Source organism: Cervus elaphus, chromosome 15 (genome assembly GCF_910594005.1).
Source record: "Cervus elaphus chromosome 15, mCerEla1.1, whole genome shotgun sequence".
Taxonomy (NCBI): domain Eukaryota; kingdom Metazoa; phylum Chordata; class Mammalia; order Artiodactyla; family Cervidae; genus Cervus; species Cervus elaphus.
Window position 1 is genome coordinate 7,828,709 of NC_057829.1, and position 144,179 is coordinate 7,972,887.

A 144,179-nucleotide genomic window follows, 5' to 3' on the forward strand; every position below is an offset into this window, starting at 1 on the left:
CTACTGGACTCCTCCACCCCTGGGATTTTCCAGGCAAGAGTACTTGAGTGGGGTGCCATTGCCTTCTCCAGCTAGCATGTTAGAAGAGTACAATTCTGTGGTAGTTTGAACATTCTTTGGCATTGCTTTTCTTTGGGACTGGAATGAAAACTGACCTTTTCCGGTCCTGTGGCCACTGCTGAGTTTTCTAAATTTGCTGGCATATTGAGTGCAACACTTTAATGGCATCATCTTTTAGGATTTGAAATAGCTCAACTGGAATTCCATCACCTCCACTAGCTTTGTTCATAGTGATGTTTCCTAAAGCCCACTTAACTTCGAATTCAAGGATGTCTAGCTCTAGGTGAGTGATCACACCATCGTGATTATCTGGGTCATGAAGATCTTCTTTGTATAGTTCTTCTGTGTATTCTTGTCAGTCTTCTTAATATCTTCTGCTTCTGTTAGGTCCATGCTATTTCTGTCCTTTGTTGTGCCCATCTTTGCATGAAATGTTTCCTTGGTATCTCTGATTTTCTTAAAGAGATCTCTAGTCTTTCCCATTCTATTGTTTTCCTCTATTTCTTTGCATTGATCACTGAGGAAGGCTTTCTTATCTCTCCTTGCTATTCTTTGGAACTCTACATTCCGATGGGTGTATCTTTCCTTTTCTCCTTTGCCTTTACCTTCTTTTCTTTTTTCAGCTATTTTAAGGCCTCCTCAGACAACCATTTTGCCTTTTTGCATTTCTTTGTCTTGAGGATGGTTTTGATCACACCTCCTGTACACACAAACCTCTGTCCATAGTCCTTCAGGCACTCTGTCTATCAGATCTAATCCCTTGAATCTATATGTGACTTCCATGTATAATTGCAAGGGATTTGATTTAGGTCATACATGAATGGTCTAGTGGTTTTCCCTACTTTCTTCAATTTAAGTCTGAATTTTGCAGTAATGAATTCATGATCTGAGCCACAGTCAGCTCCCAGTCTTATTTTTGCTGACTGTATAGAGCTTCTCCATCTTTGGCTCCAAAGAATATAATCAATCTGATTTTGGTATTGACCATCTGGTGATGTCCATGTGTAGAGTCTTCTCCTATGTTGTTGGAAGAGGGTGTTTGCTGTGACCAGTGCGTTCTCCTGGCAAAACTCTGTTAGCCTTTGACCTGCTTTGTTTTGTACTCCAAGGCCAAACTTGCCTGCTACTCCAGGTATTCTTGACTTCCTACTATTGAATTCCTGTCCCCTATTATGAATAAGACATCTTTTTTGGTGTTAGTTTTAGAAGGACTTGTATGTCATCATAGGACCATTCAACTTCAGCTTCTTTGGCATTAGTGGTTGGTGTATAAACTTGGATTACTCTGATATTGAATGGTTTGTCTTGGAAACGAACAGAGATTATTCTGTCACTTTTGAGATTGCACCCAAATACTGTATTTTGGACTCTTTTGTTGACTATGATGGCTACTCCATTTCTTCTAAGGGACTCTTGCCCACAGTAGTAGATATAATGGTCATCTGAATTAAATTCACCCATTGCAGTCCATTTTAGTTCATTGGTTCCTAAAATGTCAATGTTCACTCTTGCCATCTCCTGTTTTACCACTTCCAATTTACCTTGATTCACGGACCTAACACTTCAGTTTCCTAGTAGATGGTTTAGTTCAGTTCAGTTCAGTTCAGTCGCTCAATCGTGTCTGACTTTTTGCGATCCCATGAATCACAGCACACCAGGCCTCCCTGTCCATCACCAACTCCCTGAATTTACTCAAACTCATGCCCATTGAGTCGGTGATGCCATGCAGCCATCTCATCCTCTGTTGTCCCTTTCTCCTTCTGCCCCCAATCCCTCCCAGCATCAGGGTCTTTTCCAATGAGTCAGCTCTTTGCATGAGGTGGCCAAAGTATTGGAGTTTCAGCTTCAGCCTCAGTCCTTCCAATGAACACTCAGGACTTATCTCCCTCAGGATGGACTGGTTGGATCTCCTTGCAGTCCAAGGGATTCTCAAGAGTCTTCTCCAACACCACAGTTCAAAAGCATCAATTCTTCGGCACTCACCTTTCTTCACAGTCCAACTCTCACATCCATACATGACCATTGGAAAAACCATAGCCTTGACTAGATGGACCTTTGTTGGCAAAGTAATGTCTCTGCTTTTTAATAGGCTATCTAGGTGGGTCATAACTTTCCTTCCAAGGAGTAAGTGTCTTTTAGTTAGACAGCCTAAAATCGAGGAAAGAAAGTCATATCAAAGGTTTTGAGGATCCAAGCTGCTAAACGGATTTCATCCATGTTTAAGAAATTGAGCTCATGATTAATGCTCTATTTAATCAGAAGCCAGCACAGGACAGGACTTGAATCATGCGAGCCATCATAGCAAAGCTCTCAAACTGCCTTTAGTGTCTCCCCTACCTTTAACCTTTCAACTTACTTATGTCTATGGCACAAACAGTCTTTTTCTGCACATTTTTCCTAAAAGGCCTCTTTTTTTTGAGTGTGTGCATTCTCAGTCATGTCTGACTCTTTGCGACCCTATGGAGTGTAGCCCACCCGGCTCCTCTGTCCATGGAATTTTCTAGCCAAGAATACTGGAGTGGGTTGCCATCCTACTCCAGGGTATCTTCCTGACCCAGGAATCGAACCCATGTCTCTTGTATCTCCTGCATTGCCAGGTGGATTCTTTACCACTGTGCCACCTGGGAAGCCCTATGGCCTCTCTGGGTTTTAATAATTCTAATAAGCTTTTCCCCCACTTTAAGCCCTTTGGCTTGAGTCAGGAGCAGTTAAGGGAAGGTGGTCTGACAGCCCTGTCTGCATCTCTGAACTGTACAGAGAGTCTGCAGTGATCAGACAGTGTTTGGAGTCCCCTCTATTGGCCAATAAAGTGGGATCACAACACCCAGGTCCCCAGGTTTCCAGGAGCACGAGGAGCGGAGGTTACAAACTGATTGCATCAAACATCCTTTGGCCGATGCCCCAGCCATTCCAAGTTCTTGTTCTAGAAAGGAAATGATGTGGTTTTCGGAGCGGACAGATAGGAATCTAAGCCTTACTTTCTACTACATCTGGAGTTCTTTTTTGAAATATAAGACAGCAACAATAAATTTTCCTTGAATGCCTTATGGAATAGTGTCTCAGCATTCTGGGGAGGGAAGCAGAGCATGGTGGCGGTGAGGGGTAGGGGCTGGGTACAGCACTCTCATAGACGCTCTGTGGGTGGGAAGCAATCTTAACTCTCTGTTTATTATAGCCACTTATTTTTGACCTAATAATATATTTTGACCTTCTTGTTACACCAAAAAAAAAAAAAAAAAAGCTTGAGTTTTTTGCTTTTCCCAAAGGAAGGCTTACATTAAAATAGGCTAATATACCTACTGTAAGGATAGCCCATGATATTTTGTTTATTTTCTTCTGGAAAGAATTTTACTGTAAGGAGAGGAACGAATGGTACAGAGGTGAGAGAGCTGCTTGGAAAAATTGAATAATGCCTCACTTGGAGAAAAAAAAAGGTTACAGTGTTTTTTCATTCAATTTCCAGGAGGTAATTGAGCTGGAAGATCTAAGAAGTTCACTTTCTACTTCTTCAGCTTTGAGAGCGCCACTTCATAGCGAAACAGGTGGAAAGAGCTCTTAGGCAAAATGCTGCTTCTTCTAAACCACCAGCCCAAGCCAAGGCCACACATATTCTATCTCTACTGATTACATTATCTTGAGGGTTTTTTTTTTTTTTTTTTTTTTTTTTTTTTTGAGAGGGACAGGGGACATCTTTACCTATACAGTTAAGGACACTGACATGTCATGGAGATATTGTGGGCATTAATTATAATACAAGGTATGTGAAGTGCTCACTCAGACAAGATTCTAATTTCAATTGTGATTTGGGCAACAAACACACAGTTCTTCACTTACTATGTTTTTCATCAGCTGAGGGCAAGTCAAGTTCCATAGGGAGGGAGATCTTGATGTCAATCAGAAAACTTGGCTCTCTTTGCTGATGTCATTAATTGTACTTATACCACACATTTCTTTGCTTTTTTGCTTTTGTTTCTGCTTCCTAAATTATAATTATTTTATACCTAAAAATCAAATATTTATGAATTGTTTCAAGATCTCGTGGTAGTGCCTGGAAAAGAACTATTTTTTAAAAAAAATGTAGTATCAGAATGAGGACAATTCAATACTGACTGTGCCCAGAAAACAAACAAAGCCTCACTTTTTAAAAACCCTATCCTCCCTTTCTTCCTGTGGCTGCACCTTCCTGACACCTATGTGTCCCAACCAGACATACTTCCCTTACTTTATGAAAGCTAAGATCTTTCCAGACCCGGAAGGGTAAGTGTTCCTAGCTCTTTCCCTTCACAAAGAGAAAGTCAAATCCACTCATCTCTATGAAAACTACTCAGTTTTTTTTTTTCATTTATTGTTATTAGTTGGAGGCTAATTACTTCACAACATTGCAGTGGGTTTTGTCATACATTGACATGAATCAGCCATGGAGTTACATGTATTCCCCATCCCGATCCCCCCACCCACCTCCCTCACTACTCAGTTTTATTACAGACTTAAACTGTGTCGACTAAAGAAAAACACCCAAGCTGAAAATTGCAGGTTCTGTTATATTTGGGGACTTTACTGAGGACTATAGCCTGGAGTCAGTCTCTTAGATTGCTCTGAGGAACCAGCAAAAACTACATATGCAAAGAGAGACGAGAGGAGTCAGGATATATGGTTTTTACTGAAAACAAGCAAACAAGCATGACCAAAAGATCACTGCTTATACACATGGCTGATCCACTTTGCCATACGGGAGAAACTAACGCAGCACCGTAAAGCGACTCTGTGCTTGCAGTGTCTCACTATTCTCCAATAAAAGCTAATTTTAAAAGATTACTGTTAGTCTCAAAAGACAGACATCTCAAGGTGATGATTTTAGTACTTCTCTATGTATGGGGATATGTAAGCCTGGGCTCGTTGAAATTATCCCTTTGATTTTTTAAAACTTTCACTTTATATTGGAATGTATCAAGAGTTGATTTACAATGTTGCATTAGTTTCAGGTGTATAGCAAAGTGATTCAGTTATACATACACACTTGTCTATTCTTTCCTATATTCTTTTCCTATTCAGGTTGTTACAGAACATTGAGCAGAGTTCCCTGTGCTATTGTTGGTTATCTATTTTAAATATAATGGTGTGGCATCTCAACTATCTAGGGCCAGTATCCTGTTTCTCTATATCCTGAATCCCCTCAGGGCCCACCACTGAGGATGGCTGCAGTGGCTGATGGCTTGATGGAGGGCAACATTTGTTATTTACTGGAATGGCAGCAACATTTTTTCTTCAGTCATGCCTCTCTTTTCACTTAATTCCTACACCTTTCCGGCAGGGCTTTTTGCTTTCCTGGAGAAGCGACCTTAGTGTGTTTTTGGAAACTGACTGTTTGAGGAACATCCCCAGTAACTGAGCCTGCAGAGGGGATGGATCTGAGGTGGTGGCTCTCACACTGCTAGTTTCAGGCTGAAAGTGAGTTAACAGACTTCAATCTGCTCTGCATATCTTCAGCTCCCATTAACTCCTGGGGATGTACACTTGGGCTGGACATGCCTGAGCACTGTCCTGGCGAGGAAGACCGTTTGAGAACCTCTGAGCTGGGAGGCAGCCGGGAAACCGCCCAAGGCCAGAGTGAACTTGGCAGTGACCCAGTGTGGGATGTCAGAGGGCAGGCAGCCCCTCACCAGGGGGTGTGTCTTCTTGCTGGGATAGTGAGCCTGTCTGGCTCAGCGTGCCTTTGTGTCCCAGCAGTTGTTGGTACAGAGTTCACAAAGGGAAATGAGAGGAACAGACGATGCTGTTTTATGTATGAGTCGCTCAGTCATGTCTGACTCTTTGCCCCGCCCCCCCGCCCACCAAGCACTATAGCTCGCCAGGCTCCTCTGTCCATGGGATTCTGCAGGCAAGAAAACTGGAGTGGGTTGCCATGCCCTCCTCCAGGGGATCTTCCCAACCCAGGGTTCGAACCCAGATATGCAATTTACTTACAGAAGATGTTAGCAGTGATCTCATCTTCACATGTCAATGACAGCGAAGCTATGCATTTGTTACCATGCTGACTTTCATATTTCATGTTGGATCCTTAGTCTAAGTGAATTTCCTAGATAGTGGAAATAATCACTTGAAGAACAAGCCTCTTAAAGACTCACTCTAATCATTTTGTATGGGAGTACATTTTCCTTTATCTCTTTAAACAGAGCATATTAAACATAGTTAACATTGCTATGAGAATTGTGTGATTGAAATAACATCAATAAAAAAAGTACCATCCCGGGAGCTATTTGCCTCAGCCTGTGAAGGCTGTAGAAGGCAGGCCTTTTCTTCTTAATCCAGGTCTGTCCCTGGTGTCAAGCTCCCAGCAGCCTGCTCTCTTTGGTTCTCTTACCAGCAATTAACATGAGGTTCTCAGCTGGAGTGGTAATGCACTCAGAGCCACAAACCACACACAAGTGGCAAGCAGATTTTTATTAATACAACTTGCTACGAACAGCAGAGACACTGCCGAATTCCTGGAACGTCTGACCATTTTTCCTCCAAAGTGGCCCTCCTAAGAGCTGTTGTTGTTCACTCAGTCGTGTCCGTCTCTTTGTGACCCCATGGACTGTGCCCGCCAGCCTCCTCTGTCCATGGGATTTCCCAGGCCAGAATCCTGGCGTGGCAGCCACTCCCTTCTCCAGGGGATTTTCTCAGACCAAGTTGAACGTGAGTCTCCTACAGTGGTAGGCAGATTCTTTACCACTGAGCCACCAGGAAGTAAATGCTTCTTCCCAGTGGAGTGCAGAGGAGGCCACAGACCAAGGATGCTTTGACAGGACCAGAGAAACTGCTAATTTAAGGCTGCCCAAGTGATTACATGGTCATTATTGCCAACTTGCATCTTGAGAGTTTTAATTTTTTTTTGTAGTGAACCAGCAAAAATTATAACATGGAAAATATGCTAACACAAAATCTGTGAACTATTGGGAAGCAAGATGCTCCTTTATTTTCAGTGGGTTGGGAAAACAGTGAAGTAATTTTATCAGCTTTGTGTGTAAAGTAAGTATACACTTGGAGGGAAGCGAAGAGGGAACTTAGTAAGTGTACTTGACTGCCAGGCTGGGAAAATACTTAAAATCATTTTTGCTTCTGGGTTCATTATTGCATTTTAGAAAGCTGAGGTTGCCTGACAGTACATATTAGAGTTGGAATACATCTGACAGTACAAGTGAGATACTGGAATACAGTCTTTTGCAAGCAATCTCATGTTTCACCTCACAGAGAAACCTTGGATGTACCAAATATTCATAAATAAAATTCTTGGAAAATAATACATCACTTAGAGGGAAAACTTTAAATGTATTAAAGAGACAGGTCTGTAATCTTACTGGGCACAGTTGAATAAAGTAAATGGTGACTATTGTATTATTTCAATTTCAGCTTCCTAAGGAAGAGCTGTTTTTAAATTTGCTTGACTGTACACCCCCCAAAGATTGCCTTCCTGAATTGAGGATATCAGAACATCACAGCTCTCCTCAGCATGGAAGGTTTAGCAGCAAATCACCAAGTGGATGTAGCATGCCGCACAAGTGGGAAAGTCTCCTCACCGAATTCAGAGTAAGAGATCACCCTCCAATGCACACTTGTGCCAATTTAAAATGAATTCTTATTTGGAGCCAATAATAGCTGCTTTTAGTAAGAAACCAGTGTGCTATTGATAGTTTTAAAGGGTTAAAAATGTTTTGCATGGACTGTTTCAGTTACCATTTCTCGACCAGATTTGTAAATATCTCCTCATTCATTTCCCAAAAGGCACATAAGGCTGGTCTGTAGGAAGTGTGAGCATGACTGACTGTTTTCCAGGCATTTGCAAGCATTTTTTTCCCCTGAAGCCACTCATCAATGCAGTCATCTGGGCCAAACTTTAACTGTCCCATGGGTTTCTTTTTAAGATTCTTTTGGAGACTCTAATGCCTTGGTCTATATGAGTGCAAAGTTGCTTCAGTTGTGTCTGATTCCTTGCGACCCATGGACTGTAGTCCACCAGGCTTCTCTGCCCATGGATTCTCCAGACAAGAATACTGGAGCGGGTTGCCATTCCCTTCTCCAGGAGATCTTCCCAACCCAGGGATGGAACCCAAGTCTCCTGTGTTTCCTGTGCTGCAAGCAGATTCTTTACCGCTGAGCCACAGGAGCAGCTTTTGTCTCTAGTCTCTTTGATTTCTGGGCAGCTATTTTTCTTAGACACAGTTCTCTCCTCATGTTCAGTGTATCTGCTGCTCCAAAATCAACCTACCTCCTGGACACATGTGACTTTAAATTCACACATAACGAAGGACAATGATTTCTGCCACATCTCTATCCTCAGGGTGTTCTGTGGGATTCTTAAGAACTCGTCTCAGATACTGCCCAGGACTTCAATCCTTCAGTTTATACTCTGTTCATGCTTCTTTTCTTTTTCAGAATCCACCTTCTTTGACCTTCAACTTCACAGTCGCTTATCTCCAACCAGAAGGTTCCAATGACAGTTCTGACTGAGCCTCTCTGCCCAGCCTCCCACTTCCTCACCCCACGCCCAGGGGATCCTGCTTCTGTTCTCCAGGACACAGCTTTCCCCTCCCTCAGAACCCCAGTGTATCACCTGCCCCCCAGCCAGTGACAGAAAGAAAGTCTGGGGAATACACTTCCCCTTACATTTCATATCTGACCGGGAGGCAAAACCCGCTCCAATTTTTAAAACTTATGCTTCACACTAAAAACAACAAAAACAGGAAACTTCGCTGGTGGTCCAGGGGTTAAGAATCCACCTTGCAATGCAGGGACGTGGGTTCAATCCCTAGTTAGGCAACTAAGATCCCTCAGGCAAGGAAGCAACTGAGGCCATGCACCACGATTCCTGGGCCCATGAGCCGCAGCTAGAGTCTGTGTGCTGCAAGTAAGATCCCACGTGATGCGGCCAAGATCCCATGTGCTGCAACTAAGACGTGACACAGCCAAACACATAAATAAACATGCCTGTTAGTCACTCAGTCATGTTCGACTCTGAGACCCAACGAACTGTAGAGCGCTGGGCTCCTCTGTCCGTGGAATTCTCCACGGAATACTGGAGTGCATTGCCCTCCCCTTCTCTAGGGATCTTCCTGACCCAGGGATCGAACCCAGGTCTCCTGCATTGTAGGCAGATTCTTTACCATCTGAGCCACCAGGGAAGCAAACACATACTAAAAAACAAAAACAATGTGAAGGTATTAAGGTCTAGTAAGTATATTCTCTGCAGATTCACAGAAGCTTTGAAAGTGAAGTATTACATTCAACTGCTTATTAATGACACCCTGACTCAGAATTTTCCCTTTAGGCTCTTCCTTGTTTTTTGTATTTTGCACTCCCCTCTCAGATTAGAGTCAAGCAGTGGTGGGTGGTCCATTAGTTTCCTGCTTGGACTAAAATGTAATGGCATTCCGTGGGTATAATCTACCTTTTTTCCAACTTATATTCTTTAGCATTTTGCACGGTACCAAGAATTCTGATCCCATGTACTTCTCAAATCCAGGCCTGCCCATGAAGCATGTATCCTCCAAGGAGCCTCCAGTTCCTTCCTTTACCAATTACCCACCCAGTGTGAGCAGTCTCCCACGTGGAGACAGCCAGCCAGGAACACAGGCAGAAATATGCTAACAGGGCACAGTCCAGGTCAGAGTGACAGGAGGACGTTTTGAATTAAACACTAGAGAGGACCCACTGAGGACAGCTCCCCATCACAGGAGCTGGGGTCCTGGGTACTACCGAGGGGATGTCCTTCCTTCTTGGGGTTTTGTTGCTCTCAGATGGGATTTTACACTATAACGAAGGCCCTTGCTCTAAGTCAGGGGCTACAACGTTTGATGGCTGATAGCAGACAGCAGGACAGGGCTGGTACCCATGTGCCCAGGGCACACACAGTGGAGGCAGCAGAGAGGTTGCCAAGGTAGCGCCAAGGCAAGGATGCTCTGCTCAGCTGCTCACCAGCAGGATGCTGACTTTTCCCAACACTTCAGGTACCACCTCCTGGGCGGCTCCGACGAGAAAGGGGACTTGGTTAGCGGGTCACTGAGCATTATCACACAAGGCCTAATTCTCTCTCCTAAAATTCCTAGCAGGGTCTTCCCTAGTGGTTCAGCGGTTAAGACACCAAGCTTTCACTGCAGGGGGCATGAGTTCCATCCCAGGTCAGGGAACTAAGATGCCTGCATGCCTCAGCCAACAGATGAGGAAAAAAAAAATCCTAACAGCGTCCTGCATTTGGATTTCGTACAGCATTTGAATGCTGCCTTTATGGTTTCTACAAAGGAGTCTATGTAGACATTATCTATACATTATACATGTGCATACATATGTATCCATGTGATACATACTATCTATGTGCATACATATTATCAATCTTTTCTTGATATATTAAAGTGTAAGATTGCAACCAGCTACAATTTTTACTTATTTCAGCTTATAAACTAAAAAAACCTCGCAGACTAATTTGACAGAATCTGTTCATTTGGGACTTCTGCATTTGGGCCCTGTGCTTTAGTATTAGTTGAATGCAAATCATCATGTACTTTCAAAATAAAGTATCCAAACTTTTTTTTTTCCCCCAATTTTTTTTTTTAACAAAATCATACACTTCATTACTTGTTTACCTCCAGGGAAATGCTTACAAACACCGTAGACATTTGACATCACTCTATTCCAGGTGAGCAGAAATATTTATTGTAACAGAATACTAAAGTAATTCACGCATAAGTGTGTTATTCCATTTATTTTATTGCAGCAACTTCTGATTCTTCAGTATAAAGAGAAATCAAAAGGGAAGATCTCTACAATCTTGTGTTAAGAAGTATACCAGGAACTGGTGACCTAAACCGTATGTACAGAATATAAACATATTTATACTTGTATGTACAGTTAATGGTTATCTAGTCATTATAAATAGTAGGTTTAACTTAAGAGTCTACAAAAATAATGATTTTCGGATGGGTACATGCAAACCAGTACACATAAACTTATCTATAAAACACATGTCTATGCCTTTTTTTTTGCTTTAAATATAAATGTCACTATTTAACTATCAGCTAAACGATTTAAATGCAAATCCCAAAGTTCCCAATGAAAAGTATAAAATCTGTTTCTATCCACAATGGCACCCTGCTTCAAGTATTCTCCTCCTGTTAGTAAAGTTGGGATAATTTTGTCACATATGAATTACAGGTACAGATGTCATTTTCTCATAGTTTAGACAGTCTTCTGAAATAAAAGCTTCTTTTGTTCCATTTTACAAAAAGTACTGCTTTTACATCCTCATCGAAATGAACAAGCGCAGCTCCCTCCCACCGGCCTGAGCCTGTGCCCTGGCACGGTCCAGCAAAGCCCTAGTCTAGTGGTCTGCGGCGCCATCGGCCAAGGCGGGTGACTGGGGGGACACAAAGGGCTCGTTCTGCTTCTGGTCCTCCTTCACCCCCGCCGCCTGGTCCGTGATGGAGGAGAAGGACAGCTGGTCGTGTTCTATGATGTGCACTTGATCCTCTTCCTTGTCCTTCTTCACGTAGAACATTTTTCTGAACTTCTTCAGTTCGTGGAGCTCACAGAAGGTTTCCAGAACCACCAACATGGCGATAAGACCAAGGAGCAGGTAACCTGTGTGAGGGAAAGGACAGCGACTCAGTGGGATCCCGTCACGACACAACCTTTCTGCTGATGATCAAACCCATTGCCTCCTCTGATTTCTGGGCATGTTTTGAATTCCATGGCTCAAAAAGGGATGATCCAGAGGAAAATGAAGAGGGACTTAACCTTCTAGACCTAAAGAGACATATCTCCAAAGAAGACATACAGAGAGCCAACAGGCACATGAAAAGGTGTGTCACACCGCTGATTATTAGAGAAATGCAAATTTAAACTACGGTGAGGTACCACCTCACACCAGTCAGAATCACCATCATTAAAACGTTTACAGGTAACAAATGCTAGAGAGCGTGAGGGGAAAAGGCAACCCTCCTACATTGTTTGAGAGAATGTAAATTGGTACAGCTGGAAAACAGTTCCTCAAGTAACTGAAAACAGAGCTCCCATATAACCCTGCAATCCCACTCTTGGGCTTATATCTAGAGAAAACTATAATTTGAAAAGTTGTATGCACTCCAGTGTTCACAGTAGCACGTTCACAATAGCCAAGACATGGAGACAACCTAAACGGTCATTAGCAGATGAATGGATAAAGATGTGGCACATACGTACAAAGGGATACCACTCAGCTGTCAGAAAGAATGAGACTGTCATTTGCGGCAACACAGATGGACCTAGAGATCATCACACAAACTACAGTAAATCAGAACAAGAAAGACAAATACCACATGTCACTTATACACGGAATCTAAAATAGGACACACATGAATTTATCTACAAAACAAACAGACCCACAGAGAGAACAGACATCTTGCCAAGGGGGAGGGGCTGGGGGAGGGATGGACTGGGAGTTTGGGATCAGCAGATGCAGACTAGTATATACAAGGTGTACACAAGATGGACAAACAACACGGTCCTATCGTACAGCACAGGGAGCTATATTCAATATCCTGTGATAAACCACAATAGAAATGAAGGTGTGTGTGTGTGTACACACGTATATGTATGTAGGTGGCTCTAGTGGTAAAGAACCCACCTGCCAATGCAGGAGACATAAGTTCAATCCCTGGGGGAGGGAAAGGCAACCCACTCCAGTATTCTTGCCTGGGAAATCCCATGCACAGAGGAGTCTAGCGGGCTACAATCGATAGGGTCACAAAGAATCTGACACGACTGAAGTGACTCAGCACACACACACATGAGTGCACGTATGTAAAAGATCACTTTGCTGTGGCTTTTTTTTAGGCTTTCTACATAGGGGATGTACTGGGTGGAGCAAATAAATGTTCCAAAGCTATGTTAGTTTGTGGATAGGCTAGAATTCCACAGCTTTTGTCTGAAATCCCATGGATATTTTTGTCAGCCCTGAAGAGTTTGACTAAATAATGAATAAAGGAAAAGGAGTTTTGTGAATTAGTTCAGCTAACAATGTCATTGCTATTTCTAAAATATGCTATATTATTATTAAAGCCTAAGAAAACTGTCACTTTGCATCCATAAATGACTTCCTTGTTCCTATTTTGCTACCAATTCTGACTTCCCCAGTTCATTTATTTTCTGAAAATCTTCCTCAAACATTTCACCACTGGGACATGAAACTGGGACTTCTGTTACCCTTAGAGTTTTCATTTTTACTTTTTTTGTTCCTTTCTCTGATAAATTTTTTTTCCTGAAAACTGATTTTAAACATGTTGGAACCAACTTAAAATTACTGTTTTCCCAGACTTCCCTGGTGGTTCAGTGGTTAAGAATCCACCTTCCAATGCAGATGGACCTAACCTGGGTCTAGAGATACAGAGGCCCTTTCACTCTGATAATGCCTCTTCTACAGAATGATGAGTCTGCAGGGCCAGTGGGGCTTGCCCTCTGGGAACCTATGCCAACCCCCACCCCAGATTATGTTCCATGTATTTAAAACTTGGAAATTCTCTGCCCAATGTCCCCACCCCATAGAGGTGATGGTACCTGCAAGGGTCTCTATCCTGGGTCCACCATCCCGAAAGGCATTGCATCACTGGTGTGCACCCCTACATGCACCCAGGCCCAGGGGCAAGTCTTTGTAAGAGGATGTTGATGGAACATGGCTGTAATACTGAGACAGTGTGTCCACACACCCATGTAAGGACCTTGTAGGGCAGAATGGAACAAAAGGTGGGAAGAGAAAGGTGCAGGGTGGGGCCAGTTTTTCCTGCCCATCATCCTCTAGCCCAGGACACTGAGCATCCTCGGGACCGGCCTGGTCTTCAGATCACTGTGAAGGTATATGTGGTGACGCAGAATGAGAAAATGTGTTTTAGGTAAGTCTGCTGTGCTGTACGTGCATGCTCAGTCATGTCTGACTCTTTGTGACCCCATGGACTGCAGTCCACTAGGCTCCTCTGTCCATGGAAATCTCCAGGTAAAAATACTGGACTGGGTTGCCATTCACTTTTCCAGGGGATCTTCTCGACCCAGGAAACAAACCCAGGTCTCATGCACTACAGGCAGACTGTTTATCATCTGAGCCATCAAGAAAGCCTCAAGTCATAAAAAAACTAAATTCAAATAAGGAGGTAACATTTTAGTCTAATGCAAGACGAGAAAGAACTTGCATTAGGTAGTTCTGATGACACCGTAAACTTGTAATGCCATTTGGAAAGTACTAGATCAACACGATCCGTGAGTCATCAAAGGGCATGTTCACTTTGGGTCAGCCAGTCCACTTCTTGGAAAGATAATAAAGTAGAAAAACGTGTTAAACACACAAAAGGATTTACTGCAGTATAACTTATAATGCCTCCTAATATTGAGATTGGCATTTTTACAATAGAAGCAGGACTAGATGATAGTATGCACGTGTGCATGCTAAGTTGCTTCAGTTGTATCCGACTGTGTGTGACCCCATGGACTGCAGCCTGCCAGGGTCCTCTGTCCATGGAATTCTCCAGGCAGAATACTGGACTGATGCCCTCCTCTAGGGTATCTTCCTGACCCAGGGATCGAATCCACGTCTCTAACATTTCCTACACTGGCAGGCAGATTCTTTACCACTAGCACCACCTAGGAAGCCCTAGATGATGGTATAGTCACCTGGTAAAATAATATGTAGATATTAAAGATAAATGTAGTAACTGGAAATTCGAAATCACCCTGGCAACCATTCAGTAAATGTTTATTGAACTTGCATGGTAGCCAGGCACTTTTGAAAGCACTGGGCACTTGAGTGAAGGCTGTGTCCTGGGTGAGCACAGTTTAATGGAAATGCTAGAAATACACGTAGTTCAGCTACACATTTTGTCGTCATTAAGACCACAGGACCGGGCCAGGACAGAACATCTGACTGCCTGAGTATGTACTCTGATTTCCTAGAAGACATGGCATGAGCTGAGTCTTGAAAAATACTTAGGAAGGCAGAAATGGAAACTGTATGTACAGTATGATGCAATTTTATGCATTGTGAAAAGACAGGAAAGGGACACACAAAAATAAATATTTTCCTATGAATGGATTTCTAAGTTTTCCGTGGTATTATATTGAATTTTAAAAAACTGCTTAAAAGTTTTATGTCACTGGACATCTGAATTTTCATGCCTATTTTCCACGTATAAAATTCTTTTTTTTTTTTCATTTTCACCAAGAACTTCATTGAACAATGTATTCACCGTTTTGTTCCTACACATATAAAAATTCTGAAAGCAGCAAACGTATTCTAACTTCAAAAAAGAACCAGATGGACAAATGAGATAAGCAACTGCTTTACGATTTTCCTGGTTAATGAAAAAATGTGATGGATTGTTAACAGGCTATCTGAGCTCTGGTGTCCTTGAGCTTAAAATATTTAATAAAAGTAGAGCAACTTTATTAAAATTTAAAAAGTTCAGTAGCAACTTATTCTGTGTGGTGCATTCTTACCTGTTGGTGTGCTTAGGTGCAGTCCTATACTGTCATTTAAAATGACTATTACATTACTAGTAAACTGATCAGTACTTTTCTGTGCCTGGGAAAAATAACTCTCAATAATAACAAGACTTTTTCATACAGAATTTTGAAGGGAATCATGATGAAACGAAAGTTACGGGAAGGTGGCGAAATGGAAAATTCATCCATGGAAAGCAGTCAGGGCTCTGACGAGTGACTCTCATTGAGTGGGCGAGGCGGAGCGTGGAACCACAGAGCCTTGGGACAGAGTCTGAGAACTCTGATACTCACACGTGATCCCGATCTTGTAGAGCTCTCTGAATTTTTGATTGTAGCCCTCCCCAGGAACATAATCTCCGAGGCCAATGGTGCTCAGGGAGATGAAACAAAAGTAAAAGGATTCCAGGAAGTTCCAGTCATGCTCCAGAACAGAGAACACCGCGGCCGGGATGAAGAAGAAGCAGGACACAGTGACCACACCGAGGAGGACCGCGTGGACGATGGCCACCGCCTGCTTGGAGAAGCCCCAGCGGACGTGGAAGTAGAGGACTGGCCTGCGGGTGACGTGGATGGTGACACGCTGGACCACTGCTGTCAGGAACAGGAGGGTGAAAGGTATGCCGATGACCGAGTAGATGATGCAGAAGGCCTTGCCCCCATCGGACAGGGGCACGGTGTGGCCGTAACCTGCAAGAAGAGGTAGAAAACACCTTCATAAATAACACACACCTGGGACTTCTCTGGCAGTCCAGTGGTTAAGACATCAAGCTTCCACTGCAGGGGGCAAGGGTTTGATCCCTGGTTGGGGAACTAAGACCTCTCATGCTCCATGGCATGGCCAAAAACAGAAAAACAAAACAAAACGCACACTGGCTGTTCACTCCTCTGCCCCTCACACCCAAGAGAAAAGCCAGGTAAAATTCAGGTTGGTGCTTCAAAGGCTCTATCCTGTTGGGACTTCCCTGGTAGTCCGGGGGTAAAGAATGCACGTTCCAATGTAGGGGACCAATCCCTGGACCAGTAACTTAAGGTCCCACACGCCACAACTAGAGAAGTCTGTGTATGCAATGAACATCCAGCACAGCCAAAAACAACAAGCAAGCATAAAGGTTCTATCCTGTCACTGCAGTACAGTTCAACAAGGGGCGCCACACATTTGATCTGGATCAAATCTTCCCGGCTCCTCCTGACGCATCAAGCCTTGTTTTGAGTTCACTGCCAGGCTGAAGTAGAAGCTCTGTGTGTGAAGGAGCTAACTCCTCACTGTCTTAGGCCATCAGGAAAAATTCATGACAGGGGTACCTGCTTTGCCAGGAGGATGTTCCCCTCCCCAGCCTGCTCCCCTCCCACTCCGCCAGCCCCACCCCCCCACCCCAGAAGCCTCATTAGGATCCAAAGCCAGTACACGCTTGCTTCCAAAACAGCAGGCAGAGGAGGGGACAGTGGGAAGACAGGGGAGACTCAGTGAGAATGTAGACATGGAAAAAGAGAAAGATAGGACTTCCCTGCTGGTCCAGTGGTTAAGAATGCACCTGCCAATGCAGAGGACACAACTTTGATCCCTGGTCAAAGATGCCATATGCTGTGGAACAGCTAAACCCGTGGGCCACAAGTTCTGAGCCCATGCTCTAGAGCCCAAGAGCCCAACTCCTGAGCCCCGTGCTGCAAGCACTACAGGCTATGCACCCTGTGGCCCATGCTCACAGCGAGAGAGGGCACCACAGTGGGAAGCCCTGTGCTGCAACTAGAGGGTAGCCCCACTCACCAAGGCTAGGGAAAGCCCGTGTGCAACAAGACCCAGCGCAGCCATAAACAAACAGTACTTTTAAAAAAGAAAGAGGAAGGGGAAGATAAGTGAACATCAAAGGATGCTGTATCACAGGGCTGAGCACTTCTTCCCTAATATTCTGCTCAATTATCTGGTTAAATGGCACATTTAGAAACTGTACTATGTCTCCCCCTTGTCATTTCCAAAGATGCCCCCAAAACCCACAAATTAGGGCCAGTGGTCACAACATATGTCTCTTTTATTTTCTACTAGAACTGAGTCATTCCCAAATCAAGCCAGTCAAGAGACGTGTCATCTGATAAAGAAGAGCAAGAGAGAAGCCAGTGAACTGTTTTTAAAATCTCACAAGCCCTTCATCCTGAAAGGACTAACATGTCTGAACAAGTCAGTTCAGGAAAAAGCCAACTAAATGCATTTTCTTTTTTGTGAAATCGGCTTCTGGGAAAACAAAACAAAACCAAACCCCACTCATGGGGTTATAACTGAAAAGTGGTTTTCAAATCTGATTTCTAAAATATATCCTGCTTAGAAAGAACTCAGAAAAACCTTCAGCTTCAGACCTCCTGGTTGTCTGCTTTCTACCAATTTCCAGGTGAGGCCCTGGTCTACGTGGCCTCTAAGAGATCGCTCTGGTTATTCCCATGCACAACCTCAGCACAATAGTCAGGGTGGTTAATTCCAGAAGGTTATGGATGAATAGGGAGTCTGAGGAATCTACTGAAATTGTATCAGTTTGAACATACCCACCTCAGATATGCAGATGATACCACCCTTCTGGCAGAAAGCGAAGAGGAATTAAACAGTCTCTTGAAGAGAGTGAAAGAAAGAGTGAAAAAGCTGGCTTAAAACTCAACATTCAAAAAATGAAGATCATGGAATCCAGTCCCATCACTTCATGGCAAATAGATGGGGAAACAGTGGAAACAGTGACAGACTTTATTTTCTTGGGCTCCAAAATCACTGCAGATGGTGACTGCAGCCATGACATTAAAAGATGCTTGCTCCTTGCAAGAAAAGCTATGACAAACTTAGACAGCATTTTAAAAAGCAAAAACATTACTTTGCTGACAAAGGTCTGTATAGTCAAAGCTATGGTTTTTCCAGTAGTCATGTATGGATGTGAGAGTTGGACCATAAAGAGCTGAATGTTGAAGAATTGATGCTGTGGAACTGTGGTGCTGGAGAAGACTCTTCAAAGTCCCTTGGGCTGCAAGGAGATCCACCCAGTCCATCCTAAAGGAGATCAGTCCTGAATATTCATTGGAAGGACTGATGATGAAGCTGCAGCTCCAATACTTTGGTCACCTGAGGCAAAGAACTGATTCATTGGAAAAGACTCTGATGCTGGGAAAGATTGAAGGTAGGAGGAGAAGGGGACAATAGAGGAGGAGATGGTTAGATGGCATCACCGACTCGATGGATATGAGTTTGAGCAAGCTCTGGGAGTTGGTGATGGACAGGGAAGCCTAGCGTGCTTCAGTCCCTGGGATCGCAGAGTCAGACACGACTGAGTAACTGAACTGAACATCTCCACACATGTGCATTTTTCTGTAAAGAGATGCCCAAGTTCAGGCGCTCAGAAGGATTGAGAACCTCTGCATTAGTTCCTGAATCCATCTGGTCCTCGAACACGCAGCTGCTCCTGGAATGCTTCAGTTGATTCTAGGCACGGTTAAAGAGGGAGATGAGACAGTAAGGGTTTCCAGAGAGTAGTACGGAGGATGGAGAAAGCTTGCTGAATAATATTCATGCAAAAGAAAGAAGCATGAGAAATGTGAAAGCTTTACTTTTGAGGAAAAAAGTGAGACAGAGGAATTAAGAGTTTGTGAGTAAAGCAGTTCACATCACAGAAGATTAGGGCTGATTACAGCCAGGCCAGGCGTTAATGAGGAAAGATATTTTAATGGTCAGAGATCTGGAAACAGAATATGATAATGAAATTGTGGTTAACATAACAAAGGCAACTGGACAGTGATTCACAAATTTGGTAGTGAACCTCTGACTAAAAGTACCAGGAGACAACAGGAATCAAGTACAGACTGTGAAGGATGGATTACTTTGGTAGGATTTTTGCAGAGAAAACATAAGATTGGCTAAATCTGTTAGACTAGCAAAAAGTCTTGAAGGCCATGATTTTATTACTGTTTGGTAGCATTGCTATGAATTATCTTCACCAAAAGTGTAACATTCCCATATCACAGAGCCCACCTCTTCTGTATATCATTTGTTTCAATAAACTACATGATTTCAGTAATAGTAGGGGAAAAAAAAAAATTCCCAGCTTTAAAATACTTTAGGCTATCATTTTTGTTCCTAAATGACAACAGAATTAGAATCTTATTTATCAGAATCTTACTAAATTTACTAAAATGTCATCTCCAAGCAATTGAGATCATCATTCCAAGACTTTAGGATGGCACTCTTTGGTAATGCCTTTTCTTGGTCAGTAGTATCCCACTAAGAGATTAAAAATCACCAAAGTGTAGATGCTTCTTGAAAGCCAGTTTCTCCTTCTGTTTGCATAAATAATTTTTGTTGGGACCTCCCTGGTGGTCCAGTAGCTAAGACTCCACACTTGAGAGTGTGGACGGCCCGGGTTCAATCCCTGGTCAGGGAACCAGATCCCACATGCCGCAACTAAAGATCCCTCATGCTGCAACTAAGACCCAGCATGTCCCAATGAATAAATATTTTAAAATAAATAATATATAAATAATTTTTGTTAATGGACAGTACAATGTAAAATTTAGATCTCATCTGCAGTCTCTACACTTCAATGCTCTACTTAGCACAACAATTTTTTTGCGACAGACCGTTGAATGCACCAGATGGAAAACTTCAGTCCCAGTGAATTGTAATGAAGTGGTGAATAATTTACTCAAGTTAGGTCAGTTGACTCCCCAGATAAATCATAAAGCAATGCTCATATTTTAAAATCTTGGAACCATATTAAATTTTTTTACAAACTAGGAAGTAATTAGCAAAATGTCAATACCTTACATATTTGGTTTTCCTTAAATTTTTCATATAATTTTGGGGCCCAAAAGATTGAGCATGGCTAGGTCTACTTAAAAAAGAACTTAAAAAACAGGGTCACCCCTATATGGGAAAAGAATCTAAACAGAGTGGATATATGTATATGCATAATTGATTCACTTCGCTATATAGCAGAAACTAACATAGTACAATAAATCAACTATACTCCAATAAATTTTTTTTAATTAAAAAAAATACAGGGTTCTGGGATGAAATTCCAATGTCTGGGTTTCCTGTTAATTAAATTAATTAATTAATTTTTATTTATTTATTTTAATTGGAGGCTAATTACTTTACAATATTATGGTGGTTTTTGCCAGACATTGACATGAATCAGCCATGGGTGTACATGTGTCCCCCATCCTGATCCCCCCTCCCAGTTCCCTCCCCATCCCATCCCTCAGGGTCATCCCAGTGCACCAGCCCTGAGCACTTGTCTCATGCATTGAACTTGGACTGCCAATCTGTTTCACATATGATAATACACATGTTTCAATGCTATTCTCTCAAATCATGCCACCCTCGCCTTCTCCCACAGAGTCCAAAAGTCTGTTCTTTACATCTGTGTCTCTTTTGCTATCTCCCATATAGGGTCATCGTTACCATCTTTCTAAACTCCATATATATGCGTTAATATATTGTATTGTGTTTTTCTTTCTGACTTACTTCACTCTGTATAATAGGCTCCAGTTTCATCCACCTCATTAGAACTGATTCAAATGTATTCTTTTTAATGGCTGAGTAATATTCCACTGTGCATATGTACCACAGCTTCCTTATCCATTCGTCTGCTGATGGGCATCTAGGTTGCTTCCATGCCCTGGCTATTATAAACAGTGCTGCGATGAACATTGGGGTACACGTGTCTTTCAATTCTGGTTTCCTTGGTGTGTATGCCCAGCAACGGGATTGCTGGGTCATATGGCAGTTCTATTTCCAGTTTTTTAAGGAATCTCCACACTGTTCTCCATAGTGGCTATACTAGTTTGCATTCCCACCAACAGTGTAACAGGGTTCCCTTTTCTCCACACCCTCTCCAGCATTTATTGTTTGTAGACTTTTTGATAGCAGCCATTCTTACCGGCGTGAGATGGTACCTCATTGTGGTTTTGATTTGCATTTTTCTGATAATGAGTGATGTTGAGCATCTTTTCATGTATTTGTTAGTCATCTGTATGTGTTCTTTGGAGACATGTCTGTTTAGTTCTTTGGCCCATTTTTTTATTGGGTCGCTTATTTTTCTGGAATTGAGCTGCAGGAGTTGCTTGTATATTTTTGAGATTAATTCTTTTGTCAGTTGCTTCATTTGCTATTATTTTCTCCCATTCTGAAGGCTGTCTTTTCACCTTGCTTACAGTTTCCTTCATTGTGTGAAAGTTTTTAGGTTTAATTAGGTCCCATTTGTTTATTTTTGCATTTATTTCCATTACTCTGGGAGGTAGGTCATAGAGGATCCTGTTATGATTTACATCAGAGAGTGTTTTGCCTATGTTTTCCTCTAGGAGTTTTATAGTTTCTGGTCTTATGTTTAGATCTTTAATTCATTTTGAGTTTATTTTTGTTTACGGTATTAGAAAGTGTTCTAGTTTCATTCTTTTACAAGTGGTTGACCAGTTTTCCCAGCACCACTTGTTAAAGAGATTTTCTTTTCTCCACTGTATATTCTTGCCTCCTTTGTCAAAGATAAGGTGTCCATAGGTGTGTGGATTTATCTCTGGGCTTTCTATTGGCTTCTGTCCCTGTAACTAGAATAGCCCTCACAGGAGGCTAGCTAACATGCCATCTGGGGCCCCACGGTGCTGGAGAGAGGGCCTTCTGGTCGTTTCAGTATTTACATCCTCCTGAATCAGGGCCCTCTGTGGGCTCCTGTTTTGTTCACTAGAGCAAGTCACAGATGTGCAATTTCTTCACGTGTATCTGATGCTTTTGAGAGAAGTGATGCTTACCATTACCCTGCCCATATAAAAAATAGTCTTAGGACTTTCCTCTCGATCCAGTAGTTAGGACTCCAAGTTCTCACTGCCCATGGCCAGAGTTCAACTCCCACAAGCCATGTGGCCTGACCAAAACAAAAAATACTGTCATTTAGTCACATTATTTACTATAATATGATACAACATATTCATTTCCCACTAAGTTAGCCTGACAAAATGCTTTAAAAAAAATAAAACTACACAAGAAGAATCTCCACCTCTGAAGTCAACCCCAGCAGAGAGACTGAAATAGGTCTCAATGTTTCCTAAAAAGACTTTCATTTTCAATCCTGGACGTCAGCTTATTCACATCTCTTTCCCACGAGACTGTGAGCTGCCTGAACTCACTGGGTTTTTTCCCAGTGATTCTGTGGGCCTCAACATGAGATGAGACTCTGGAAGGAGGGGGGACAGACAAAGGACTGTGTGACCCACACACAAAGATGGCAGGGGAGCGTAAAGCCAGGGGTGACTCTAGAGTCAAGAGGCAGGTCAGCACATAAACCATCAAGGCCTGGAGAATATAAGTACAAGCCACATGAGCCCCAGATTCTTGAATTCAACTTAGAAGCCACATGGGTGAACCATTATGATAAATGGTCATCAATGAAGAATAGGACATGAAAACATGAAATCATAACAAACAAGTGGTGACCTTGGAAAGTACTGTTTTTGTGGCACTAATATCAGTGATACAAACACAGAATAAGGTCCAATAGAACTCCTATATTCCTGCTTAATTGCTAAAACTTTTTTTTTTTTTTTTTTTTTTTGCTTCCTGGCCTGTGGGATCTTAGTCCCCAACCAGGATCAGACCCACATCCACTGTATCAGAGGGTGGATTCTTAACCCCTGGACCACCAGTTAGTCCCTTAACTGTTAGATGTGGGTAACTCCATCTGGCATTCTGTCTGCAAATAAACACACAATGGCGGAGGCACTGGTCAAATGAGACAGGCTGTCCACTGGCCCAGAGGATTAGTTCAGTTCCTAAGAGGCTAATATAGATGTCAGCCAAACATTTCAATCAAAATTGTATAATGCAAAAAGTACACTGGGAAACTTTAAAGAATACCAATGAAGCCAAGGTCTTTTCAACCACCCACTGTCTCTTCAGCTCTAGGTCTCCAGAGGATTATTGTTATGAGTTTGTAGCCAACAGTTTCTGAAATTTTTCTAAGCATTTAGCTTCATAGACATAGACTTCCAGGAAAACAGTCTGAGCTGGTTTCTGTCATAAACAGTATATTGCATGTATGGTTGTTCTATTGTCTTCTTTCTGATGACTCTGCTTCAACAAGCAGTTTTTCCACTGTTTACTACCCGCTTATTGACCATTTGTTCTGAACTGTCCAATCAAAAATGTTCAATTTTCCAATTTAAATTTTTTATTGAGCTACGTGGCCAATTTAGGGATTCCTATTATGAATGCTTTCTTTTCTAAGCATTAACAACTTTCAGTCAATCCTAAAGGAAATCAACTCTGAACATTCACTGGAAGGACTGATGCTTGAAGCTTGTACTTTGGCCACCTGATGTGAGGAGCTGACTCATTGGAAAAGTCCCTGATGCTGGGAAAAATTGAGGGTAGGAGGAGAAAGGGGTGACAAAGGATGAGATGGTTGGATGGCATCACCAATTCAATGGACATGAGTTTGAGCAAACTCTGGGAGATAGTGAAGGACAGGGAAGCCTGGTGTGCTGCAGTCCATGAGGTTGCAAAGAGTCGGACACAAATGAGACAAACTAACACAAAAACACAGTAAATCAACTACGTGTTGATGAAACTTTAAAACATATAAAAAGTAAAAGCATGTGCTTATTCATTTTACCCTCACACTAGTAATATGAATTCTGTCTAAGTGATCCCAACTGTTTCTTTTCCCTCACACTGCTTATTTTAATTTTTAAATTTCTTGAATGGTCTTTTTAGCTCTAAAGTTCATATTACAATGATCTTTTCCATTTCCCCTTTTTTGTATTTTCAGATTTGTTCCTCAATCTATTTTTAAGACACAGATCCTTATAATGTCTTCTGCCACATGCCTCTGCACATCCTCACCAGCCAAGATCACCTTAGGAAGCCCTGCTTCATGAAAATGAATTTTGCAGAGGAATAAATATGCTGCAGACACTTTTGCAAACTGTTCCTCCTCCTTTCCACTATTCTCGATGAGTTGGTGGATACCTGGCTGTAGCCTAGCTTCTGCTCCACCTGGTACTCAGCTTGAGCCTTACTTGGTCAAGATGCTAGCAGGTCTGCATGCACTGGTCAGCCATCATTCAGGAAACTTGAGGAAGATGCTAAATACATGCTATAGTAGTGCTGCCCAGGAAACAGTGGCCAAGGGCAATTTTTTTTCGCTAACCATCATAGTTCTACCTGTTTCCTGTGAAAAAGAATCAGGTCATGATCTCTCTATACCTTTCCTAACACCAGCTTGCTCAAGTGGCCATCCACTGAACACTGTCATTTCATGCCCTTGTTAGGTTGCCAGGGGCAGAAGAAGGTGGCACATGGCCCATTATCCGATATGAGATCATCACCAGACTAGTCTGGGTTTTTAGTACAGCTTTCCCAGAATTCCAAGCAGCCCCCTGTACTGTGGGTTCTGATTGGAGGGAGCAGAGAAGGCAGGGGGAGCAGGCTCAGGACTGGCTAGTCAACATACTTTCAGGGGCCCAGCTGTCCGGCGTCCAGCTCTTATGCAATCCCCTGGCACCAGGGCAGAGGGACAGGGTCCCAGGGCAACAGCTTGATAAAGCAGGTGTTGGAGTGTGGGCTCTGGATTGGCTGGTCGGAATCTGAAAGTACCCTGGCAGGTGGGCCTTCTACCACCCAGGAATTGGCTAAGCCTGAGAGGGACAGTTTCTGCAGGGTCAGCAAGGCCCCAAGATAGCAGAGCAGCACAATCAAAGGACACTTCCTACAGAAGGAGAGAAAAACCAGAGCTTTGCTCTAGGAAAGCATGCCCATCGGGCTGACTTACAAGCAGTACTAAGTTTGAGTTTATTCTAGCAACCAACCCTGGAAGAATCTAGCACAGGAGACACAGGAATGAGGAGATGAGCTTGGGAATCTGGAGAAAGAGTCAAGAATACAGACAGTTACAGAATCTTTAAAATACCCTCATTTTTGTTTCTTGTTAACGCTCATCTCCCCTGCAGTCCTGGGAAGAGGGTTCCAAAGAGGAAATGAATGCAAAGCATTTGGGATGTTCTGACCCAGGCATTTGCTTTACAAGCATCATCTTTCACCTTTATATCAGATCTTTGAGATAAGCACATAAGTTTCTATTTTACCTAGGGCTTCCCGGGTGGCTCAGATGGTATAGAATCCGCCTGCAATGCAGGAGACCCAGGTCAGGAAGATCCCTCGGTCAGGAAGATCTCCTGGAGAATTCCATGGACAGAGGGGCCTAGAGGGTTATAGTCCATGGGGTCCCAAAGAGTCAGATATGACTGAGTGACTAACACTTTTTTAATAGAAAAAGAGACTCTGAGATTAAATTGTTTACCAAAGTCCTAACAGCAAGTGCAAAAGGGAGGCAGGATTTGAATTATGTGTTTACTAATCTTCATTTATTTCAATGATTCACTTATTTATTTTTGGCTGCACTGCGTCTTTGTTGCTGCATGAGGGCCTTCTCTAGTTACGGCAAGCAGGGGCTCCTCTCTAGCTGCGCGCTCAGGCTTCTCATTGTGGAGGCTTCTTTTTTGAGGCACACCGGCTCTGGGGGGGTGGGTTTCAGTAGTTGCGGCACATGAGCTTAGTTGCCCCTTGGGGTGTGGAATCTTCCTACGCCAGGGAATGAACGTGTGTCCCCTGAGTGGAAGGTGGAGTCTTAGCCACTAGACCACAAGGGAAGTCCCTAGTTAGTCTTTTTTATTGCCATTAGTTTCCTCTCTTGCTCATTTTGACCATGTCTTAGAAATTTGTGACAATGAGATAATAAGATGAAAAACCAAAGAAAGCATCAGAACAACAGTCTAGTTCTTCCAAAAGTTCCGATATTTTAAAGGAGGCTTTCTGATCTACTCACCAGAGCATTGATTTTTCCACCTGCCACTTCCTTCGAGTGTGCCTTCGGGTTTGACATAATTATCCTGCGGCCATCACTTCCCTGAGGTTTAAAATTCTTAGACTATAAAGGCTTCCCAGTCATGCACCTTTAGAACAGGGTTTGAAAATCTGTGCTGTAGGCATTTCCCCCGGGCATGGATGCTGTACAGACATCCACATTTCAATTTCTTTTCCCCTGGAAACAGTGGGTACCTTGCCCTGTGGAAGGCAGGCTCAAAAGGTAATGGAAAAAGTGCTGGATGACAAGGAGAGAACACACCATTTACCTGGCTCTGAATTTGCAACCCCTAGCCCTGCAGGTAATTAGCACTGTCTTACCTGATCCCAAGCTTAACTCCAGACTCTGGCTCAGACAGTAAAGAATATGCCTGCAATCGGGAGACCTGGGTTTGATGCCTGGGTCGGGAAGATCCCCTGGAGAAGGAAACGGTTACCTACTCCAGTATTCTTGCCTGGAGAATTCCATGGACAGAGGAGCCTGGCAGGCCCCAGTCTATGGGGTTGAGTCACTTTCACTTTGACTCCAGATTACCAGTGGTTCTAAGCTGTTGTATGGTGTAAAGGCGTGGGAGCTGTGGGCAACAGTTGGGCTAAACCACTCCGCCCTTTGAAAAAAAGTGTGAAAGTGTTCATCGCTAAGTCATGTCCAATTGCTTGTGACCCCGTGGACTGTAGCTCACTAGACTCCTCTGTCCATGGAATTCTCCAGGCAAGAATACTGGAGTGGGTAACCATTCTCTTCTTCGGGGATCCCCAGGGATCAAACCAGGGTCTCCTGCATTGCAGGCAGATTCTTTATCATCTGAGCCACCACTGAAGAACTAGAAAGTGTCAGTCACTCAGTTGTATCTGACTAAGCAGTGATGTCCTAAGGTTTCCTGGAAGGAAAACACAGGTGTCCACTTCCCCTTAATAGGAAAATCTCTGTACCTTTTAAAGGCAGAGATTCCTGGAACAAACTTGGTTTTCTCTTCCATCAGCCTTTAAAGACTTAGAGTCTCTTGCACATTGAGAACACAGTGGGGAAGGTGCAAACAGAAATGTCCTTTACAGTATCACACATGTAAACTAAAGGCTGCGGTTTTTCCAGTGGTCATGTATGGATGAGAGAGTTGGATCATAAAAAGAGCTGAGCGCCAAAGAATTGATGCTTTGGAACTGTGGTGTTGGTGAAGACTCTTGAAAGTCCCTTGGACAGCAAGGAGATCAAACCAGTCCATCCTAAAGGAAATCAGTCCTGAATATTCATTGGAAGGACTGATGCTGAAACTTAAACTCCAATACTTTGACCACCTGATGCAAAGAACTGACTCACTGGAAAAGACCCTGATGCTGGGAAAGATTGAAGGCAGGAGGAGAAGGGGATGACAGAGAATGAGATGGTTGGATGGCATGATGGACTCAATGGGCAGGAGTTGGAGTAAACTCCGGGAGTTGGTAATGGTCAGGGAAGTCTGGTGTGCTGCAGTCCATGCAGTCGCAGAGAGTCGTACTGACTGAGAGACTGAACTGAACTGAAACTAAAGGCGGAGCTTAGAGGAATGGGCCACGGAATATGGTGTCCTAAAGTCGAATCCTGGCTTTACTTCAAAAAAAAAAAAAAAAAAATTGGAGTTTCGTATTAATTTTATTTGTACCCAATGTTTTGCACCTTATGCAGAATCCAATCATAAAAGAAACTGGACAAATACACCATTTAATAGTTGGACTTCCCAGGTGGCTCAGATCATCAAGAATCCACACACAATGCAGGAGATGCAGGTTAATCCCTGGGTCAGGAAGATCCCCTGGAGAAGGAAATGGCAACCCACTTCAGTATTCTTGCCTGGGGAAATCCTGTGGACAGAGGAGCCTGGCAGGCTAGTCCACAGGGTCGCAAGGAGTCAAACCGTGTCATATTTGAACCGGGTAAATTATATTATTTTAATATAGTTAAATTTCCTGAGACTTTCTTTGAGTTACAATAAAAATATCTTTTTTACACTGTGAAATTCTTGCTGGCTTTGCTTCTTACTAGTTGTGTGGCCCTGCAAAACTGTATGCCTTCATTTCCTCATTTGTCAAATATGAATAACACTTCCTACCTCCAGGAGGTGTTGTGAGGGTTACATCAAAGCACAGTTGCCAGTATTTAAGAAGCAGAGAGAGTAAACTCTCCTATGAATGTTGAAGGAATTAGCTGAATTCTCTTATCAATGTGTACACTCTCCCAGACTGGCCACCAGGCATCCTAGTTAGAAGATGTGTATTCTCTCTTCTGTCTTCAGCACACATTTTAATTTTCCCTCTGTCCTTCAAGACATCTTCCACACTGGTGGTTAAAGCAGTTCCAGGTAACAACCAAAGACCTAAAGAGAGCACTCAGGGAACAAACTCATACACAGGAACTTTGTGGCCTCTCCGTAGTTGGGGAGAACACTGATTACCCCAACACCAACAGAAAAATCCAAAGGGCCCCTCTCAATTTCTCACTCCCTTCATTGTAAAGAGACCCAATAAGGCGGCCATTCACCACAGTCGCATTCTTATGGGTAGATCCTATCAGATTTCCATGATTAAAATTATGTGATTCACAACAGCCAGGCCATGGAAGCAACCTAAATGTCTATCAGCAGAGGGATGGATAAAGAGGGATGGTACATATACATAATGGAATCCTACTCGGCCATTAAAAGGAATGCAACTGGGTCATTTGCAGAGTCGTGGGTGGACCTGGAAACTGTCCTACAGAGTAAAGTAAGTCAGAAAAGCAGATATCGTGTATTAATGTATATGTATGGAATCTAGAAAACAGTATTGTTGCTTAGTCACCAAGTCGTGTCCAACTCTTTTGCGACCCCATGGACTATAGCCCACCAGGCTCCTCTGTCCATGGAATTTTCCAGGCAAGAATACTGAAGTGGATTGCCATTTCCTTCTCCAGGGGATCTTCCTGACCCACTTCTCCAGCATTATGGGCAGATTCTTTACCGTCTAAACCACCAGGGAAACCCAAAATATGGTATAGATGATCTTATTTGCAAAGCAAAAATACAGACACAGACATAGAAGACAAACATATGGATACTAAGGGAGCAAGAGGGGGGTGCGATGAATTGGGAAATTGGGATTGATATATATATACACACACACTAAAGATACCACGTATAAAACAGGTCACTAATGAGAACCTACTGTATAGCACGATGAACTCTCACCTCTCTGTAGTGACCTAAACGGGAAGGAAATCCAAAGAAGAGGGGATGTGTGTACAGCTGATTCATTTTGCTGTACAGTAGAACCTAACGCAACAGTGTAAAGCATCTAATATATCCCAATAAAAATTAATTTAAAAAAAGGTTGGTGAGGACTGTGGGTCCCATAAAATTTCTCTACTGGGTGGTATATTACAATGAAAAGAGGCGCAAAATAGTCACACAACCTGTTACAAGCTTAGGGAAGTTTAAGTTCTCTTTCCTTCTCTTTTCTCTTGTTGCCTTACTCAACAAGCAGTAAGATTGAAAGGTTGCATGGAGGTAGATGCCACACTCTTTTAGAAGCCAGATATCAACCACCTTCTGTTCCAATCAGGTGGACAGAATCCTCAGGATCCCTTGTGAAGTGGCAGAGCATTGAACAGGGCAGAATCCTTGAGCTGGAATGCCTTAGTGAAGGATATCCATTTGCTGGATTCACAAAGATGTTTATACCTCTTCACGCAAGAGCAGAAACATATCTCGTCAACCTTCATAACTAGAATGAAAAACCACCCATTTTATCCCTGAAAATATATCTAGTCTCCCTTATGCTGATTCATGGACTCTAGTCTAGTAGCCCTTGCTGCTACCTCTTCAGGAGAATGAATTCCAAGCTAGGGTCTTTCAAATGCTAACTTCCCCTGGAGTTGCTTGTTCAGTTGCTAAGTGGTGTCTGACTCTGTGACCCCATGGACTGAAGCATGACAGTTTCCTCTGTCCTTCACTATCTCCTAGAGTTTCCCCAAATTCATTCACGTCCATTGAGTCCGTGATGCCATCCAACCACCTCATCCTCTGTTGTCCCCTTCTCCTTCAATCTTTCCCAGCATCATGGTCTTTTCCAATGAGTCAGCTCTTAGCATCAGGTGGCCAAAATACTGGCGCTTCAGCTTCAAAATCAGTCCTTCCAGTGAATACTCAGGGTTGATTTTCTCCAGGATAGACTGATTTGATCTCCTTGCAGTCCAAGAGACTCTTCGCAAGAGTCTTCTCCAACACCACAATTCGAAAGCATCAATTCTTTGGTGCTCAGCCAAAGAATTCTTTATGGTCTGACTCAAATCTGCACATGACTACTGGAAAAACCATAGTTTTGACTACACGGACCTTTGTCGGCAAAGTGATGTCTTCACTTTTTAATATGCTGTCTAGGTTTGTCAAAGTTTTCTTTCATCCCTAATCAGGGAACTTTATATGGTAACTCCCTGCCATTTGACTACAGATTAATTTATAGGAACACTACCACACCATGATGTGGGAATACAAAACACCTATTTACTCCTCTTAGGGTCTGACAACATGACTGACTTTTCCTTCTAGGGAATCTCGCTTCTCTCAGCTCTGCGTCAAGGCCCAGTGGGTGTGGGATCTGCTTCAGGAACTCTTCCACAGGGCGAAGCTCATCTTGCTGCTTTGGTTGCAGAATAAAGCCACGTGTGATCGCTAAGAACACGTGCCTCGGTTACTGGAAGCCACAGAGATTGGAGCCACATCACCACAGCATTGCTTGGCCAAAATTTACTAACACAATATGCCTGGGAAAACTCAAAAGCAGGCGAAGGAGGCATGTGGGATGGAGGAGACAAGAATGGGAAGAGTCAGTGTGCTGACAGCTGGCTGGTGGGCACATGGAGGATGCATTATGCAACTCTAATTCTGTCAATAGTTGAAAATAACCCGGAACGACACACATAAAAGTTAGGGCTTTGACATGTGGGTGTGAGAACTATTTTCCAGCTACACAACATCAAGAAGGACATTCTAGATCTTTCTTTACTCCTTGAAATCCTGCTTTGGTGCAGGGCAGTGCAGGAAGTTAGTACATGAACCAGAAGATCAATTATGACACCAAGGTGTGGCACTCACAAACATTAAGGTACAGTCAAATGTATTTTTTCAACTGTTAACAGATCTGTAACAATTTCTTGGGGTTCCCAGGTGGCACAGTGGTAAAGAATCTGCCTGCAATGCAGGAGATGAAGGTTTGATCACCGGGTCGGGAAGGTCCCCTGGAGAAGGAAATGGCAACCCAGTCTTCTTTCCCAGAGAATCCCATAGACAAAGGAACCTGGTGGGTTACACTCCATAGCTTTGCAAAGAGACGCCACTCAGCAACTAAACAATTCCTTAATATCCTTAATATCATCAGATAAAGGGGTTAACACCTCCAATTTTTCTTTAAGAGCACAGAATCCCAGGCTGTAGGCAACTCAAATGTGCAGGGGCTGAAAGGATGAGGAGGAGGGTTCAATTCTAGGGCTTCCCTAGGTGAGCTTCCAGGGGTCCATGTACATCCGCTGTCTGCTCCTGGATGTAGGGACACAGTTCTCAGGTCCATCTGCCAGGTGGGGGTGGGGGTGGCTCACAGCCCAGGGAGCACCTCCTGGTCCTGCCAACCTGTCACTAATGGGCAGTGTTCCGGAAAATGCTATTTCCTTGAGGCTGGAGGAAGCGCAATCCACTCCAACACACACGCTGGGCCTGACTTCATCATCCTGTGAGACTACCAGGGTGCGGGGAGGAGGCGGAACAGATTCTTGGGGTGCTGAGTGCCAGAAGGAAACAAGAGGAGTTGAAGCAGGAAACCAAAGGCGTGGCAGTCCTCCCAACTCAGCATCACGGGGAGTGGGACCCCTGAGGGCAGAGCAGGGGAGAGGAGGGGTGAGGGCATTGGGAGTGGGGGGCATATGAAGGGTCAACCTCTCCCACCACCACAGCGGCTTGGAGGCCCTCCCCCCAGGGTACCCTCAGGTGTGTACCTGGCTGTCTCTGGGGCAGCTGTGATGGCCTTTAAGGTGATCTTATCTCTAAGTTTCAACTAATGTTTGCTGAGCTCCGACTGTGCTCCAGGCAGTGAGGTTTGACAATTCCATTTACATTCAGGTATGCATTCATTCAGCTCGAACCATCTCACTCAAAAGAAATCACTCAAAGCTCACCAATCCCCCAGCCCCAAAAGAGGCTCCCTCTGTACCTCAGGCAGATGGAAAAGAAAAAGATATAAATAAATGGAAACAGATGACACAACCATTTATAAAGATGACATCTTCATAAGGGGATTCAGGTACCACATTCCCAAAGATGAAATAATTGGCTCAATAGACTCACTTTGAATAGAATTTTCTAGCTCACAGATAATATGCTGGGTTTTAGGAGGGGAAAGCAAAAGGAACAAGCCTATCAGAGGCTCCCTCACTCCCTCCAGGTTTAGTGGGAAGATCTATGGGCCCAATCTAAGATCTCCTGGGACTTCCCTGGTGGTCCAGTGGCTAAGACTCCACACTCCCAATGCAGGGGGCCTGGGTTCAATCCCTGGTCAGGAAACTAGATCTCACATGCTGCAACTGAGGCCCAGTGCAGCCAAATAAACATTAAAGCAAACAAAGAAACAAAAAAAATGCACTTCTTTCCACTGGTTCAATATGTTGTAGTTCAGTTGCCAAGTCATATCTGACTCTTCGTGATGTCATGGACTGTAGGACTCCAGGCCTCCCTGTCTCTCATCATCTCCTGGAGTCTGCACAAGTTCATGTCCATTGAATCGGTGATACCATCCAACAACCTCATCCTCTGTCAGCCTCTTCTCCTTCTGTCTTCAATCTGTCCCAGCATCATGGTCTTTTCCAATGAGTTAGCTCTTCACATCAGGGAACCAAAGTATTGGAACTTCAGCGTCAGCATTAGTCCTTCCAATGAACACTCAGGACTGATCTCCTTTAGGATGGACTGGTTGGACCTCCTTGCAGTCCAAGGGACTCTCAAGTCTTCTCCAGCACCACAGCATCAATTCTTTCTAGTAGTCATGTATGGATGTGAGATTTGGACCATAAAGAAGGCAGAGCGCCAAAGAATTGATACTTTTGAAGTGTGGTTCAACATGAGCTCCATCCAAACCACTGTGTTCAAATGAGTCTGTCTCCTTTAGGTCACCAGTGGCTTTCATTTTGTGAAAATCCCCAAACAGCTTCATTCTCACATTTCTCAACCTCTAACCGCCATTGGATCAAGCTGACAGCCCCTTCCCGCACCCCTTGACTAACCCCTCTTGAAACAGTCTTCCCTTGGCTTCTCCCTTCCATTCAGTGTCTCCCAGCTCACAGACCCTCCTCAGGGTCCTTCTCCGGTCCTTCTCTGTGGTGAACCTGCCTGACTTGAGACCTCCAGGACTCACCCTCAACTATGCTCACTACCAACCCCAAACTATGGCCACCCAAGAGCCAAAAGCCAAGTCTCCTTATGACTCATCAGCAGCATCTCATCTTTGAGGCAGTTCTGTCTTGGATGAGCTCATCCAGACACAAGGCCGTAAGTTCCATCTTTATACCTATGGCTCTTCGACCCAGCTGCATATTAGCCTCACCTGGGGAACTTTTATATACCTTAGAGATTTCATTTCAACTGGTCTCAGATGGAGTGCAGATGCTGGTATACGTTTTTCACTATTGTAATGACTCCCAAATTTACTTGTCCTCCCCTCTATTCTGGCCACTTCACAGGTGGTGCTAGTGGTAAAGAACCCACCTGCTAATGCAGGAGACATAAGAGACACAGGTTCAAGCCCTGGGTTGGGAAGATCCCTGGAGGAGGGCATGGCAACCCACTCCAGTTATTCCTGCTTGGAGAATCCCTACGGACAGAGGAGCCTTGCGGGCTACAGTCCATGGGGTTGCAAAGAGTCAGACACAACTGAAGCGACTTAGCCCATCTATTCTGAGCTTTCAAATTCATGCCTAACATCCTATTTGAAGTCCCATCTTTAGAGATGTGACACAGGTATCTCAATATATCCAAAACGATGTCTCCATTATGTCATACTCAGAACCATCTCTGCCCCCACCATCACCTCTCACGTTGAAACACTCAGCCCAGATTGGCCCCTCCCCTAGTCTGCATGCATGCCAAGTTGCTCTAGTTGTGTCCAACTCTTTGTGACCCTGTGAACTGTATAGCCTGCCAGGCTCCTCTGTCCACGGGATTGGATTCTCCAGGGACAAATACTGGAGTGGGCTGCCATGTCCCCTCCAGAGGCTCTTCCCAACCCAGGGACCAAACCTGTGTCTCTTACATCTCTTGCATTTGCAGGTGGGTTCTTTACCACTAGTGCCACCTGGGAGGCCCTCCCCTAGTCTAGCCTTCCTTGTTTCAGGTAACAGTACTGACATCTGGTTCTTCAGGCCAAACACCATGGAGATCTTTTTAAAAACTTCTTTTTTTTCTGTGTTCCCAACCTCTAATCTATCAGCAAATCTGATTGGTTCTACTTCCAAAACAGGTTCTACATCAGAGTACTCTCATCAGCCTCCCTGCTGCTGATCCACGCCAGTGGTTGTTCTCCTGGCGCCCTTTACCCACCTCCCACTCCTCCCCACACTTCCACTCCTCCAGCCCCTGATGTATGCCAAGGCTGTGAGACACTTGTGTTATTTTCCCATAGCTGCCTTCACAAGTTCCCACCAACCTGGTGGCTTAAAACAGCAGAAAAGTATTTTTTAAGAGTTCTGGGAGCCAGGAGTCTGAAACCAAGATGCTGCCAGGGTGGTGCAGCCTCCAAAGGCTCCAGGGAAGGCTCCCTCTTGCTCTCCCAGATTCTGGTGGCTCTGGGCCTCCAGGAAGGTAGCCTCCCGGAGGTTTATGGCCGCATCGCTCCAATGTCTGCCAACAGCTCCATCGGGCCTTCCCTTGGCATCATCTCCTCATCCTCTCTTCTATCGCATTATCAGGACACCTGTCATGGCAGTTAGGGCGCATCCAGGTGATCTCACCGTGAGATGTGTAACTCAGTGACATCTGCAAGGACTCTTCCCAAATAAGGTGATATGATCCAGGCTTTTGACATAGACTTGGGGACCACCATTCATCCCACTTCAGGACTATAAGGCTGTCTTTTTTAAAGTATTGATTATGTATTTGGCTGTGCTGGGTCTTAGTTGTGGCACACAGGACCTTTTTGTTTCTACACGTGCAATCTAGTTCCCTCTCCAGGGACCAAACCCAGGCTCCCTGCATTGGGAGGGCAGTGCCTTGGCCACTGGACCACGAGGGAAGTCCCAAGGTCATCTTTCTATAATGAAAATCAAATCCATTTTCCTCAGATTAAAATCCTCCAGCGACTTCTCAGTGCAAATATTGGAAATATAGCACAATCTTAAATTCACAGCCACGATATATAGGGCTGCATGGGCTTCCCTGGTGGTTCAGATGGTAGAGTCCACCTGCAATGCAGGAGACCTGGGTTAGATCTTTGGGTTGTGAAGATCCCCTGGAGAAAGAAATGGCAACCCACCCCAGTATTCTTGCCTGGAGAATTTCATGGACAGAGGAGCCTGGCTGGCTATATAGTCCATGGGGTCACAAAGAGACATGACTGAGCGGCTAACGCTTTCACTTTCATAGGACTGTATGGGATGTGAACCCCATCTAAGTACTTCCCTGATCAAACTTCCTACTATACCTCCCTAACATACCACCCTCTAGACACACCGGCCTTTGTTTCCTCTTCAAAAAGTCCAAGGTCTATCACAGGAGCGGCTCCTTTTCTTCACTCAGGTCTCAGACCAATACCACTGCCTCAAGAAAGGGCTCCAGGGCACCCTCTTTAACATGGTCCCATGGCCTCTCATCGCTCTGATGCCACTATCCCATCTCAGTTTCCTGTCGCACCAAGTATCACCTTACTTAATTATATACTAACTAAGATGTCTCACAGACGGTTTCAAGCCTAAGTGCCTAGAAGAGCCACTTGATCAGTAGGGAGCACTGAATAACTGTTTGTGGACTATGTGTAGGGGTTCAGAGGGTATCTGTTTAAAAAGCACCTCATATGAATGCCCCTGAGATGGGCGGCAGTTATATTGTCAAGACATGTGAACTGCGAAAGCTCCTTTGGGATTGGGACGGCACATACGATTCTGTTGTCTTATTCTTTCCCTCCGCAGTCTAAACAGTCTACACTGAGAGTGGCCAGGGAGAGCAGGGGAACTCAGATGATGTGAGCTATGTGTGTGTGTTAGTTGCTCAGCTGTGTCCAACTTCTTGTGATCCTATGGACTGTAGCCCACCAGGCTCCTCTGTCCATGGAATTCTCCAGGCAAGAATACTGGAGTGGGTTGACATTGAGCTGTGATGTGTATGAATTAGACCACATCACATCATACGATGGGGAAGGGGGGTGGGGGAGTCATGAGAGTTCCTGCCAAGCTGGTCCAAGACCCCATGAGCAGCCCGAACCCAGCTATGAAGCCCAGGTCTCCATGCCTCCTCCTCTGTAAAGGAGGAATTCTGTAAACAAGGAATGACAGGTATCATAGCCTGAGTACTCAATAAGCAAAGAGAAGCACAGCTAGGGCGGAGGGGCAGTGCTTAAAGGGAACCCACTCTGGGGAAAGTGTTTACTAAAAGGAGTTCATCAGAAAACCTTATACTCTAGAATGCAATGTCAAACTACGAATTCAGGTTGACATGAATTCCGTCAACATACAAGTCTTGATGAAGGTGAAAGAGGAGAGTGAAAAAACTGGCTTAAAACTCAACATTCAAAAACTGAAGATCACGGCAGACAGTCCCATCACTTCATGGCAAATAAATGGGGAAACAATGGAAACAGTGACAGACTTTATTTTCTTGGGCTCCAAAATCACTGCAGATGGTGACTGCAGTCATGAAATTAAAAGACACTTACTCCTTGGAAGAAAAGCTATGAGCAACCTAGACAGTATGTTAAAAAGCAGAGACGTTACTTTGCCAACAAAGGTCCGTCTAGTCAAAGCTATGCTGTTTCCAGTGGTCATGTATGGATGACAGAGTTGGACCATAAAGAACGCTGAGCACTGAAGAACTAATGTTTTTTTTTTGCTTGTTTTTTTTTGAATTGATGGGCTTTTGAACTGTGGTGCTGGAGAAGACTCTTGAGTGCCCCTTGGACTGCAAAGAGATCAAACCAGTCAATCCTAAAGGAAATCAATTTTGAATATTCATTGGAAGGACTGATGATGAAACTGAAGCTCCAATACTTTGGCCACCTGATGGGAAGATCCAACTCATTAAAAAAAACCCTGATGCTGGGAAAGATTGAAGGCAGGAGGAGAAGCGGATGACAGAGGACAAGATGGTTGGATGGCATCACCAACTGGATGGACATGAGTTTGAGCAAGCCCCGGGAGATGGTGAAGGACAGAGAAGCCTAGCGTGCTGCAGTCCCTGGAATCACAAAGAGTCGGACACTACTGAGCAACTGAACAACAAGAATGATGAGGTAAAGTGAGTGCAGCACCCTGTCACCCTGGACTCCAACAAGATATTTTATTTCAACGGGTACCTACTCCCCACTCACCCATCCCCCACAAAGTCCCTCATTTCTATCCCACCCCAACATATCCCCCATCAAACCCAGTCCCCGGTTCCCAACCACCCAGGGGTGAATAGGTTTGGACTACCTCTGACCCAGCAAATGTATGAATGAACCAGAAAGCTCACCCCTCAAACCAGCATGGGGATGGCTCCACTGTCCACCCACCAGCTGCCTGAGAATGATCCCCAACTCATGGCCTGCCACCTCCATGCAGGGGGCCCCCAGAGCCGCTGGCTTTGGGAGAACTGCCCGGCTCCTTGCTTTCTCTGGCATCATTAGGTTGAGGATTCGTCAGCCCTGCTCTGTGCCCAGAGCCCTCAGCGGCTCTCCTCCCCCTGCCACCCCTCCTGCTGCCAATTCTCACTGCAAAAGGTGACGGCTCAGGCCCCAGGGTGAACGCTTGGGGCCCATCAGTCCAGCCTCACTGCCTGCTCAGAGCTGATCAAAGAGAACCTGGAGAAGCTCCCAGAACGTCTCCTGCCCTTCATGCTTGCCCGATTTCACACGGCTGCTCCCTTTTGTCTTTCTGAACTGTCCCCATACGCCTTGTCTCTGCTACGTGCCCGTAGCATTGCTGTGACAACCCCCAAGGCACACTGCCCCTTCTCCCACGACCATCCCTACCAGAGGCTGGCAGAGGCACCCAGTTCTTGTCCTCATCACCCTGCAAGCCAGGAGTGACCTCACAGCATAGTTCTGGATAATCAGATCTACATGGAAATGTGCTGGAGGGAAGCTGGTCTGGGTGACCTTTGTTCCTGCTCTATCACCAATAGCGGGTAGCCATCCTGTGATGCTGAGGGCCTGGCCCGAGGGTGATGGGAGACAGGCAGGAAGGATCTGCCATGCTGAATAGCTTAGACCAGTGCCAGCTAGACCAACTGCTCACCGCCAGATGCTAGGAGAAAAATCACCCCCACAACACATCAATTGAAGCCACTATAAATTGGGATTTTTATTTACTGCAGCTGAAAGCAATCTTAATTGATAGTCACGTGTATTATAACAACCAGTCTACATGTTTCTCTAAGATATGTTTGATTTCTTCTAATTCTGAAATCCTAGCACAGGGCCTTACATAAGGCACGCTAATGAAGGCTTTAAAACCCCAGAGGTGTTGCTTATGGGGAAAGCAGTTAGAAGAAGCTGTTCCAGGCAGACACGAGACAGGAACTGACACTTATTCTCAACATTTTCCCAGAAAATCACCTCTTTCAGAGCAATTTACAAGAGTACTTTCAGAGATTAAAAATACATATGCAGAGAACAGACTTGTGGTTGCCAAAAGGGAGGAGGGAAGTAGGGAAGTAGGGGAGGGATGAATTGGACTTCTAGGGTGAGCAGATGCAAACTATTACATATAAGATGGATAAGCAACCAGGTCCTACTATACAGCATAGGTTATACTCAATATCCTGTGATAAAGCATAATGGAAAAGAATAAGAATGTATAACTGGATCACTTTGCTGTGACGGAAATTAACACAACATTGTAAATCAATTATACTTCAATAAAATAAAATTTAAAAATATGTATGTAAACTATTACCAAATTTCCATCATAGGGATATTAGTTCACTGGATAAGAAAACAACTTTTGGAGCCAATTCATTGGCTCATTAATTCTAATTAATGACTTCCAAGTCTGTTTTGTCTTTCCATGGAGAAGAAATGAGAACTAGAATGGGTCTGCTAGGTCAGAAGCCAAGCTGGACTTCCACACAGTTCCTGAGAGTTCAGCACTGAGAATTCCAACTGCTCCTTTATTCGTCACCTTTATCTGCTCACCTACAATAAATCAGGCTCAGAGTTCAGCCCACACTGACAACAATACTGCACAACGGCTAGTTCTTATAACTGTTTCCTCACCTTTTCAAAACTATTCATGGTGCAAAAAAAGTTCTACGTTATCAGAGGAGCATATTTCCAATGTTACCAAAACCTCTTCCAACCAGTATCATATGGTTTTCTCTCCCTATTGCTTTCCACACACCCGGGAGACCTGTTTTTCTGTTTGGACAAGAGAATTCTTATCTTAGATCTCTCTTTGGAAAGAGAGCTTTACAGTCCCTTTTGCAAATGCTCCTTGGAAAAAATGAGACTAGCAAAAAAATAGCAGGACTCATCACCTACTCCTCCCCAGCCAGAGCTCAATTTCTAATCAGTTTATTTCCCATTCACCCCAAAACCCCAGGTCAGCAGCTGCAGAGGGCAAGAATGAGGCAGAGGGAGAGTGGCACAGAGGATCTGGTCAGGGGAGTGCGACCAAGAGGAAGGAACCAGCATTCAGTATTTCAGGAAGGAGTTTTCAGGATAAAAGTGAGGTGTACTAAAACTAAACCCAAACCACGACCTAGCGAACATGAACAAACAGACGGGCTGGGACCTGGGATGCTTTGCTGCAGTGATTGCATCTGGACAGATGTCTCCTGGGCTCCTGAGAAGAAGAATACAAAAAAACTATAAGTGAATAAAAATAGCTGTCTGCACCAGCAAATTAGGGACAACAAGATACAAAAAAACCAAAAACCTAACTGCCACTTCTGAGAAGCCAGGAGCAAAAGCAGGGGGCTGGGAGTAAAAGCAGGGTATCTCTCACGCCCCCTGCACACACCACCACCTAAGGGTGGGCAAACAACCTAAGTCACCCCTGGACCCCTGGACTCTCCTGGACACCCCTACCCTCACCCCTCCTCACGAGGAAAGAACATGTTTCTTCTCACTCCCCCCAACCACCGGCTTCAGCAGGGGCCACAATAAAGCCTTGCCTGAATTTGACTGGTCTCTGATCAATTTCTACTGATTGAGGAGGCCAAGACCCCTGGTCAAAAACAAAACCACAATGCCAAGTTCATGAGTTGACTGCCTCTGTTCTTTTCAACACTGGACAGTCTAAAACGCACTGATTCTCCCCCTAGATATTATCGGGAAAAGGATCAAGTATTCAACACAAACACACAGGGAATGTTTATAATCTGTCAGATTCTCCTACTTTAAATATTCTTGGCAGATCAATGAGAAGGCAATTTGGTGTTAACATACAAGGTTATCTTATGGGAGAGAGCGATTCAACCAAGCAACATAAAGGTGGAGAATCAACCCTTCTCATTAATCGCTCAAAAAACCAGGAGCTGTGCTTTTGGTTGTGATGTTCTCTCTGTAGGACACACCTATTATACACCAAACATGGAGATGCAGCCGGCTGTTCAGAGACACGGGACCGACTCTGTGCTCCTCTTGTCTTAGGAAAGATATGGTTACCGAAACAAAAGAGAGCATTTAAAACAAAAAACGATTATTAGGGGAAAAGTGAGTGGTTAAAAATGCTCTATGTAAGGAAAAAAGAGGAAGGCATGTGAAGCCAATGACACGCTCAGTTGTTCAGTTGTGTCCAACTCTGCAACCCAATGGACTGCAGCCCAGCAGGCTGCTCTGTCCATGGGATTCTCCAGGCAAGAATACTGGAGGGGGTTGCCATTTCCTCCTCCTGAGGATCTTCCCGACCCAGGAATCGAACCCTCAACTCCCACGTCTCGTGCACTGGCATGCGGATTCTTTACCACTGTGCCACCTGGGAAACTCGATTTAGGGTCATATGGCTGAAAAGCTCAAATCCTATATATTTACCTCTTCTTTTGGTGCCTCAGGATTGAAGCCCAATCCCAGAGTCAACGGTCTTGAGTGATTATATACCTGGGTGAAAAATATAAAGACTCTGGAAGACTTTGGTCAGAGGAAATTAATCATCACTGGGTTTCTATTTTATTTTCCCAAAAAGCGACTGGCATCATTTGTTTTATGGACAATCACCCTGAGGCAGCAGGAAAATGTATCTTCCGTTTCTGTGGACACACACGCTACTGCACAGAGCCAGACGTAGGAAGGACAAGCTGCTTGATAGAATCACATGAATTCTTCCCTTTCTAAAAATATTAGCTTCTGGCATAAAACACTTTCCTGAGTGTGGTTCAACTTAGTCATGGAGCCCACGGAGCAGAGCTGGGATATTCATCACGTCCTACTTCCCACCAGCTGGGTCCCCACAGCCCGAAGCTTCGTAGTAGGACGGCTCAGCCAGAGACAGCACAGAGAGCCTCGGGGAGAGGAGGCTGGGAGGCCGGTGGGGGGTGGAGGCTGGCGGTCTCTGTGGAATCCGTCACCACTTCACAGCGCTGCGCAACGGAGCTCCTTCTGCAGTGCTTCTGTCCATCTGTCTTAGGAAACATTCCCACTTCCACTAAGCCATCATTTCCTCAACAGATTTCTTTTTTGGAAACACCATTAAATAAAACACAAAGAGAGAAAAGAGTCACTTTGTTTTCCTAACCCACGTCTTTGTATGACCCCATTAAAGAGAAGCAGAGAGCCTCCTGTTTAGGGTGGGCACATTAATTGTAGTCTGCGGGAAAGTAAAGGGATGTTGGGTCCCCCCACTTTTAAGCACCTCAAATCTGACACTAACTTGGCTTTGTTTTACTATTTAAGACCGTAAGAATGAATATCCAAATCAGGGTTTTATTAATTTAAAAAATCAATGCCCTCTTTAGATAAACAAAACTAGGATAAGAAATCCATCATGGGGTGAGGGTCCTATTTCTACCTGGTGGGGAGGGAAGGGATAACTCTTTATGTTTTTCTACAGCCCAGAACATTCCCTCAAACATTAATTTCTGTAATCTGAATTGTAATAGGGAAGAACAAATCTGACTCCACTTGGACCTGGTTTTTTTTTACTTTCACCTTTGTCTTCTATTGCTTTTGCTACAAGTTAAAGAATGTTGTCTCATACCCTGAAATATACAGGACAGTCCAAGGCTCTGACCCTTAAAGGCTAATACTTTCCCATTCCTACAGAGATAAAAAGTTGCAGAACAGAGAATAATACTTGCCTTGTTGGAGGTTTACAGGAACATCACGACTGGACCTATGTGGATACCGCAAGAACAAAGGATTCCCACACCAAGAAGTTTGCACCAACCAGTCACCTCTCTCCCTGAAGCCTGAATTCTAACTTGGTCAACACGGTTCTTCAAGATACTGGTCCACCATCTTCTCAGTCTGCTGGCTTTCTGAATAAAGTCAGTGTTCCTTGTCCCAACAACTTCTCTCTCAATTTAATGCCCTGTCTTGTGGTGAGTAGTATGAGCTTTGAGTTGGTTAAGAGCATGATAAATAATAATTATAAAATATAACAGTATTCAAACTGTATCTTCCTCTCCCCAGGTAGCCACTGAGAATCTCTGCTCTTAGAGTCCTTAAATGTTGTTTCTAATCAGTCCAATAAATAGAACATTTAAAATGCAAAATGAATTTCTTGCTCCTCAAATGACTGCACTGAATTTATGTATTTGTGTATTTATTTATTTTTACTTTTGGCTCACTGGGTCTTCTTTGCTGCGTGTGGGCCTTTTCTAGTTGTGGTGAGTGGAGGCTATTCTCCAGTTGCAGTGCACTGGCTTCTCATTGCGGCGGCTTCTCTTCTTGCAGAGCACCGGCCCGAGGGCTCATGGGCTTCAGTAGTTGTGGCTCGTGGGCTGTACAGGCGGGCTCTGCAGTTGTGGCGCATGGGCTTGGTTGGCCCAGAGCATGTGGGATCTTCCTGAAGCGGGGATTGAACCCATGTCCTCTGCACTGGCAGGAGAAGTCTTAACCACTGGACGATCAGGGAAGTCCTGAATTGATTTATTATTATTTTTTTTTTATTTATTTTTAATCCAGATTTTCCCAAAGCAATATTACATTCTAACTATTCTTAACTAACTAATAAAGCAGAATTCCTACTGTGCAGGTTTTGTAAAGGTGAAATCTCATCACTGGTCAGACCTGGGAAATATACCACAGTCAGAGAGGTCCCACTGCAAGCCTGGTAATTCTGTGCTTATGAAAAGATAAACAAACACTGCCAAATGGATATTTTAATTTTAATGACCTGAGGGGGCTAGCTTGGTGAAAACTGAGAGATGGGCGGAAACACTGGTTAAGTATGTCAATGAGTTTTTAAGTTCTTCAGTTTCGAATTCTCCTCACATTTTCATCCCACTGAGCAAACATAAGCCAACAGAAAAGACTTCCCACAAAAACCCAGAAACACATTTCCCCACCTGGAAATGACTGCTAGTTTTTCTGTTTTTGAGGCTAGTTTTCCACCCAGGTGGAAAGATTGATGCTTTTGAAGAATTGATGCTTTTGAACTGTGGTGTTGGAGAAGACTCTAGAGAGTCCCTTGGACTGCAAGGAGATCTGACCAGTCCATCCTAAAGGAGATCAGTTCTGGGTGTTCATTGGAAGGACTGATGCTGAAGCTGAAACTCCAATACTTTGGCCATCTGATGCAAAGAGCTGACTCACTGGAAAAGACCCTGATGCTGGGAGGGATTGGGGGCAGGAGGAGAAAGGGACGACAGAGGATGAGATGGCTGGATGGCATCACTGACTTGATGGACATGAGTTTGAGTAAACTGCGGGAGTTGGTGATGGACAGGGAGGCCTGGCGTGCTGCGATTCATGGGGTTGCAAAGGGTCGGACACGACTGAGCAACTGAACTGAACTGAACTTCCACCCAGGTAGGAGGTCCGAGCCCCATGCACCTACCAATACCCACCGCAGCAGGTCTACCTTCTTTCCACAAACATTGCTACTCTCTCATCTAAAGAAGCAGGTAACCATTCTGATCCTCCACTTCCCTGCCAGCTACTGCTCAGTTTCCTGCTCCTCTCTGTAGCAAAACTATAAACCACTATCCACCGCCTACCTCCAATTCCTATCCTCTCTCTCTTTAATAGACTTTACTTTTTAGAGCAGGACCATTCACGGCAAATTTGAGCAGAAGGGACATAGAGTCCCCACAGACGCCCTGACTCCTCACAGCTCTCCCGTGATCAGCACCCCTTATCAGAGCGCTTTATTTATCACAACTGATGGACCTACACTGACAAATCACTGTGACCAGACGTCCAGAGTTTACCTTGGGGTTCACTCTTGGTGTTGTGCATTCTATGGGTTTGACAAATGCACAATGACATGTATCCATCATTACAGTACCATACAGAATAGCTGCTCCTTGCCCTAAAAATCCTGTGTTTCACCTATTCACCTCTTTCCCATCCCCTGGACCCTACTTTTTGCTGTCTCTATAGTTTTGTCTTTTCCAGAATGTCCTATACATAATGTATAGGACATACATTATGAATCATACAATATGTAGCCTTCTCAGATTGGCGTCTTTCACTCAGCAATATGTAGTTAAGGCTCTTCCATGTCTCTCCATGCCTTGATAGCTCATTTCTTTTCAGTACTGAACAATGTTCCATTGTCTGGAGGCTCCATGATTTATCCATTCACCCACTGAAGGACACGCTCTCATTTTCTTTCCAGTCTTACTCAGGTTGGGCTCCACCGACTCACTGACCTTGCTATTGCTAAATCCAACAGTCAGTCTCAGCCTTCACCTCCTTGTAGCAACTCCATCCCTCATTACTTGACCTCCAGGCCACGGCAATCACCTGGCTTTCCTATGACCTCACTGACCACCTCTGAGTCTTCATTCAATTCCTCCTCTTTCTGACCTCTAATGTGGAACAGCCCACACTCATAGGTCCAGCCACCTACTTGGTATCTCCACTTGGCCATTACACAGGCATCCAAACGTAACACTTCCATAGCTGAGCTCCATCTTGCTTCTACATGGGTTTACCCCCTCTGTCGGTGGCAGCTGCAACTCCACTTCCCTGTAGTCAGGCCAAAAGCCCCACAGTCATGCTCATCTCTTCTTGTTCCCTTTCACATGCATCCAGTCTAATAGCAGATCTTACATATATCTCTATCATTAAAGGATGTCCAGATTGGACCAAGTCTCACCATTTGCCACTCTACTACTATGGTCCAAGTCACCAAAACCTTCCTGATGATCACAGTAATGGTCCACCAACCGGACTCCCTGCTCTGTCCAGCCTCAAACACTCTGCTTTTCAAACAGCCGTACAGTGACCCTGGGAAAGAGTCACATGGTGTTTTTTCCTGCTTCTAGTCCTCCAGCAGTGCTTTGCCTCATTCTCTCACAATAAAACCCAAGCCTTTATTGTGGCCCACATGGTCCTACCTGATATGACTCCCATATCTCTCCAATTTCATCTGCTACTACACCCTATTTTAACTTAGCTCCAGCCAGACCAGACTCCTAGCTCCATGATAGGCTCAGTCCCAACTCAGGGCATTTGCATGTGCTGTCCCGGCTGTCTGTAATGGTCTTTCCTCTAGTATCCCTTTGGCTGGTGTAGTCACCAACCTCAGGTCTTTATTCAAAAGTGGCCTATTCAGAGGAGCCTCAGCAAGGCACTGTATACAAAATAATGCTGGGAATTCTCTCGTGGTCCAGTAGCTAAGATTCCATGTTCCCAATGTAGGGGGCCTGAGTTCAATCCCTGGTTAAGGAACCAGATCCTGCATCCTGCAACTAAGACCCAGTGCAGCCACAATAAATACATTAAATGAATATTTAAAAAATAAAATATCAATCTTCTCCTTAATGTATCATCCTTCTCTGCTCTACTTTATTTTCCCTTCTCACTTATTTTATGTAAAATATCTTATAATTTTGTAAGTCACTTGTATTAATTATTATCATTCGTCCTTTCTAGACTGTATACCCTACAGTAGGAATTTCAGTCTATGTTGTTCCCTGATGTTCCCTCAGGACCTAAAAATGTTCCTGGGACATGGCAGGTATCCAAAAGGTATTTCGCTCAATATGAATGCATAAATGAGTGAATGAAATAATACTTCACTTGGCAGAAGCAAATTTATAGCTTAATCTTTAACAAAAAACCAAGGTACTGGTTTTGTTGGCTCATTAGGTACATTATTAACCAGATCATACGTGACGTTTCAAAATGTCAAGTAAAAAATACATAGCTGTGATGCTCTACTGGCTTAAACTTTCCATTTTTATTCAACCACTCAAAAATATGAAAAGCAACAAAATGTGATGGTCCTGGAGACAGACTCTGGGTTCCCTTTGGGCAAGGACTGTATTTACTCTGTTTCTCCCCCATATTTCAAGCCTAGCAGAGGCTCACAGCAGGAACTCAAAAAGTATCTATGGCCTGAATGAACACTAAGTAAGGTTTTTATTTTACAATACAGTGTCATTATTTATTGAGCTATGTCAGGGTGAACACAACCTCAGGGGTACTCTCACCCCAGTAGGTATATATGTAAACCATTTTATATGGAAAAGGTGATTATTTTTCCATTCACAAATTGATAATTGCTATTAACAGATATTACAGTGGTCCCCGAAAAAGAATAAAACATGGGTGTTTACCTACTTCAGCTGTTCTGAGAATTCCATTTTTTTTTAAACAGACTTTTTTAAGAACAGTTTTTGATTCACAGCAAAAATTGAGCATTAGGTACAAAGATTCTGACATACCTCCTGCCCTGACACATGCACAGCCTCCCCAAGCACCAACATCCCTCACAGAAAATCACCACCCAGGGTCCATGGGTTACATTAGGGTTCACTCTTGGCGCTGTACATTCTACGGTTTGGGCATGCGTCCATCATTAGAGGGTCATACAGAGTAGTTTAATTGTCCTAAAATTCCTTTGTGCTTTGCTGCATTCACCCCTCCCCATGCCAAAAGACAATTCCATTTTAAAGACTTGGCCTAAACAATGGATAGGTTGGATTGCAGAACCATTTCCATTTAAACACTCCTCCCTTGGCGTTAGAACAAAGGGTAGAAGCCTTAAGTACTAATAAGGGTTATGAAACATCAATTTAACTTTGGAAAGAAACAATTCTTTCTTTCTATCAATATTTAAAGTGTCCCATCTGGACAAAGTGACCACTTCACACTCAGATGATCAAGAGATGGTCTGGATTTTCTTTCAGCTTTGCATTGATTCCAAAGTGAAAGTGTGAAAGTGAAAGTCTCTAAGTCATGTCCAACTCTTTGCGACCCCATGGACTATACATACAGTCCATGGACTTCTCCAGGCCAGAATACTGGAGTGGGTAGCCTTTCCCTTCTCCAGGGGATCTTCCCAACCCAGGCATCGAATCCAGGTCTCATGAATTACAGATGAATTCTTTATCAGCTGAGCCACCAGGGAAGCCCAATAATACTGGAGTGGGTAGCCTATCCCTTCTCCAGAAGATTTTCCCAACCCAGGAATCGAACCAGGATCTCCTGCATTGTAGGCGGATTCTTTACCAGCTGAGCCACCAGGGAAGCCTGTGATTCGAAGGGACGGTAAACATGGGATCTTTAGCAGAAGTTCCCAAAGAAGAACTGGAGGAACTTAAAGTCACTATAAGCAAGGTACTGCGTGGCCATGAGACCTGCTTCTGGACACTCAGGCACTCACACCTCACTCTCTCAAAGAGCTCCCAGGACTGTCTGGGCACTGGGGTTTGAGTCCCATACTCCATTCCCAACTGCTTCCAGTTAAACAGGATATTTACATTCACATCTTTAAGTCTACAGGACCCAGGCTTAAGAAGGCAACACAGTGAGAACAGTTCTAAAAACTGCAAAACGATATACAAATTGCAAAGGAAAAATGTAAATATCCTTATTGAGTGTTTGTGTTTCTTGCTGTCTCCAGATTTGACTCATTGTCACTGCTGAACACTGGTCTTTACAATTCCTTGTACCAGCAAACACTCAGTAAATGAATGAATAAATGGAACTATTGTTTTGCTGTGTACTGGACTATTCTAAAACTCTCCCTTCTGGGTACAAAAAGCTAAAATGGTTCTCCCTTGGCACCTACCATTAATGAGGCTGGGTGTTTTCTTTATAAATCGTGTGCATCTGGTATCATCTCATTTCAAATTGTCTTTCCCACCCTCAAACAAAAACAAACAAAAAATGTATGCCCCAAAAACCAAAACACAGAATTTTAGATACTGGAAACTACTAAAATGTGTCTCCTTCTCAGACTGTCCCTAAATACTAAGTAAATTTAATATTTTCCAGGGTATTATTCAAGATTTTAGACAAACTGGCAGCACACTTTTGTTCTTCTATAGAGAAGAATCAAATGGGCATCCAAATTGTCTTATAAAATTGGCAGCTTAAGGAAAGCACTAAATATTCTTAGAGTCAAGAATATTTCTGAATTCCTCAGAAAACCAAACAGTAGGTTTAATGAGCCATCAGCATTTCCCAAGTACATTATGTTAATCTGGCTTTTTAAAATGTGCTGGCCTACATGACAACGCCCTGGGGAAGAGCCCTAAAATACACGCTGTAAATGGAGTTTTCCTCTTAAATGTTAGCTTTCATTACAGTACTTTCACTGTTTCATACTTGACAGAGGATGCAAACGACAAGCCCCTCTATTACAGGGCAGATTTCTAAAGAGTCACAAAATGAACCTGAATTGCTTACAACCTTCTCTCTACCTCCCACCCCCCAACCCCCCACCCCCATTTCTCAAGGATCCCACAGCTATTTTCATACAATTCACTCACTGGCAAGGAATAGAGTTTCCACTGAAATGACACATGGAATCAAACCAAACTTAGCAAGAGCTAACTCTGTAAAGGCCAAGAAGGAAGCTCTGACACTGGACCCTGGAAAGATAGGTTTCAAAATATCTCTAAGAAGAGACAGTATGGTCTCCCAGCTCTTATCTTCAAAGGCAAAGACTGTTATAAGAGATGAGAAGCTTCCAAAAGCAAAGTTTTAAGAGCTGAACTGCAAAGGAACTTGATGTGGAAGAAAACCTGGAGGACAGAGAGAATGGCTGGCAGGCAGGTCAGGACGCTGAAACAGTGAGTTGCTTCTGGGAAAAGGTACAAACCCAGGATAATCAGGAAAAGGGACCAAGACCACCAAGCCGAACAGCAGAAGGACCCAATTAAGAGCAAGACAAGCCACATTCTGTGTATGGCCTGCAGAATGTGGTCCACAAGCAGGAGTAGTTACCGGGACCACCAAACCAGATCCACTGGTGAAGTCCAAGCAGCAAACAGAGGACAAATCATTGCCAGGAGAGCCCACAGCAATGTCCCCAGTGGACCTCAGCAGGGACTGCAGGCAGTTAAAAAACAAAAACAAAAAAAGATGAGTGCCAGTACTGTCGGATTATGAAAAAAATGAACCCTTGAGGCTTCTCGTCCATGAACGGACCTTCTCATCCTACCTGGTCAATAGTACTAATGCAACATTCTCCTGATATCATCAGATGATTGGGTTGTGTGCAAGGCAAAACTCATTAGCTTCAAGTTAGAGTTGGTATTTTTAGGGAAAAAAAGTAGGAAACAGGTCAAGTATGTCCATGTAAAAGTGAATTCATGCAGAACATATTAGGAGAGGAATCATTAACTTTGGCAGGAGGCCTGAGGGGAACAAGAAGAACCTTGCCTGAACTAAGGAGACAAAACACATATTAACTGTTTCAAGTCTGTCAGCAAAATGTCTGGTTCCTGCTTAGTCCACAAAGCTATACTGTCCTCCTCCAACGAGCACCGCAGCACACACGCAGACCCAAGATTCGAGGGTCCTGGCATCTTGGGCAGACACTGGTCTGTGGGACTGGAAGCCAGAGTCGGCTTCAGGTGCAGAGCCAAGCTGAGCTACAATCCCTCTCCAGGTTCCAGGACAGGGCTCTGCCTGAATCTGAGGGGATCATCAAACCAGAAGACAGTCTCAGTCACTGAAGCTTCTGGAAGACACTCTCTCACTACCTCTGCATTGAAGGGGAAACGCAGATTACCTGCTAGGGAAAAGGCTGAACCTATCAGCCTTTTATGAAACCTGTATAGTCCAAGCCATGGTTTTTCCAGTAGCCATGTATGGATGTAAGAGTTGGACCATAAAGAAGGCTGCATGCCAAAGAAGTGATGCTTTCAAACTGTGGTGCTGGAAAAGACTCAAGAGTCCCTTGGACTGTAGGGAGATCAAACCAGTCAACCCTAAAAGAAATCAACCCTGAATATTCACTGGAAGAACTGATGCTAAAGCTGAAGGTCCAACACTTTGGCCACTTGATGCAAAGAGCCAACTCTTTGGAAAAGACCTTGATGCTGCGAAAGTTTGAGGGCAGGAGAAGGGGGTGGCAGAAGATGAGGTGGTTGGATGGTATCACCGACTCAATGGACATGAATTTGAACAAACTCTAGGAAACAGTGGAGGATGGGGAGCCTGGTGTGCTGCAGTCCATGGGGTTGCAGAGTTGGACACAATTTAGCAACTGAACAACAACATTAGCCTTTGATGAGACCACACACAGGAATGAGCAGGCCGTGTGAGAAGGGTGAGGATGTTTCTATAGGAACACATTGCTAGATCCCAGCCCAGACTCATTGCACAGGTGAGAGGGAAAGACAGGAGGCTGGAAACACTCAAAAACAAAGGAATCGTCTCACTGGGTTCCTGAATGCACTCACCTTCTAAAACATGCCAAGTGGGTAGATGAAGACGGGTGGCTTTATTGCACTTTTCCGTAAAAGAGAAAGTAGCTTTGAAAACCATCGTGTGTACAAGCAAGGAGGAATTCAATTACATTCACGCTGAGTTAACACATTGCATACCCTCTCTAAGGTATCAGGGCACAAGCTAGAGTTAATATTTTCTGCTTTTGAGCTGATAACTTTAGGGTTTAAAAGCCTATGCATTAAGAAGAAACATAATGAGGTAGGGCTAATTAAACTTCATGTCTTCCAGCAATGATTCTTCTTTTCCCCTACAGCTAAACAGACATCAGCTACCCAATGAGCAGCACATTCTCATGGGCATACATTCTGACGTGATATCCAACTGGTGACAAAGGGAAGGAAACACTGATAATCAGTAACCACTGTGTCTTTTAGAATTTTGAATTCTCAACACTGGTATAAATAAAACAGACTGCGGATGGTGCAAAATTCTCCGGGCCAGAGGTAACACTTTTTCCCCCCTATTCTAGAAAGCATATTAGAATGGAGGTAAGAGTGACATTATTGTAAGAGTAATATTTAACCTATGCTAATTTAGTCTCCTGGAAATGAGCAAGCCCTGCCTCTTACCTGCTGCACGAGAGCTCTGGACTTCTATTTATCTTTGTGTGTGTGCTTTGGCCACGCTGCATGGCATGTGGGATCTTAGTTCCTCAACCAGGGATCCAACCCGAACCCTCTGTGTTGGCAGCATGGAGTCGTAACCACTGGACCACCAGGGAAGTCCCAGGAGAGCTCTGTGTTGACTTTCTATTGGGCTCTTACTACCCTGAGAGCACATCTGACAAAGGAGAGCTGGCGGCGGGGGTGGGGAGGTGCAACTGAAGTGGTGTCTAACCCTGAAATGCACCAGGGTGGATCCTCAGGGGTTAAATGGCAGATTCTTTTTTTAAAATTAATTTTTATTGGAGCACAGTTGATTTACAATGTTGTATTAGCTTCTGCTGTATGGCAAAGTGAACTGGTTATATATATACATATATCCTCTCTTTTTTAGATTCTTTTCCCATATAGGTCGTTACAGAGTACTGAGTAGAATTCCCTGTGCTATACAGTAGGTCCTTGCTGTTTATCTATTTTATATATAGTAGCATGCATATGTTAATCCCAGATTCTCAGTTTATCCTCCCCTGCTCCATCCCTTTCCCCCTTAGTAACAATAACTTTGTCTTGGCAGATTTTTAAGAGAATAAAATGTGGTAAACTGTGCTTTACTTTTTTAACATTTCCATGTATGGGAATCTCTCTCAGACTCACCTAGGAACTGTGGAAATATCTTGGCTACGAGAACAACTGTGAGTTCAACATGGAACTCATTTCTTGAGTTCACAGCTTTCCAATAAGGCAGCAGTAAGGAAAAGTAGACATGGCAAGTGTGATCATGTGTGTGGTTAAAAAAAAAATATATATATATATATATATCTCACATCTGATGAGGAAGAAAACAGAGTAAGATCATGAATTTAAAGTCATATTCTAAGGGGTGCATTTGCCTCCAAGCATTTATGAGCGGACTTCCATGGTGGTCCAGGGGTTAAGAATTCACCTGCCAATGCAGGGGACGTCAGTTCGATCCGTGGTCCAGGAAGATACCACATGCCTGCAACTCTCCATACTCTGGTGGTTCTTTGGACACTTCTGTCTCTGCTTCAGTGCAACCTACCTGTGTCTGAACATCTGCAGAAGCCTCAGAGCCATGGTCCCCACATCTAGCTTCCCCCATTGTAGGCCAGTCTGCAGACCAGGCTGTTCATCATAGGGCAGGCTCAGGAACCCGCAATGGCTCCTGACTAACCCCCAGAGTCCAGAGAAAAGTTGGCTTCTCACACGTGAGGCTCTCGCCTCCACCTGCAGTCCTCAGCGCCTCGCCCACAGATGGCTCTGGACTGGGAGAGACTGGCCACCACACTCTCTTGAAGGCCAGGCTCAGTGCCCCGCTGGACCTGCACTCAGCACACACGCCTTTCCTTCTGAGTCCCCTTTCCTCTGCCACACAACATGCTTGTTCATCTCGGTCACCTGCATGAGGCTCCTCTGAACACCTGAGCCTACCCTGTTCTCCGCAGAATCTTGCAGTTGCCCCCAGTGTGCATGCATGCTAAGTTGCTCAGTCGTCTCCGACTCTTTCTGACCCTATGGACTGTAGCCCACAAGGCCCCTCTGTCCATGGAATTCTCCAGGCCAGCATTCTGGAGTAGGTTGCCATGCAGTCCTCCAGGGGATCTTCCCAACCCAGGGATCAAACCGGCATCTCCTGTGGCTCCTGCATTGCAGGGCGATTCTCTACAGCTGAGCCACTGGGGAAGCCCAGATGCCCCCAGAGGCCCACCCAGTTCAGTACTTAGGTGTCTACACCAGAATGGCTCTCTGAGGGTTTTATGTTTGAGTTTTGCCTCTGTAGCTGGGCTGCAGGCTTTGTGAAATCAGTGGTTATCCCTTTTAAGTCTTTTTTCTTTCTTAAGATTTTTTTTGTGTGTGTGATGTGGATCATTTAAGATCTTTTTTAAGTCTTTACTGAATTTCTTACAATGTTACTTCTATTGTTTATGTCCTGGATTTTTGGCCCTAAGGCATGTGGGATCTCAGCTGCCCAACCAGGGACTGAGCCTGCACCCTATGCACTGGAAGGCAAAGTCTTAACCACTGGACCACCAGAGAGGTCCTGACTTTTAGGATTTGCATGTGGCTCCATATGTGGGGCGTGGTATATAAGCATGCAGTAGACACTCCCAAGACCTAGGACCATACAGGACTTCAGAGCTGGAGGAGAAGCTTAGTCCCTTCACTGCACAGAGAAACAACTGACCTCTGGAGAAATCATCAATGGATTCCTGCTAACGATGACTCCTTCTGTTCTCCTGATCAAGGTTTTTACACCACCCAACCCGTCACCTTTTACTCAAGCCCCTGGGCTCACTTTTTAAAGTTCTTCACTAAGTAACATTGACTGAAGTCTATATTGAGTCACTCAGTACATCTGAAAAATCCTAAAAATATTAAATAATTCATGATTCTCACTTTTTTACTCATCACTCTACACTCTGTCATATTAATTCAGTCTGGTACCACTGAGGACAATCCTATTCCACAGCTCCACTTCCCGGGCTAGTGAGGGAAAGCCAGCCCTGCTCGTGACTAGGAGGAACACTGCCCTTGGCTGGCCATGTGGACACTGCAGAGGGCCACACCGGGTCAGCAAGAGAAACTCCTGGACACATACTCCCCCCACCAGCCCTAGGTGGCATGAAAATAGCCCTGAGAGGGCAGGGGATGGCCAGCAATGATCAACACACCAAACTCAGTTGTGACTGAAGTAAGAGAGGAAATTCAGGTGGCAAATGTGTCTTTTTAGCCTCTTTCAGATGATTTTTTTGAGTCACAGGTGTTCAGCCAGAGCCGCGGGAACAAATGCAGATTTAGATCGTGTTCCATAAACTACTAATAGGAGTTCGCATTTTTGTCGCTGCTGTTGTTAATTTCAGTTTCATCCTTGCTCTCCATCTTTAAACACAAGATGCATCACAGCGACGGGGCACAGGAGTGGCGGGCTGCCAGTCCCCCTGGTGGGGGTGAGGGCGGGCTCTGCACACCCCGCCGGGCGCTGCATCTGTCACCGGCCGGGGGCTGTCTTGCTGCCTGGCTCATGTCACAGCACTGGGGGCGGGTAGGTCGTGACGTGGGGGCTTCAGAACCTTTCAGTGGGGCGTCTGACACCCAGGCAGCCGTGGAACAGCCTCTCCTGCTGCTTTAATTAACGGAATCCACCTAACCAGTCTTTAAATAATTGAATGCCTTGGCAACTGGTATTCAAATATTTGAAGAATTGAAGTTACAAGACTGTTTTAACCTTTCAATTCTAGTTTCAAACTTTCCACTTTCCTTCCTGCTATGCACAAGTGAAGGAGACATAAAAAAAAATTTTTTTTTTTTTTTTTTGAAAAAAAGAAAAGGATACTTAGACCAGGATCAGCCATGAGCAGGGAGCTATGTTATACAAATGGGATCATTTCAAGTGGTAATTCAGTAAACATAAAAAACAAAATACTCTGAAGAAGTGAAAATTACTTAAGTGGTTTTCAGAGTCACATGATAATTTTCCCATCTGTTACAAACTGTAAATGTGTTTATTTGAAGCTGATAGACTTCTAAAATGTCTAGATCCCTGGGTAGGGGGCAGGAAATCATGTTTTTCTTATTTACTTCCTAAAAACAGAAACGACCTAGTAACTTTGATAGAACAGTAACTTTGATGTTCAGTTCAGTTCAGTTGCTCAGTCGTGTCCGATTCTTTGCGACCCCATGGACTGCAGCATGCCAGGCCTCCCTGCCCATCACCAACTCCCGGAGTTTACTCAAACTCATGTCCATTGAGTCGGTGATGCCATCCAACCATCTCATCCTCTGTTGTCCCCTTTTCCTCCCACCTTCAATCTTTCCCAGCATCAGGGTCTTTTCAAATGAGTCAGCTCTTCACATCAGGTGGCCAAAGTACTGGAGTTTCAGCTTCAACATCAGTCCTTGCAATGTACATTCAGGACTGATCTCCTTTAGGATGGACTGGTTGGGTCTCCTTGCAGTCTGAGGGACTCTCAAGAGTCTTCTCCAACACCACAGTTCAAAAGCGTCAATTCTTCAGCGCTCAGCTTTTCTTATAGTCCAACTCTCACACCCATACATGACTACTGGGAAAACCACAGCCTTGACTAGCAAAAACAAGACTGGGAGCTGACTGTCAGTTAACATAATCTAACTCTGATGTTAGTTAACATCATCTAACTTTGATGTTAGCGCTCCTAAAAAAAAAAAAGGTACTGAAGATTGTACATTGTATGTGTTGTTTCTTTGAAAATATATAACGTAAATTTTACATTGAACTATTATCAAGTACTAAATATACTATCGTTAAACCTAAGAAAATATGAAGCAAATCCTTCTGCCCACCCCCGCCCCGTTTTCCACATGCACATGCAATACTAAAATAGAAAACAAATAAATTTAAAAAAAAGAAAACATTATAATAATTTAGATGCTCTTTCCTAGCCTGGAGGTTGAAGTACAGAGTTTAAACTAAGGTTAAATGCAATCATCAAAGGGCAACTCAGCCCAAAGAATTCACATTTTCTTTTTTTTTTTTTCCCCATTTATTTTTATCAGTTGGAGGCTAATTACTTTACAATACTGTAGTGGGTTTTGTCATACATTGACATGAATCAGCCATGGATTTACATGTATTCCCCATCCCGATCCCCCCTCCCACCTCCCTCTCCACCCAATTCCTCTGGGTCTTCCCAGTGCACCAGGCCCGAGCACTTGTCTCATGCATCCAGCCTGGGCTGGTGATCTGTTTCACAAGAATTCACATTTTCAATCTGAGTTCTTTTTCCTCTTTTCTATTTAAGGATACTCTCTCTCCTTCAAGGACAAGCTCAGATATCACCCCTTGCAAGTCCTCAACCTCTTGCTATCAGATAAAGGACGTGTGTGGAAATCTCGGCCCACTGAGCAAACACAGTTACAGTCTCCCCAGGATCACCATGCTGGGGTGAAAGCATGCTTCCTGGAGACCCCTGGACACCCAGGAGGGATTTCAAGTTCAGCAGGCCAACACCTGATCCTTCCCCGGCTTTCCTTCCATCTCCATATGGTCAGGGGCTCAGATCGAAAACCCTGGGGTCCCTCTTGACCACTCTGTCTCACAAATCGTCCAATCCATCAGCAAACCCTCCTGGTTCTATTCTCGATAGGTGCACGAACTCCAACCACTCTCACCACTGACGTCCGCTGCCCTTTGCTCAAAATCTCCCAGGGCTTTCGACCTCGCTGAGAGAACAGCCCGAGGCTTGGCAGTGGCCTATGACATCCTCCAGGGCTTCTGTGGTGGCCCAGTGGTCAAGAATCCATCTGCCAGTGCAGAAGACATGGGTCTGATCCCTGGGTCGGGAAGATCCCCCGGAGAAGGAAATGGCAACTCACTCTAGTACTCTTGCCTGGGAAAGAAACCCCACGGACAGAGAAGGCTGGCGGACGACAGTCTCTGGGGATACAAGAGCTGGACACGACTTGGCGATTAAACAGTAACATGACATCCTTCATCATGTGCCCCATCACTCCCCGTGCACTGGGCTCCAGTCACAGTGGCTTCCAGCCCCTCCAACATGGGGACCTGGTCCTGGAACACAGTTCGCCAAATAGCTGTATAATGCCCTCCCACCTCCTTCGGCTCTTTACTCAAAGGCCATCTCCTCGGTAAGGCTTTTTTTGGCTTCCTCATCAAAGACCACCTTTCCTAGACCCCACTCCACCTGGAGCGCACACTAACCCACGCTCCCTTGCACCCTGGTTTCCTCTGCTGCAGAATGTCTCTCCTTAGATTTTCCCCACAGTAAGTGGTATGTATTTTAGTTATCTTGTTTCCTGCATTTCTCCCCCTGCTAGATGGACACATCTAGGAAGGCAAGATCCCCAACGCAGGAGATGTGGGTTTGATCCCTGGTTGGGGAACTAAGATCCCACACGCAGCGGGGCAACTGAGCCCGTGTTCCAAGCAGAGAAAGCTTGAGAGCTGCAACAAAGACGTGGCACAGCCAAAACCCCCAAGAAACAGAAAACTCTGGGTGAAGAGTCTCCTTGTCTTTCCTACAGATAACCTAAGGCCCCTCACAGGGCACTGAGTAGACATAAGATACAATGTTATCATAGGTACAATATTATAATACAACTGCTTCTGTATTGTGGGCAAAAAATGTTGCCTGCTATATATCAGTAAACAAAGGTTGCTGCAGCCATCAAGCCATCAGTTACAGCCGCCCAACCATGCGCCCTGGAGGTGATTCAGGGTTAGAAAGAAGCACGCCCCAGAGAATTGAGATCGGAATCAAAGGAACGGTTTCAATGAGCCCAGACTTGTGCATCCTCCCATACACAGAAAAGCACTAAATTCCTTAACCTGAGATGTCTGCTTTTCCTTAATTAATGGTAACTTTTTGATGTTCTGACCACCTGGTCTTTGTTGCAAAAACTCCCTTATATCCTGGTTCCTCCTTCAGAACTGTCTCTCAGTTATCTGAGATACTGTGCCCCAGGCTTTAAGTCCTCAATATGACCACAGAATAAAACACAATTCTCAACTTTTAGATGTTGCAAAACTTTTCAGTCAACAATATGAATAACTTCAAAAGTTATTAAAGCACTTTAGGACTCAGTTTCCCCATTAAGGCAACAAGATTATATCTAAGGTCTCTTGAAACATCTTTAGAACCTTCCTCATTTTCCAGAAGAGGAAACAGGCTCTGATGCGTGAAGAAATGTGCCTTAAATTGCATATGCTGCTGCTAAGTCACTGTAGCCCACCAGGCTCCTCTGCCCATGGGAGTCTCCAGACAAGAATACCAGAGTGGGCTGCTATTTCCTGAGGACCTACTGAGGCTGGGGATGCAAAGCAGACTGAGAATGTGCTTATCCTCAAGACAGCTCTTGGGGGAGGTCAGATAGGAAAACAAATGTCAGTACCAGGTGGTAAGTGCTGTAACAGACGAATGGAAGATTCAGATAGATGGTGGTACCATATACACATGTACGCACATGTACACGTACACACACACACACACACACACACACACACACACAACCAGGGGCACACACACACACACACACACACACACACACAACCAGGGGCACACACACACACACACACACAACCAGGGGCACACACACACACACACACACAACCAGGGGCACACACACACACACACACACACACACACACACACACACACACAGAGAGCCAGAAAGCAGAAGGCTCACCAATCAGGTATGTTTGGCTTTAGAAGATCCAAATAAACCAGGGGCTGCTGAGGCACTTACCTGATTAAACAGCTTAACTTGGTTCATGGAGGCACCACAGCATCAAGGGCCAGACATTATCATCAGAGACTCCAACTCTTATTCTCATGTGTAATCTATGGATGACACTCAAGAGAAATAAAAACTAACACTTTCTAAAATTCTGTGTGATTTTGTTGTCTCTGCTCTGCACCCACCCACCAGTCAGGGTTATACTGACACTGTGTGAATTGGGTCTCTGAGTCCCCTAGAAGCTTTCTGCTTAAATCTCATCACCGGGTACCAATCCACCCAGACTTCAGAGGGCAGGCTTTGGTTTCACAGAATAAGTCAACGTGAGCCCAAGTAGTTAAGGCGAACAGTGGGACTCTGATCTGGGATTCAGCATATGGAAGCCAATTAAAAAACACTACCCATGTCTAACAGAACTCAATTAATCTCTTTAATATAAGAACTGATTCTGTTTTATAAGATCTAGAAGGGAAACATGAGCACAGCTATTAAAAAAAAAAATAACAGACAAGCCCTGCTGGTCTGATTTGTGCTCAAGCAGAAAAATCATACAATCCTTTCAGATGCAACCCCTCTAAACCTGCAACCCCTGCTGCACTTTTTTTGGCATACCATATAATTTCATCTATATGACATTCTAGAAAAGATAAAGCAAAGTAGTTGCCAGTTTCTGACTTTGGGTAGAAGAAAGGAACTACAAGAGGGCATAAAGAAATTGTAGGAAGATGGATGTATTCTGTATCTTGATTATGTTGGTAGGAAAACGATCATCACAAACACACACGCGCACACACACACACGGGCATAACAAAGGCGTGTGTGCATGCTAAGCTGCTTCAGCGGTGTCCAGCACTTTGCGGCTCCATGGACTGTAGCCCCGCCAGGCTCCTCTGTCCATGAAATTCCCCAGGCAAGAATACTGAAGTGCGTTGCCATTTCTTTCTCCAGGGGATCTTCCCAACCCAAGGATGGAACCTGTGTCTCTTACGTCTCCTGCAATGGCAGGCGGGTTCTTTACTATTGGCGCCACCTGGGAGGGCCCTGGTGAGAAAATCCTAAACTTCCAGCTCTTCCCACCCTCCCTTTCCCCCATGTCACATGTCCGTACAAATGGGAAAAGATATCCTTTTAAAGTACACAGCTGTCTGCATTTTCCCACCATATAGCTATATACTTAAAAGTGGAAGTGAAAGTCGCTCAGTCATGTCTGACTCTTTGTGACCCCATGGACTACACAGTTCATGGAATTCTCCAGGCCAGAATACTGGAGTGGGTAGCCTTTCCCTTCTCCGGGGGATCTTCCCAACTCAGGGATCTAACCCAGGTCTCCCACATTGCAGGTGGATTCTTTATCAGCTGAGCCACCAGAGAAGCCCAAGAATACTGGAGTGGGTAGCCTATCCCTTCTCCAGTGGATCTTCCCAACCCAGGAATTGAAATGGGGTCTCCTGCATTGCAGGGGGATTCTTTACCAACTGAGCTATGAGGGAAGCCCTATATATATATACTTAAAAAATATATTTTCTCATATGGACAGACATATTGTCACAGCGGGGAGAGGGAGGGTGGGACAAACTGGGAGACTGGGAATGACAAATAAATGTTACCATGTGTAAAATAGATAGCCAGCAGGAAGCTGCTATAGAGCACGGGAAGCTCAGCCGGGTGTTCTGTGATGACCTAAAGGGATGGGATGGAGGCTGGGATGGGAGGGAGGTCCAAGAGGGAGGGGATATATGTATACATATAGTTGATTCACTTTGTGGTACAGCGGAAATTAACACAACATTGTAAAGCAATTATACTCCAGTTTTTAAAAAAGGATATACTTTCTCATATATAAATTATACTTCCACTATCCTGACTTAAATGATCAAACAAAGAAATATACCAGAAAAGAGCAAGGAGAAACCTAGGAGACTCAAGCAAAAATGTGGTATCTTTTTTAAAAACTATAGTTTTTATATTTGTTGAAAATGTGAAACAGGAAATCTGACAACCTCCCCCCCTTCTCCATTTTAGCCTCAGGTTAGGAGCATGGCCCTGCCCTGACACAGAGTGGCCACCAACTCTAAGGACAAGGAATCCATCCTGAAGAAACGAAGAAAGTCAGAGCACCAGCTGAGTCCCAGAGAGAAAAAGAAACATCATGGGGTGAAGAAGACACCTTCAAAGTTGCCTGCTTTTCAGAAGAGAGAGAGCCTTTGTCTCCTGCCAGTAACAGGCAGTGTGATGACACAACAGTCGACGGAGAAGCAAAGCATCTCAGTAGTTCATGGATTTGGCCACAGCTAGGATCAGATGATGGAGAAGGCAATGGCAGCCCACTCCAGTACTCTTGCTTGGAAAATCCTATGGACAGAGGAGCCTGGTGGACTGCAGTCCGTGGGGTCACTAAGAGTCGGACATGACTGAGCGACTTCACTTTCACTTCTCACTTTCATGCACTGGAGAAGGAAATGGCAACCCACTCCAGTGTTCTTGCCCGGAGAATCCCAGGGTCGGGGGAGCCTGGTGGGCTGCCGTCTATGGGGTCGCACAGAGTTGGACACGACTGAAGTGACTTAGCAGTGGCAGCAGCAGCAGCAGCAGGATAAGATGACGTCTCTTGAGGACAAAATCTAGCCCGGCACACTCAGGGGAGAGACATTCAGCCAAGGAGAGAGTACAGTATGGATGATTCATCTCTATGCTTGAAACCACATTGCAGGGAGTCAACCTATGTGAAGTGGACGTTGTTATGGGCCCAAACAGTTGAGCATCAGTGACTCAACTTGCTCCAACCTTCCAGCACACTCCTCCTCCACACACAACAGGTGCATCGCCCCAACTGTCATCTGACAAGTGGCGCCATAAAACCACATGCCCGCCTCAGACTTCCGCCGAGGCGACCGGGAAAACTGAAGATTGTATTCTTCACAAGACGTGCAGTTAGGTCATAAAAGAAACACATCATTTCTTTAAAGATACTGTCATTTATGACCATAACAGTATGTCCCAGGTGTCATAAAATAGGTACCGATAATAGCAGATTTATAGTCTTGAAAAAAATACTAAAGGACTGATATTCTATAGACAGGCCTGGGTTTACACATTAAAAACTAGTATCTACTCTTTGATCATCACTGGGTGGAAATATTTCTAAAATTTATCACATGCCTCTCTGCTTTCTTAAGCATGTTGTAGTATTGTTCTTGAGATTTCAATAATCAATTCAATATATTTCAATTCTATCAACGACTAGACTGTGTTCTATAATTAAACAAGGATGTCCAAACCAAGCATATGAAAATGTTGGCCACAATACTAAGGACATTAAAAGTTATTTCTGAGGGAGAACACGATGGCGGAGGAGGAGGTGGACGTGCAGCACATCTCTCACGGATACATCAGGAAGACACCTTCAGACACAGAAGTGCACGCAGAACAGCAGCTGAGAGCGGACAGGTGTACCTGAGCAGTGGAAAAGAGTATACAGAACCACGCAAAACTCGGTAGGAGGAAGGAACTAGGGGGGAAACAGGAGTGTTAGTAGGACTGGACCTGCCCTCAGCAGGTGGGGGAACGGAAGCAGGGGTCCGACCCCCACATCGGGGCAACTGTCCGAGTCAGAAGAGAAACACTTAAGGCTGAGATGAAACAGCTGATCTGTGGCAGCGTAAATGGAATGAGAATCAGACAGTCCGTGCGGCAGCCATGCATATCCCGGACAGGGACGCAGATCCCCTGGAAGGCGCAAGGGCTGGGAGCTGGAGGTTAGGGATTGTGGAGCAACCCCAGGGTGAGGGCTGCTGTTGACTGTGGAGAGACGGATCGAGGGATGTGAGGGCGGAGACTGTGGTGGGAAATGCCAGTGGAGGAAAGTGGGGCAGCCACTGAAGCAAGGCAATACTGCTGAGTCACGCGTAGGGGGTGGAGCCATCACCATAGCCTCTCTCCCCACACACCAGCATAGAACTGCAGGGTAGGACCCCACCCAGGGTGCCTCTTTAAGTGCCTGATGCACTGAACTACAGAGTAGGGCCCCAGCCGGGGGGCCCCCTCTATGGGCCTGATGCGCGGAACAACAGCGAAGGACCCCAGGCAAGGGAGCCCTCTAAGTGCCTGAACGGGGCGGGAGCTGCAAAGAAAGACTGGCCAAAGAGGCCTTCTGATCGCCAGCTACAAGAGGCACGAAAAAAGGGCCATAACTCCAGCAGCAGAGGCAGTCCGTGTCCCCGAAAGCCAGGCAGCTGCACCACCTTCATGCAGAGCTGCCACAGGCAACAAAAAAACACCTTGCGTCTATGCTCACAGGGTCACTTAGGTCGTGTCCAACTCTCTGCAGCCCTGTAGACTGTGGCCTGCCAGGCTTCTCTGTCACTCAAGGGGGTTCTCCAGGCAAGAATACTGGAGTGCATTAGCCAACACTGGTTGCCATACCTTCTAGAGCACTATATTTCCTGCTGCCCTAGCTGCCAACACCTCTGAGTACCTGGTGCTGCCAGAACCCGTGACCCAAGCAGCTGCACCACCTCCACAACTGGCCAAACCAACGTCTTCCAGGGCAGCCTCAGGAGCTAAACCCCAGTGGACAATCCACATGCAGAGGCGGAAATAAAACCACAATTGAAACTTAGGGGCAGTGTGGCTAAGGAAGAAGACCCAAAACCTTCCCAGCAGCTGTACAAGCTGCAGATTAAATCCACACAATCAACTAAACAACTAAACATTTATATGTGGAATAGATAAAAGGACATTGAGAGCTCCCACAAAAGAAAACACACTAGCTCTGATAGTTGTGGGCATTGGAGGCAAGAACACCCAGGAGCAGGACCAGGTTAGAATCTGAGCTGCCCCCACAGCAGGTCCAGAGACCAGCAGTGTTGGAGGGCATCCTGGGAGGTGAGGTGGATGGTGACTCCCAGCGAGGGAAAGGACTCTTGACAACAGTGACTCAAGAGAAACATTTATTATTCTTATGTTTGTACTTGTTCTGTAGATTCTCCTGGGTTGGTTTTTTTTTTTTCTTTCCTTTTTCTTTCTCCCTCTGTTGTAGTTGTCGATATTCTTGGCACTATGAAATCTAATTAAGCTTTTGAGCTTTTTTTCCCCCCGCAGTCACATTTTTTATTGTAGTTATAAACCTCTGCCTCTGTGTTGGGCTTTTGCAGCTCTGTGGAATTTTCCTTTTTTCTTTCTTTCTCTTTTTTTAAGTTTTAAACCTCTTATTTTTTTCTATATTTATTCCTTTGTTTGCTTTTCCTACTATTCTTTTCCGCTTGCAGTTAACCTTTAGTGTATATAAATCTTCTTTATCTACCTCTGTTTAACTTTGCACATCTCTTCTTTCTTTCCTTTCCTCTTAACATATTTGTTAGTTTTATTTTCATCATTTTATTCCCCACGTGGCACCTTGCTTTAGTTTCATTTTCCACTTTGTGCTTTAGTTAGTTTTGTTCTTAACTGGTAGATATAATTTTTGGTTTCCTTTGTTTGCCGGGTCAGTCTATTGTACTTTATTTTTGTTGGACGGTTTTGATTTTGCTTATGGGTGTACATGTATATGTGTATATTCAGACACAATTTTTACTGTTGTTATAAACATGTGCCTCTATGTTGGGCTTTTGCAGTTCTGTGGAGTTTTCCATTTTTTTCTTTTCTCTTTTTTATAATTTTAATTTTTTAAACCTATTATATTTTTTCTACATCTACTTCTTTATTTACCTTTCCCACTGTACTTTTCCCCTTGCAGTTAATCTTTAATGTATATAAATCTTCTTCATCTACTTCTATTTAACTTTGCATATTTATTCTTTCTCTCTTTTCTTTCTTTCCTTTCCTCTCAACATATTTGTTAGTTTTGTTTTCATTGCTTTATTCCTCACTTGGCATGTTGCTTTATTTTTGTTTTTGGATTTGTGCTTTAGTTAGTTTTGTTCTTAACTGGTGGATATAATTTTTGATTTCTCTGTTTGATGCATCAATCTACTGCACTTTATTTTTGTTGGACTGTTTTGACTTGGCTTATGGGTGTATATGTATATGCATATATTCCATTATTTTAATTACTATTTGCCTGATTTTGTAACTGCCATTTGTTTGGGTTTCTTTAGTTTCTCATTTGGGAGTATTTGTTTTAATCTCACTTAATGCCATAACAAACCACTTGTGGAATCTTCGATCCTGACCACATATCAAGCCCTGAGCCTTTGGAGTGGGAGCACTGACTCCAAGACCCTAGACTAACTAACCCTAGGGAGTATCAAATAGTGAGAACTCACACAAAGGAGACCACGTGAATACAAGACCCAGCATGACCCAACCACGAGTAGCACCCTGTGCAGGACCCCTCATCTAAACAACAAACAAAACAAAAATACAAACCCAATCATCAGCAGACAGGGATTACCCCCTCACTCAGCCTTGCCCATCAGAGGAAAAACAAACAAACAAAAACTCAGCATAAATCTCACCCTATACAAAGCTTACACAAACCACTGGACCAACCTTAGGAGAGCAGAAACCAAAACAAAGTAAGAATTCAACCTAGAAGCCTGGGAAAAGGAGACTTCAAACAAAATAACTTAAAACAACAACAACATATATATATATATATATATATATATATTTCATTATATATATATATATAATGAAAAGGCAGAGAAATATTACACAAATGAAGAAACAAACTAGAAACACAGAAGTCCAAATAAACGAAGAGGAAATAGGCAAACTACCTGAAAAAGAATTCAGAATCATGGTAGTAAAGATGATCAAAAATGTTGAAAACAAAATGGAGAAAATACAAGGATCAATTAACAAAATCTAGAAAAAGTAAAGAATAAACATACAGAGACAAAAAACACAGTTACTGAAATTAAAAATACTCTGGAAGGAATCAATAGCAGAGTATCTGAAGCAGAAAAACGAATCAGTGAGCTGGAAGATAAAATGGTGGAAATAACTTCTGAAGACCATAATAAAGTAAAAAGAATGAAAAGAACGAGGATAGTCACAGAGACCTCTGGGACAATATCAAACGCACCAACATTCAAATTACAGGGGTCCCAGAAGAAGAGGAAAAAAGAGTATGAGAAAATTTTTAAGAGATTATAGTTGAAAATTTCCCCAACATGGAAAAAAATAGTCAATCAAGTCCAAGAGGTGAAAGGCTCCCATAAAGGATAAATCCAAGGAGAAACACACCAAGGCACATACTAATCAAACTAACAAAGACTAAACACAAAGAAACAACACTAAAAGCAGAAGGGAAAAGCATCAAGTAACATATAAGGGAGACTCCATACACATAACAGTTGATCTTTTAGCAGAAACTCTGCAGGCCAGAAGGGAATGGCAGGATATATTTAAAGTACTGAAGGGGAATAATCTACAACTAAGATTACCATACCCATCAAGGATCTCATTCAAAATTGATGGAGAAATCAAAAACTTGCCAGACAAACAAACATTAAGAGAATTCAGACCACCAAACCAGCTTTACAACAAATGTTAAAGGGACTTATACAGCCAAGAAACACAAGAGAAGGAAAAAGATCTACAAAATCAACCCCAAACAATTAAGAAAATGGCAACAGGAACATATATATCAATAATTACTTTAAATGTAAATGGATTAAATGCTCCAACCAAAATATACAGACTGGTTGAATGGATACCAAAAAAAAAAGACCCATAAATATGCTGTCTAGAAGAAATCCACCTCAGACCTAAAGACACATATAGACTGAAAGTGAGAGGATGGAAAAATATATTCCATGCAAATGGGAAGCAAAAGAAAGCTGAAGTAGCAATCCTCATATCAGACAAAATAGACCTTAAAATAAAGAAGATTACAAGAGATAAGAAAGGACACTACATAATGATCAAGGGATCAATCCAAGAGGAAGACCTGACAATTGTAAATATCTATGCATCCAACATAGGAGAGCCTCAATACATAAGGCAAACACTAACAGACATAAAAGGAGAAATTGACAGTACCACAAAAATAGTAGTGACATTAACACCCCACTCACACTAACGGACAGATCATCAAAACAGAAAATGAATAAGGAAACACAAGTCTTAAAAGATACATTAGACGAGATGGATCTCATTGATATCTTTAGGACATTCCATCCAAATGCAGAAGATGACACCTTCTTCTCAAGTACACATGGAACATTCTCAAAGACCACATCCTAGGTCACAAATTAAACCTCAGTAAATTTAAGAAAGTTGAAATCATATCAAGCATCTTCTCCGACCACAACGCTTTGAGACTAGATACCAATTACAAGAAAAATCTGTAAGAAACACAAACACATGGAGATTAAACAACATGTTTCTAAATAACCAACAGGTTACTGAAGAAATCAAAAGGGAAATAAAAAAATTTCTAGAAACAAATGACAAAGAAAACATGATAACTCAAAACCTATGGGATGCAGCAAAAGCAGTTCTAAGAGGGAAGTTTATAGCAATACAATCCCACCTCAAGAAACAAGACAAACATCAAATAGACAACCTAACTTTACACCTAAAACAACTGGAAAAAGAAGAACAATAAAACTCCAAAATTAGTAGAAGGAAAGAACTCACAAAGATCTGAGCAGAAAGAAATGAAAAAGAAATGAAATAAACAACAGTAAAGATTAATAAAACTAAAAGCTGGTTCTTTGAGAAGATAAAGAAAATTGACAAGCTTTTAGCCAGACTCATCAAGAACAAAAGAGAGAAGAACTAAATCAACAAAATTAGAAATGAAAAGGGAGAGGCTACAACAGACAATGCAGAAATACAAAGGATTATAAGAGACTATTATGAACAACTATATGGCAATAAAATGGATAACCTGGAAGAAATGGACAGATTCTTAGAAAAGTTCAATCTTCCAAGACTGAACCAGGAAGAAATAGAAATTATGAACAACCCAATTACAAGCACTGAAATTGAAGCTGTGATTAAAAAAAAAAAAATCTCCCAAAAAACAAAAGCCCAGGATCAGATGGCTTCCCAGGAGAATTCTATCAAACATTCAGAAAAGAATTAATGCCAGCCTTCTAAAACTCTTTCAAAAAATTACAGAGGAAGGAGCATTTCCAAACTCATTCTACGAGGCCACCATCACCCTGATACCAAAACCAGACAAAAACAACACAAGCAAACAAAACTACAGGCCAATATCACTGTTGAACATAGATGTAAAAATCCTCAACAAAATTTTAGCAAACAGAATTCAGCAACACATCAAAAAGCTCATACACCATGATCAAGTTGGGTTTATTCCAGGGATGCAAGGATTCTTCAACCTATTCAAATCAATCAATGTGATACACCATATTAACAAATTGAAAGATAAAAACCATATGATCATCCCAATAGAAGCAGAAAAAGCCTTTGACAAAATTCAGCACCCATTTATGATTAAAACTCTTCAAAAAACGGGCACAGAAGGAACCTACCTCAACATAGTAAAGCCCATAGATGATAAGTCTACAGCAAACATTATTCTCAATGGTGAAAAACTGAAAGCATTCCCCTTAAGATCAGGAACAAGACAAGGGTGTCCACTTTCACCACTATTATTCAACATAGTTCTGGAAGTCCTAACTATAGCAATCAGAGAAGAAAAAGAAATAAAAGGAATCCAGATTGGAGAAAAAGAAGTAAAGCTCTCACCATTTGCAGATGACAAGATACTGTACATAGAAAACCCTAAAGATAGTATCAGAAAACTACTAGAGCTAATCAGTGAATTTTAAAAAGTTGCAGGATGCAAAATCAATACACAGAAATCACTTGCATTTCTATATACTAACAATGAAATATCAGAAATATTTTAAGAAAATTAAGGAATCAATCCCATTCACCATTGCAACAAAAAGAATTAAATATCTAGGAATAAACTTACCTAAGGAGACAAAAGAACTGTACACAGAAAATTATAAGACATTAATGAAAGAAATCAAAGATGACATAAACAGATGGAGACATAGTCCATGTTCCTGGGTAGGAAGAATCAATACTGTGAAAATGACTACACTACCAAACACGATCTACAGATTCAGTGTGATCCCTATCAAATTACCAATGACATTTTTCACAGAACTAGAACAAAAAATTTCACAATTCATATGGAAACACAGAAGACCCTGAATAGCCAAAGCAGTCTTGAGAAAGAATGGAGCTGGAGGAATCAACCTTCCTGACTTCAGATTATACTACAAAGCTACAGGCATCAAGATGGTATGGTCCTGGCACAAAAATAGAAACATAGACCAATGGAACAAGATAGAAAGCCCAGAAATAAACCCATGTACCTATGGGTACCTTATATTTGACAAAGGAGGCAAGAGTAGCCTCTTGGGCAAAGACAGCCTCTTCAATAAATGGTGCTGGAAAAACTGAACAGTTACATGTAAAAGAATGAAACTAGAACACTTTCTAATACCATACACAAAGATAAACTCAAAGTGGATTAAAGACCTAAATGTAAGACCAGAAACTATAAAACTCTTGGAGGAATACACAGGCAGAAACACTTGCTGACACAAATCAAAGAAAGATCCTCTATGATCCACCTCCTCAGTTCAGTTCAGTCACTCAGTCGTGTCTGACTCTTTGCGACCCCATGAATCGCAGCACGCCAGACCTCCCTGTCCATCACCAACTCCCGGAGTTTACTCAAACTCATGTCCATTGAGTCAGTGATGCCATCCAGACATCTCATCCTCATTGTCCCCTTCTCCTCCTGACCCCAATCCCTCCCAGCATCAGGGTCCTTTCCAATGAGTCAATTCTTCACATGAGGTAGCCAAAGTATTGGAGTTTCAGCTTCAGCATCAGTCCTTCCAATGAACACCCAGGACTCATCTCCTTTAGGATGGACTGGTTGGATCTCCTTGCAGTCCAAGGGACTCTCAAGAGTCTTCTCCAACACCACAGTTCAAAAGCATCAATTTTTCAGTGCTCAGCTTTCTTCAGAGTCCAACTCTCACATCCATACATGACCACTGGAAAAACCACAGCCTTGACTAGATGGACCTTTGCTGACAAAGTAATGTCTCTGCTTTTTAATAGGCTATCTAGGTTGGTCATAACTTTCCTTCCAAGGAGTAAGCGTCTTTTAATTTCATGGCTGCAATCACCATCTGCAGTGATTTTGGGGCCCAAAAAAATAAAGTCTGACACTGTTTCCACTGTTTCCCCATCTATTTGCCATGAAGTGATGGGACCCAATGCCATGATCTTAGTTTTCTGAATGTTGAGCTTTAAGCCAACTTTTTCACTCTCCTCTTTCACTTTCATCAAGAGGCTTTTTAGTTCCTCTTCACTTTCTGCCATAAGGGTGGTATCATCTGAATATCTGAGGTTATTGATATTTCTCCCGCCAATCTTGATTCCATCCTGTGAGTCTTCCAGCCCAGTGTTTCTCATAGAGTAATGTAAATAAGAACAGAAGTAAACAAGTGGGACCTGATTAAACTTAAAAGCTTTTGCACAACAAAGGAAACTCTAAGCAAGGTGAAAAGACAGCCCTTAGAATGGGAGAGAATAAAAGCAAATAAAACAACTGACAAAGGATTAATTTCCAAAATATACAAGCAGCTCATACAACTCAATGCTAGAAAAACAAACAACCCAATCACAAAGTGGGAAAAAGACCTACACAGACATTTCTCCAAAAAGACATACAGATGGCTGACAAACACATGAAAAGATGCTCAACACTGCTCATTATTAGAGAAATGCAAATCAAAACTACAACGAGATATCACCTCACACCAGTCAAATGGCCATTATCAAAAAGTCTACAAATGATAAATGCTGGAGACAGTGTGGAGAAAAGGGAACACTCTTGCACTGTTGGAGGGAATGTAAATTGATACAGCCACTATGGAAGAGGGTATGGAGATTCCTTACAAAACTAGGAATAAAACCACCCTATGACCCAGCAATCCCACTCCTAGGCCTATACCCTGAGGAAACCAAAATTGAAAAAGACACATGTATCCCATTGTTCATTGCAGCTCTACTTCCAACAGCTAGAACATGGAAGCAACCTAGATGTCCATCAACATATGAATGGGTAAAGAAGTTGTGGTACATATAAGAAATGCATTTGAGTCAGTTCTAGTGAGGTGGATGAACATAAAACCTATTATACAGAGTGAAGTGAGTCAGAAAGAGAAAGATAAATATCGTATTATAACGCATATATACAGAATCTAGAAAAATGGTACTGAAGAATTTACTCACCGGGCAGCAATGGAGAATCAGAGATAGAGAATGTACTTGTGGACATGGGGAGAGGAGAGGAGGGGGTGAGATGTATGGAAAGAGTAACATGGAAACTTACATTACCATATGTAAAATAGATAGCCAACGGGAATTTGTTGTATGGCTAAGAAATTCAAACAGGGGCTCTGTATCAACATAGAGGAGTAGGATTGGGAGGGACGTTCAAAAGGGAGTGGGTATATGTATACCTATGGCTGATTCATGTTGAGGTTTGACAGAAAACAACAAAGTTCTGTAGAGCAATTATCCTCCAATAAAAAAATAAGTTAAAAAATTATTTATCTTTGTACTCGTATATTTGTATTGTTCAGTTGCCAAGTCATGTCCAACACATTGCAATCCCATAGACTGTAGCACTTCAGGCTTCCCTGTCCTTCACTATCTCCCAGAGTTTGCTCAAACTCATGTTCTTTGAGTTGGTGATGCAATCCAACCATCTCATCTTCTGTCGTCCCCTTCTTCTCCTGCCCTTGACCTTTCCCAGCATCAGGGTCTTTTCCAGTGAGTCAGCTCTTCACAACAGGTGGCCAAAGTATTGGAGTTTCAGCTTTAGTCTTCCCAGTGAATATTCAAGGTTGATTTCCTTGTGGGAGGGGTGTTATTTCTGTTTATGCAACTAAAAAATAATTACCTGAGTAATTCTATATTAGTTTGCTGGGGCCACCACAACAAAGTACCATAGACTGGGTGATTTAAACCAAGAAATGTATTTGCTCCCAGTTCTGAGGGCTGGAAGTCCAAGATCAAAGGGTCTACAAAGTTGGTTACTTCTGAGGCCTCTTCCCTCAGCTTATAGACAGCCATCTTCTCACTGGCTCCTCATTTTAACTTCATTACCTCTTTAAAGGCCCTACCTCTAAACATACATGTTGAAGTATGGGGGTGATGACTTCGATTTCCAAATCTGGGGAAACCGGATTCATCTGCAAACAACCTCCTATGCCCAGATACTAGGTACAACTCAAGTTCTTAATTCAGACACATCTGGATTCGACGGGCTTCCCTGGTGGCTCAGATGATAAAGAATCTGCCTGCAATGTGAGAGTATTCCTTGCCTAGAGAATTCCATGGACAGAGGAGCTTGGTGAGCTACAATCCATGGGGTCCAAACAGTCAGACATGACTGAGTGACTAACTGGATTCAAATCAAGGCCAATCACTTCTAGCTCTGTGACCTAGTTAGAGAAGTCACTCAAGCAAAACTTCTGCCTCAGCCTCTGTAAAGTGAGGATAATGACACCTACACCTCATCACTTCCTGGCAATAGGCAGAAGGTTAATATGTGGAAACACTGCCTGGCATACAGGATCCTTTTATTTCCCTGGTTTATAAGGTATATGCCTTTTCATTACCTTTCACTTAGGTTTACCTAGAGTTGTGCCCTTCCTGTCTTTAGCTGTTACAGGCTTGAAAACCTGATCACTGAATTTGTTAGAATTAGTATAAAGGCTCAGAAGCAAGGCCAAAGCCTTTTCTGTGAAGAAAGAGTGGAAACTTCTGCATGTGGGATGTCAGATCTCTCTTCTGACTGATAAGTTTACTTGCTCGTTTCTGGTGGAATTCCCTTCCTTATTGTCATTTCTTCTCTAGACATAATATATGGATTCACCACACATTTTAAATAAGGTAATCCCAACGTGAAGTGTAACTTTGTCACCATTAAAAAAAAAAAGTGTCACAAATTTGACCAAAACTAGTGACAACCTATAATAAACAATCATTTGTTCTAGAAACGGCGGTGGGTGGCAGTACATAATTTAAACGTTGCAAACCACTTAAAAAACCACAAAGAAACCTGAAGAGCTAAACTGTCTTCTAGAAAGTTTTCTAAAAAGAAGTCAGGCACTTAGAACTCCTCTGACTGAACCGTTTCTTCCAAGCATTATTTTAAGCAGGTGTTAGCAAACTTTCTAGAAAAGGTCGGACAGTAAATATTTCAGGTCCTGCGGCCCTCTGGATTCTGTCACAACTACTCAACTCTGCCACTGTAGGTGGAAAACGACCGTAATACAGAAGAAAACGGGTGTGTGGCTGGGCATCATAAAATTTGTTTATGGATGCTTAGATGTGGTTTTCATAGAACTTTAACAGATCAGGAAGTACTTTTTTCCTTTTGACTTTTTAGAAAGCTATTTGAAAATGTAAAAACCATTCTTAGCTCAGGAGACACAAAAGCAGGTGGTGAGTCAGACTTGGCCCAGAAGTCACAGTTTACCCATCCCTATTCTATTCTAAAAGCTCAATTAAGTATTTGCTGTTAGTGATAACACATTTCTCCTTCTGAAAATAATTTGAAAACTAAGGATCTGTCAGGTATCTCCTATTACCTTTTCCCTCTTTCTCTTTTTGAAAACTACCAATGCTACCAACCTGGCTAAAACAAAGGCCACTGTAAACCAAGGTAAATTAAGTTCCTTTTCTGAGTTCTTGAAACACAAGTTTCAAAACATCTCTTCATAAACACTGATAAGGCAGCATGCTACCAATGGCAGAAAGGGGGACTCAGCAATCGTGTGACCCCCATGCTCACAAAGCAGCAAAGGTCATGAGAGCTCTAGTTAAGTATGTAAAAAACTGCATTTCCATCATCCAGCATCATGATAGACCCCTGTTTAGGGGAATGAATAAAGAAACAAATGTGGGACTTTCCTAGTGGTCCAGTGGGTAAGAAGCTGCCTTGCAATGCAGGGGACTAGGGTTCGATCTCTGGTCAAAGAACCACGATTCCACATAAGGAACAACTAAACCTGAATACCGCACTACTGAGCCCACGCGCCACAACTAGAGTCCATGGGTAGCAGGAAAAGATCGCACATGATGAAAAGAAGACCCCACGTGCTGCTAAGACCTGCTACACCCAAATAAACAAACAGATAAACAAATAAAATTTTTATTAAAAAAAGCAAATCAAAGTAAACTGACATGACAAACTCTTCTTAAGAATGAATGAGATCAATCATCATTTTATCTGGCTACTAAAGATAACTTTAATAAAAGTGACTTCTCACTCTCCAAGCATCACCTCAAGGTGCGTGCACCTCGACACATGCATGCACACACACAGTCGTGTTCAACACTTTGTGACCCCATGGACTGTAGCCCGGCAGGCTCCTCTGTCCATGGAATTTCCCAGGCAAGAATACTGGAGTGGGTTGCCATTTCCTATTCCTGGGGATCTTCCTGACCCAAGGATGGAACCTCTGTCTGTTGCATTTCCTGCACTGGCAGGCAGATTCTTTAACACTGTACCACCTGGGAAGTTCTAAGTGGGAATTATTGGAATCTAAAATAACCTGTGAGAAATGGACTTTTTCCTGCCATAACAGTAAACAAGGACATCATCAGCCACTGCAGCCACCATGGATCGTGAGATGGTGAGGAAATATCTATCTCCTCTCAGGATAGGAGAACAGGATACTGGCCCAAGATAGATGAGGTACATGTCAAAGTAATGACTTCCGTGAGCCCAGACTCTTGGATCTTCCCATACCTAGAAAAGCACTAAATTCTTTAACCTGAGATATCTGGTTTTCCTTTAATTCCTTTAATTTCCTTTAATTCACAGCGTTAATCTTTTGATGTTCAAGGCTATCTGCCCTTGGTTGCAAAACTTCTACATAACCTGGCTCCCCCTCTTGCCTCTTCAGAGCAGCTCTCTCACAGTCACTTGAGATGTTGTCTCCTGGGGTTGAGGCCCTAAAAATTCCCACCAAGTAAAACATAACTCTGAACTTTTAGACTGTAAATATTTAAGTCCACATCTCCTTCCCTTTGAAAAAGTGAAACTGTACTTTCTTCCATCCTCATGATTTCTATGTGGACGTTGCTATATCTTTTTTTTTTTTTTTAAATCAAGAAGTAAAGAGATGTTAAATGATTTTCTGGAAATTATTCAGAGTCTTTGGCAAAGGAGAGAATGAAAAGAACATGACTGAATTATCAACTCAAGGCTTCTTCCAAACAGACCATGAAGACTTTACCCACTTATTTCCAGAAATGGAAGCTTGTGCTTTCTGGGATGACAAGGTTCTGCCATAAAATGTTCATGTTCGGTATGATGATGATGACTACCAAGAACCACATTTTTGAAACAGGAATTGTTATCATTCTGGTCAGGCCAAGAGCTGACCACACTGACTGACTGGTAATGATAATCTCTGTGAGTTGCCATCCACTATGGTGGAAGAGTTAAAAAAAAAAAACATTACAGCATGTCTAGGGGATGGACAAGTTGTCAAGAATCTGCCTTCCAATGCAGGGGATGTGGGTTCAATCCCTGATTAGGGAACTAAGATCCCACATGGCATGAGGCAACTAAACTAAGCCCAAGAGCCTTAAAAAAGACCTAGCACAGCAAAAATAAAAAATAAATTTTAAAAATTAAAATTAAAAAAAAAATCTACCTGAAGAAAAGCATAAACCACAATTCCAATTGATTTGAGTTGCCTGGTACTTTTCTGGAAAACATTTTGCTGGTAAGGAAGTATAATGTATTGACTCTAAAAATCACCTGATCCTCTGCTACAAAACCAGTAAACACATGGAACATCAAACATAGCAGAGGATGAGTCAAAACAAAAGCAAGAGAAGAGTATCTTTGATTCAGAATACAATTCTACATTTTAATGGAATTCTATTTGAATCAATAAATTCTATTTTATCAATGACAAGAATTCATTGCTTTGCTAATTTTACAAACCAAGAGGCAATCCTTTTTCATCTTGTCTATCCTTAAGTGCTCCTTGCACTGATTTCCTAAATGAACTCTTGTTTTGCCTGAACACACACTTTCTTAGGAACTACAATGCAATCTGAATACCAATAATAAGACATCTTTCCTCGTCTTTTTTTTTGTTTTTAACAAGAACTGTGGATTTTTGTAATTGCAAAAAGGGACAGAAGGGAATCTGGGGAATAATAGTCTGTTCAAGATGTAAACTAATATTTTTGACATTTAACTATGTGCCCTTGATGTTGAGATGTACATGGGCTATGTCAGTGATGGACGTGTGCTGCCTAGGAACAGCAAACCTGTCCCTTTCCTCATAACACTGTCCTTACTCTGTTACTTAGAAAGGACTAAGAGTTATCACCATTCTCCATAGTATTTACCCAACACTGTGACCCAGTTGTAGATCTTCTGCAGCTCCGTGAAACCACTTGCTTTTGCAGAGAAAAAAACGATTCCCAATTTAGCACATATTCCAAGGAAAGGCACCCTGAGTTCTGGGGAACAGAGCCAGGAAAGACAAAGAAAGCAGAACTGGTCGAGGAGGGCGGGTGGGAGAAAAAAACAACTAAAGAAGAGTGTTGGAAAAGTTAAAAAGTAAAATAACAGGTCTGCCTTACGACTACTTTTAAAAAGTGTCACAATACAAACTAGAATTCTACTTCTGTTTATTGCAGGGCAAATTCAAGTCAGTTTAGTAATTCACCCCACACTTTTGAATCACTGTTTTCACTGTTTTACAGGATACCTGGATGGCTTACCATTACTCATTACCAAATAATCACCAGAACAATCAACTGGGTTTAGCCCAAGGGGATTATACAGAAATAAACCGCGAGAGGCCCAGAGAGGGTGAGGAGAAGGAAGAGTCCGAGAAACACGAAGTACTTTCACCTGTAAAGGTGGGGGTAGGGTACCACACGTCTCTGGCAGGGAAATCACAAGGATTAGGTTCCAGGACGTCGCTGGCAACTAGGAAGCCGGTGACCTTGTGGAAGCCAAGACGGATTGCTCAAAGAATTGATCTCATGTTGAAAGAGACGGGACTGCGCTGGATGCTCGAGACCACCTTTCGGGGTCCAAATTCCAATGGATAACAAATCCTCTTAGGTGTGTGTGCCCCACTGAGCCGTGGCTGGGACAACTCAGCCTTCTCCACCCAACCTGGCACAGTCACGACGCCCTGAGGCGTAGGGACGGCCTTCTCCCGCCCCCAGGACACCCCCCATTCGAGAATGTGCTGCCAGCTGAGCCACGCGAGCCAAGTGGTGCTTGGAAGTTGAAGGGGACACGAAAAGTTGGGGGGGGGGAAACACCAAAAACTGCTGAATCAGGGTGCCCCCATTTTGCCTGCTCACGGGCTATCGGATGCTCCTTTCCCTCACCCCTCCTCCCGCTCCGAAAAGAAATCGGATCCGCCTTTGCGCTCAGAGGTCACCAGCGAAGAGCTGAATGATGTCACTCGGCTTACCCTGAAAGGGCCCCCACGTAGAAAACAGCCGAAACACCACCGTATCATGAAAAGACAGGCCGCCTCCGGAGAGTGACCCCTTCAGCGCGCTAAAGGTTCGGCAGCCTCCCCCCGCAGATGCGGGCGGGAGGAAGGTGAGCGCCCTCGGAGCACCCGAGTTTCCATCAGCCCCGGCCTCACCGCGCGGCCGCCAGGGCGGCACGACTCCAAGAGGGCAGTTCGAGGTAGAGTGTCGAGAACCAAAGAAAGCAGCCCAGGGAGGGGGACCCCTGCTGCCGCCCAGGCCGAAGGTCTAGGGACCACGATCCGAGAGCTCCGGGAGGCCACCTCGCCGGCTTCCGGCGCCGCGGAGCCGGTCCCCCGCGAGCAGCGCCGGAGGGGCACAGGGCAGAGGGCGGAAGGGGGCGGGCGGACCGAAGGGCCGGTCCGGGGTCGGGGGCGCGGGGCGGGCCTCCTACCTGTGGTGGAGAGCACGGTGCTGGCGAAGAAGAGCGCGGAGGTGAAGTCCCAGTTCCAGTTCCCGGAGGCGTTGCTGAGCACCGACACGCCGTAGTTGCTGGCCTCCAGCACCCGGCCCAGGAACTGCTCGAGCTGCGGCTCCGAGAGGCAGTCGTGCTCCTCCAGGAAGCGCCGCTTCAGCTTGCGCAGGTCCTGGCGCAGCAGGTCCTCGTAGGGCAGCTCTACCGACGAGAAGACCACGGCGCCGAAGACCAAGTAGAGCAGGTAGCCGAGCACCAGGAAGCCGAAGCACCAGGCCGAGCGGTGCCGCTCCACCAGGCGCACGCACGAGCTGCCGGCCAGGGACTGCAGCATCTTCCCCGCCGCCCGGCCGCCAGGCCCGCGCCGCACACCGGCCCGCCGCTCGCCGGATGCCCGCCGCCCCCTCCGGCCCGCCCCGCCGCCCGCGCGCGCGCTCCGCCCGCAGCGCCCGCTGCCCGCGATTGGCTCGCCGCTCCGGAGAGCTTTTGGCTCCCTTCTTTTCCTGTTTCCTTGCGAATAGAAAGGGCCCAGATGATGTGGCGCTGACGTGGTGACCGGCTCAGGTAACCTGAGAGTCGCCCTAAACCGCCGGGCAAACTTGGAGGCTGGGCTGGGGGCTGCGCGCGCTGCCTGGCAGCGCCCGCCCTGGGCTCCGCCCCCCGGGCTCTTGGAGCCCCGCCCTTTCTCGCCCGGTCCCGGGGCTCCTGCAGCTACCCGCCGGGCTTCACCCACCCGGCCACCAGAGCGGACCGCGGGCGGGCTGGGAGGAACGAAGGGAGGGTGTGTGCGTGCTGTACATTTATAGGTTATGCGCTGAAGGTCAGTGCGTGCGTGTGTGTGTGTGTGTGTGTATGGGTGTCGGTGCGTGTACGCCTCTGGGCTGTGCGCTGCGCACCCAAGCCCCTGGCCCCCAGCTACACAGTTTCCCACCTATTTCTTCTTAATGGAAGCCACAGTTACAACAAAGCAAGTGCTGGGATACTTTCCATCTTCTTTTATTGGCCTAAGGATTGAGCAATCTGATGATGGTGAAAATCCCGGAATCCCGGAATCTCAAGGTTGGCAGACACCTTGAACCTGAAGAGTAAGGCAGAGTTTTGGACGTCACACTTCTGAATCCTAATTCTTTAAAACATGAAGAGTGAAGAAAGGGCCCAATGTGCCAACTACCAGAAGCAACTGAGCTTTCCCAAGTGACATTTCTTTTCAAGGGAACGCCCTTACTGTGGGTTAGAGTCAAAGTCCGTGTACCGTTTTTACAAAGGCCCTTTGAGGATAGGTTCAAGAGTTTTGAAAGAGTTTATGTGCTCTGACTCTATGATGTGTCCTAAGAAAAAAATAACCTGGGAGGCAAAGATTTATAGACAAGGCTATATATAGATATATAAACAATGTATATCTATATTATATATGAAATAATGAAGAGTCAGGAACAGTTGAACTGCTCCAAAATAGAGGAATGGTTAAATACATTATGGTGTCTCTAAAAAAGAATGAAGTAATGCTATTTGCAGCAACATGAATGCAGCTAGAATTTATCATACTAAATGACATGTCAGAGAAAGAGGAATACTATGTGATATCACTTACATGTGGAATCTAAAATTTGACACAAATGAACTTATCTAGAAATAGAAACAGACTCACAGCCAGAGGAGACTTGTGGTTGCCAAGGAGGAGAGGGTGTGAGGGAGGGTAGATTCTGAGTGTGGGATTAGCAGATGCAAACTATTATATATGGGATGGATAAATAAGGTCCTACTGTATGGCACAGGGAACTACATTCAATATCCTGTGATTAAACCATAGTGGAAAAGAATATGAAAAAGAGTATATATACGTATAACTGAATCACTTTACTGTATACCAGGAACTAACACAACATTGTAAGTCAGCTATACTTCAATAAAATAAAGTAAATAAATTATGGTATCTCTACAGCAGGGGTACCTTACTAAAGACGTGTTTGAAGATTATTGAAACTTAAGCAATCTCATATATAGAGTATATACAGTCTTATGTATAGAATGTCAAACATGTATAACAGTTATATTTCATATTATAAAACAGAACTATCTGTATAAGAAGTAAATCAAACCATCCCCTAATAGTTGTCCTTGTATGACAGTGAAGTATATAGGTGACATTTATTTCTTTGACATTTTTTTATTTTTCACATTTTCTAGAATGGACCTTTTTTTTTTTTTTTAGCAGTGCTATGTGACTTTCTGGATCTTAGTTCCTTGACCAGGGATTGAACTTGCACCCTCAGCAATGAAAGCACAGAGTCCTAACCACTGGACCACCAAGGAATTCCTGACAGTTGACTTATTTTTATAATTCAAAGAAACATTAAAAATGAACAAAATTATTTAGTAGAATTCCTATCTGCCTACTTTAAGAAATTTAAAAAAATAACGAAAAACATTTTGTGTTCACTTACTTAGAAATTTTCATGGAAATCTTTAACATCCTCATCAGTTTTTTTTTTAATTGTTATTATTGTTGTTTTTTTACTTTCAATAAATGAGCTTTACCTCCTACTTTACTCAGAGGATTGAAACAATCTCTCCCCTTTACTTCTTTGCACTTCAAAATGTCTTAATCAGTAATCCGCTTCTTTTCTTTCCTCTTGTTGTTGTTTAAAAACTAAGTCATGTCTGACTCTTTGTGGCCCCATGGACTGTAGCCCTCTAGGCTCCTCTGTCCTCTTACCCCTGAGGAAAGCAGCTCCTGCTTATTTTCAAGGTGAAGTCTTTAATCCACCACTCTGAGCTCCTCAGTCTCCAGGAGCCATGACCTCCCCAGTCAGTCCCCTGCTCTTTTAGAACCTGATTCCCTTCTGGCCTGCTAGCTCCTTTCTCTGAAAATATCACAAGTCTACACCATCTTGTAACATGCTCTCCAACCTGCTTTGTAATGCTTGCTCTTCCTACCCCATTCTTCTCCATCACTGCCTGTGTGACGTGTCAGGGGACCTCCTTGCTCCTGAGGTCACCTTCTCCTGCAGCACACTCGCTGTCCTTCTGCATATCGTGATGGCTTTTCTCCCAGTGTCATTATTTTCTTGGTTTTTGTTTCTTTGTCTTGTTTGGCCTCAATGTCCCTGCTCATATATTTCAGACAGTCCCTGCCCCAATCTCCATCTGTAACGTACTGCATGTACCTGTCCTTCAGTGCCCAGCTTAAATGCCATATCTCATCCACAACACTGCCAATGCCCTGAGGGGATGTGATTTCTTCCTCCTCATAAAGAAGACTGAGTGCCAGAGAATTGATGCTTTTGAATTGTGGTGTTGGTGAAGACTTTTGAGAGTCCCTTGGACTGCAAGGAAATCAAACCAATCAATCCTAAAGGAAATCAATTCTGAATGTTCATTGGAAGGCCTGATGCTAAAGCTGAAGCTCCAATACTTTGGCCACCTTATGTGAAGAGCTGACTCATTAGAAAAGCCCCTGATGCTGGGAAAGACTGAAGGCAGTTGGAGAAGGGGATGACAGAGGATGAGATGGTTGGATGGCATCACTGACTCAGTGGATGTAAGTTTGAGTAAGTTCCGGGAGATGGTGATGGACAGGGAAGCCTGGTGTACTGCAATCCATGGGGTCACAAAGAGTTGGACACAACTGAGTGAACAGCAGCCCAATCCACAGAATCCTTTTTTGTTGTTGTTAAATATTGTTTTGGCCACACCAGGTCTTAGTTGCGGTGCATGGGATCTTCAACCCTACTTTCAACATGTGGGATCTTTAATTGCAGCATGCAAACTCTTAGTTGTGGCATGTGGGATCTAGTTCCCTGACCAAGGATCAGACCCAGGACCCCTGCATTGGGAGCTTCTGAGCAGTTGGACCACCAGGGAAGTCCCCACGACCCTTCAAACACCGCATTTTGTGGCATACATGGGGTTAACAATTGCATAACACAATGTGGTTTGATCATCACACACTCAAATATACATACACATGCATGCCAGCTTTGACACATGGTTGCAAAGTCTTGGACCCTTTTCTTATCAAAGGGTAGGGTTTTGTGTTTCCTACTCTTGAACTTGCATGGGCTTGTGACTCAATCAACAAAGATGATGCTCGGTGATTTCAAGGTTGGAACATAAAAGGCCCCAGCTTCGGACATCATTCACTGAAATACCCCTCTCCCAGAGCCTGAAGCCACCACTTAAGGTCTCTTGTTACACCTTGAGGTTAGTCAAGGTAAACTATACCAAGTTGGAGAAGCCACGTGGAGGTGTTCCAGGTGACAGTTCGAGTTAAACCAGCTTTCCACCATCCTCACTGAGGTGTGGGACATGAGTGCAGCCAGGCTCAGCCCTCCAGGTCTGGTCGTCCGCCTGCCGAACACCCCCCAGGGAGTCAGTTCCCCCCGCAACAGAAAAATCCCCAGCTGAACTTGGTTTCAGTCATGAGCTGTAATAACATGGGTGTTGTTTTCAGCCATGAAGTTATGGGGGAGCTTTTCAGGTAATGAGAGAAAACCCTGGACAGCATGCATCTGGACTATACCGAACTTTAAAAACTTGTCATTAGATGTTTTCTTCCAGTGTGTTGGCTCTTCTTTTCCCATATTTCACTAATCTGGCTGAGACTCTTGCCCAGTTTCATATAACAACCAGGCCAGGGATACCAAATATTAATACTTTAAACTCATCTCTTTGGGGACTTCCCTGGTGGTCCAGTGGTGGGGACTTCTTCCAATACATGGGGTGTGGGTTCAATCCCTGGTCCAGGAGCTAAGATCTGACATCCCTTGTGCCAAAAAACAAAAGCATAAAACAGAAGCAGTGTAACAAATTCAATAAAGACTCTAAAAATGATCCATATCAAAAAGAAATCTTCAACAACAAAAAATTTTTAAGCTACCTGTTTTATGATTAATATTCCATTGTATATATGTACCACATCTTCTTTATCCATTTCTCTGTCAATGGACATTTAGATTGCTTCCGTGTCTTCACTGCAGTGAACATTGGGATGCATGTATCTTTTCAAATTATGTTTCTTTCTGGAGTTTAGGGGTTAACAGATACACACTATTACATATATAAAATAGATTAACCGCTAGGACTTACTGCACAGAGAATTCTACTTAACATTATATAACATACGTGGGAAAAGAATCTGAAAAAGAATTATTTAACTGCTAAGTCATGTCAGACTCTTTGCAGCCCCATGGACTGCAGCACACCAGGCTTCCCTGTCCTTCACTATCTCCTGAAGTTTGCTCAAACTCATGTTCATTAAATCAGTGATGTTACCCAACCATCTCATTCTCTGTTGCCCCCTTCTCCTCCTACCCTCAGTCTTTCCCAGTATCAAGGTCTTTTCCAATGAGTTGGTTCTTTGCATCAGGTGGCCAAAGTATTGGAGCTTCAGTTTCAGCATCAGTCCTTCCAATGAACATTCAGGGTTGATTTCCTTTAGGATTGACTGGTTTGATCTCCTTGCAGCCCAAGAGACTCTCAAGAGTCTTCTCCAGCATCACAATACAAAAGCATCAATTCTTCAACTCTCAGCCTTCTTTATAGTCCAGCTCTTACACCCATACATGACTATTGGAAAAACCATAGCTTTGACCACACAGACCTTTGTCAGCAAAGTAATGTCTCTGCTTTTCAATACACTGTCTAGATTTGTCATAGCTTTTCTTCCAAGGAGCAAGTGTCTTTTAATTTTGTGGCTGCAGTCACTGTCTGTAGTGATTTTGGAGTCCCCAAAAATAAAATGTCAGTTTCCACTTTTTCCCCTTCTATTTGCCAGGAAGTGATGGGACCGGATGCTATGATCTTCGTTTTTTGAATGTTGAGTTTTAAGCCAGCTAGTCTGAATCACTTTACTGGACACCTGAAATTAACACCACATTGTAAATCCACTATATTCTAAAATAAAATAGATATTAAATTAAAAAAAACAAAACAAACAAAAATTACCTGTTGCCTTCAGACTATAGATAGAAATGAAATTACCATACATGTGGTCTGACACCTTCCCTGAAGGGTGAGATCTGTTGGGTGGAGCCTGGAGCTGGGGGTGGGCAAGAGGATGCACAGGCTCCTATAGTTCTGGCTCTTGAAGTTGATGAGATAGTTAATGATCTTAGTGATGTTAGGATTTTTTCTTCTGTTAAACACTCTACTCCACATGATTTCTAAGTACCACACTGCTGAGAAGCCTTTTCCCTTCTGACCTCCTCCTGGGACCATACAAGCTGGAGCTACCCCTCCCCAGCCTGCCAGAGTCCCTCCCAAGTATTTCGCAGGAAAAAAGAGGGAGGTGGGGGGAATGTGGAAGAAACGTCAGAGAAGAGTGCAGATTCCCAAGAAGGAAGCAAAGGTAGGAAGGGAAGTGGGCAGGGGGGCAGGGTGAAGCTTTCTACCTCAGTATTCTTGTTAATTGACATGATTTGGAAATAGGTGACCAAGCTTTGTGAGAGACAAACTTGACTTGGCACTTGGCACAAAACTTGCAAGTCAAGGAGCTAATGATGCAAAAGATCATTGTACTGTATGATAATTAGGTATAAATGGCAAACAGTTCATGTAAATGGATTTAATTATCTCAGCAGGTTGAGATGATGTGAACTATTTGTAGAGAGAGGAGTTCTATAGGAAAGTCTTTCACCCGGGGATCAAAAAGTGAAATTCATAAACATAGGGTTGGGAAAACCCAATCAATCAGCAGCAAAAAACGAAAATGTTAATATTTGCAATTCCACCTTTGGGTTTATACTCAAAAGAGTTAAAAGTGGGAACTCAAAGAGTTACACCTGTGTTCCTAGCATTATCGACAATAGCCAAGGGATGAAAGCAACCCCAGCATTCATCAATGAATGAACAGATAAGCAAAATGTAGTGTGTACAGGCAATGGAATATTTTTCAGCCTTAAAAAGGGATGAAATTCTGACACACAGTACAATACGAAAGAACTTTGAAGTTCTTTCACTTATTAAGTGAAATAAATCAATCACACAAGGACAAATAACATGATCCCACTTACATGAGGTACCTAGGCTAGTTAAATTCATAGAGACAGAAAGTAGAATGAATCTCATAGTTGTCAGGGCCTGGAGGAAGGTGGAGGGGAGGGAAATGGCGAGTGATTGTTTGATGGGTTCAGAGTTTCAGTTTTGCAAGATGAAAACATTCTGGAGACGGCTGGTGGTGACGGTTGCACAACAATATGAAGGTATTTAGTGCTACTGAACTCTGCACTCAAAATGGCTAAGATGGGGACTATCCTGGCAGTCCAGTGGTTAAGACTCTGCACTTCCAAATGCAGGGGGTGCAGGTGTGATCCCTGATGGGGGAACTAGGATCCTGCATGCCTTGTGGTGCAGCCAAAAAAAAAAAAAAAGAATTGGCTAAGATGGTCAATTTTGTGTTATGTGTATTTTATCACAATTAAAAAAAAAAAAGTCCCCATTTGAGTTGACAGCAGGGTACAGGCCTTAAGAATGGGTTGAAGCTTCCCCATCTTCCAACCAGCTCCAGGATGTATTCCTGATGTGGGCCCTTGAAGAGGTAGCCATCCTTCACTTCTGGAGGTTGTTGGACAGTCCAGGGGGCACACAGCACCAGGGCCTCGGTGACCCGGCACATACCCAGGTGAGATTGCCTGGCTAGTGATGGCTCTGGAAACTCAGCTTGGAGAAATGGCATGAATATTCCAGGCATTTGCCCAGAGGAAAGACAATTTAGGATGATCTGATAGCTGCGTGCAGAGAAAACACAGTATGTGAATTTATTCCGTACGTCTTCACAGGGCAGAGCTAGGACTAACAGGTGGAAGATTTAGGGCATAAGATTTAAAAATCATTGCATGAGAGAACATTCTAATCATATGACAAGAATATCAATGGGATGAGCCGCTTCTAGAAACATCCCTGCCATGACTGTTGAAGCAGAAAGCAAACAATCACAGTTTCGAAAGGAAAAATGGGGAGCCTTGGTCATTTAAGGCGCTTTCCGACTTTGAGATTTGATGGCCGCAGCATTTACAAGGTCAAGGGCATGGGGAGAAAGCGGTGAAGCAAATGAAGCACACAGGTGCCCTGAGGTGCAGCTTGAAAACTGCTGGGTTCCTAACCAGGGATGCCCACAGTGCTCCAGCCCTGGAGCACCTAACTCCAGGTGGGGCCATGCCCAGGTGCCAGGGAGCTTCTCTGTCATCTTTGGCACAGGGCGTTGCCTTTCCCTGCACGCTCCCCCATTGTGGTGGGAGACATCCATCCTGAGAAGAGAGCAGATCGGGCTCAGCCTCTAGACAGGCTCAGCGTCTGCTGGGAGGGTAGCAAATGACAGATGACTCCCGTTAGGGTCCTTCTGGCCACACAAGCCTGTGAGGGTCTGTCCACCCTTGGTGCGGGGGATGCTCCTAATTTTCCTGCCCTCCCTTCAGTCTTATAACAGTGCCTCCAAATCTCTGCTCACCTCTTATTCCACATGCCCTCCGGGAGTCCAGGGCTTTCCTGGTGGCTTAGACAGTAAAGAACCCGCCTGCAATGCAGGAGACCCAGTTTCAATCCCTGGGTCTGGATGATCCCCTGGAGAAGGGAATGGCAACCCACTCTGGTATACTTGCCTAGAGAATTCCGTGGACGTAGGAGCTTGACAGGCTACAGTCCATGGGGTTACCAAAGGTCAGTTGCAACTAACACTTTCACACCAAAACTAACACTTTTCCCTACAAAAGATAAGTAGGGAAAAGACCCGAAGAAAGAACTTTCTTAAAAGTAAGAAAGTGAAACAAGACGAAGGAGAAGTTTAAAAAAATTTCAAATATGAGCAGAGCAATGCAAAAATTCTAATGACGTCCAAGAACCTGGCTGCCAAATGTGGTTGGAAGCGGGTCCCATCCGCATGGAAGGCAGTGCCCCCCCTTACTTTCTGCCCAGGGTCCCAGAGTGCACACATGCGGGTGAGCTGGAAACAGCCCGCAGCCACCTCATCACTCCTTACAAAATCAGGTCATTGGTCTCAGCAACTTGAGACCCTAGGCTTAGTTAGTCCATGATTTCAGACCTTTACACCATGTGGGGGTTATGGCCCTTGTGTTAGAAAGAGAGAGAAAAAAGAGCAGGACAATAACTTTTTTGCCTCCTGGAGTGTCCAGCCCAGGTTGCTGGCCATAATTGGGGTTCCTGTGTCCCATTTCTACGAAGGTGATACACTCGGGCTGCAAGCTCCTTGATAGCACAGGACAATACCCTCATAAACTATTGTGTCTGCAGGTGACACAAGTCAGCAGCAGAGACACAGATGCCAACTGGCATCAAGGAAGCTTTCCACACAGAGTGGTTTCACGCTGAATGTTCATGTTTTACCTTTTCAAGAACCCATCTACTCAGAAAAATTTCAGGTCTGGGCTCACTGAGATTCCCTGCCTACTCCCACTGAATGCTGGGGCTAGGACTCCAGGTGACGTCTACAAATGTTCACCTGGTACACTGCTGAGTTTGCTGCATCAGGACCTCCCCTAGATCTTAGAATCTTTAGTTTCCTCCATATCACAGGCCGCTTCCTCATAAACTTTTCTATATTTCAACACCTCATGCAAATCCTCCTTTCAGGTCTCTTTCCTTAGTAAAACACACAAAAGCCCATTTCTTCCTCTGTCTCTGAATTAATGCTACAGACATGAGCTCATGAGTCACTGGGTTCCTGACATTTTCTTCCTGGTGTCATTCATTTTATGAGCACACTCTGTCTCCAGGCAGGACTGTACCTTCTTGGGCGGGATCCCTGTGTCTCTTAGTTCTTTGTACCCTCGCTAGCACTCAGGAGAATTCTTTCACATGATATATGTACAGTAAACATCTTTGATTATTTGATTAATGAATAGATGCAGTGATTACACTTTCCCAAGGTGGCAGCATATTATTTAGAGGGAAACATTTTTAGAATGATGGTCATCCACCCTTTGTTTATACAATAAATATCTGTTATTGCTTTCAATGTGAGGAAACTGGTTCTCAGCACAAGGACCTGCCCAAGGGGCCCTAGACAGTGATTTATTTGAGAGTAAATTTGTTCTATTGGATTCTAGGATTTTTCTTTATATAAAGAAGACTTCTCAGGTGATATTTTACCATAGAAGGCAAAGATCCTCTACTAGACTTTTAATTTTGAAAATCTGCCCTGCCCATCAAGTTAATCATTTTTTTAAGCTTAAGTTTTTAATTTTATATTGGGGTATACTTGATTTGCAAATCAACAATGCAATATTGTATTAGTTTCAGGCATACAGCAAAGTGATTCAGTTATATGTATACATATCCCCATTCTTTTTCAGATTCTTTTTCTATATAGATTATTACAGAATACTAAGTAAAGTTCCCTGCTCCTGTAACCTTGAAAAAAAGCAAAATACCCTCTTACATATTCTAGAAAAAGCAAGACTGTGCTAAAGGAAAAGAATCTGAAAAAGTATACATAGATATATACATATGTGTTTGTATACACATACACATATGTGTATATGTACATATAAAACAATCACTTTATTGTATACCTGAAGCATTATAATCAACTATACTTCAGTAAAATTTAAAAAGTTTTAACCAAGAAGCTGCTGAGAACCTTACTTAGCGCAGTTTTAACAGGTACAAGAGTTAGTGCAGTCAAGGAGAAAGAGACAGAGAAGTGAAATCCATAAGCCCAGAGCATTAGTCCACAGAAGGAAAGGAAACTCACTGATGGGCATGTAGGGTAGAAGGGGTGTGTGTGGGTGTGTGGTTATGGGTGTGGACCTGTGTGCTTGAGACTTGAACGTGATTGCTTATCGCAGGGAAGGAGCTGGTGGAGAAGCTGGATTAGAAATGAGGGAAGAGGGGAGACAGCTGATAAAGAATGGTTCCAGAGGAAGTAAGCATGCATGACTATGATCAATAGCATAGAAGCTGGACACAGGAAAAGAGAAAAGTGGGTGTCAGACTGTTCACGTATTGATCTATTGCTTTATTTAACAAATAGACAGACTCCTCTGGTGGTCCGGTTGTTTACAATCTGCCTGTCAATGCAGGGAAGGTTGGTTTGATCCCTGGTCGGGGAACTGAGATCCCTTATGTATGTGTGCATGCTCTGCCAGGCTCCTCTGTCCATGGGACTCTCCAGGCAGGAATACTGGCGTGGGTTGCCATTTCCTACTCCAGGGCATCTTCCCCACCCCTGTGTTTCTTGCATCTCCTCCCCTAGCCGGGGGATTATTTACCATGGCACCACCTGGCAAGCCCGAAGATCCCACATGCATTGCAGAAATTAGAGAACCTCCGTGCCCCAATGAAGACCCAGCACAGCCAAAGAACAAACAAACAAGCAAATCCCACACATCTATGTGTAGCCAGACACACACATTTTTTCCCCTTAATGCCTCTTTCTTTCACATTTTCTATTTAATTCTTCTTCAACCTATTTTTTCCTTTCCTCTTTCCTCTCTGATCTTTCTCTTTGCAGGCTATATATAAAGCTAAGGTATATTTGTATTGATTGTGTTCATCTAAAGAATTTTTTGCTTTCTGTTCTTAATTTTGTATTGGTTTTTAAATGACAGTTGATTACATTACTTTGACATTTTGTGGTTTTATAGGCTTCATTCTGGTTTTATGATTTGTCTTCTTTTTAATTGTCAAGTCTCTGGTGGGCAGAGTAGGTAACTTTCCAATCTTTGTATCTTTCACAAGACCTAACTCAGAGCTTCTAACAAAATACAACATTAAGAAACTCTTCAACTTCCTGATAGAATATATTCCTGTTCTATATATTATATTCAATGCACAGCTGCCAAGTGCATTGAATCAGCTAGATGACTGGATATCTCAGTTTGGCTGAGACAGTTCCAGTTTGGAACATCTAGGCAGGAAGAAGAGACAGTCCAGGAAATGTTCTGAACAGCTCACAGTGAGCGGGCGTTGAGGGTGCTTGTGTTACTGAGAGCCATAAAATCTTTTTAGTTGTATAGTTACTGGTAATAGTCCAGAACTTCAAACCAGTGGGCTAAGACTGAAATAAAAGTGATTCCCAGTGTTCCAGAAAGTCCCACCTGTTAAAAGACTCATTCACAGTTGAGTACAGCTTAGTACAGAAATAGAGCTAGTCTAAAACGCCATCATCCTAGGTGTCGGTCCTAACTCTGCCTAATTGGACCTAATTGACTCAGGTCACTGAATACCTGAAAAAAATCACTCAACTTCTGGGTCTTGATTTTTCTCACATATAAAATGAAGAAATTAAATTTTTGTTAATTATATGCTCGGAATATCTATAGCCTTCCTCCAAAACTCAACACTCACCTTACTTGTGTGTCTACATGGTAACGTAAAAAAGAGACTTATCTTTTATTAGATCCTCCTTTTCTTTTACTTACTCGTTAATTTATTCACAAAGATGTAGTAAATCTATTCTACTTCCAGCCCTGATGTCATAACTACCAGACTAGCCTTTCTAACATAAATGACTTTATAGCTGGACAAAAGTATGGTATTTTTTCATTAAGTTAATCATGTAAATTATCATGTGACCTAGCAATTCATTTTCTAAGTATATCTAAGAGAGATGAAAATGGTCATCAGCTATAGTTGATAATACTGTACTGTATTGTTGAAATTTTCTAAGACACCAGAACTTAAATGTTTTCACCCAAAAAAGGGTAAATATATGATATGATTGATGAATGTGTTAATTAACTGGATGGGGGAAGCCACAATATATTTGTTTATCAAATCATATATTATACACTTTAAATCTTATAATTTGTATGTTGATTATAGCTTAATAAAGCTGAAGAAACAAGAAAGAGCTTCAAAAAGAAGAAAAAGAAAACAGTTACCAAAATGTTTGTTTTCAAATATTTATTGTAGCTTTATCCATTATTCAACTTGTTTAAATTGTATAAATTCATACAATGTACGTATACAAGTAATGAAAATAAATCAATTCCTGATACACACAATAGGGATGAATCTAAAAACAACGTGTTCTGTGAAGAAGTCAGACACAAAATAACGTGTGCCATATGATTTCATAAATATGAAATTCTAGCAGACAAAAATAATCTAAAGTAGTAATCAGCTTGGTAGGGGCCTGTGATGAGACAGATTGACTGCAAAGTGCCAAGAGAAATTTTCTGGAGAGAGGGAAATATTTGACGTCCTAATTGGATTGGTGGTCACACAGGTGTGTAATCTGCAAAAGTTATAATCTGTTCACTTAAAAAATATGAATGGTGAAATGTAAATTATACCACAGTAATAATTTTCAAAAGTGACAGAAAAAGCTGTGTTAAATATCTATCCTGTTCCAGATAGAAGGCAATATTCTGGGTATTCAGAAATGAGTAAGAGGGAATTCCCTGGGGATCCAGTTGTTAGAACTCTGCACTTTCGTTGCTGAAGGCCTGGAAATCATACCTTATGTAGTGCCTGTCAGGGAGTAGGTGTGAAAGAAACATCTGTGGGATGAATCAGTGGAGGTTCCAGGAGGAGGCCATGGGTAGGGAAGGCAGAGCTGGGGCAGGGGTGGGGGCAGCTCAGGGGGAGTGCTGACTTTGCTTTGTCTTCCCCTCTGGCTTTGGCACCTTTCTTCCCCTGGCCGAGTACTTCCTATCTATGATCTCACTACCTTCAGGAGCATCACGTACATTTCCATTCTTCGTCTTTTTGCTCAGATCCATCCCTCTACCTGAAATGACTGTCCTTCCCATCTCTCATCCGCCGTCTAAGGACAAGCTCCTGCAGGAGGGCTTCTCTAGGTGTCTAGAGTTTCTGCCCTGAGCTCCTATAATGATCTGGGCAGTCGTTCATTCAGCACTGTGACTCTCACCTTGTATAGAACCTTTTTGTCTCTTGGTCCCATCCCCCTGGCTGAGGACCTCTGGCAAGATATTCTCATGAAAAGAATCAAAAAGGATATTAGGCAGCAAAGATAAGTGATGTCCACTGTAAAGAGCTAGTGGAAGTGGAAGAGACTTCTATTTTATCTGCCATGTAGAAGGTGAGATAGTTTGTGACCTGTGATTTGGAAGATGATGAGCAGTGAGTTTTGGGAAAGATACACAGGAAGGAAAACTGACTAAAGAAGGCAAGGAGGAAAGAATTAGAAAAAGAATAGATAAATGTGTATGTATAACTGAATCATTTTGCCGTACAGCAGAACTAACACAACGTTGCTAATCAATTATACCCCAGTACAAAATGAATATGAAAAAAAGACACTCAAATCAATTATAGAAGCCCCTCAAAATAATAACTAAACAAGTCTCAAACCCAAAAAAGGAGAAAAAAGAAAAAGCTAAGGAGACTATTGAGACCTTTTCTGAATACCATTGAGATTAGAGATTTTACATTAGTAATGGCAGTAATCCATTCAGTTTTGCCATATTCTACAGCAGTCTTTTTCTACAGTCAATTTCCTGAGTGATGTGGAAGCAGGATTTTGCCAGTTGCAGGGAAGGGTAAAGAAACAAGAGGATCATAAGTAGAATCATAAGTAGATCAGTTTAAAAGATGAACCATGATATCTAGGCTGCCAAGGGAAGGAAATGGGCTTCCCTTGTGGCTCAGCTGGTAAAGAATCCACCTGCAATGTGGGAGACCTGGGTTCGATCCCTGGGTTGGAAAGATCCCCTGGAGAAGAGAAAGTCTACCCACTCTAATATTCTGGCCTGGAGACTTCCAGGGTTGTATAGTCCACGGGGTTGCAAAGAGTCGGACATGAGTGAGCAACTTTCACTTTCACAGGGAAGGAAATGAAGGTATTAAAGTGCTAAAAATCTGATGTAAATGGAAGAATTGAGCAACTAGTGGTCTCCATAAGATAAAAGGCTCAAAATAGTTGAAACATGGCGTGAGGAATGAAAGGAGGGGGACATTGTAATTACAGAGAAGTTTATTTATTTCAGAAGGGTGCAGGAAGCTCTGGGTGATGACAATTTGTAGAACTTGTTGTTTTTTAGTTGCTAAGTCATGTCCAACTCTTTGTGACCCCATGGACTGCAGCACACCAGGCCTCCCTGTCCATCACTATCTCCTGGAGTTTGCTCAAACTCATTCCCATTGAAACAATGATGCCACCAACCATCTCATTCCCTATCACCCCCTTCTTCTCTTGCCCTCAATCTTTCCCGGCATCAGGGTGTTTTCCAATGAGTGGGCTCTTGGCATCAGGTAGCCAAAGTATTGGAGCTTCAGCATCAGTCCTTTCAATGAATATACAGGGTTGATTTCCTTTAGGGATTATTGGTTTGATCTCCTTGCTGTCCAAGGGCCATTGATAAAGTGGAAGGAAGAAAGTCACTGGAGAAGGGACTTCCCTGGTGGTCCAAAGGTTAAGACTCCATGCTTCCAATACAGGGGGCAAAAGTTCAATCTCTAGTCAGGAATCTAAGATCTTATATGCCATTCAGTGTGACCAAATTTTTTTTTTAAGTCACTGATGAGCCTTGAGTCTAGGATTGGGTATGCTGACATTGAAGACAAACAAGACAATGCCAGGACGGGGGTCAAGAAAGAGAGTATTGTGCCAGTAGCAGAAATCTTCAGTTTCAGGAGTGAGTGGGAGGTTAGTAGATAGCAGAGATGACGATTAAAGGAAGAAGCACTACCATAAAGACTGACTCCCCAACTGCCATTCCTCTTTCTAAAGAAAGAAATTGACTTGAAATTGACTGAGGAACTTAAGAATGACACTGATCGCTTCTCCAGCCCTGAGATGTAGTAGACTGTGCAGCATCTGCCAAGGACTGTCAAGAATATGCCAGGAGGTCTGGGCTTCAGGAAGGGAAGAAGGCAGAAGGTGTTCTCTGATTGGAATAAGGAAGTAGGGGAAGTGGCTTTGGTGAAAATCCCAAAAGATAGGTGGGGAACTTTGCACCGGAGAGTAGCGGTGAGGACTACAGTTACAGGAGGAAGCCCAGACTTACTGCAGCAAGAAGCCCTTACTACAGGTAAGAGCGGGGGAGAGGAAGCATATACAGAAGAGCCTGCATTTGGCAAGGTGTCAAAGAAGATAGAGAACTGCATCTGAGAGAACTAGTTAGAGGATTCTATCTATTCTAACTGACAGAGTCAGTTAGAGGAGAACTAACTGATCTCAAGATTTCCAATCAAACTAGTACAAAGAAGCTTGGGTGAAGGCGCAGCTGAATCTCAAAGGTTGGCTGGTTCTGCTTATGGTCAACTTGGCCACCAGGCAATACTTCCTGCTTCTGCTCACCTTCCCATTACCCTCTACCCCTCCCCCACTGCTCGCCGATGTAAGAACACAGTCACTTTCTTTTATTATTATTAATATTAAAAATTTTTTTTGGCTGTGCTGAGGGGCATGTGGGATCTTAGTTCCCTGACCAGGAATCAAACCCATGTCCCCTTGGAGTGGAAGCATGGAGTCTTAACCACTGGACCACCAGAGAAGTCTCAAATAGTCACTGTCAATTTGGGAAATGTTGTCACAGGAAAGCAGCACCAGCCTTGCCCCATCTTTGTTATTTCTCTCTGAATATAGAGTACATGTTTTCATTCTCGCTTGGCCATTAACTTAATTTCAGAGCACTTTTTCTTTTAAACACCTTTCACTTTGACTTTTCCTTTTCCCTAAATAACTTCACTTTTATTTCCTGCTTTAAAGTTTGTAGATAGAGGCTTCCCTGGCGGTCCAGTGGTCAACTCCACACTTCCAATGCAAGGGGCATGGGTTCTATCCCTGGTCAGGGAAGATCCCACATATGTCATGGTATGGCCAAAAAGCAAATAAATAAATAAAGTCTGCAGATCATTTCCATATGGATCATTCATCAGATACATTCATTACAGGAATTTCATTACAATATCTATAGAGGTACATAAGGCATTATTATCCAATTTTTACAGATGAGTAAATAAAGAATAAGGGAAAATGCTTTTTCAAGAGCATCTTAGGTCAATGCTCTTTCAATGTCCTAGAGGCACCCAGTCCTTTCAATTGCAATGTCATAAGCATGGTTTATAAGGTTTCTCCGAAGCATGCCTATAAAATGATGGTCATGTGCTTTGTGATGTATTTTAAAAATGAAACCCAAGGACTTGGTAATAATAGTTTCCTGTCACTCTACTTTGTCATCTTTCAAGGACTTTTTAAATTGCTGAGAAATATATTTATTCTTTACTGACACATAAATGCAGATGAAAGTGACAGATAGTCAATAATGAGAATGATTAATGGTGGTGGCTACATTGGAAACAATGAGCATGTTTCGGTGTCTCATTAGGACAAAATAGTTGCTGGAAAAAAAATAAGCGTTGATAGACCTCAGTGCTTCTAAGATTTTTATCATTCTGACAGACTGCCTTTCAATCCAGATTTCAGAATGGCAAAACCTTCCTGAATGAGCAGCTCTTAGAATGCATGCTGCGCTTAAGTGTGTGGAGATCAGGGAAGGACAGATTTTTGAACTGATTTTCAGTCTTATGCAAATAAACTTGGCCAGAATGATAAGACGTAAAAATGCCCCAAATGTCCATGCCTTCAAGCAAAACAGGTTAAGATGAAGGATTTGGTATATAAATTGCTATAAACATGTAATGACCCCAAATCTTTACTTGGGTTTTCTAGTAAGCATTTTATACTTTAAGATATTCAGTTGAATCATATGAAACTGCAGTTTTTATGCATAAGATGATGGTCAAATATAAGCAATTTTATATTGTTCAAAGTAACATTTATCTAAAATATCAGATGGTTAGAACCTACATTGTGATTCACACTCTCCTATGGAAACCTTAAAAAAATAAAAGCTTCAGTTTTTCTCCTTGGTCAGTCTCTTCTTTCTTTGAAGCAGGTAACCACTAAAACCCAAGAGCTTTCTCTGCACTTCAGCTCTTGATTTTTCAGGCTGATACTCATCCCCACCCAGCTCATGCTGTTAGTTGTTTCCAAGAGGAAAGAGACTGCGACAGACTGAAAAGATGACCTAAAACCCCGAAGTCCCTCCCTGAAGCAATTCTTGACCCAACTATGATTAACTTATACCTTATTGTTCTGTATCAACTAATCACCCATAGTGACTTAAGTGGTAAATAAACATGAAAAACTTTGTCTTCTCCATAGAGAACAGACTAGTGGTTGCCAGGGGGCAGGTGGGTAGGGTAGAGATGGAGCAGGAGTTTGGGGTTAGCAGATGTAAGCTTTTATATATAGTGTGGATAAACAACAAGGTCCTGCTGTGTAGCATAAAGTACATTCAATATCTTATAAGAAACCATGGAAAAGAATATATATATTTTAAAAAAGTAGCAAAAATTAACAACATTGTAAATCTACTATACTTCAATTAAAAAATTAAGTCCCTTCCTTTCTTTGCTTTTCTAGAGTTAAAGGAGAACAAAAAGATAGTACTCCCCCCACCCTTTCTTTATATTATATCCAGTTTGGGAATTCCTTTTACACAATTTGAAATGCTATGAATATACCCTGTGGTCAGCTAGGCCATGTAATGAAGAATGATTATACTAGTGATTATACAAGGAAATATTGCCATGGAAACTTGATGTTGAGTTTATAAGGGGAAATTTGTCATTTGTGAAATTATAGCTGCAAAACATTTTGTATGTGAAATTAGACACTTTCATCAAAAGCAAGGAATTATCTTCCCATTTTAGGAATCAACTGTGTTGAGCATTAGTCTCAACCATCAGTGAGTCTTCTTTTTTTTTTTTCATGCCAGCATAACAAAACTAGGCATATTCCAACAAGGCATCATTGAAAATACTCAAAATTCACATTGCTACATGCATTGGCTTCACTTACAAGAGATTTTCTCAGGGAAAAAGTAGTGAACCCTGGAAAGCTTTTTGCATTAAATCAATATAAGCTAGAGCTGACATACTACTTTTAATTGCGCATAAAGAGACGATAGCAATCATTCCAATGTGTATATTTCCCTACAGAGTTAACAGAGAGAATTTACATAGAAACATGAACATTTGGCCAATCACCGTGACTTCAGTGTGTGTCTATAATGCTTTCGGCAGTTGTATTTAGCCATCCTCTTTCATCTTGGAAAAATGCATGCTCAAGATTTCTATCAGGTTTTGGCATTCAGCTTTTAGTAAAGGACTAGGGGTTTTCTCTAAAAGAAGTTAACTGGAGATGTGAAGAAATGAGGAGACGAGATCTGAAGCAGAAATCTTACCGGCCCCATGTTCTGATCAGCACAGCTGACTGTTACAGACACTCACGTGGGCCAGGCTTTCAAACCAACCTACTGACAGAGACTTCACTTCTGTTATAAGAAGCTTAAATAGGATGTATCATTAGAATATTTTCCCCACATGTTTTAGCATTATTAACAATGAACAGAAATATTATTATCAGAATTTATAGTTTTTTGCATAAGCTAATTTTATATCTACAGACTATATATATAACAAATAAATTTAAAATATATGTGTATAAAGGGATAAGTCCCTTTACACTACATTGACAAAACACAGATATATATATATATTTCTTTTTTTTTTAATTTGGCTACCCCAGGTCTCAGTTGCAGTATACGGGACCTTTACTTGTGGCATGCAAACTCTTAGTTGCGGCATGTGGGATCTAGTTCTGTGACCAGAGACTGAACCCAGACCTCCTGCACGGGCAGCTCAGAGCCTTAGCCACTGGACCACCAAGGAAGTGCCCGAGATTACTTTTTCTGAATGTTATATTCCACCCAACCACAACCTATCACATTAAAGTGCATGCAGCCTATGATTTTAATTCATTCTGTAATAATGGTGCTTTTGCATTGGTTTTGAGGTTGGGTGAGCCTGTGCATGGACCTTTTATCAGTGGGATTTCCATTCCCTTTCCTTCTGTAGATTTTCAGGTCATATTCCTCACTAGTTTTCAGAGTTAGGTGTTTGGGGGATTTGTTTCTCCTGTATAGGTCTAGGGGCTGAGGTACCTAATGTAGAATTGCAATACCCCATTTCTCAGGGAAAAGATCCATACCTTTGTAACTCTCAGTCTTGGGTCACCAGGTCTGGGGTGGGTTTTCCTTGGTGAGACTATATCTCTGCCTCTCCTGCCATATCAGTTCTGTCCTATTACCCCTAGTTGTAGAGGCTCTATTCATCTGGTTTTCAGGTTCCTTTCCAAGAGAATTATTCCATATGTAGCTGTAGATTTGTTGTGTTTGTGGTAGAAGATGTGTCCTACGTTGGGCTCTTGAAACCCTCCCTCCTTATTCTATTTTAGACACAGAAGAACAGTCTGATCACCCACCTTAAAAACTAAGACATTCACAATAGCACTGATTCCTCTGGCAAGGTACCCCTTTAGCTATATTCCCTTCTTTGCCCTCCCTCAGAATTGACCACTATTCTGAAATTAGTGTTTATCATTCCCTGCATTTCATTTGTAATTTTGCTATCTTTCAATTCCAAACAGCAACCCTAAAGTTAATCTTTCTATTCAAACCACCTTCTACTGAGGACTATTCAAGTTGCGTTCACTTGAGTCATGGCTGTCAATGCAGCAGTGATACTTATAAGTGATATCTTTATACTATTTATTCTTCTCATTTGGAAACATGAAATACATTCCCATTTATTTGGCTATTTAAAAAAATATTCTTCTCTAAAACTTGATGATTTTCTTCATATGGATATTCCTTTCATCTTTAGGTATGTAACACTTTTTATTGATAATAAGAATTGAAGCTTGTTTCAATGGTATTTTCAGTTAGGTTTTTGTTGACACATAGTGAGGCTGAAAACTCAGTCTCTTGCACCTGCCAAATCGAATCTTGGAGACAGGTTACTGGATGAAGTGGAAAAGAAGCGCTTTATAGCTTTGCCAGGCAAAGGGGAGCACAGCAAGCTCCTTCCTCTCAAAACCCTGTGTTCCCAATCTGGAGGGATTTGGTGAGAAGTTTTATAGCAAGGTTCTAGGTTTAGGGTGAGTGCGGTGTCTGTACTCCTTTAATCCGGCCTCAGGTGACCTAATGAAGTTCTGTGGTTTCTTTAATTGGCACCATGCGGTCTCCTAGTGAGCTTCTCCAGTTCCTCTAAACTGGAGTGAAGAATGCTAACATTTTCCATTTTGGGGGGATTGTAGTTCTGCAGAAGAGCTCAGAGATATTGTTATGCACATTGAGGCAGAACCAGGACCCTGCCCCAAGGCTGCACTATTGTTTCTTGGCTGCTTCTCACTTGTCACTGCATCCCTTCCTTTCCCTGATTAACAACTGTCTCCATCTGCCCTCAGGAAGGTCATAGAGGCAGAAGTCCGTTCCCTACAAACAAGAAATGGGAGATATGGAAAGGCTCCCTTGCCCAGGAACCCCACAGGGTCCTGCTCAGTTCTAAAATTTTGTGTATTGATCGTGTATCCAGTCTACGTACTATTCTTTAGTTCTCACATTTTCTCATTTTTGGTTCTTGTGCATTTTATTTTCAGTTCAGTTCAGTCGCTCAGTCGTCTCTGACTCTTTGTGACCCCATGAACTGCAGCACGCCAGGCATCCCTGTCAATCACCAACTCCCAGAGTCCACCCAAACCCATGTCCATCAAGTCGGTGATGCCATCCAACATCTCATCCTTTGTCATCCCCTTCTCCTCCTGCCTTTAATCTTTGCCAGCATCAGGGTCTTTTCAAATGAGTCAGCTCTTCACATCGGGTGGCCAAAGTATTGGGGTTTCAGCTTCAGTATCAGTCCTTCCGATGAACACCCAGGATTGATTTCCTTTAGGATGGACTGGTTGGATCTCCCGGCAGTCCAAGGGACTCTCAAGAGTCTTCTCCAACACCACAATTCAAAAGCATCAATTCTTCTGCACTCAGCTTTCTTTATAGTCCAACTCTCACATCCATACATGACCACTGGAAAACCATAACCTTGACTAGACAGACCTGTGTTAGCCAAATGTCTCTGCTTTTTAATATGCTGTCTAGGTTGGTCATAACCTTCCTTCCAAGGAGTAAGCGTCTTTTCATTTCATGGCTGCAATCACCATCCGCAGTGATTTTGGAGCCCAGAAAAACAAAGTCTGACACTGCTTCCACTGTTTCCCCATCTATTTCCCATGAAGTGATGGGACCAGATGCCATGATCTTAGTTTTCTGAATGTTGAGCTTTAAGCCAACGTTTTCACTCAAGAGGCTCTTTAGTTCTTCATCACTTTCTGCCATAAGGGTGGTGTCATCTGCATATCTGAGGTTATTGATACTTCTCTCAGCAATCTTGATTCCAGCTTGTGCTTCTTCCAGCCCAGCATTTCTCATGATGTACTCTGCATTAAGTTAAATAAGCAGGGTGACAATATATAGCCTTGACATACTCCTTTTCCTATTTGGAACCAGTCTGTTGTTCCATGTCCAGTTCTAACTGTTGCTTCCTGACCTGCATACAGGTTTCTCAAGAGGCAGGTCAGGCGGTCTGGTATTCCCATCTCTTTCAGAATTTTCCACAATTTATTGTGATCCACACAGTCAAAGGCTTTGGCATAGTCAATAAAGCAGAAATAGATGTTTTTCTGAAACTCTCTTGCTTTTTCAATGATCCAGCGAATGTTGGCAATTTGATCTCTGGTTCCTCTGCCTTTTCTAAAACCAGCTTGAATATCTGGAAGTACACGGTTCACGTGTTGCTGAAGCCTGGTTTGGAGAATTTTGAGCATGACTTTACTAGCGTGTGAGATGAGTACAATTGTGCAGTAGTTTGAGCATTCTTTGGCATTGCCTTTCTTTGGGATTGGAATGAAAACTGACCTTTTCCAGTCCTGTGGCCACTGCTGAGTTTTCCAAATTTTGCTGGCATATTGAGTGCAGCACTTTCACAGCATCATCTTTCAGGATTTGAAATAGCTCAACTGGAATTCCATCACATCCACTAGCTTTGTTCGTAGTGATAACTTCCTAAGGCCCACTTGACTTTGCATTCCAGGATGTCTGGCTCTAGGTGAGTGATCACACCATAGTGATTATCTGGATCATGAAGATCTTCTTTATTTTAGGTGATAATTATCCCATCTATAAATAGCAATTGTCAATTCTTTTTTCACCAGAATCCTTATTTCTTATACTTTTGTGGTTGCAGTTGTTAACTTTTAATACAGTGGTGCAGAGCAGGAAAACCTTGACTTGCTCTAGCATAAATGAGAGTATTTTTCTCATGTGTCAAGTATGACTTTTTAATTTTGCTAGATAGTATTTATCAAGTTAGAATGTCATCTTTTCTTCCTAACTTTAAGATGAAAGCTAGAGTTTTAACCTGCTGAAAGTGTGAGTTACATTAATAAATTTTCTAATGCTGAAATGTCCTTGTCTTCATGGGGAAAGATTTTTGTTGATGATATCGGATTTAATTTATTCATATTTTATAGAAGATTTTTTTTTACAGGATTAGTCTGTACAATTGGCCCCTGAACAATATGAGGGTTAAGGATGTCAACCTTTACAGTGGGTTTTCTTTTCTTATGCTCCATCGACTGCTTAAAATCATGCCACACTTTAGTTGGCTTTCAGTATGGACCAAGATTTTTTTTTTCTCCTATGGTTATGGTTTATCTTGTAACTTTAAATTGCCCTTGTCTCTTGCATCAGATTATTTTTTTTATAAGAGTTTCCTCATTCTTTAAATTATATGTTGTTTTGGTGATACCGTATTTCTTGAGCTCTGGTTCTCTTACTCCATACTGGGCTGGTTAATCTTTAGCTCTGCCACATAGCATTCACTCTGAGATTTCACTGCTCTCCTGGGCAGAAACCACTGATTTTGGTTCTCCACATCTTCTACTTTTGGGGTTTATTTCCCTGGGCTCTGGAATATACCTTCAAGTAGCTTGCAGAGAAAAGGGTGGGAGGTAAACTCATCTGAGTAAAAAGATCCTTAGTTTAGCCTCATAGGTCATAGTTTGGCTAAAATATACACAACTGGATAAAACCATCTGCTTCCACAACTTGGAAGGCCTTCTTCCATTTCTCCAGTACTCAGTGAAATTGATCAGAAATGTGGTGTTAGGGCTCATTCCTGGTCCTTCTGAGTGACTGATTTTCCTTTTGGAGAAGTTTTAAGATTTTCTTCTTTATCCTCAGTATTTATACATTAAAAAAAAAAATCCATCTTGTTTGGCACTTAATAGGATCTATTTGAAGTAGGTCTTTTCTCAGTTTTGATAGAAGTTCTTTGATTTCTATCATCATTTTCTTCTTCAGTCTCTAAATTCTCCCTGGAAATCATAATAGTCTAATACAGGGTTTCCTGGACTGGTCATCTAAGCCTCTTTACTTTTTACTCAGTATTTTCCATTGCTTTCCTTCTGGCTCTCTTTTATTTATTTATAGTGTTGACTAAAAAAGATGTACAACTTGAGAGTTGTGAGTTAAGTTTTATTTGGGGCAAAATGAGGACTGCAGCCTGAGACTGCTCCAAAGAGGAAGTGGGGGAAAGTCAATATATAAGGTTTTGGTGAAGGGGGAGTCAATACCATTAAGCACTCATTTTACAAAAAGGTTTTTGTTAGTCATGAGGATCTGATGTCACCACGAAGGGATTTAGGGCTTCTCTGGATATGAGGAGATACAAGGATTGAAATCATAAAATCTGTTCCTAAAAGCATCCAACTGTCTAAAGACCTGACCCACCAGATTCCCTGGAGCACAGAGCGCCTCACTCCACCCTGACCTCCCTCAGGGGGTGTTGAAGGTCTACAGCTATAGCAGCATGGGGTTCAGTCTCCATGGCAGGTAAGCAAATGCCTTTGTTGTTCAGTTCATGATGCTCTTGATAAGTGCCAGTTTGTAGTTGACAATAGCTTGTTTTATTTGTTTTGACCATGCCACACAGTATTCAAGATCTTATTCCCTGACCAGGGATTGAACTCACATCCCTTGCAGTGGAAGTGCAGAGTTCTAATTACTGGACTGCCAGAGAAGTCCCCTGGTTCTGTGTTTTAGAAGAATTTCTCCTCTTTATTTTCTATTCTACTAAATTTTTAATTTAAAAATCATAGGTTAATATCTAAAAACCTTTTATATTCTCTGATCTAACTTGCTAATAGCTGAAATATCCTTTTGATTCTTGCTGAGTATCAGAACAAGAGCTTTTGTGTTCCCCTGTATTATCTGTTTTAATCCCTACTTGGTCTTTCTCTTTCATGCTGCGTTCTCTTCCTATATTTCTGATGTCCATTGGTTATCTACTTAAGAGAAAGGAAACAAACGGGAGAGCTAGTGTAAGCTGTGTAAGCAAGGTTCCCCAGTCTGTCTCTCCCTTGATGGAAAATATTGATTGGGAACTACACCTGGGTATAAAGAATGGCTGGCTTCCTCTGCGGGCAAGAAGACAGAGAATCAGCTATCCAGTTATAGTTCTTAAAAATTCCAAAAACCAGGAGAAAATTCACTTGGAGAACCGACATCATCCATCTACACTGGAAGGCTCAGCTTTCACTCCTTACTTTGTTCCATCTCTCCATAAGACTTGCTAATGGGGACAGCAGTTCAGGTAAACCACTTGTGCTCAGCCATTGGATTCATAAGAGTGAAAGTTAATCTGCTATGACAAGGATGCCTCTCTGGTTGCATATAGTGCAATTTACTTGGTGACTTAAGCATAAAAAATTGCATTTCTCTGTCATATGGTGGTTCAATTCTGCTTCCTGAGCTCATTCATGGACCTTTCCTCTTGTTTCCCCACTGTCCCCTAGAAAAATGTTTCTCCACCCACTGAGTCATCCTTCCTTATCCATGAAATGTGTTTACAGTTGAGTCATTTTATCATCCTGTTTCCTATCAGTCCAGTTTTAAAGGTTCTACACCCTTCTTTCATTTTATATTTTCTCTGCTCCTTTTTGTCCAGACTGGCAGTATTTCTGTTGAAATAATTTTCTTAAGAGTTTTGTGAGTCTTGTACTGATTTCATGGGAATTCATTCCACTCACACAAATGTTTCTGAGATGAGCCTTTTTCCATTTTTGGCTCCTGCTGAGTGGCTGAGGGGTGTCAACAAAAAGATGCACAATGTGAAAGTTGCGAGTTATGTCCTATTTGGGGTAAAATGAGAACTGCAGCTTGGGAGAAAGCAACTGCTCCAAAGAGGCAGTGGGGGAAGGTCAACATATATGAGATTTTGGTGAAGGGTGCGTTCAATGCAATCAATGAATGGAGCCAAAGCAAAAACAACATCCAGCTATGGATGTGACTGGTGATAGAAGCAAGGTCCGATGCTGTAAAAGGAATATTGCGTAGGAAACTGGAATGTTAGGTCCATGAATCAAGGCAAATTGGAACTGGTCAAACAGGAGATGGCAAGAGTGAATGTCAACATTTTAGGAATCAGCAAACTAAGATGGACTGGAATGGGTGAATTTAACTCAGATTACCATTATATCTACTACTATGGGCAGAAATCCCTTAGAAGAAATGGAGTAGCCCTCATAGTCAACAAAAGAGTCCGAAATGCAGTTCTTGGATGCAATCTCAAAAATGACAGAATGATCTCTGTTCATTTCCAAGGCAAACTGTTCAATATGATGGTAATCCAAGTCTATGCCCTGACCAGTAATGCTGAAGAAGCTGAAGTTGAACAGTTCTATGAAGACCTACAAGACCTTTTAGAAATAACACCCAAAAAAGATGTTTTTTTCATTATAGGGGACTGGAATGCAAAAGTAGGAATTCAAGAAACACCTGGAGTAACAGGCAAATTTGGCCTGGGAGTACAGAATGAAGCAGGGCAAAGACTAATAGAGTTTTGCCAAGAGAACGCACTAGTCATAGCAAACATCCTCTTCCAACAACACAAGAGAAGACTCTACACATGGACATCAGGTCAACACTGAAATCAGATTGATTATATTCTTTGTAACCAAAGATGGAGAAGCTCTATACAGTCAGCAAAAACAAGACCAGGAGCTGACTGTGGCTCATGTATTGAACTTCTTATTGCCAAATTCAGACTGAAATAGAAAAAAGTGGAGAAAACCACTAGACCATCCAGGTATGACCTAAATCAAATCCCTTATGATTATACAGTGGAAGTGAGAAATAGATTTTAGGGACTAGATCTGATAGACAGAATGCCTAGTGAACTATGGATGGAGGTTCATGACATTGTACAGGAGACAGGGATCAAGACCATCCCCAAGAAAAAGAAATTCAAAAAAGCAAAATGGCTGTCTGAGGACGCCTTACAAATAGCTGTGAAAAGAAGGGAAGTGAAAAGCAAAGGAGAAAAGGAAAGATATTTCCATTTGAATGCAGAGTTCCAAAGAATAGCGAGGAGACATAAGAAAGCCTTCCTCAGTGATCAATGCAAAGAAATATAGGAAAACAATAGAATAGGAAGACTAGAGATCTCTTCAAGAAAATTAGAGATACCAAGGGAACATTTCATGCAATGATGGGCTCAATAAAGGACAGAAGTGGTAGGGACCTAACAGATGCAGAAGATATTAAGAAGAGGTGGCAAGACTACAGAGAAGAACTGTACAAAAAAGATCTTCATGACCCAGATAATCACAATGGTGTGATCACTCACCTAGAGTCAGACATCCTGGAATGCAAAGTCAAGAGGGCCATAGGAAGTATCACATGAACAAAGCTAGTGGATGTGATGGAATTCCAGTTGAGCTATTTCAAATCCTGAAAGATGATGCTGTGAAAGTGCTGCACTCAGTATGCCAGCAAATTTGGAAAACTCAGCAGTGGCCACAGGACTGGAAAGGGTCAGTTTTCATTCCAATCCCTAAGAAAGGCAATGCCAAAGAATGCTCAAACTACTGCACAATTGCACTCATCTCACACACTAGTAAAGTAATGCTCAAAATTCTCCAAACCAGGCTTCAGCAACACGTGAACCGTGTACTTCCAGATATTCAAGCTGGTTTTAGAAAAGGCAGAGGAACCAGAGATCAAATTGCCAACATTCACTGGATCACTGAAAAAGCAAGAGAGTTCCAGAAAAACATCTATTTCTGCTTATTGACTATGCCAAAGCCTTTGACTATGTGGATCACAATAAACTGTGGAAAATTCTGAAAGAGATGGGCATACCAGACCACCTAACCTGCCTCTTGAGAAACCTGTATACACGTGAGGAAGCAACAGTTAGAACTGGACATGGAACAACAGACTGGTTCCAAATAGGAAAAGGAGTATGTCAAGGCTGTATATTGTCACCCTGCTTATTTAACTTCTATGCAGAGTACATCATGAGAAATGCTGGGCTGGAAGATGCACAAGCTGAAATCAAGATTGCTGAGAGAAGTATCAATAACCTCAGATATGCAGATGACACCACCCTTATGGCAGAAAGTGAAGAAAAACTAAAGAGCCTCTTGATGAAAGTGAGAGAGGAGAGTGAAAAAGTTGGCTTAAAGCTCAACATTCAGAAAATGAAGATCATGGCATCCAGTCCCATCACTTCATGGGAAATAGATGGGGAAACAGTGGAAGCAGTGTCAGACTTTGTTTTTCTGGGGTCCAAAATCACTGCAGATGGTGATTGCAGCCATGAAATGAAAAGACGCTTACTCCTTGGAAGGAAGGTTATGACCAACCTAGACAGCATATTTAAAAGCAGAGGTATTACTTTGCCAACAATGGTCCTTCTAGTCAAGGCTATGGTTTTTCCAGTGGTCATGTATGGATGTGAGAGTTAGACTATGAAGAAAGCTGAGCACCAAAGAATTGATGCTTTTGAACTGTGGTGTTGGAGAAGACTCTTGAGAGTCCCTTGGACTGCCAGGAGATCCAACCAGTCCATCCTAAAGGAAATCAATCCTGGGTGTTCATGGGAAGGACTGATGTTGTAGCTGAAACTTCAATACTTTGGCCACCCGATGTGAAGAGCTGACTCATTTGAAAAGACCCTGATGTTGGGAAAGATTGAAGGCAGGAGGAGGAGGGGACAACAGAGGATATGGTTGGATGGCATCACCGACTCAATGGACATGAGTTTGAGTAAACTCCGGGAGCTGGTGGTGGACAGGGAGGCCTGGCGGGCTGCGGTTCATGGGGTTGCAAAGAGTCGGACTCGACTGAGTGACTGAACTGAACTGAACTGATGTCACCATGAAGGGATTAAGTGCTTTTCTAGATATGAGGAGATGCAAAGATTGGGATCATGAAATTAGTGTCTGAAAGCATCTATCTAAAGACCTGTTCCCCCAGTTTCCCTGAGCACAGAGTGCCTCACTCTCCACCCTGAGCTGCTTTCAGGGCATGTTGAAGGTCAGCAGCGCCACCAGCACAGGACTCAGTCTCTGCAGAGGCAGATGGCAAATGCCCCTGGCAAGCTCCAATTTGTAATTGACAAGGGCAACCCTTGAAGCTTCATAGAGGACCTTTGTCTGTTTAAGAGGATCTGTGAGACACATCCTTGAATTCTTGAAAAGACTTTCAGCTTGATCTCTTGAACTTTCTTCAGTTTTTGCAAAAGTTGTCCCTTCCATCACACACTCAGCTTTTTCTCTATGTCACATTTTTTGAGTTTTGTTGTTGTTTTTTTGTTGCTTTTTAAAATCAAAACGTGGGATTTCTCTAGCGATCCAGTGGTTAAGACTCTGTGCTCCCAATGGAGTGGGCATGGGTTCAGTCCCTGGGTGGGGAACTAAGATCCCACATGCCATGTGACACCACCAAAATAAAAAAGGATTGGTTTTTAAAAAATTACTTTAAAATCAAGACAGTACTGGACCAATGATATGCTGTACTTTTGGCTGCCATCTCTGATGTGTGGCATCTATTGCCATCTGGAGAGGCTGAGAATTTTTTAAATTCTCCCATTCATTCTTGCTTCATTTTTGTTGAACTGTTCTTTCCTCAATTTATCTCTCTTCAGTTGCACTTTGTTACAAGTGCCAAAAGGAAACCAGGCAGCACCTTTGTTGCCAACATCTTGGCTGTCTGTGCACCAATGCCAAAAAGAAATGCAGAGACAGAATTATGGAAGAGGAGAGAGTAACTCTATTACTTTGCCAGACAAAGGGGGAACACAGTAGTGCCTGAGGTTAGTGCCTCAAGAACTGTGCCCGTTCCCTTCCTGGTGAGTTGCTGTTCCATCACTAAGTCATGTCTGACTCTTTGCAACCCCACAAACTGCAGCACTCCAGGCTTCCTTATTCTTCGCTCTCTCCCTGAGTTTGCTCAAACTCATGTCCATTGAGTTGGTGATGTCATCCAACCATCTCACCTTCTGTTGCCCCCTTCTCCTTCTGCCCTCAGTCTTTCCAAGCATCAAGGTCTTTTCCAATGAGTTGGCTCTTCCTGGTGAGTAGGAAGAGATTATGTAGTCAGGCAGGTGTATTCGATAAGGATCAAGACAGTAAAAGTCTTCATTCCTTTTTCTGCAAAGTTTCAAAAGGGTGGGGTGGCTGACAAGATTAGAATGTGCAGAGGAACAAGAGATCAAATTGCTAACATCTGCTGGATCATAGAAAAAGCATGGTAATTCCAGAAAAATATCTACCTCTGTTTCATTGACTATCAATGTGTGGATTGACTATGATTGTGTGGATCATAACAAACTGTGGAAAACTCTTAAAGAGATGGAAATACCAGACTATCTTACCTGTCTCCTGAGAAAACTGGGTGTGGGTCAAGAAACAACAGTTAGAATCCTGCATGGAACAAGTGACTGGCTCAGGATTGAGAAAAGAGTATGATAAGGCTGCTTGTTGTCACCCTGTTTATTTAACTTATACACTGAGAACATCACGAAAAATGTCGGGCTAGATGAGTTACAAGCTGGAATCAAGATTGATGGGACAACCTCAGATATGTGGAAAATACCACTCTAATGGCAGAAAGTGAAGAGGAACTTAACCTCTTGATGAAGGTGAAGGAAGAGAGTGAAAAAGCTGACTTAAAACTAAATATTAAAAAAAACTAAGATCACGGCATCCAGCCCCATCACTTCATGGTAAATAGAAGGGGGAAAAATGGAAGCAGTGACAGGTTTCCTCTTCTTGGGCTCTAAGATCACTGCCGATGGTGACTGCAGCCATGAAATCAGAAGACAATTGTTTCTTGGCAGGAAAGGTATGACAGACCTAGACTTGAAAAGCAAAGATGTCGCTTTGCCAACAGAAGTCCATATAGTCAAGGCTAGGGTCTTTCCAGTGGTCACGTACAATTGTGAGAGCTGGACTGTAAAGAATGCTGAGTGCTGAAGAATTGGTGCCTTTGAACTGTGGTGCTGGAGGAGACTCAAGAGTCCCTTGGACAGCAAGGAGATCAAACCAGTCCATCCTAAAGGAAATCAGACCTGAATATTCATTGGAAGGACTGATACTGAAGCTGAAGCTCCAATACTTTGGTCACCTGATGCGAAGAGCTGACTCGTTAGAAAAGCCCCTGATGCTGGGAAAGATTGAGGGCAGGAGGAGAAGAGGATATCAGAGGATGAGATGGCTGAATGGTGTCACCGATGCAATGGACACAAACTTGAGCAAACTCTGGGAGGTGGTGAGGGACAGGGAGGCCTGGCGTGCTGCAGTGCATGGGGTCGCAGAGAGTCGGACACGACTGGGAGGCTGAACAGCAACAGCAGGATTTCAGGTGGTCCTCTCCTAACCGTGTTAGGCCTCTCTGGTCCCTTTAATCTTGCCTCAGGTGGTTTTGTTGCTGTTTCTCTTTGCTTAGCAACTATGCTGCCCTTTGGAACTCAGAGAAGGTCATGGAGCCTAGAGTCTTGCCTAGGAATGGGAGACAAAAAGGCCTCTGTGCCCAGGACCCACACAAGGCCCTGCTCCGCATCGCCTTCAAAACCTCTCTGAAATTCCTCAGCCGTACATTCGAGTTCATCACTTACATATTCTGCTTTCAGTCTAAATACAGAAACAATTCCGCTGAGAATCGCATTTTATTTTTAAATATTTTATTTTTATTTGGTTAATTTAATTATTTTATTTAAAATGAAATGCAGGTACAAGTGAAGTGCCTATTAACTGATGAATGAATGAACAGTGGTATAGCCATATGATGAAATATTATTGTCCTAAAAAGGATGCTGCAACATAGATCAACCTTGAAAACATGCTGAATGAAATAAGGCAGATGAAAAGGACTACATATTATATGATTTCATTTATACTAAAGGTCCAGAGCAGGCAAATCCGTGGAGACAGAAAGTAGGTTAGTGTTTACCGAGGACAGGGAATAGGGAATGACTGCTAATAGGTATGGCGTTTCTTTTTGGGGTGATAAAAATGTTTTAGAATTCAAAAGTGGTGATAATTGTACAACTTTGTGAATGTGTTAAAAGCACTGAGTTGTACATTTTTTAAAAAGTGTAAATTTTATGATTTTTGAGTTTTGCCTCTGTGTGTTTCTTCATGACATCTGAACAACAGAAGTTAAAAAAAAAAAAAAAGAAAAGACCCTGAAGCTAACAGTTTCTGTCTTTTCTAGATTTGATATTGTTTTTAAGGATTACAGTGAGAAAATATAATAACCACTTTGTAAAATAAGTTGTATGATAAAAGTATCAGTAGAAGTATAATTTTTAAGTTTCTAGCAGACACTAAGTTATTTTGAAATAAAGTGTTCCTCTTGAAACATAAGAAAACTAACAAAAAAACCTCAAGCTATTTGAAAATCCAATGGGGTCTCCCTGCGCAGGTTCGGACCCTGCTCGCTGCGGAAGCAGTTATGGGGCTTCCCCAGAGGCTCCGTGGGTAAAGAATCTGCCTCCAATGCAAGAGACCCGAGAGACACAATGGGCTCTATCGCTGGGTTGGGACCATCCCCCTGGAGGAGGAGATGGCAGCCCACTCCAGTATTCTTGCCTGCAAAATTCCATGGACAGAGGAGCCTGGTGGGCTACAGCCCATGAGGTCGCGAAGAGTCGGACAGGACTGAGTGACTGTGTTTTTGTTTTTGTTTTTTTACTGGTGTGTGGATTTGTGAATTTTAGCTGCTTCTGAGAGTGAAGCACAGGGGGTCATGGTTCTGCAAATGTTGCAGAAGTAAAAGAAGCCGTCTCTGCAATCAGGGCATTTATTCTGGGGGCACAGGAGTAGGCAATGTAATATGATATAGAAATGAGTGCTAAATTGTAGGATACAAACTAGAAATCTCTAGCACCTTAGTGGGGAAGCTCAAAGAGGGAAATCTGAATAAATTCAGCTAATTCCTTGTTACTGAAATGAATTTTGGCATTTTATTAGAATCTGAGGGACATGCAGAGATCACCATTGTGTACGCTGGGTTAGCCAAAAAGTTTGTTCCGGTCTTTCTGTAACATCTTAACTTTTTGGCCAACCCAATACATAATGGCTGTTCCACCAGCCCCCTCTAAACTCTAATTAAGTTGCCAAATATTAAAATATAACCAAAGTCTGGATTTAATTTTTTCAAAAAGTAATACGTATTTGCAAGGTATACAAAATTTTAGAAAATATATTATTTCTCTCAGGTACTTAGATATGAACTTGAATTCTCTGGTTTTTACGCCCCCCAATTATTTTTTTTAAATTTTTTATCAGAGTATAGTTGGTTAACAATGCTGTGTTAGGTCCAGGTGTACAACTCAGTGATTCAGTTATACATATACAAGTACCTATTCTTTTTCAAATTTTTTTCTCATGTAGGTTATTACAGAATACTGAGCAGAGTTTCCTGTGCTATAGAGTAGGTCCTTGTTAGTTTTTTATTTTTATTTAAAAATAAAATGTATTTTATTTAATATATTAAATATATTTTAAATATAGCAGTGTATATGTGTCAACCCCAAATTCCCAATCTATTCCTCCCTCCCTTTTCTCCAAGGAGCCATAAATTCCTTATCTAAGTCTGTGTTTATGTTTTATAAATAAATTCATTTATTTCATTATTTCTAGATTCCATATATAAGCGACATCATATGATATTTGTCTTTCTCTGTCTGACCTACATCACTTAAGTATGATAATCTCTAGTTGCTGCAAATGGCATGATTTTATTCTTTTTTATGGTTGAGTAATATTTCATAGATGGAGGAGCCTGGTCGGCTCTAGTTCATGGCGTCGCAAAGAGTAGGACACAGCTTAGTGACTAAAAACAACAAGAAATAATCCAATTCCACTCCTTACTAACTTCTTGACCTTCGTTTCTCTGTGTCTTGTTTGCTTTATCTGTAAAATGGGAACAAAAAAGTAATGACCATTAGCATTGTTTGGGAGATTGTTGTGAGGATTCTTTTGAGTATTAACTGACACAATATATGTACAGTACTTATGGAAGGACTTATATAAATATTAGCTATTATTATTACTGTTTTGGAAACTGTAGCATCTTATGGAACAATTTGAAAATCTCTACTGCAAGGAACTGAAATATTTGTCAGGTAGCTCTATGTTCCTGGGCTAGAGAGGAGGGCTTGTAGGGAGTTTTGGCAGTGTGTTTATATCAAATACTTACTTTTGATTTCTGGTTGTGTTAAAGCCACAGAGCAACAAATATTAACTGAAGTCCACTATCAGTGCAAGTCATTAAGCTGAGTGAATCTCCCTGTAAATTCCTTCATTTCTCATGCTGTATTTCTTCTCCCCTCATTTCTGTGCCCCATTTATCTTCTCTTCCCTGTATCATCTCTTCTCTTGCATTTCCTTGATTATAATCTCTTAAATCTCTACTAAATTGTTTTCTATATTGGAGCTGGGAAATTAGGAACCTCTGCAAAGGTAATACTGAAAGCACACCTAGTTAGACTGGGGTTATAACCAGGAAATTAAACTTTGAAGTTATTATTCTGCCTTGATATTATTTTCCTTATTCTTAACTGTGGAAAAATGAGTGATCTACTTGAAACATGGCCACATTTGACTACAGAGGAAATTGCTTTTGTTTCTGAGGTTTGCAAATCTGGATGTATTTATATTTAGGCATGCCATTTCATCTTAGTTTCCTACTGGCTGCAAGTCAAAGAGAACACATACTGTATTTGCTCTCTTTTGTTAGAAAATCCTCCTCTTCACATACTATGATCCCAACGTGCATTTATTTTAGGGTTTTAATATCAACATAATGATTGGAGATGTTAACAGAAGAGTTTTTATTCTTATGCCAGTGGTATAATTAGTATTACTTTCCGGATTTCAAATATTTTTCTACGTCCTTGAAATGATAGATGGGCACTAACACTGGGGATGAAAGGGACAATTTAAGATTCCGTGATCAGGACATGATACCACAAGTTAAAAGTGTTACTCTTGGTTTTTAAATGACACTCGGATTTGAATGTTATTATTGTATTCTCAGTTCTCATTCTACATATGGAGCACAGAAGTAGTTATGTTGCAACTAGAAAAAAAATAACGGAAAGGCTGTGATATGTTATAATCACCATGGTAACCTAGCAGAGTGCATATGGGGAAACACAGCACATAGCATGATCACAGCATCCTTTGTATATCAAGATAGGCTTTAGGGACCGAGCTAAATTCTAGGAAGAATACCAGAAAAACACAGGCTCATTCACTCACTACTTTAAAATTATTTATTTATTTATTTGGCTATGCAGGCATGTGGAATCTTAGCTCCCCGACCAGAAATCAAGCCTGTGTCCCCTGCCCTGGAAGTGCAGAATCTTTAACCACTGGACCACCTCAGAAGTCCCACTCAGCACTTTTTTTGAGAGCTCTTTGTGGCAAGGGCAAGCTTGCAGTGAGATGATAAATTAGAAAAAAATAAAAGAAAAAGAAAAAAACTCCTTGTCCTGAGGGACTTGCCCTGTAGTTCACTTAATGATGAATTCGCTAATTTCTTTGCAGCTTTCATTTCAACTAATTAGCCCAGCTATATTCTGTAAGCCCACAGCTGTGCCAGGAATCAAAAGAACGGAAGTAAGACTCAGTCTCTACCCATGAGAGAAAATGAAAGTACAGTTTGAGATGTTATATCATTAAGTCCTAGAGGTTTTCTTTGTTCTTTCTATTCAATGTTCTCAAATCCGTCCCATCTCAAGGGAAGGGATGGCATATGTCTCATTCACTTTATTTTTCCCATACCTAGCCCTGCCTCTGATTCAGTAAGTGAAAAGTGTTAGTAACTCTGCTGTGTCCAACTCTTTGGGACCCCCGGACTGCAGCCTGCCAGGCTTCTCTATCTTTGGGATTCCCCAGGCAAGAACGTTAGACTGGGTTGCCATTCCCTTCTCCACCCAGGGATTGAACCCAGGTCTCCTGCATTGCAGGCAGACTCTTTACCATCTGAACCACCAGGGAAGGTTCAGTAAAGATATGTTGAAAGAATGAGCACATTTCTCCAAAGAGCCAAGGCTATGACTGGCAAACATCTCATTTCCCAGGCACTCTGCTTGTGCTATGCAGAATTAAGTGTTCTCTGGCTTTTGAAGTAGCTACTCTTAAAAATATATTAGAATACCTATTACCAAACCAGTCAATCCTAAAGGAAATCAACCTTGAATATTCATTGGAAAGGCTGATGCTGAACCTCCAATACTCTGGCCACCTGATGCAAAGAGCTGACTCATTAATTAGAAAAGACCATGATGCTGGGAAAGATTGAGGACAGGAGGAGAAGGGGGCGACAGAGGATGAGATGGTTGGATGGACGTCATCAACTCAATGAACGTGAGTTTGAGCAAACTCTGGGAGATAGTGAAGCACAGGGGAGCCTGGTGTGCTGCAGTCCATGGGGTCACAAAGAGTCTGACGTGACTTAGTGACTGAACGAGGATTCTTTTTCACATTTTTTCCCAATATATCTCATTACATAACATTAAGTAGAGTTCTCCATGCAATAAGCCCTTTCTGCTTATTTATTTTATATGTAGTAGTGTGTTACTGTTAACCCCAAACTGCAGAGAAAACCATCACGTGAAGATACATGCACCCAATTTAGCCGACATAGCGACTGAACAACATCACCAAATGTTAGCAAATCTTGGATTGTGATCACCATTATTTATTTCTGGAAATGCCTTATTTTCTTAGGAACCATTTTTAAGTCTGGAAATTACAAAAACCAGAAGAAATATGATGACAGTTCTAATTTAACCTTCTAACTGGTCTCTGATGGCTTAATAGTATGTTAATCCCTTTTGCTTTGGTCACATACTGCACAGTTCAGGAAAACATTTGCCAAGTTTCTGAATATGAGTAAATCTATAAAAAGATTTACTGCTTCCACAACCTCTATAGAACTCATATTGATTTTTAAAATGTAGAACTGTTACCTTAAATACGGTTACCATGTTATCCCCTCAATTTAATGGAGCACTGTTAATGAAGTCTGCACGATGAGCCACATGAATATGTAGAAAGGTATGTAGCAGTTGTTGGTTTTCCTTTTTGCAAATGCGGGTCATGTCTCAGAAGACAAGAAAAGTTTTACGTGAGTTGCAAACCCCCATGTTGGCCTGCTGATGCCTGAGCATCTTTTGCCAAAAGCAAGCAGGGTGTGGGGACTTGGAAAAGACAGAACGAGTTGGAGCTGACAGTTGACCCCCAGGGACCAAAACAGTCAGGATCTCAGGGAGTAGGATTTGCCTCTAAACATGTTGGCATTGCTCTGATTGGCAGAATCTGCTCTGAGGAAAAGAAGACAAGGAACATCCCAGGAGGTACATCCCAGGAACACTGACCACAGATCACACAATCAAGAGTGGCTATGAGGGGACTTGCCTGGTGGTCCATTGGCTAAGAACCCATCTGCCAATTCAGGAAACATAACACGGGTTCGATCCCTGATCTAGGAACCAATATCCCTAAACTAAACCTGTGCACTGCACCTATTGAGCCTTTGAGCCCCAGAGCCTGTACTCTACAATAAGAGAAGCCACAAGAAGGAGAAGCCCCCACTCTCTGCAACTAGAGAAAGCTCATGCAGCAATGAAGACCCAGTGCAGCCAAAGTAAATAAATTTAAAAAAAAAAAAGAATGGCTATGAATCCTCCTGTTAATTTCCTATTTTATACTCCCACTGGGCTTCTTTGAAAGGGGACCATAATCTCTTCTGAAGGACAGATGTGAAATTTTGTTTTAACTTGATTAATTGTTGAGAAATGAAACAGTTCCACAGTCCCTTAGTTAAAGCCCTTGGGGCTACAATTCAGCCTGTCCTTCTTTTGGATTTTATATTATATAACATTTTCAACAGGACCTGAGGCAGAGTCCAGAAATCAAACACATTAATACTTCTTCACTGAAATGCATGAACATTTGCACTAAGTGGGATAGAACTTACTAATAGCCTCACGTTATTTTAGCCAAGTCAATTGTGACCAACTTTGAGTTTTGAGCTAAATTTGGCTTTGGAGTTGCAAGTAAGGGATTGACAAGAACTCAGCCCCTCTCCCCCTCCCCCCACCTCTCACATCACACCAGCCCTCTGCTCCACCTCACCCCACCCCACCATTGTGGGGGTATACAGTCCAGAGTATTCTAGACTACGGGTCTTGCACCTGCTTTGCCAGGGAATTTACTACAATGATGAAGGGGCCTCACATCTCATTACTCTTTACGGACACAAGAGACATGGGTTTGATCCCTGGGTCGGGAAGATCCCCTGGAGGAGGGCATGATACTCACTCTGGTGTTCTTGCCTGGAGAATCCCATAGACAGAGAGCCTGGCAGGCTACAGTCCACGGGGTCATAGAATCAGACATGACTGAAGTGACTTAACAGGCACATATCCAGGAAGTTCCCATGACCCATAATTGGGATTCAGCTCTAATGGGTCAGTAATGTGAGGGGTGGTCCATTTCTCTCCCATACAAATCAGTTTTGTAGTCTTCTCAAGCATTTGAGTATATATATATTTTTAAAAAGCCCAAATGTAAAAAAAAAAAAAAAAAAAAGCCCAAATGTCTACAATGAGGTGGTAGTTACTCATCTAAGGGACAGGAAAGGTACAGGGCAGAGGTGCCAGCATTTTCCAAGGCCCAGGGCTACAAACACAGGCTTATTTTGAGGGATATGTTAAATATAGTTAACACCATTTAATGCCTTTATCAAGCTTCCCAGGTGGCTCAGTGATAAAGAACTTGCCTGCCAATGCAGGAGACATAAGAGACATGGGTTTGATCCCTAGGTAGGGAAGATCCCCTGAAGTAGGAAATGGCTACCTACTTCAGTATTCTTGCCTGGGAAATCCCATGGACAGAGAAACCTGGTGGGTTACAGTCCATGCGGTTGCGAAGAGTCAGATATGACTTAGAAACTAAACACTACATATAAAATAGATATCCAACAAGCACCTACTGTAGATCATAGGGAGCTATACTCAATATTTTGTAATAATCTATAAGGGAAAAGAATCTGAAAAGGAATATGTGTTTATATATATACACATATATGGAATATATATAACCTATATATAAACATATATATAACCTATATATATTTACACATATATGACATATATATTATATATATATACCATATATATGTATATATAACTGTGTGTGTGTTTTATATATCTGTATCTATATATATAACTGAACAACTTCACTACACACCTGAGACTAACAAAACATTGTAAATCAACTATACTTCAATAACACTTTAAAAAGAATTAGAAAAAAAGTTAATCTCATATAAAGAGTCCAGAATATTTGGGTACCTTGGACTAGCCAAGTTGACACAAAAAATTCACCACCACACCAGTAATGGTTGAATTGTCAGAGTTTGCAAGCATATTGCTTTTATCAGTAAAGAAGAAGAGCTGTTCATCCCTCTCAACTTTGCATTCCCAATACAATTGAATAGGACAACAGCTTGTCTGGAATACCCTTGCGTGTATGCTGGAAAAAGTTGGCTCTGGTGTTGGAGAAGTCAGACAAGGAATCTACAACTCGTATTGCCTTCTGGGGAGATCCTTGTGGGCCTCAGCTCTTTTCTGAAGAATCCCTCATGCTTTTGTCAGCATTCTGTATAACAAATGCCCTGTGCATAGTCGCTCAGTTGTGTCTGACTCTGCGACCCCATGAGGCTTAGCCTGCCAGGCTCTGCTGTCCACGGGGATTCTCCAGGCAAGAATCCTGGACTGGGTTGCCTTGTCCTCCTCCAGGAGATCTTCCCAACCCAGGGATCGAACCCAGGTCTCACACATTGTAAGCAGATTTTTTACCATCTGAATCACCAGGGAAGAGCACCAAATGCCCTACTACCCTGAAAAAGTGGACTTGCCTGGGCTGGCATCCTTGGATAGGCAAAGAAGGGTTAGTTGTATGTTGTGTTAACTTCCTGAACCACTCAGATCTTTGAAGGGTGGGTGAGGAAGAGGTTGAATGTGTTGTATAGAAAAAACATAACCATAATGCAGACAGATGCTATATGATATCTAGAAAGACAGTGGAAGGAAAAGAACAGTAGAAACTAGGATAAGTGAAATCAGAAGGGAAGGAGAAGGATGGAAGGGAAAATAATTAGATACAGTAGAGTGGTTGTACTTCTCTGGTAGTCCGATGGTTAAGAATCCACCATCCAATGCAGGGGACACAGGTTTGATCCCTAGTCGGGGAAGATTCCACATGCCTTGGGACAGCTAAGAGCCCACGGGCCACAGCTACTGAAGCCCATACACCTAGAGCCTGTGTTCTGCAACAAGAGAAACCACTGCAATGCAAAGCCCCTGCTTGCCACAACTAGAGAAAGTCTTTACACAGCAATGTAGACCCAGCACAGCCAAAAATATATAAATACATAAACATTATTTTTAATGAAAAAAAATTAGAGTGGCTGAGTCACTCTAACAATAAAGTATTGTGAGTAGAGACCATCTGTAGTTGAAGACACTTTTAAGATAAGCTGCTCACAAGCTTGTCTCCTAAAAGACCTAATTACCCAGTATCCACTATAATCTTGCTTCCCATACGTCCTTCCCTGAGGTGATCCATGGCTCTTACCCTGAAGTAACCTAAGTACCTCACCACCCACTCACATCCTAAAAGAAAAGTCAGATTCAGAAATACATGCTGACTTAGTCTCAGGTGCAACATTTGAGATCCTGCCAGATGATAGTCAAAAACCTCTTGAGCTCTAACCTTTATTTTGATACAAGATAGCACTGGGACAAAGTGGATGGTTGACACAGCAATGCCCTAAGAATATGAAAGAAAGAGAAGTCACTGGTCTGCAGTTGTCTTTTCTGGTTGTCCAGACCTCCACCTGATGCTACATTTGACCAAGGCTCAACTGGAGTGTACCAGGGGTATGAGCTAGTTCAATTCTTTTGTGCTACTGTCTCTGCATAAACAACTTTTCCTAAAAATGTGGGTGTTTTTCCATGATAAATACGTATTTATTGCAAGGAAACATAAGATGAGAAAAATAACATCATAGTCACTTCCACTATTTAGACATAAAATGATCTCTCTTCTTTATTTTCTGTTCATCATGAACATTTTAAAAAGATTTTTTTTTTTTTTTGTCCAGGCTGGGTCTTGGCAGCAGTGCACGGGGGTTTCTCTTGTTATAGCACAAGGGCCTCTCATTGTGGTTTGCAGGCTTCTCTAGTTCTGGAGCATGGATTCTAGAGTGTTCAGGCTTCTCTTATTGGAATACGGGGGCTTAGTTTCTCTGTGGCATGTGGCATCTTAGTTCCTTGACCAGGGATCAAACCCTTGTCCCCTGCATTAGTAGACAGATTCTTAAACACCAGACTACCAGGGAAGTCCTTACATGAACATTTTTTGTCACAAAATGTTTTATGGAAATTAGATGTTCATAGTCACATAGCATTATATCATGTGGCTATACCAAAATTATGGGCTTTCCAGGTGGCTCAAATAGGAAAAGGAGTGCGTCAAGGCTGTATGTTGTCACCCTGCTTATTTAACTTCTATGCAGAGTACATCATGAGAAATGCTGGGCTGGAAGAAGCACAAGCTGGACTCAAGATTGCCGGGAGAAAATCAATAACCTCAGATATGCAGATGACACCACCCTTATGGCAGAGAGTGAAGAAGAACTAAAGAGCCTCTTGATGAAAGTGAGAGAGGAGAGTGAAAAAGTTGGCTTAAAGCTCAACATTCAGAAAGCCAAGATCAAGGCATCTGGTCCCATCACTTTATGGCAAATAGATGGGGAAACAGTGGCAACAGTGGCAGACTTTATTTTTCTGGGCTCCAAAATCACTGCAGGTGGTGACTACAGCCATGAAATTAAGATACTTACTCCTTGGAAGGAAACTTATGACCAACCTAGACAGCATATTAAAAAGCAGAGACATTACTTTGTCAACAAAGGTCAGTCTAGTCAAGGCTATGGTTTTTCCAGTGGTCATGTATGGATGTGAGAGTTCGACGATAAAGAAAGCTGACCACCAAAGAATTGATGCTTTTGAACTGTGGTGTTGGAGAAGACTCTTGAGAGTCCCTTGGACTGCAAGGAGATCCAACCAGTCCATCCTACAGGAAATCAGTCCTGGGTGTTCATTGGAAGGACTGACGTTGAAGCTGAAACTCCAATACTTTGGCCACCTGATGCGAAGAGCTGACTCATCTGAAAAGACCGTGATGTTGGGAAAGATTGAGGGCAGGAGGAGAAGGGGACAACAGAGGATGAGATGGTTGGATGGCATCACTGACTTGATGGACATGGGTTTGGGTGGATTCCGGGAGTTGGTGATGGACAGGGAGGCCTGGCATGCTGTGATTCATGGCGTCTCAAAGAGTTGGATACAACTGAGCGACTGAACTGAACTGAACTGAACGCGTGTCTCAGTGGCTAAAGCATCTGCCTGCAATGCAGGAGACATAGGAGGCTCAGGTTTGATCTCCAGGTTGGGAAGATCCCCTGGGGAAGGGCATAGCAATCCACTCCAGTATTCTTGCCTAGAGAATCCCACGGACAGAGGAACCTGAGAGGCTATAGTCCACAGGGTCGCTAAGTGTTGGACATGGCTGAAATGACTGAGCATGCATGCACATACCAAATTGAACTAATTCTCTTATTGAAGTTTCCTCATTTCTCAATAATTTAAATAATGCAGCAAAGAATGTGTTTATACACAAATCTTTATGTATATCTTTGTTTTTTTTATATGAGCCAGTGAAAGCAAAATTTTGAATATTTATGGATTTGACATCCACTGCTAAACTGCCACCCCCCCAAATTGTGCCAATTTATGGTCTTATCAGAAGAGACTTTAAAAACACCCCATTTCCTTACACTCAAGTCCACATTGAGTGTTATCTTTTTCTCTGAGCTTTTGTCAAATTGACATGTGAATGTGATATCTCACCTGGATTTGTGTTTCTTTGTGAAATGATCCTCTCTTCATATATTTAATGATCATTTAGAGTTCTCCTTTCACGAGTCATCTCTTCAAATCATTCACCTGTTTTTCTCTATTGGTGTGATTATCTTTTTTCTGATTGATTTTCAGAGCTGTTTATATATGAAAGATGTTATCAATGGTCTGTATAAAGTAAAAACAAACAAACAAAACCCCTGAATTTTCCCTGTTGCTAAACATGTAAATCCATGGCTGATTCATGTCAATGTATGGCAAAAACCACTACAATATTGTAAAATAATTAGCCTCCAACTAATAAAAATAAATGAAAAAAAGAAAGAAAGAAAAAATGTCCTCCCACTTCTTTGTAAAGAACATTTCCTTGGAAATAACTAATATTTTAAAAACCTTCCTCTATGAATTTGATATGTGTGTAAATCTTTTTAGAGGCTAAAGAAGCCTCTTGCCAGCATTGCAATTCTGGAACGTTTCTCTTAAGAAACTGGGGCTCTCTTTTTGAAACATTAAGGAAGAGAGGGCCTCTGACACTTACTTAGGTGGAAGGTGGGAGGTTAACCTGAGCTCCTTGCTCTAAATCTGCTTGTCATAGAGACACAAGATGTTTTATTTTTCCTTCAAATACAGGCAGTTAACTAGCAGAGATGGCTGCCTCAGTTACCATGGAAACAGTTTTAAAATTAATTATTTTATTTATGTTTTGGCTTCGCCGGTTCTTCATTGCTGCGTGTGGGCTCTCTCTGGTTGTGGTACGTGGGCTTCCCATAGGGAGGTTTCTCCTGGCGCAGGGCACAGGCTCTAGGGCGTGTGGGTTTCAGTAGCTGTAGTGCACGGTCTTAGTTGCCCACGGCACGTAGAATCTTTCCGGACCAGGGATTGAACCCATGTCCCCTGCTTTGGCAGTCGGATTCTCAACCACTGGACCACCAGGGAAGTCCACCATGGGAATATTTAACAAATGGCCTTGTCAAGTCCACTTATAAGAGGGCAAGTTACTGTTACTCCTGAGAACTCCTATGTGATGGGTTGCATCTGCTAGGTCATACACAAAGGTGGGGTTTCTTTCTGTCTATGCAATCTCATTAGCATATTGTCTGTGATATGCGTGGTCGTCTGTTCTAATGTGAATTCAGTAGTGAAATGGTTTTCTTTATTTTGTACATTTGTGATTTCCCAGAATGGACTGGAGATATTACTCAATTTTTTTCCCAACAATTTATGTTCCAAATTGGTTGTGTACTTTGTTTATTTCTGTTTCTTATGTGTTAATTGATGATAAGATGTTTGATTTTTGCTTTTCCACCACTGTTTGAGTTGCCTTCCTCCCCTTTAAGGGCCTCCTAGTGGCTCAGCTGGTAAAGAATCAGCCTGCCCACACATGGGTTTGATCCCTGGGTTGGGAAGATCCCCTGGAGAAGGGAATGGAAACTCACTCCAGTATTCTTGCCTGGAGAATCCCACGGACAAAGGAGCCTGGTGGACTACAGTCCTTGAGGTTGTAAAGGGAGTCAGACACTACTGAATGACTAAGCATGCATGCACCTCCCCTTTAAAGTCCCAACCCTCTTTTGCCTTTAGCTGAAGATGATGTTTAAGGTGAGGACTGGGGTCATTTTGGCAAGTTGACTCAGTTTTCCTGGGTCTCTCACATCTTCACATATTATTAATCTTTGTTTGATTTCCTCCTGTTAATCTATTTCATGTCAATTTAATTCTTAGACCAGTCAGAAGAACTTGGAATGGTAAGGAAAATTTTTCCTCTATGACAACGTCAAAGCACATGATGGATTAGTTTGCTAGGGCTGTCACAACAAAGTACCACAAAGTGGGTGGTTTAAATAACAGAAACTTGTTGCTTCACAGTTCTGGAGGTCAGAAGTACGAGACCAAGGTGCTGGCAGGTTTGATTTTCTTTGAGTGCTATGATGGAAGGGTCTGATCCAGAACCCTCTCCTTGGCATGCAGATCTTTTCGTTTTGTTAAATTTGTTTGGCTGTGTCGGGATCTTTGTTGAGTTATGTGGGCTCTCAGGTGCAGGGCGCAGACTCTCAGGTTGTGGTGGCGTGCAGGCTTAGTTGCTTGTGGCATGTGGGATCTTAGTTCCAATCTAGGGATCAAATCACATCCTCCTGCATTGCAAGCTGTATTCTTTACCCCTGGACCACCAGGGAAGTCCCAGCATGTAGGTCTTCATGTTCACAAGGCATTCTTCTGTGTGGCTGTCTGTGTCCAAATTTCCCTCCGTTGTGTTGAATTAAGACACACTGTCTTTGTTGTTGTTGTTTAGTCGCTGAGTCATGTCCACCTCTTTGCGACCCCATGGACAATAGCCCGCCAGCCTCCTCTGTCCATGGGATTTCCCAGGCAAGAATACTGGAGTAAGTTGTCATTTCCTTCTCCAGGGGATCTTCCTAATCCAGGGATGGAACCCACGTCTCCTGCTTGGCAGGCAGATTCTTTACCATAGAGCTACCTGGGAAGCCCCAGGACCCACAATAATGACCTCACTTAAAGACCCTATCTCCAAATAATGTCGTATTCTGAGGTACTGGCAGTGAGGACTTCAACATATGGATTTGGAGGAAAACACAGTTCAACCTACACCACACAGTAAAGCCCTCTATCTTGTATGTCAATAGCTGGAGGTGACCTTTTCGAGCAGCACCAAGGTGGAGTCTCTCCACAGGTCATTTCTGCAGCAGACAGTCCTGATGACCAAAGGAAACAGGTATTTGCAAGCAGAAGGCTCAGCATCGTTGTCCTGTTTCATTTTAAAAGAGGCTTTATTTTACTTACTTACAAAACTGAAAGAGACTCTCAGACTTAGAAAACGAACTTAGTTAGGGACTTTGGGAAGTTCTTCTCTTGTGTCTCAGCTGGTAAAGAATCTGCCTGCAATGCAGGAGACCTGGGTTCAATCCCTGGGTTGGGAAGATCCCCTGGAGAAGGGAACGGCTATCCACCCCAGTATTCTGGCCTGGAGAATTCCATGGACTACAGTTCATGGGGTGGTAAAGAGTTGGACCTGACTGAGCAACTTTCACTTTGGGAGGGTCATATACACATTGCTTTATCTAAAATGGATAACCAACAAAGACCTATTGTATAGCACATGGAACTCTGTTCAATATTATGCGCCAGCCTGGGTGGGCGGGGGGTTTTGGGGCAGAATGGATACATGTATATGTATGACTAAGTCCCTTTGCTGCTCACCTGAAACTACCACAACATTGTCAATTGTCTGTACCCTAACACAAAATGTTTTTGGTGTAAAAAGAGGAAAAAAATTGATACCAAATTTTCCTGGTTTTAAAAAACAGAGATTATAGGAAAAATTATTCACTTTTCAGAAAAAATAAAAAATAAAAGAGGCTTCATTTTCACTTGAGGTATTGAATTACAAAATATTCACAACCTAAAAGTTGAGAGTTATATTTTATTTGGTGGGAATTTGGGGGACTTCAAACCAGGGAGGCAGCATCTCAAGTGACCCTGAGAGAATTGCTCTGAGGAGGTGAGGGGAGGAGCCAGGTTATACAGAAGTTTTGCAACAAAGGGCATATAGTCGGGAACATCAAAAGATTATTGTTAATTAAAGAAAACCAGATAACCCAAGTTAAGGAATTTAGTGCTTTTCTACGTATGGAAAGATGCCAGAGTCTGGGCTCACTGAAATCATTCCTTTGACGTGCACTTCAGCTGTCTGCAGTGTTCTGCATTTTCACATCCTGAGCTTCCTTTCTTCAGGGCTCACTGCTGGGAGTGGCTGCAGTCTGGTGGCTGCTTGATGGCAGGTATTCTCCTTCCTGAGTCCCCTCAGAGCTCACCAGCTCACGTTGGAGGGCTGCAATTGCTGATTACTGTGACATCTTTGCTTATTGATGTGACAGGAGTATTCTGTTTTTCCAGGGAATGGCCTTAACTACAGAGACAATCATTAATTGTTTTCTTCTTCGCTTCATCTTTCCGTATCTGTTAATTAAGAATAAAATCTCACATATGTGGACACAACATAAATTTTAGAGGAAATTAGAAAACCTTTGTGCTAAAATCCTTAGTAAACCTTATGTATCCAGAAAAACTGTCAAGTTCTAGCATAATTAATGTGTAACCTACATGTCTGCGTAGATTTTTCTTACTGCTAACAGCCTGTGCTTGAATTGATTTACCAGCATCAGATGGAGGATAAATAGGAGAACAATGCTATTGAGATTTTTTTTCTTCTAAGGGCAGCTGTAAATCCTATTAAGTTCTTCCTAGTAATGACAGCTTATGCCAATCAGACTCAACAAAAATGTTATCAATTCTACAGTACTTTGGTGTCTGCTCCATGGCCTAACATGTGAATTATTAGAGAGCTTTTGAGGAGAATTAGTCATGAACATGAACCAAAAAAGAAAAAGCTGTAGGACGGTGAGCAATCTGAGGCATATTCTGTCTATTTGTAAGGAGGAGGGTGTTGGTGGAAATTCTCATAACCCTCCTTCTTATCCTACTCTTTCTCTTCCACCTGGCCATCCTCCCAGGGTTAATTTGGGACATCTACTTGAAACCTTGCAACTCAGATTGCAACCCGCAGTCTCGTTTTTCTGTTTCTGGCTGCTCTATGTCTTCGTTGCTCGGGCTTAGTTGCCCCAAAGCATGTCAGATCTTAGTTCCCCAACCATGGAGCAAACCTGTGTCCCCTGCATTGCAAGGCAGATTCTTAACCACTGGATACACCAGGGCAGTCCCAAACCCATGGTCTTTTCATTGTGATCACACACCCAGTCTCAGGATTCAGTGAAGCTCAGGCTCTTAATGTCTCGTCACAGAAGGAATTCAGTGAGCGACAAAGTGGTAACTAAGAAGTGAATTCACTTAGACAGAAACACACTCCACAGAGTATGGGCTACCTTAGAAGGTGAGAGGCCCTGAAATATGGCGTGGTTAATTTTAATGGGCTAGATAATTTCATAGGCTAATGAGTGGGAGGATTATTCCAACTATGTTGGGGAAGCGGTGGGGGTTCCCAGAAATTGGGCCACCACCAATTTTTGACATTTTATGTTTGACCTCAGGACTGTCGTGGCCTCTGTGGATGTGTCATTGTCATTTGCTAATGTATTACAATGAATACATAATGAAGCTCAAGGTCAACTGGAAATCAAATCTGCCATCTTGGACCTTGTTGGTTCCAGTCAGTTTTTGTCATGTACTATGGCTATGTCATTCTTTTAAAAGTTGTGCCCTGTCCCCTTCCCTCCTGTTTCATACTGACAGCATGAAAAGAAGAAGAAAATGGAAGTTCTCAGGATGGGAGGTGGGCCAAAGGGGGAGGGAATGTAGCTAAGGAAAGAATAGGATGCAATTAAAGGACTGTGTGGTAGAGGGAATTATGGACTTATCTTTCTCCAGTGTAAAAGATCAGCGCTCAAGATGGTATAGCTATTTTATCTGAAGTCAGATCTGGATTGTGTTAGCTGAAAAAACAGGCACAACCTAAAAGTTGAGGGTTATGTTTTATCCAGCAGACTTGTTGAGGACTTCAGCCTGTGAAGCAACCTCTCAGCTCGGAGGACTGCTCTGAAGTTAAAGTTAAGGGAGGGGCCAGGGTATATAGGAGTTTTGCAACAAAGACCAGGTAGTTGGAACATCAGAAGATAAATATTAATGAAAGAAAACCAGGCATCTCAAGTTAAGGAATTTAGTGCTTTTCTATATATGGGAAGATGCAAGAGTCTGGGCTCATTGAAATCATTCCTTTCATATGCACCTTAGCACATCTAGGATCAGTATCTTAGTTTCACCATCCTGAATCCCCTCAGGGTGCACCTTGGTTGAGTGGGTGGAGTGGAGTGCTGCAGTAGCTGATGGCCTGATGGCCACACCTTCCTTTGCTTACCGATCTGGCAGGCAACATTCTTTGTCCACACTTGGAATCCTAGTCTTTCTACTTATGGACCCTGAATAGCCATTCAGTTTCCCTGAACTTCGTGTGAATAGTGTCCACCCTGCAGAATTACTGTGATGACTCTCAGTAATGGAGATATGGAACAGATATGGAAGCAATCAACAGATGCCCAATCTGCACCTGTGGTTCATTTCCAGGAAAGTAAGGAAGTAAATGAAATGATTAAACAATTCTCTAAGCTGTGGCAAGACAAAGTGTTTCGTTTTCCTCAGGGGTGTTAAATGGGAGTGGATGTCATGGACCAGAGAAGAAACAGCAGAGGTAAAAAGTGATTCAGGGTCTTATAACTGCTATTTGCAAAAATATTTTTCCCTGTTTGTAATTTTCAAGAACTGGATTATTAGAAAAAGCCAAAAGTAATGGACCGACAGTGAATTAGCTATTTGATTGTAGTCAACGGAGGAAAAAGCTATTAATGTAATATGACTTAATCACCAACCGCAATGTGGCTTTTTTAAAGACGATCTTGTTTAGCTGGTTCCACAGTTGTCTGGAAGAGGATTGTGGGTGTAGGAGGGGACTGTTGCACATGGTGCATGCTTCTGTGGGCGCAGAAAGTGGGCAGTCTGGAAAACAAAATCCTGCTATTATTTTCTCCTTAAAGGCCAAGCTAAATAGAGGAGGTGGGAGTCATTTGGGTGCCTCCTGGTACAGAAAATGCATTTCAAAAACAAGCTAACACTGCCACTTTAAATAGAAAACAATATATTCTCTTTGATAGATTGCATTTCGTCTTTGTTTGCTTTCCAAATTTATTCTGCGTAATATAAGGAATATTTCTCAATGTTTTTCCCTGTAGGCAATTTATAGTTGACTTTGCTAATCACTGCATTGAAGGACTACTTCGTCCTGGTAACCAGTACCCTGGAGGGGAGGTTTCATCTTTTTGTCTTAAATATGTCTGTTTAGAAAATATGTGTTGAGCTTTTATGCATTTGAAAAACTATCAAACATCTTCCCAGGAGGGGCATAGGGTTCATCATACCAGTGGAAAGAGGGAGTGTCAGGAAAATTTTTAGTTAAAATCAAAGAATGGATAAATAAGATGGGGGAGTTATTCTAGACTGAAGGACCATATTGAAGAAAAACAGGAAGTGAATATTGTCCATGGATGGAATAAAAATTTATGCCACATTGTTAATAAATGATCATCACTCATATACTATGTCTACTAAGGTGTATACCCCACCTTAGCAAGGGGTCCTGTTTAACAACCAGACTGGAGGAAGATATTGAGGGATGGGGACCATTCATTATATCCTCCAGTCACACTCTGGAGTAGATCTGACTAGACAGGAGCAGGAGCTGGCCAAGTGAAAGCAGGTGGCCATTTACTTTCTCTGTGTTCTCTCTAATTCTTGACACTTTAAAAAAATAATGCTACTGTATTTAGTTTTAATTTTGTTTTCAAAAAAGCTCAAATCAATCATCCACACAGAATAGCAAAACTTCACCTTGTATAAGTGACTGTCTGTACTGATCAAATAACAAACTTCAGTGAACATAATATATACAATTGAAAGGTCAATGTCAAACATTTCCATTATTCTTTCTCAGTATTTCTTCAGTATTTTATAGAGAGGAGTCCTGCACTGGTCTGGCTGAAAGAGACCACATGCAGGAAAGACCACATGCCCATTCCAGGTCCCAGGTCTCTGAGAATCTTCTTGTTCACAGACTAGGGTAATGTACATAGAAGCCAGGGAATTCCAGAAAAACATCTACTTCTGCCTCACTGACTACACTAAAGTCTTTGACTGCGTGGAGATCACAACAAACTGTGGAAAATTCTTAAGGAGCTGGGCATACCAGACCACCTTACTGTCTTCCGAGAAATCTGTATGTGGGTCAAGAAGCAACATTTAGAATAAGACATTGAAGGACTGACTGGTTCAATATTGGGAAAGGAGTACTACAAGGCTGTATATTATCACCCTGCTTGTTTAACTTCTATGCAGAGAACTGCAACCATGAAATTAAAAGACGCTTTCTCCTTGGAAGAAAAGCTATGATAAACCTAGACAGCATATTAAAAAACAGAATCATTACTTTGCTGAGAAAGGTCCATCTAGTCAAAGCTATGGTTTTTCCAGTAGTCATGTATGGATGTGAGAGTTGGACCATAAAGAAAGTTGAATGCCAAAGAATTGATGCTTTTGAACTGTGGTGTTGGAGAAGACTCTTGAGAGTCCCTTGGACTACAAGGAGATTAAACCAGTCAATCCTAAAGGAAATCAGTTCTGAATATTCATTGGAAGGACTCATGCTGAAGCTGAAACTCCAATACTTTGGCCACCTGATGTGAAGAACTGACTCATTTGGAAAGACCCTGATGCTGGGAAAGATTAAAGGCAGGAGGAGAAGGGGATGACAGAGGATGAGATGGTTGGATGGCATCACTGACTCAATGGACATGAATTTGAGCAAGCTCCGGGAGTTGGTGATGGACAGGGAGGCCTGGTGTGCTGCGGTTCATGGGGTCGCTAAGAGTTGGGCAAAACTGAGTGACTGAACTACAACAGTGTTAAAGTTAGGGGAATATTCTCAACTCAGAGGCTCTTCTGTCAAAGGATAGGAGAGAGGGGATGCAAAGAAGATCATCCTGGTGGCCTGAGGAGAAAACAGAGCTATGGGGAGAAGAGGAAACAAATGCTATTATGCTTGTCTTTGTAGAACCCAAATCCTCACTATTCTACATTACATGGAAAACATATTTTTCTAGTCTGTAATTCCCAAACTGAAATGTAATGTATTATTATCATTAAGAACCATTATTTTCTGGTGATTCATTTTCAGCAATGTTTATAGTTCTCTGAGCTGGATTAGAAAAATATGGTATCATTTTAGACTTAAGTGAGAATCGTAAGATAGCCCATTGGCCTCTCATATTTGCTTTATAGGACAATATATTCCATTATAATTTTCTTTTTATTGTTTCATATTCAGATAGAACAGGTCAATAGCTCGGTAAGTGTCATTTTCTCAATTGGCTAAAATCACAAAATGAGTACAGATTTCAGCCTCTAGGCAGAAGAATGCCCTGAATTTTGTAGCATGAAGCACCCAATATTATCAAAGCCAGACAGGACAATATTATGTTCCATTACAGGAAATAATTAGGGCTCCTTGCATTCCCCTTTCCTTATAGCAATTTTCTCTAGGATGATCTTTTACTTTTAAATTTTAATCTAAGTGGAAATTCCTATCAATACAGCAATTTGAGATAAACAACAACAAATCCTTACCATTGTCTTGGACAATGAGCCTAAAAGGCCTTGAAGACTTATGGGTCCCACTTGACTTCATGTCCTAGAGTATCTGATGGCCAGAGAGAAGGGTCTGGTTCAAGGTCACAATGAATCATTTTTAGCAGAGCCAGAACCAGAGGTGGATGAGAAGTCAAGCTGATGTGAGCTGAAGCAGGAGAGACACAAATGTGAGCAAGTATTTTCACTGTCTTGTCAGTGGAGGGGATGAGGTGTGGGGGGGAGCGGTGCGGGCAGGCAGGCTGAGCCATTGCCTTTAACGGATGGGAGGCGCTGGTACCTTAAGGGCTGAGGGAAGAAGGTGACAGAGGGCGGAACTGAAGTTCAGGAGAAGCAGCACGGAGAGAAGGAAGCTGGCTGCCCGAAATATTGGAGGACGCGGGGCTGGGGAGCAGGGTGTCAGAGGAGCTGGCAGCCCAGGTCACATGCCAGCACCTCTTGGTTAGAAACAAAGAGACAAATCTTCTGCTGAGCAAACTAGAACAGAAATAAAACCCGAGGGCACACAAGGTCAGCACTGAAAATAAATAATCAGCAGTCAGGTCTGAGTCTGTGGTCCAAGAGTCAGTGGCAGGGTGTTGGGAGGACAGTAGGCGCTGCTAGGTGATGCCAAGGGCTGAAAGGGTGAGATGCTGAAAGCCGCAGTCCACAGAAGGACATAAATATAGGGAAGCCAAACCATCAAGGAGCTCGGGGCTGGGAAGATGAAAACTGCAAAAAGGAGACAATTACTAGAAGGGTCCAAGAAATTCTGCCAAACTATGCTTCCCTTACATGGGACTAGAGTTTCTTTGGGGAAGGCCACATTAAAAAAAACAACAACTTTATATTTATACTGGAGTATAACTGATTAACAGTGTTGTGATAGTTTCAGGTGTAACAGCAGAGAGACTCAGCCATATATATACCTGTATCCATTCTCCCCCAAATGGAGAGGATCACATTTATCGAGCATTTATATTCTAGAATAACCCATATTTACAAGTGAGGACACTTAGGTACCAATGGGCTTAAGCTCCTTGCCCTAGCTCATGGTGATGGGCAGTGCTGGTGATGAAATCCAAGTCTGGTCTGACCCCAGACCACGTGACCTTGCCTCTCAATCCTATCAAGGTGATTGAACTAGGTTTACTTCACTAAACGAGATTTGCAGCAGGAAGGAACTGGATGACTAGAATAACATGTATTTAACCTCAGCTTTCAGAGGCTCAACAAGCCCCAGCATGAACAGTCAGGAACATAGGTGACGTTACTATGAGAAATGCTTCCTCCCTACTCCCATGTGGACAGAATTTGGTTTAAAATATAGATTTAGGGACTTACCTGATGGTCTTTGCATTTCCACTGCAGGGGACCTGGCTTTGATCTCTGGTTGGGGAACTAAGAGCCTGCGTCCTACATGGGGTGTAGCCAAAAAAAGTAAAATCAAATAAACATAATGCTTTAAAAATAAAAAATATATAGATGTATTATTATTTGGCTACGAGAAGCCCAATAGCATGGGAGAAAACTGACAGTGAAAACGCAAGTTGTCAAAGTTCCCGAGAGGAAGGGGACGCCATGCCTATGCGGGCCACTTGGAGAAGCACCAGTCAGTCTCAAGGCAGAGGAGGAGAGGGAACTGACGCAGGAGCCTTTGCTGTGGTCTCTTTAAGAAGGAACAAGCAAGACAGAGCCAGCCAGCTCAGGACTGGCTGGTTTGAATCATTTCAGGGCTCTGAGGCAGGGGGGCTGTCCCTGGTTGTCTGGTACCTGGCTCTGGGGGGGATTAAAGGAGGGGGAGTGTGACCCAGAGTGACAGCTCAACACAGGAGGTGGGTTCTGAACTGGTTGGTTTGTGTTTGAGAGATGTGCTCAAGGGTGAGATATTTACCATCTCTAGCAGTTAGCTGAACCTGGGAGGGGCAGTCCCTCCAGGGTCAGCCTGGCCACTTATGTCCCCTGACTGGCAACCTGTCTGCCAATACAGGAGACAAAAAAGATGAGGGTTCAGCCCCTGGGTTGGGAAGATCCCCTGGAGGAGGGCATGGCAACCCACTCCAGTATTCTTGCCTGGATGATCCATGGACAGAGGGGCCCGGCGGGCTACAGTCCATGGGCTCACACAGAGTCAGACGTGACTGGGTGACTTAGCACAGGGAAGGACAGGCCCTCCAGGATCAGCCTGGCCCCACATGTCAAAGTGTCAGAAGTACAGAAAATAAATGGCATGATTTACCTACATCTCCATCAGCATCATACCCCTGGCCAGGGAAAGTAAATGACTTGTCTGTTGAGAACTTGGAAGACTGCTGGGCATCATTTTCATCCTTTCCCTCTTGGATGGGTTGCTGATGGCAGAGAGCACATCCCCTTTTCCATCAGTCCTGTGGGGAGCTCAGCCACAGAAGCTTTGTCCCAGTGGTGGAGAGTGACTTGGCCCAGCAATGCATGTAACTGGAAGGGGAAAGAAATAATGTCCAGTTCTGTAGCTGAGTATTAGGAAGTCCACTTGCCTGCAGATCCAAGCTGCATTCCCCAGTGCCAACTTACTCAGAAAAACCCATCTGATAGTCAGTCACTTTTCTTCATTGTTCAGAACTCTGGTGAGGAAGAGATGTGGTTATTTTTGTCCCTGGAACTTGGAAGGGTAACTGCTGCAATAATATGGACACAGATTTTGATCCTGAACACTGCTCGGCAAAATGGCTAAGACACTAAATACCTTTTCTACCTGGCAAAGAAAACTGAGTGGCTCAAAGAATCTGGACTGTCATTTAACTTCTTCTGCTAAGATTTTGTTGTTCTCTTTGTGAACATGTGACATAGTTCCTTGTAGAACACAAGGCATCCAAAAGGACCCTTTTTGTCACTAGTCAGTTCATGACAGAATTCAACTCTCTCGTCCATTACGGTGAGCACATATTAGGGTGCATTTCTGACCCAAGATTTTCTAAGAATGATCAACAATTTCCTAAGTCCTTTCTCTTCCTTCAAGAATCTTAATCCCATGACCAATCATAAATCCTGACGCCTTCTTCATTAGTCTCCCCAGGCAGTCTACTGCGTCTTCTGAAATTGAACTCAATTTAGCATTCCCTGACGTGCCAGAGTCAGCACGAGATGGCAGAGTTCTCAATTCAGATGAAAGATTTGAAAAGAGAAGAGGTGGAAGAATGAGGGAGATTGTGGTTAACTAGTTTGAAAATACTGTAAAATACACTACATTCTGTTTATCATAAAGCAATAAATTATCCTAGCTTTTTATACAGATTTACACACAATAAAGGGCTTCCCAGGTGGCACTAGTCGTAAAGAACCCACCTGCGGATGCGGGAGATACAGGAGACCTGGGTTTGATTCCTGGGTCAGGAAGGTCCCCTGGAGGAGGGCATGGCAACCCACTCCAGTGTTCTTGCCTGGAGAATCCCATGGACAGAGGAGCCTGGCGGGCAACAGTCCATAGGGTCACAAAGAGTCAGACACAACTGAAGTGACTTAGCATGCATGCATGCAGAACCATTTAATACCTTTATAAGGAATTCCCTGGCAGTCCAGTGGTGAGAACTCTGTTGAAGCCTGGGTTCAATCAGTGGTAGGGGAACGAAGATCCCTATATGCTGAGCAGCCAAAATTAAATTAAATAAATAAATAAAGTCTTTATCTGCTAATTTAAAAAATTTAAAGCATTTGTGGATCTGCTGATATTGATAATTTTTCATATTGCTTATTGGACACATTTTCTTGTTTATTTGTGTAATAATTTTGTATTGTACAATAGGAATTGTGGATTATGTGCTGTAGACACTACATTCTATGTTCTTATGAGAAGTGTTCAGTTACAGTGTAGCAGGCCGTTAAATAGTGGATGGTTCACCTTGAACTTGTAAAGGCTCTGTTTTAGGCTTTGTTGGGAGAAATCGATTTTAATTTTCCCCTAGTCCTTGGATGCATCCCCTGGTCCTGGAATGTAACCCTCATTCCCAAGGCATGTCCCTTCTTGTTCCATAGAAACCCCGGGCTGATACCGAGTCCTGCTTTCCCGGTACCCCAAGCTGTAGCTCCCGTGTGATAGGGGTCACCTGAGGGTTGTGCTACACTCAACTCCTGGTTCCTGTCTTTCCCCGTGGCTTCTCAAGGTATTGCACTCAGACCAAGCCAAACAGCATCCCTGTCTTGTCTTGGGTCCTATGCTTCAGGACACCATGGATTTTTAAAATACTTTCCACAAAATATTCTGAATCCTCCTCCGGTGCCTGTGACCGGCTGGAGCTAGTTGTACCAGCTTAGAGAAGTACTTTAAGCCTGGACTGAAATCTGCATGCTCATTTCTCTTTTGGGGGAAACTTTTTGATCCCCTGCTATGCAGTGGGATTGACCAGATTCCAGACTGACCAGAAGTCTAAGGCTTGGAGTTATGGGGGTACCCTGGATCCTGTAGCCAAGTCCCAGTTCCAGAGGAACAGTCCAACAGCCTGCTACATTGTTAAAAGCAGTGGGATGTGCAGAAGGAGAAGGAGAATGAAATATTAAATAAATCACATTATCTTCTTAGAAGTTTCATTCTGACATCCCTTGGTCATGTGCTGTAGTAGTTCTAGTTCTAGGAACACTGAATAGAACTTTATCTGGAGGTCTCTATCAACTCGCCATCAAAAATAGCCATGTAGAAAATCTCCTCCATTAGCTTTCTAGTCTCAAGTGTGTCAGTTGCTAGGTAGATTACCCATACTTGCAATGTTATTATTTTTTCTCCTTTTGTTAGGCACATGATTCTAGGGATCTGGGATCTGTATGTCTTATCCCCTGAAGGAACACCTCCACCCAACTTCAATGCCTGCTCAAGGACTGGGCTTTCTTTTTGTTTTAATTAAATTTTTTTTAAATGTTGGCTTCACTAGGCCTTATTGTGGCTCTGGCTTCTCTTGTTGCAGAGCACAGCCTCTAGAGTGCACGGGCGCAATAGTGGGCTTCTTTAGTTGCCACACTCAGACTCTCACTTGCAGGGCCAGGGTTTAGTTGCCCCAGGGCATGTGGGCTCTTAGTTCCCGCACAGGGATCCAACCAGCATTCCCTGCATTGGAAGGCAGATTCTCAACCACTGAACCACCAGGGAAGTCCCAGAAATGGGCTTTAAAAAAAAAAAAGCCATTCTTGATTTTCTTTCTTTCTAAAAAAAAAATTCATCCTAATTTTTTCTTCAATTCCTTTTGCATGTGTTGTCCGTCCCACACAGTTAACCTGTTATTATAGCCCTCTTTTTTGTTTCATTGAGTGGCAGCATTAGCAATAATGAAGAGAACAGACTTGATTCCAGACTCCCAAGATTCAAATTTCAGCTGTGCCCTTCTCTAGCTGTGTTTTTTTGCCCAGTTCACTAAATCTCTATGTGCCTCTGTTTTATCATCTGGAAGATGGGAGTGATAATAGTGCTTTCCTCAAGGAATTTCCTCATTGTGATGATTAAATGAATTCACACATTGTTCACCCTCACTAGTCAAAGATCACAAGAAACACACCTATAGTCAGAAGTGGGTTTAATACTTAGCTCAGCAGTAATGAAGGAGGCAATAAATAAATAATAATACATAGGGACTTTTCTGGGGGTCCAGTAGCTAAGAATCCACCTTGCAATGCAGGGGGACACTGGTTTGATCCTTGGTTGAGGAACGAAGATCCCACTTGCTGAGGGTCAACCAAGCCTGCACCACAGCTTAGAGAGTTTTTGCACCCCAAGGAAAGATCTGAAAGATGCAGTGAAGATCCTGCATGCCGAAACTAAGACCCGACACAGCCAAATTAAAAAATAAATAGATAACATGTGGGCTTCCCTGGGGGCTCTGGTAAAGAGTCTGCCTGCTAAGGCAGGAGACACAGGTTCTATTCCTGGTCCGGGAAGATCCCACATGCCACAGAGCAACTAAGCCCATGTGCCACAACTACTAAGCCTGTGTGCCAGGAACAATTCCGTGATTGGGTGGCTTACATTTTCTTTCACCTGGAAGGTTTAGGGAGCAAGGCTAAACTATAGTTGGTAAAGAAGCAGCAGTCACTCCCGTTAGCTGCGAGACAGGAATGTTTGGTTACTTGGGTGGTTTGCATTGTCTTCTTGTTTTTATGGACGAGTCTTGTTCTGTCTCCCTGCATCACAGACACAGTGGCCTCACCCAATATTACTGTTCCATGAAATCGTTTGTGATTAGCAGACCAACACGTTTGTTGGCTCTGAATACCAGACCAGTTAACAGCTACCAGGGCTGCTTGTATTTCCATGTACGTTGGGATGTATATGCCTTGTCTCCCCAGATACCCTATGGTAAACAGAGATACCTCACCAGCTCTCCATCTGCCATTGTGGTCATATCCACGGGTACCACTTCCCAGGAGCCATCATCCCTCCCACAGGGCAGAGCATGACTTTCCTTTGCTGTGGTCAAGTCAGCAGCTTTCTCATTATCATTTTTTTTTAATTATTTATTTTTGGCTGCACTGGGTCTTCCTTGCTACTCACAGGATTTAGTAGTTGTGGCACATGGGCTTAGCTGCCCCAAGACATGTGGGTTTCCCCTGGACCAGGGATTCAATCTGTGGTCCATGAATTGGCAAGTGGATTCTTAACCACTGGATCACCAGAGAAGTCCTTTTATTATCATTTCTGTGTTGTTCAGTTGCTCAGTTGTGTCTGACTCCCTGCGACCCCATGGACTGCAGCACGCCAGGCTTCCCTGTCCTTCATCATCTCCCAGAGTTTGCTCAAACTCATGTCCATTGAGTCAGTGATGCCATCCAACCATCTCATCCTCTGACATCCCCTTCTCCTCTTGCCTTCAATCTTTCCCAGTATCAGGGTCTTTCCCAATGAGTCGGCTCCTTGCCCAGAGTATCAGAGCTTCAACTTCAGCATCAGTCCTTCCAATCATTTCTGTGGCCCATCCTTTATTAAGTATCAGAACACACAGGGTCAGCATTGTCTGCAGATGATTAGACACACCATATTTTGACATATTATGGCAAAAGTGAAGAAAATATTTTCTACTATGATAGGATTTTACTTCTCTCTGTTATTTCTCATGCTATTTCCACAGTATCTGACAAATCACTGTCTATATGAGAGAATAAGCTAGAATAGAACATGTAAAGAAAGATGTTACCCTGTCAAAGTCTGTAAAAGTATAGGATTTTCAAATATACCTCCCACATTTCATCCTTCTGAAGGGATCAGGAGGTGGGGCAAGCATTACCGCTGTAGCCATTTCCCTTTGACTCTGTTCCTCTTCTACCTTAGAAGAAATTTCTCCCTCAGAGACTCCTGTGCTGAGCTGTGCTAAAGCACTAAGTCGTGTCTGACTCTTTGTGACCCCATGGACTGTACCTACTAGGCTCCTCTGTCCATGGAAATTCTCCAGGCAAGCATACTGGAGTGGGTATCCATGCCCTCCTCCAGGGTATCTTCCCAACCCAAGGATGGAACCCAGGTCTCCCACATTGCAGGCAGATTCTTTACCATCTGAGCCACAAGGGAAGCCCAAGAATCCTGGAGTGGGTATTCTATCCATTCTCCAGGGGATCTTTCCAACCCAGGAATCGAACCGGAGTCTCCTGCATTGCAGCCAGATCCTTTACCAACTGAGCTACCATTGTGCAGTTAATTCAAGATTCAGATTGAGTCCTAAAGGAATATTTCAATCACAGCTCTATATAAGACGGGTTGGCATCCACTGTCACTAGAGACCAAACACATCTAGTGAGACTCAGCTTGGGTCACTTTATTTTTTTGTTTGTTTGTTTTAATTTTTAGTTATTTGTCTGTGGCTGTGCTGGGTCTTCACTGTTGCCCAACAGGTTCCTCTAGTTTTGGGAAGCAGAGGCTACTCTCTAGTTGCGGTGTACAGGCTTCTCGTTGCTATGGCTTTTCTTGTTGCAGAGCGCAGCCTCCAGGCTCAGGCTTCAGAGGTTGCGGTTTATGGGCTTAGTTGCCATGCAGCATGCGGGATCTTCCCAGTCCAGGGATGGAACCTGTGCCCCCTGCATTGGCAGGCAGTTTCTTAACCACTGGACCACAAGGGTAGTCCTTGGGTTACTTTTCAGTGCTTATTCCATAATACTGATGAAGTCTATTTGTGAAAATTGATATGTTAATATCAGAGGGAAAAGTCAGGATATAAAATTATGCTTACTTAAAATGATAGCTTGTGAAAATGAGGTAACCATATAGATAAATTCTATTAAAGAACATGGGGAAATGGAATATGTTCACTACTTAAGGTATATCTATAGGTGCAGGTTCAATCTTTAGGTCAGGAAGATCCCCTGGAGGAGGGGATGGCAACCCACACCAGTATTCTTGCCTAGAGAGTCCCATGGCCAGAGACTGGTGGGCTAGGGTCCATGGGGTCGCAAAGAGTTGGACACGATTGAATGCATGCACGCATCTATACATAAAATAAAGGCAAAACTGAGTAAATCTGTGGGAACGGGCAGGTGTCTAAACATTCTCTAACTATGGGGTTTTCCCTGAGGCCCACTTCTCTTAAATTCAGCCCCCTATGTTCCCACAACTCCTCATGATATGACTGTAAAAATACTGTATTATATTTAAACTGCTTTGCACAAGTTGAACTTCGTTCCATTTTTAGAGGAAAAAAATTGTATTATGTTTTGTATTATAGTGGCTTATTAACAAATCAACCTATGAACTCTTTGAGAACAGATACTGTCTCTTATTTATATTGAAATCTGTAAAGTACCCACCTAGAGCTTGCGTTTGTCAGTCACTGATTTAACTAGTTGCTCATATCACTCCACCTGGTGGCCTTAACCTTGAAGTGCAGGAACTTCTTTTAAGAGTCGCATAACAATTTTTGAGATTCACGTGAAAACCTAACCATCCAGTGATAGCTTTGTGACAACAGATTTCAGGGGGAAAGGTATTAGGGGCACTAGTAGTTGCCTTACCTATAATCTTTAAACATTTTTGCCCGCATACTTCTTAAAATTTATTTGAAAAAACAATGTATTTTTAAGTTGCAATAAAAATTTTCCTATTTTAAATTTAAATAGCTGCAACGTATGTTAGTTTAGAGTTTTAAACATATTTTTAAAATATTTATATAAATAATAACAAATTATTATTTTATTCAGATAGTGTTATGTTGGATTTATATAAATTTAAAATAATAAAAAATAATTCTTTTAATTATTTCCAAAGGATAAAGACTATATATCCATTGAATTCTAAATACCAGGACAACTGATATCCTCCAATATACATAAGTACATATATGTGTATTTTTTTCAATGTGACCCCAAGATCTGATAAAAATAATTTCTTCTAAATTGAATTATGTTTATACATATTAATAGGATAATATCAATAAAGGGGCTTCCCAGATGGTACAGTGGCAAAGAATCTACCTGCCAATGCAGGAGACACAAGAGACATGGGTTCGATCCCTGAGTCTGAAAGATCTCCTGGAAGAGGAAATGGCACCCCCCTCCAGTATTCTTGCCCGTGAAATTCCATGGATAGAGGAGCCTGGCAGGCTATATTCCATGGAGTTGCAAAGAGTCAGACATGACTGAGCACATACAAAATATCAATAAAAATAAAATGATTATATATTTTAGTAATGCTAAGTAGAAAATATAAATTTTTATTAGAAATGTGTTTTAAATAAATTGAGTAAAAATGTTTAGATTAGTTTATGTTTCCATGGGTGAGTATTATAAATTGCTATCGTGAGACAGTGTACACCATCAATTTTATTTTTTTTTTCATGTTTCACAGATAAAAAGTAAGAAACATATATACAAGTAGATGGGAATAGAAGGAATTTTGTTAAAACAATATCACTTTTAAAAATGCTCTTCTTCTCATTTGAATACCAACACTAACAGTGATCAATCTTTGTATTTATTTTTTTGATGATTAGCTGATGAAGTGATTCATTGTACATTTAATATTCATGAAAACGAAGTATTTGAAACCATATGACATGCAAAAGCATTTATTTCTAGTGTTTGGTGTCATTTCCTTTTTTAGTCTCTAGGACTATGCCAAGAAGGATTTTTAAGTTATTCAATATCTACTAATTACACATGACATTTTTTCCCTTAGAGACATTTATTTAACCCAGTATAAGTGGAGAGATTAAGAAAATTGAAATTTTGGTCATTTCAAAACATTATTTTTAGGACTTCTCTGGTGGTCTATTGATTAAGACTCCAGACCTCTTCTGCAGGAGGCATGGGTTCAATCCCTGGTCAGGGAACTAAAGATCTCACATGCCACACCGCAAAACAAAACAAAACAAAACAAAATAAAAACAAAAAACCCACTCAACAGACAAACAGAAAAACCAAAAAAATCCATCATCATATTTTAAAAAATGAAATACACTTACTATGTAGTTTTAAAAGGTTTTCCTCAGTACACTGTTTCAGATTTACCTTACAGAAATTACAGAAAATTGTCACTATATAACCTAAATGCTGAATCCAGTCCTTATTATCAATCAAGTCATCAAAACCAGAATAATATGCCAGAAAATTTCCCTTGATTTTCTAATTTAAATAAACTTTTTTCATTTGCATTTCAATGTCCTTCCTCTTACTTCTACGTCCTAATTCTGAGAGACACACACACAGAGATAAAGACACATAACCTCTGTTGCTGAGAGAGTATAACACCCCTCCCTACCTTCTCTATTCCTTACAGGTGTTCTCTTTGCTTTGCTCTCAAACACTTTTATTCAAAAGCAATAAATTCTACAAGCACCAGAAGGTGGAAGACATAAGGGCCAGCAGATAAAAATAGTCAAAACTCTATTGCTCCACTCAACAACATAGCTGTGTATTTAAAATATTTATGATATTGGCCCAAATCTCTCATTTCTAGTACCATGCCTTGCTCTTAATGTAAATATGGCATAATATATGAAAAGACTAGAAGTCTTACCAGGATGATTCTGCTTTAGGAAACGAAGCTTTGAGATACCATTATTTTGACTTGTCCTTTTGATTATATCCTAGAGATTTTATTTATTTATTTATCTATTTATTTTTATTTTTTGGCCACGTTGTGCAGCATGTGGGATCCTAGCTCCCCGACCAAGGATTGAACCTGTGTCCCCTGAACTAGAAGTGCAGAGTCTTAACTATTGGTTAAAGGTTCTTAGATTCCCTGGACAACGTGAAAGTGAAAGTGTTAGTTGAGTCTGACTTTTTGCAACCCAATGGCTCCTCTATCCATGGGATTCTCCAGGCAAGAATACTAGAGTGGGTAGCCATTCCATTCTCTAGGGGGATCTTCCTGACTCAAGGATTGAACTCGGGTCTCCTACAATGCAGGCAGATTCTTTACCGTCTGAGCCACCAGGGAAGCAATGTACCATAGTAAATTTTAGGATTGGTTATGGGCATGTGGTTATACATTTCAATGCGGGATGAAGGCAGTTTTAAAAGCAGAGGTGATTTAAAAAGACGACTATGCTTTTAAAAGCAGACCGCTTTTAGATAGATTAGATAAATCGAAGTCAAAATGGAAACAGATTTCCAAGACTCCCTTAGAAAGTCTCCATGAACCCCTACAATCATACCTCCCCATGACTGGAAAGCACTGACCCTCTTAATATCCATTCTTCTCTTTATTGTTACTAACAGAATCCCAGTTTCCCCAGGGGTGGCACTGTACACAGTTCAAATACTCACTGTGCCAAAGTGCCTTGCTTTATGACCCATTTTTGCTGATGAAATGTAAGCTGGGGTGACTAGGGATGGGGGTTGTCTTTGGAGCCATTGTTTTTCCTATAAAATGGGACCAATTCAGCTGGCAGACCCCTGGTCTTTCACTTGCCCCCTACCTTTGTCTTTTTGGAAGGCAGACACACCCTCTGGAGGTGTAGGAGCTGTCTTATAACCTGCAGAACAAAGCCAGATGTTCATAAAGGGGAACAGATTAATAGAAGGAGCCTGGATCTGGGCTGATAACCTTGAGAGTTGCTGCAGACACACACTGTTCAAGTCTAGATGTCACTGCATGAGAAAAATAAGCCCCCTCGTCTAAGTCTTTGCTGTCAAGGTTTTTATTTCCTGACTCCAAATCCTAACTGAAACAAAGGATTCTTCTCTTATTCATACCTTGGGGAATACATGATTTAATTTTCTTGCCTCAACGATTTTCACTTTGGGGAATTACTGTAGGGAAGCTAATATAATCATGTTTACACATTATTATGGGTATGAGTTTTTCTGATCAAAATAAGATAAATTTATAAAATAAATATTTGAACACCAGTTAAAACATCACAAGCTTTTTGTAGGCACCACATCTTTGTAACTTTTGTTCCTTGAAATAGTAGGAGGTTGGAAATATTTCTCCAACAGAAGACTGTCAAGACTAAAAAGACCAACTCTAACATTATTTTTTGGCACAATAATAATAATAGGGAATTTTAATGACTATTTCAGAGTGACTTATGAAGAGCTAAATTCAATTCTAACTATTGATGAAGTAGTTATAAATAATGATATCTGAGACATTGGAAATAAAATACAATGAAATATAATATATGAATAACTAGAGAAACATTACCTGAAATGAGAATGGTGGTTTGTAATTAAGGCTTTAACACGTTTATGAAAACTCATCAGGGAAATTCATCTAGTGCTATCCTAAATGATAAATTGCCTGAAAATTTGAAGTAAATCACAATAACTATTCATTGAGCAAATGACTAAATGCATTGGTAGAAATATCAAAATGACACAAAAGTAGCATTCTCAGGTATATAGTAATAATAATAACATTCCTAAGCACTTCAGATGTATTTTCTTATTTAATCTTTTTAACAGTTCTAAACATGGAATAATAGTATCTTCCCCGTTTTGCAGACAAGGAAACAAAGACAAAGATGAAATAAATAACTTGCCTAAAAGTCGGACATGACTACACAACAAGTTTTTATATGTAGTATTTCCATTATTATTCAGTTTCAAATATTTTTAAGTTTAATACTATGCTTTCTTTTTGGTTCATTAGACATTTAGAAGGGTTCTTTTCCCCCATATGTATATATATATATATATATATATATATATATATATAATATTTAAAATTGTCTTTTTGAAATAAATGTCTAATTTAAGTGTTTTGTGAGCAGAGAGCCTATTATAGTGCTTATACTTTAGAATGGGGCTTCCCTGGTGGCTCAGATGGTAAAGAATCTGCTGCAACATGGGAGACCTGAGTTCAATTCCTGGGTTGGGAAGATACCCTGGAGAAGGGAATGGCTACCCACTCCAGTATTCTTGCTTGGAAAATTCCATGGACAAAAAAGCCTGGTAGCCTACAGTCCGTGGGGTTGCAAAGAGTCAAACATGACCGACCCACTTTCACTCTCTTCCTTTCTTTTATACTTTAAAATATATAGGGAGATTTCCTGATTAATTTTTATGAATGTTTCATGTATACTTAGAAAAAAACATGTTTTCTAACTGTTGGATGTCA

The 144,179-nt window shown here is 42.6% G+C and overlaps 1 protein-coding gene across 1 annotated transcript; it reads right to left on the reverse strand.

The window, feature by feature from the left end:
- Positions 1-10,783: 10,783 nt before the first annotated feature.
- KCNK1 (potassium two pore domain channel subfamily K member 1) lies at positions 10,784-78,941 on the reverse strand. The gene is made up of 3 exons (XM_043925882.1): positions 78,275-78,941; positions 15,850-16,245; positions 10,784-11,673 (listed from the first exon to the last, which is right to left on the reverse strand). Exons 1-3 carry the CDS (start codon positions 78,627-78,629, stop codon positions 11,414-11,416), a joined length of 1,011 nt encoding a protein of 336 aa, XP_043781817.1. The 5' UTR covers positions 78,630-78,941; the 3' UTR covers positions 10,784-11,413.
- Positions 78,942-144,179: the final 65,238 nt, after the last annotated feature.

Excerpts from the sequence above, each read along its gene's own strand:
- KCNK1 (XM_043925882.1), bottom strand. The coding sequence starts at position 78,629 with ATGCTGCAGTCCCTGGCCGGCAGCTCGTGCGTGCGCCTGGTGGAGCGG. Across the intron at positions 16,246-78,274 it reads CACCGTGCTCTCCACCACAG|GTTACGGCCACACCGTGCCC; the intron begins GTAGGAGGCCCG and ends CTCTTCTTGCAG. Across the intron at positions 11,674-15,849 it reads CTACAAGATCGGGATCACGT|GTTACCTGCTCCTTGGTCTT; the intron begins GTGAGTATCAGA and ends TCCCTCACACAG.